This window comes from Amblyomma maculatum, chromosome 10 (genome assembly GCF_055883805.1).
Source record: "Amblyomma maculatum isolate TAMU_Amacu chromosome 10, ASM5588380v1, whole genome shotgun sequence".
Classification (NCBI taxonomy): domain Eukaryota; kingdom Metazoa; phylum Arthropoda; class Arachnida; order Ixodida; family Ixodidae; genus Amblyomma; species Amblyomma maculatum.
Genome location: NC_139353.1, coordinates 125,723,242 through 125,862,046, shown reverse-complemented (window position 1 = coordinate 125,862,046; position 138,805 = coordinate 125,723,242). Strand labels below are relative to the sequence as shown.

Below are 138,805 nucleotides of genomic sequence, written 5' to 3'. Positions count from 1 at the left end.
TAGCGAGAGCCTGTCCTCACTACGACACGAGTTGTGATCCGCTGGGAACCCTTATTGGTTTTATAATACAAGGGAGAAGCAACACATGCAGCCTGGTTACTTTTGGCAAATACGGTACATTCCATGCACGCCGCAGAGTGAGTTACAAATACAGAGCCTTTCCTTTCCTGTAAACCAATTATAAATAACTTTGCAATGATTTCGAACTAACCTGCATCGAACACTATCCAAGGAAACCACTGTACGGCACGAGTCCCGGCCTCATTGGGCCGGTAGAGGCGGATCTCGGTATGTGCACCGCCCGAGCCGAAAAGCATAGCCGCAGCCGTTTGCCACTGCGAACCGCGCTTCCTACGACTAGCGAATAACCGCCCATAGATCGACACCTATGATGGTATTTGGGGGATTTAATGTAGATATAAAGACTAACAGGAATTCCTTTTCGCCTATGCGGGGAAACACCCCATTCCTCTCTCTCGTAACTACTTCACGACTGTGGCAACCTCGCGAAATACTTTAGACCTCGACTGAGAACCAGGCATTGGTGCAGCAAGTCGAGAATATATCAGCCTATTTCTCCGACCACAAATCTTCCTTCGTAACCATCAAAAACTTAGTGGAGTGTTTCTTGAAAATTCTGTAATTGTACATACATCTCTTGCTCGAATTCTTTGTCTCAATCGATTGAAAAACTGAAGCACCGTGCGAGCTGTGCCAACTTCCGCTTTAGGAAGTAATCAATTCGTCGGCATTTTTTTTTCTTTTATTTAATGCGATTTTCTAATGCCAGCGTCCCTTCACAGTACCATTGAGTTTTATCGGTCAAGTGGCGCCCCTTAAACTGCTTAGGTACATCCGTATCGAAGGCAGTGCTTGCGAATAGCACAGATTGTAGCGGGAATGCACCGCTCATTCCAGCTGCAAACAAGGCTCATTTCACGTCTCAAGCAGAGTTGGAATGAGGTTTCGCACGGTGCCAGCAGAGACCGTAATTTTACTTCAAAAGTATTTATCAGTTTGAAAGAGCTCTGCGAGATAACACGCCGCGATTTGTCGAAGCCCATGCGCTTCCTTTTGACCACAAATGTATACAAGTCGCACTTTAAACAAGCAAGCATTTTGCTGAATATCAATGCTTGCGATACTGCTTTATTTCCGCCACTTTTTGGAGTACGTCATATTTGAAGAACGCAGTCATAAAACTGCGATTTGTGGCATAGTTAAGTCACACGACACGGATGTCGAAAAGCATCTTAAAAGGAATCCTTGAAGTAAATCATTCATTAGAAATAAAATGAAGAAAGCAGATATTAATTTATAGCTTCCTGATTACTGGAGGGAAGTTAAAGCTACACAGCCTCTTCCAGGTGTTTATTGCGGAAGCCAAGAGGTCCTTTGGTATCCAAACACGTCAGTAACCTCTACCCGAGAAAACACTTTATAATTAGGCAAACACTGATTAGAGGCTAAATGAGCTGCGTTATGTCTAGTTGAGGAAGAACGTAACGCGGAAGCAAGTTAATGGTACCATTTACGTGATGCGCAAAGGCGAAATGGAAGCAAATTATTGCGACATCAGGTCCGCCGTTAAGAAATAGTGTTAAGGGATAGGGTATAGGGGTTAGCGGACGCGATAGCACGCGCAAAGCCGATGTTTTCATTTTTATCTGTTTTATATGTTTTCTCTTATAGCTGGCCGGGTGATGACGTCAAGGTAAGCTCGGACGTCGCTTGTTGAAACTTATTGCATCCCAGAACTTGTTCAGCAGAATGCGCTTTCCTTTCCATGGAACGGTGAGGAACAACACCGTAAATGGTTCTACGTATAAGCATTTCACTCACACAGATTTTCTGTACTTTTCAGTTTTAAATAATATCTAAGCCGATACTCGGCATAAAAAAATGGGCTTTCTATTCTCAGCACTTTGGCACCTTTGTACACTGTATTTCCAACCTTTATATTTATTTAGTTCAATAATTGATCAATTACACAATTTAAATCTTTATTCGGCATTATCAAGCTTTGGGCTTTCATTCTGAGTATTTTGACACGTTCCATTCGTGCTTTTTGCAATTTTAGTTTTTCAGTTATTTCATTCACTAATTGTTCAATTAAACATTTCTATTAAATTAAGAATTGAATTCTCATTCTGAGCAATATGACACATCTGAAGCCCCACTTTCCAATTGTTTCATATCTTCAATTAATCCACTAATTACAATATTATCGTGAACTAGCTCTCGCCTATCACATATCTATCAAGCATCACTCACTTGAGCCACAACTTACTATGATACAATAGTTTCATACAGGCTACGATTTTTGCCAACAAGCGGTGCAGCCATCTACTACTACCAGTACGACGCCGACGGCGTTTCAAACGAACGAGCTCTGTAAGCTACCACTTGATATAAAAGGGGTGCTTTGTGAGGATTGCCGCAGAAAGATTTTCACCGGTGTTCGATGCGCGTAAGCACGAGCTTTACCTTACAACACCGCCACCAAATTTACCAAAGGCAGAAGCACACAGCAGCTAGGCGCGATTTGGAAAAACCATGCCTGCAAATAAGCATCGATACACAAGAGTCCCTCGGTTGTTGGCACCAGAAATCCTGAATCACGAACAAAAATCAAAGGCCAAGTAGGTGCGTGGCACTGCTTCACCATTGTACATCAGCACGTCAAGCACGGCGAACCTTCCCCGCACTGTAAGACGGACCGCCTTCAACCAATGCGATGCGAAGCTGTGCCGCGTCCTCATCTTTCCTGACATCATCTTCACAAATAAACGAAAAGAAGAACAATGTACCTCTACGAGGCACTGCTCTGCGGCCGAAATGTCTGGGGTGGGATTATAGGGGGGAGAAACAGAGGGAAACGCGCCTGAAGGCGAGCGCCAGTTAAGGTGCGGAGGTGACCACGAGCTGCTTCACGACGCGGTGAGCGGCTCGGAGAAGAGGTCCAGGGAGCACCGCGAGTGCACGTCTGCTGTCCGTGAAGGCTGACTTATGCGAGGAGAGAACTGTTGAAGTTAAGGACACGCGACCGACACACTATTGCTCACTCTGGAGTTAGACACGATTGTGCAACACTGCCCAGTGACGGCCGCCATGTCCGCAAGTGACACGCCCCTCTCTCACTGTCTTACTCTCACTGGGGGCATCTATGCCGCCGCTCCGGCCCCTCAGTACTCAGCCGCGTGAAACGGGTGTCGCCAGGCGCCCGGCTACTGTGCCGGAGTACCCGAGTTCGAACCCGACCTCGGCGGCTGCGTTTCGATGAAGGAGAAACGAAGAGGCGTCCGAGTGCTGTGCGATGTCAGCGCCCGGTAAAGATACCGAGGTGGTCGAATTACTCCGTAGCCCTCCACTACGGCTCCTCTTTCTCTCTTTCCACTTTCACTCCCACCTTCCTCTCTTTCCTTGCGGTGCGGTTGAGGTGTCCTCGCCGTGGGGGCGAAGCGAATTGGGAATACGACGACAGTCATCGTAGTGTTCAACGGTATCTAAGTTCCTAAGTATGTGCGATACGGATATACGATGTACCAGTGCAGTCTCTACAAGAAGCAAATAGAAGTTTGCGAAGTATGCGGCAAGATCGGCTACAGCTTCGACGTGTGTCTCACACCAAATGCACGTGTTTGCCTTGCATGCGGTGCTTCTAATCCAAGAGAGGGCCATACGTGTGCCTCCAAATGCAAGCTTTGCGGTGAGGAACGCACCGCTGGGGACTACGTCTGCAAAGCCAAATACAAAGTTCCATACGTCGTGCGAAGACAGCAATGGAAACACCGTAACGCCGAAGAACAGGAAAAAGAAGCAGTCGAATGCCGTAACGCCCAAGAATATCAAAAGCAAGCACTCGACTCAAGCTCGTTTCAAAGCCTTGGACGCTCTCGTTCGCTCGCTCAGTGCTTCCCATACCGGATCCCGAAGAGCGTTGCGCAGCGCATGGCGTGCCCGTGACTCATCTCACAGGAACAGATGCGACGCTCACCGTTCGGGCTCCCGTGACAGAATCAGTTGGAGGACGCAACAGAGAGAGAGAAGTTAATAGCAGCAACGCTAGCTCCAACAGCGCCAGTAGTGGCCGAAAAAAAAGAGCAGCTGGCAGGAATGGACTACCAGCCCCTACTACAAGGAACTCGAACAACTCCGTGCCACCAACGCGACACTGTAAGAAACCACGCGCCGGCTTACCCAAGAGCAAGCTGACGTCGAGAAAGAACTACAAGCAGATCGAGCCCAGACAACCACTGGCCCAGCTTAGTCACCCGAGACTCTTACACCTGCCGTTATCTCCGAGAACACAGACACGTCATCACATCAAGGCACACAATCAATGGGCACATCACAAGACGAGCCTGAGGAGGAGAATACCACTGACCCAACCTCCAAGAAGCGAGCACGCAAATCATCACGACATCATAAGGATCTAACTCAATAGGAAACTCAGCTCGAAACCAAAATTGAAGCGCTCACCGACAACTACGCCAGCACAGCTGCCGTCACCGACCAACGCCTGGCGCAGCTGGAGGAGCTAATCACCACATCTTACCGAACCATATAGGAGCGCTTCAACTTCATTGAGCAAACCCTCAAGCCCATAGTATGCAGCCCCATATTTGCTGCGCAATCCGCCAACCACCCATATCTCCAAAAACAGACGCAAGCCCCAACTCCATCACAACCATGCCCCATCCCCAAACCACAATAGGATCACAACCGGGCACTACAGTCTGGCAGTTAACTTCCACAATTAGAACAACAAATGAGCAGTGCTGCAACAACACATCACAACGGTAAACAAGAAACCCGACATCATTCTGCTGTAAGAAACGGTGGCGGCGAACCTCGCTGGGTATCGCACTCACGTTAGCCCAACGGAAGGTGGAGGCGTCTGCACATTCGTCCTCAAAAGGCTCAAGTTCATTGAACACCAGCTCAGACACGACCGCAGCGGGGTGGAATACACCTTCACCGAAATAATCCCAAACAAACAACGGAAAGGCAGCCTGTTTATCGCTAACATCTACAGTAACCCTAAGCACCAAACATAGAATGTCAAGACCCTACTGCACACAGCCAGCACCCAAGCCAAAGGCAACACTTTGCTGATTGGACGCGACTTCAACGCCCCATTGAGCGTGGGGGGTATGTGAAAGGGACGGGACCTGCTACAGGATACCCTGGACCACAACTGTACCCTGATCACGGATCCCAGTCATCCTACCCGAATCGGCAATTCCTTAGCACGAGACGCCACACCAGGCCTTACATTCATCAAAAACGACTACATCAGCAAAGCAACATTGCGCAACAACGGCCTCGACCTGGGCAGTGATCACTAAATCCTCGAAATTACGATACCCAATCAACTCCGAGGCAACACCATTACAAAAAGTGGACCGAATGGGACGGTTTCCGTAAGGGACGACCAGCCACAGAGCAAGACATCGCAGACATCGAAAACAGGTCGGCGGAGCTCCGCGATGCAGTGCACTCGGCCACCAAGACCATTGAAACGGTCGAAGACATCGTAGCCATTGACAGTCGTCTGGTCCATGTGATCGAGGCCAAACGGTCGTTACAGGTGCGCTGGAAGCGGCAACGGCTAAATCGCAAATTTAGAAAGAAGGTCGCTGATTAAACAGGGCATTTCAACATCATTGCAAGGGCCTGTGCTGTCAGCAGTGGAACGAAGCCTGCAACCAAGCTGACAGGCAACTACATCGTGGTTGCACATAGATTCTATTTCGGCACCTCATAAACAAAACCAGGAAAATGTCACACCTGCGCGACCACCTCGCCTGCCTCATAGACACCACCACACGACAATAAGGAAAAGACGTCGTTATCAAGAACCTGGAAGCCACATATATGTCACAGACGCGAACAGAAACCCACCCGCCATACGTGGGGCTTCCCAACGCGTGGCTCGACCGAGATATTACCATGCCGAAGTTACGGATAGCGCTGCACTAGCTCAACACCCCGTTAGCAGCCGGCCCCGACCTTATTACCAACATGATGCTACGCAACCTCGGCTATGCATCGATCGAGGCCCTAACCCGCTATTACAACGAATGCTGGCGTTCGGGCAAGCTCCCTCGACAGCGGAAAACGGCACGAACATTCCTTATCCAAAACCGGGAAAGCCATCGGACATCGGCAACTTGCATCCTATTTCGCATGCATCCTGCGTGGGCAAGGTGCTGAGCACGTGACTGCCAATCGGTGGCAGGAGTACCTGGAGAAGGACGGCTTATATCCGGATACGATGATCGGCTTGCGGCATAGTCTCTGCACACATGACGCCATGCTACAAGTCAATCGAGAAATATTCGACAAGACACAAGACAGCAATGTAATGCTGGGGCTTGATTTACAGAGCATTCGACAAACACTCAGCCATATTACCACACGTATCAAGACTCAACATGGGGGCAGTGAGCTACAATTACATGCAAGACTTCTTGACCAACCGCACGGTGGAACTACACGCCGCAGACCTTAAGCTCCCCGAACACAAGCTCGACTGCACGAGTACCCCGCAAGGCTCGGTCATCTCGCCGTTGCTCTTCAACCTCGTCATGATCAAGGCAGCGAGGGCAGTACAGGGGACCGGCATCCGGCATACTATCTACGCCGATGACATTACCCTGTGGGCTGCAGGCGGCACCGACGCGAGCATTGAGCAGCAGCTCCAAGAGGCTGTTACTGCCATCGAGCAACACCTTGACGGCACAGGCCTAGTGTGCTCGCCCGCCAAACCGAGTTGTTCGTCCTAACGTCATTACGACAAGGACGGAAACACTCTCCCCCTCGGGAGTACGATCACATGAACATCGTGACTGCCTCGGGGCAATCCATCCCCGAAGCTCCCAAGATCAGGGTCCTAGACCTGCTGCTAAACAAGAACGGCCGCGCACGACGAGCCCTTCAACAAGATTACCACCGTGGTTACCACCAAGGCAATAAAAGCTATCGGACTCATACACCGAGTCTCGACACGACGGGCAGCCATACTTGAAGAGATCATTCTGCGCCTCGTCCAGTTGTTCGTGACCAGACACATCGGCTACGTTGCGGCCTACCTCAACTGGCAGGTCACTGACAGGAAAAAGATAAACACGCTGAACAGACGGGTTTACACGACGGCGCTGGGATTAATGGTGACCACGAGTACCGATCGGCTTCTGCAGCTCGGCATCCATAACACCTTAGGAGGAATAGCCGAGGCGCAACTAACTTAGCAATAGGAGCGCCACCAAGACAGGCCGCAGTACACTGACGTCCCTAGGTTACAATCCTCGAGCTCCCAGTCGGCAATCGTTGGAGATCAGCAATGAGGCGCGGGCCCGCATCCACATGGACCCGATCCCGAAGAACGTGCTCCCCGAGTACAACCAAGCCCGGCGGCAGGCGCAGGCCAAAGTCCTCGTCGAACGACGCGCCCAGGACCTGCACGCCCGGTAAGTGGAAGCAGCAGAATACAAGCGAGAAGGATTCGTAGCAGTAGCCGTTTCGGCAGCTACCGCTATCAAGACAACGGCAGCGAGCGTGCGGTGCACAGACGGCGCAGACGCCGACCAGGTTGCCATCGCTCTGGCGATCTCGAAGGCCGAGTGTCGCACCATGCTCAGCGACTCGAAGAACACTGTGCGCAGCTTTGCCAAGGGGCGAGTGTGCGCGCCGGCGGCCGCCGTCATCACTAAGCTCCAGCTCCAAGAGCGCGGCAACACTATTCGCATCAAGTGGCTCCCGGCCCACGCAGGAGATTGTGCATCCTCACTTAATCAGGAGACGGCCCATTCGGCGGCGCGAGCGCTTACCTTCCTCGCCCCCAAGAGTGACCATGCCGAAGGGGGTTCGAAACAAAGAACGAATGACCAGCTACGAAGAAGTGACTAAGCGTCATCGCCTAGCTCGACGGACAATGCTGCCGCCTCACCCGGCACTTAGTCGGGAGGAGGCGGTCATCCTAAAGCGAATAAAAACCGGGTCACTCCTCGCCCCGGCAGCGCTATATATCTCCTCCACCCAGATATCTACACGTGTGTAATGTGCAGTGTACTTCAAGTCGGTCCGGCGGACAACTGGCACATCATGTGGGACTGTGCCAGGTTCCCGACCAAAGTTGCATCCAAGACATACCCGCCTTGACTTCAACGTGCGGTGCAAATTACAGACAAGGACATTCAACTATGGGCCGTTCAGCAGGCCCGGGGTGCGCTCTAAAAGCACGAACCTCACAACCCATCACAAACAAAATACATAAGTTAACGAAAGTGCAAAGTGCCAGATGTGGCTGCTCCCGGCCCACTCGGGCTGTGAGCATCCATGACGGATCCATTTGCCACCAGTGCCTTTATCAGTTGTGCAAGCTGTCATTGCACTTGACACCGCTTCAGTGGTGGAAGAGTGCTGTCGCAATGCGCTTGTTTCTCTCTTTCTTCTGATTTCTTCTATATACGAAAGAAGCAGTGGTGGTTGTTCAGATACAGTCTGTTGGCAGGGTCGATCATTTTCTTTTCCTCTTCGTATCTGCCAAATATATATCAAAATAGCGTGGCCTTGAGTGCTGCGAGCAGTTGAATAACGCTCTAACCACGCATGGCCGTTTGTGTGCACGAGAGTGAGAAAGAAATATATGCAGAAAAGACGGACAGATGAGCCAGAAGACCCTCGCCTAGCTTGCTATCCTCCTATACGGACGGAGAACAGAACACGAAAGGGAGTTTTAATTGTAGACAAGCTGGGTATACTATGTGTCAGCGCACCGGTGTTGCGGCACTCCTAGTCAAGAGTCGATGCCGTTGAAGACCGAGAAATGGGAAAGCGCTCGTTGCCTTGTAAGCTTTCCGCTGCCCTGGTTAAGCGTCAAGTACCGGATCATCACAACAAAAACCCAACGCTTTTTTTTTATTTTAATGACATTTGCCTTCCTCGGTATGTAAGGAATGAAATATCTAAATTTAGTTCAATAAAAAAGCACTGTGAGTTGTTGCTTTAACTATGCAGCGGTCTTCCTACGTGTATTAAGTTTGTGATTCGATTCCTAGTGTTGCTTTTAGTCTACCGGTTTATTATTCAGTGCGTTTCATCCTCTGTATTCTACCGATTTATTGTCCAGCATTTTTCAAGGACAGGTTTTCTCCTTTTCATCTAAATGCCTTCTACGTTGTATTTGCAGTAGCTGCCATTTACTGGTGCCATTTTGTAAAGAAATCACGGGTCCTTTCTCTCAGCTTTGAAACTTGTTTCTCACTCGCGACAATTCTGTAAGTACCAGACGAAGTCATTGCTTGTTCCTCTCCTGTTACATTACATAGGTGGTGCCCGGTAACGTTAGCGAAAGGTTAAGCATTTCAGGTTCGCCAGACAAACCATTTCAGTAGAGCTGTCAGTAGTCTTGTGCCATGCAAGCAATTTGTCGTTCTTCAATATGATAAGTTAGTATTGAGGAAATTTTAAAAGGTACTAAATTTTGACAGTAGACAATGTGATTTTCAATGATGGAGAACCTCTAAAGAAACCCCTTAAGTATATTTGCCATAAAGAAAGCTCCACGGATATATTTTTTCCGAACTCCAAATGTATTCCACGAAATACAGAAATATAGCGGGACTAGCGCGTTAGCACACCACGATTATGCTGCTTTCAGTGATGGTTAGAGTGAATGAAATCAGTTGCGGCTGTTCTCTGCGTCCCCGTTGAAGCAGCTGGCCGATGGGTCTGCGTTCGTGTCTGCGCCCACGCCAGCTAGTTGGCGCACATGAAGAGACAGCAGCAAGCGTGGAGCGCGAATGTACTATGAAGCTGTGATACTTTAGACATCAGAAAATAAAAACACGTAATTATCGCAACTAAATGCAATGGAGATTCCTTAATATGTTTTTCAGCTTTTCAGATGAGATATATTGTTTAAAAAATACTTAATAATCAATTAATCTATCTTATAACTAGCAAATATTTGCAAAACAAGAAATTGCCTGTGGTGCTCAGGACGGCTGGAAGTCATACGCAAGTGCTTCCTCTGGCCTACATAAATGCTTTTTTTTTAACTCGTCGACAACGTTAGCTGCTAGACGTTGTATATTAAGGTGAGATCCTTTATAGACTCATGAGTGTTAGCAGAATCTGTGAATTCCCGCAATGGTGCATGATATAGGCGGTGTTATGTTTCACTTTTAAGAACGGGAATCGAAATCCTACTCGAAAGATCGCAAGACGAGCGCCTTAACCAACAAGGCACGTGGGCAACATATCTTAGTTCTCTTTGTCTAGCGTTCCTACCTTCTCCTTGGCAAAGTAGGTGGGCAACGACGACACTTCAAACCGGTCTACTTGAGGGCGCTTAGCCTACGCCATCTACCGTAATATCTATAGACGAAGCTCCGCAACAACCGCGCGCCATCGCCGCCGAGTTAAGCTGCTCCCCTTGAATTCTCCATGGAAGAAGCACTGTCTGATCGGTGGGGTTCTGGCGAATAATTACTCAAGTAAATCAGTCCCAATAGTTTTCACCTTATCACTGCTAAGAAGTCCTAAGTGAATAAAGAATTTTCACCCTTCCCAAATTTATATTCATTATATCTCTAATTAGAATCATGTTAACTTTTTGTGAGACCCAGTATGGTAACTATTTTTGCTCATTCTCGTCACTCTACCAGAATATTGACACAGGGCATCTCGCAATTATAAGAAGTGCATGTTCTCTGATGTTGCGGGTACATACCCCTGATGACTAAGAAAACTCAGTGGCAAAACCAATACTCCTGGAGCACTGCATTATGCTCACTAAGGGTAACTGACATCACTTTCTTACTAAGGACACTGCTACTATGGCAAATATCTGCCTTTCTTTATTTACTAAGTTCAGTTATCCTCACAGTGGCTCATTGTGCTCGCAAGTGTTTCCAAAAAAGGACAGCAAGAAAGGAATATCGCTCGGTGTACGGTGCTCAGCCTTGGCTCAAATTTTTGCTGCTTTTAACGGACGAATTGGAAGACGAATGTTCCTTCCTCCACTCTTAATTGCACTAATCGCGATCGCTCACTACCTCTCGAACCCCTACTCCCTAAAACAATAAGTATGAGCTCACCGATCCAGACGGTTCTTTTGTGCCGACATCTAGCAGCAGCTCGTTGAGTGCCGCCTTCATAGAGTCCTGTCGGGTTTTCTGGTCGCTGGACTGAGGCGGCTCGACGCGAGACAACCGCGGGCGCACAGCTCTCGTTGGTCGGTTCTGAGTCGGCGCTAAGGGAGGGCGCTCGAGTAGCTTCGCTAAGAACTTGTTGCTTCTATCTGGCATTTCTAACGTTGGCGCAGTTATTGTGCAGTGCCGGCTATTTCCCTTGTGCGCAGCCATTATTAGTCTGACTTTTAGGATTTGATAGATGCAGCTGCCGAGTGTGCGCGACTCCTTAACATCGCTGGAGCAGTGCCAGAACTTGTGTATCTTTCAAAAGGGGCATTTCTTTCTGTTTGTACTACATACTGGACGCCTGAATTAATTTTCTTATGCAGGCCCATTTCGAAGACAACTGCTACGAGAATCACCGCGCGGATGGAAGGAAGCTGCTAAAGTCAAACGCTGTTCCAACCATTTTTTCGTTCAGACGTAAGTTGCACTATATTTTATTATTGATGGCAAATATGATGTGCATCACTGTTGTGACTCATGAGTTAGAATAATAGCGCTTAAAATCTGGCCTTCTAAATGCAGTACCAATTGCATTACCAATTGCAATTTTAAAACTTTGTCATTGAAATTGTGCCTGTTGCCAAATGTTTGGGAGTGCTCTTTGAACAGCACACGCCTTGGGATCTGCAAGTAGATACAATCATTAGGAAAATATCCAGAGTATCCGGAGTACTTTCTAAATTGAGACATTGCCTCCCTACATGTGTAAAACGCTTTATATATAACTCTCTTTTTATGTCAATAATAAACTACTGTTATTTAGTCTGGGGGACAACCACTTTGTCAAGCATTAATCAGTTACATATAATACAAAACAGGGCTGTTCGAGCGATCATGAATGTCCCATACCTTGCTCATTCCGAACCACTATTCACGGAGTTAAAATTAGTGCCGCTTCCTGAACTTTATCACCATACTCTCAGAAAGCGTTATCAAACAGGTATCAGAAAGAAAAACAAAACTCTTGAAATTATATCGAGTCTAACACTAAACAGAAATGTTCGGGACACTCGCTATCACGAGACTTGGGAGGTTCCGTGTAACCGCACAAAATATGGTGACCAGATGCTGCGATTTCAACTGCCGAAATTACTTAACTGATTACGCACACATATAAATATATATATTTTTTTTTCAAGTTACAACGCGTTCGCCTCTGTGTTTTTTGCACTTATTTATTGACTGTTTGTTCAGATGTGTGGTGATATTGTTACTTTCCTATCATTATTTTTTGTATGCAAAGTGTTACCTGCCTAGTTTTTTTGCACAAGTTCTTTTCATTGATTTCATGTCTTGCTCATATCTAATGTATATTTGCACTGCTGTGTCGCTGTCAAGAAGACGGTCAGTGGGCGCTGCCAAGCCCTATTTTTGTGGCTTTTTGCCCACTGTCCGTGACATCAGTGTCTGTGGGTATTGATGTTGAAATAAATTGGAACTGGAATTGAATTGGAATTGGAACTTTTCAAGCTTAAAATTTTCGCTTTTAGGTTATGGTTCGCGCAGCTATGAAATAACTGCCGACACTGAGCAATTCTGACGAACTTCACTCATTTCTGCTCTTGCATTTCCTTTTGTTTGTGCAGCTATGGTCCACCACCAAAGAAAGGCTCATAAGGAGAGAGGCACACCCGCTCTACCAACTACATCAAACTCAACAGTGCAGGAACAAGGACCTGGCGTTTTTGCGGATTGCGATGAGCCTGGGGGAACGAACTTAAGTGAAGAGGTTGTCTATCAGCCTAGCGATGGACAAACAGAGCAAAATGAAGGCTGCGATGCACATTCATCCAGTAGTTGTTGCGCTCAACTGAGAAAACAACTGGAAGATGTGAGAAAGAACCACAGACAACTTCAAGAAGTGCATAAAAAAGCCAACTTGACTATTAACTCTCTTAGAAAGAAGGTGCGAAAGCTAAAAAGCGCCGTAGAGCACTTTGAAAAAATAATAAAATTTTAAATAAAGATCAAGTTCGTGCACTTTCCCGAAAAAGCAACAAGGGAAGCATCTGGTCGCCGCAGACTATTAAACAGGGGCTTCAACTGAAGTTTTCTTGTGGGAAGTCTGGTTACAGAACTCTCAGACAGCTCGGCTATCCACTTCCGGCAGAAAGAACTCTATCTCGTCGCCTCCACTGGCTCAAGTTCTCACCAGGAATTCTTACAGACGTTGTAGAACTTCTCCAAGCGAAGGCACAAGGTATGGAAGATGTAGAAAAAGACTGCGTCCTCTTTATCGATGAGATGGAGATTGCCAGAGGGTTTCAGCTTGACCGCGCTGAAGACATTGTGTATGGGGGAGTGACATTGCCACAAAAGCCAGATGAGCCTGCTAATCACGCTCTGGTGTTTATGGTTGGAGGTCTCAACCAGCGATGGAAGCAGGTGATAGCTCATCATTTCACTGGAAGCCATGTGGATGGCCGCACGCTCAAGGACATTGTTCTGCAAGTTGTCCAACTCTGCGCAGATATTTCCCTCAGAGTTCGGGTTGTAACGTCCGACATGGGCGCCTCAAATGGAGCGATGTGGCGTGAGCTGGGATTTTCTAGCCACCGAAATTCGAAGACAACCTGCTCAATACCACACCCTTCGCTCAATGATATGGAGTTGTTCTTCAACGCAGACGCTGCTCATGTTTTGAAGAATATTAAAGGTCATTTGATAACATCTCATGCATTTACATTAAGTGAAGCAACAGCCAGCCAGTGCGATCTTCCCTCACGTGAAGTGAAACTGGATCATGTGCATGCTGTGCTGGAGTTTGACAAGGAAAGGGAGCTAAAGCTCGCACCGAAGCTCTCTGAAGCCCATGTCTCATCTGGACATTTTACGAAAATGAAAGTCGGACTTGCCGTGCAATTTTTCAGAGAAGCTCCCAGTGCAATCCGATACCTCATCAAGGAAAAAGTGCTGGACATAGAGGCAGAAACAACAGCTTGGTTTTTAGAGCTGGTATCAAGATGGTACGCATTAATGTCGTCGCGTCATCCATCTGTTGCCCTAAGTCTGCACGATGTGGCGAAGCATCATAGAGCTCTGGAAACTCTAAACCTGGCTCTAAACACCTTTCAAGGGATGAGCATGGGCAGCACGTCTCAGTGGAAGCCATCGCAGGCGGGCCTCCTGATCTCCACAACGGTCGTGCTTCGCCTGCAAGACATTCTTTTGAACTCGGAGGGCTACAGCTTCTTACTCACAAGCAGGCTGCTACAAGATTGCCTTGAGAATCTTTTCTCTGTGGTTCGTCTCAGGAAGCCTGTCCCAGACGCCTATGATATGAAATGCGCACTGAAACTTGTGTGCATAAGCCAATTTTTGCACACGCCGTCTACCACCAGCTACAGTGTTGACGATTCTGAGTACCTGGTTGACCTTCTGTCAAACGGGAAACGTGAACTCGCTGAAGCCGAGGTAAAGGAAATTGATGACTCGGAGGTTCTTTTCATTGAAGCGCTAACATCGACTGAATGCAGCATTCTGTTCCATATTGCCGGATTCCTCGTTAAAGGTATTCTGAAAGCCATAAATAATTGCGAGCAGTGCAAAGCTACTCTGCTCGGTTCTAGTGACGCTGAAAATGCATATCTCACAAGGCTGAAGGAGTACCTCGAAAATGGCGACAACCTGCATTACCCCAGTCCTGAAGTGATGAAAGTGCTGAAGTCGTGCGAGGAGCATTTTAAGGGCATCACAGAATGGGCGGAAAGCCTTCTAACTATGAAGTCTCCAGTGCAGGCTGTGATAACATACCTAAGACAAATGGTTCCGTTTAATGTTGAAACATGCCAGGTTCACAACGAAATCATTCAGAAGTTGTTATACTCGACCTACGCTCGAACGAGGCTGCGAATTCACCTGCGACAACTGGAAGAAAAAAAAGTCAATGGACATGCAAGCAAAACGTGTGCTGGCGTCACCTTGCCGTGAAGAGATTTGTAAATATTGTGTATAAATGTCAAATTCACCATAGTTCGCTTGTCTCCTATTTTTTTGACAGTAGCTTTAATAATTTGCAACATAAATAAACTGCATTATTACAACTCCTAAGTAAGTGAAATTTATGCACTTACGTTTCTCATTAACTCTTCACACTATATAAGAAAAACTTCCTCAGTCGATGAGACACGCGCATTTTCCCAATATAGGCTCTGTTGATAGATGTTATTTTTTTTACCTTTTCATGAGAGTATTTTTCACAGTCAAGTTTGCGTTCACTTAATGTTTTCGGTGAAGGTATGAAGGCGCCGAAATTATCCCATGCTTTGTTAAAGTGGTTACTTTACATGAAAAAAAGCTGCACGAATTATGCAGCTGCATTGTATATTACAGCTACAGTGCAAACTCTTGTACCACAGCATTGTTTCTTTTTTTTTACCTGCACAAATTAACAAACAAAAACAAGCGATGCCAAGGATCAAACGACTACGAATGTCCAAGGGCCTACAGATTGCGTCCATTTGATTCTGAGGGGGTAAAATGTTTCATTAATAAGCCTTATCATTCTCAGCATTTAATATTGACTAATACGTTGCGGCGAACGAGATAAACTCTGTTTTTGCGAGTCAGCGCACTGAGTCCCAGACAATTTACAAAACTCCGTAAGTCAGCTTTTCTGCATAAAAAAAAAACACCTTTACGATTGCGACGCGAACTATCCGAGGGAGAAGAGTTGGGTGCAGCGCAAACGACTTTTATTCCTTTATGTTATGGTGTGCACGGCCAGGCGAGCACTTTGGCACAGCTGCGTTTCAAATTTCCTTCAGGAATGCAGCCCGGGGAGGGTGCATTGTAACCGCAGCAATGGCTTGGGAGAGCGGCCCTTAATCTCTTTATTGTGAAAGCAACACAGGGCAGAAGCCTGTAGGAAAGGGTTCGGCAACAATAGATGTCCCCAGCGCTGCACCCTATTTCTGCCTCCAAAACCTGTTTCGCCGCGATGGTGAAGGGGCCTTCGCTGCGCAGAGAAGCTTACCTCCAGTGTTCTGAAACGAGTGGGCTCAAATATGGCGGACACTGCAGCAGACGACGCGGTTGTCCCCACCCTGCACGGAGCGGCGGGAGAGGCCGCACATCGAGGCACCCTAGGTCGATTTGTTAGCACTGATATCCTCCTCTGGGAGTATGCTTGTTGGCTTAGCGCTACAATTTGCCATCTTTTGCTCTCCGGGACACGAGACATCGCTTGCTCTCCCTAGCTTCGGCGAAAAATGACGCCCCCCAATAATGTTACACCGCTTTTATTACTGGGGCAGCGTAAGAAATAAGCATGAAAAGAAAAAGGTGACATCATTGCTTTAAAACTGATAGCTTGGTGTTTGTCAGCCGATGAACATAAAGAATGTGCAGTGGATCGTGCTTTCACAAGTCATCCGAGAATCATTCACTAGTACAGAGCAGTCGCTTAGCTTGGCACGAATTTGCAGCAGCTTATCAGCCGCGCAAAGCAAGCAAAGCAAAGCTTCCCAGCAAAGCAAGCACGGCGCGCTTCCGGGCTGTAGCAGACGACACGAAGCACCGCCTCCAGTCTGCTGTGCGCATGCGCCACATTGTTTCGATGCGCGACCGCGCCGGATGCGCTGACGCTCCGCGAAGCGCGGGCATAGGGTGCCTCGATACCAGCGCCGCCGTACAGGGTGGTGACACCCTTTGGCATGCCCCGCGCCGCAGCTTTCACCGCACTCGCCATCTTGGGGCAAGTCGCTTCGGGCCGATGCTGTGGAATGTCCGAAGCGGTTGTGCCGTGCGCTGGGTGCTGGGCGATTGAACTGTGTTCAGTCGCGAAAACTAGCATGCCAGGCTGTTGTGTTCCATTGTGTGCTGGCTCAGCAAAAAAAAAAAAAAGAGGAGCCAGATGTTTTCGTTCTTCATGGGATAAGACACGGAGAAAGGTGTGGGACTGGAAAGTGAAGCGTGAATACTGCGAAGTAAGCCACAATACCTGTGCTTCTTATATGCATTCATAAAATTTTTTTTGATCGAATAGGTGCATTTCAATCGTGTAAAAAGGTCTAGCGCAGACACAGACCACTAGATAGATGACAAAAACACACACAAGCGCTTGCCTATGTGCGCGTGTCGTCTTTCTTGCGGTCTGTATCTGTTTATACGAAAGCGTTTTAAAAGATATTTTTGTACTCGTCTAACGCAGTTACGCACTTCTGTTTGGAATGACATTGTCTCACGCTGCTTCACCCATCTGCTTGTAATCACAAAACTTTGTGCGGTTTTTGGCTTCCCCATCTAGCATTGCGCACAACAGATTTTGGTCTGCCTTTTTCAACGTTGAAGCAGGTCGAAGCATCGCATTTCCTGGCATCGGGAGTAGCGCACTGTGTTTTCTAAGTGTAAATTTTGAATTTTAAGCGTACGTGAGGGCTTATAAATTGTAGTCACTCGGGGAAATTTAGTGTAACTTTCAGTGAGTGACACTCGACTTTCATGCGCGTGGTGTCACACAATAATATCTGTTGTTCAGGATCTGCCTTTCTGTGTTCATAGCCGCACCAAGAACATGTGGAGAAGGTCGAGCCTGGTATTTGTCAAAGGAATGCACCATTGTGCCCTTTCGACCACTCCCCTTTATACTCGATCTTGAAAGCTGGTGGCAACCGCCGAGGCTTCAGATTCACACAGATTACATTCCCTCTGTCCTTGCCGGGAAATAATGCAATGGAGAGCGACGGATGGCATGTCATCTCGCGACAGAGTAGGAAGTAAAACGCAGTTTGTAACAATTATTTTGGTCGAAAAAAAAAACACCAAGTTGGCCGCGCTGGAATTTGGCAAGTGGGCTTATATCTAGTACAACATTTCGCGAGACAGAGATAACAGATCTTCTGAAGCTGTTCTTTTTTAATTATACACAGGAGCAGTTTTACGCGAGGTTTTTGAGACTCGCAATAGTATAAAAAGTTGGGTTCTCATGATAATTAGGTAGTTTTAAGCATATGATTGGCAGCTCGACAAGTCTCAAAGAAGCTGCTCTCGTGAGCTAGAAGGTGTAGCGGCATCATCTTGTGAAAGCGGTCGTGAGGAAGCAAGGTTCTTGTGTAGTACAAAAGTTCATCCCGAATACAGCTTTTCCTTCCCTGTATAATAATTACGCATCGCGAGGCGATGTTCACACCCTGTTGTCCCCGCAAGTACTCGTCTGAGGTTAAGCCAAATTTAGGTAAAGCTAAATTTGACCGCCTGACACCCGAATTACTGCTGTCGCTTGTTTGGCATCCATGGAAAAATTTTGCGATCATACATGTAAACATTGCACTGCTTCCATAATGTTTTTATTATTTCATTCATTTGCGCGCGCACTACAAAATACGCAAAATGACTGTTTCGTCACCAATCTCATTTCAGCGCCAGTGCAAACACAGTGTATAGACGGTGGCTCCTTAAGTCAACAGCTGTCCCGACATTGTTTGATTGCGTGTAAAAATTTATCGAACAAAACGACATCTTCCATTTGAAGAGTCGAGTAAAATCCTATAAATGCCTTATCGAACCGTAACGATTCCAGTGGTTGATTGCGCGGAACACCTAAAGCTTATGAACGGACTGTTAGAGCGGTTTGGGACGATGCGCTTGCGCATTTACTTCAGTTGGCTAAGTTAGCCAGAAAAATCGAATGATGGGTACGGCAGCAAAACTGTAGCTGGCGCCAACTTTTATTAAAAGATGTCTCCGAGGCGTGCATCTAAAATCAGCTTCAAAGTCTTAATGAGGATTGTTTTGGAATAAAACGCCGTGTGCATCAGCATGTGACACGGGTCAAAGGTTGATTTACGCATCGTTTTTTTGCTGTGGCTTTTTTACGATTCACGATGGGCCATTGCGATACAAATTATTTTCGATATACGGCTCCCTGAAACGTACACATGGTTGTTGATCTATAGCAATCGACGCAACTGAGTTCTATGCACCTCATAAACTCATTCATGTCCGGCAGTGCAAAATGCATTTCTGTATAAAACAGCCAGTCGTCAAATTAACCGCATTTGAACATCCGAGACGACGAAAGAGTAAATGCTTACCATCTGCACTTTGGTCATTTCCTCTTAAACCATGCATGCTAGCAAGCAGTAGTTGCTTTTACATTTTTTTTCGAGCAAAAAAGCGCTCAGGATTGCGAGTATGTGTGTAAAAACGGTACACAGCCGAGCCTGCTAGCGCAAGCGCGTGCTAAATAAGAAATCGGGCCGCAGCTCCATAGCCAGCCGTATCTTGGCTTGCCCCAACATGGCTCCGTCGAAGGCGGTGTCTCCACCCTGTGCGGCGGCGCGCTACATCGAGGCACCCTACGCTGGCACGCTTCGCCGTGTTCGCACATATTTTGAAGGACCCTGTACGTCTCGACGCTGAATACAAGACCCGGGACGCCATCTTGCCATACGTGATCATCGCGTATTACACGGCAGTCCAAGAGACGACCGGAGCGACCCCGTTCAAGCTTGTTTATGGCAGGGAGCCCATGACGACGCAATGCTGCCGCACGTAACCAACGTGACAACTTTGACGTCGCCGCCTACCTGCAGCGTGCAGAGGAAGCCCGACGACTCGCACGGTTGAATATTAAAGACCAAGAGCACACCGACAGCCGACGATACAGCTTACGGCGACGCCACGTAGAGTACAACCAGGAGACCAAGTGTGGGTTTGGACACCAGTTCGCCGTCGCGGACGAAGTGAATAGTTTCTGCGTTGATACTTCGGGCCATACAGAATCCTTCACCGCGTCGTACAACTCGAGTGTGAAATCATTCCCGACAGCACGACAGCATCACAACGGTGATGCGTGCGCCCAGAAATCGTACATATTGTTCGTCTGGAGACTTATTTTCGCACGATAAAGAATCTGTGGTGTTTAAACCTAGTAGTGTTTATGTTTAAGTTGGTTTATTTTGGAACATCGAGGCGATGTTTTTTTCAAAAGGGGAGTAATAACGCGCAACCTTCAAAATTGAATTTGTTTTTTAACATCCGCCGTCTTGCGGCCTTGTCACTGGGATTCTGGCACGCGTATCAGTTCTGTATTCTTTGATAATGATCGATGTTGCTAGACGCACCTTTATCAGTTTCGTTGTCGCGCTAGATGCGCCAAGGTCTGTGTATCGAAGATTCCGACCTGTCCCGTATGTTTCTACAATGTTCCAGCTTGTACTAGTGACAGTTTCAAACGTTATCCAGTTGGTTCTGAGCCGCCTTTAAATTGAGCGTGCGTTGATGTGTGCGACAGGCATTCGTAGTTCGACGATCGACGAGCACGTTAATTGCTATCGCCGCCGCCGAGTTGCTTAGTTATTTTACGGGCGCAAGTCAGCCAAATAAATAGTTCATTTCAGTACCATCGCGCCTGTGTTTTCGTTTAGTGTGTACGTCCTCGTCACCACTACGTGACAATAAGCATGTCTTTCTCTTATTGCATAAGTCAGTGGGATTGGTAGTAATGTAGCTTTCTGAAAGACCGTTTACTCGAGTGCAGAGCAAGTGCAAGCGCCTTGCGAGATTCCTTCAATGTAGGCCAATTTAAGACTGCGCGATAGTCCCTATTGGGACTATCGCACAGAAAGAGCGGCCTCGTCCTCAACACCAGCGGGAGGCGGTGTTTGGTAAGCTCGTTGCATCCGCTGCTGTAAGTGTTGCGAACTTGTCGTCTACTTTATTGGCAAAGCTGACGTAGCAATCTTTTCGACGTTTATTGCAAAGTTTGTTACAAAGAAGGTGCGGGGCTGTGCTGTTGCCCACCCGTCAAACGTACTAAAAGGCTGCATAAACCACCTTAGGACGGTGCTCTGGACACGTCTTCTTATATGTTTTGTTGTTGAAAATATTTTAGCATACAAAATTAGTAGCTGAAGGGAGCCGGCTCGATCGTACGCTTTTCGCTCTAAAGAGCTGGGGTGCCACGGACGTCGACATTTGCCAACATTCACCAAGCGGCGTGGTGAACACCGCATGCGCATAACTATTTTCAAACCCTTTACCGCGATATGAAGACAGCACAATATCTCAGAGGCACGGTCGAGAGAAAATACAACACATGAAATAGCTCGCACTTCATGGTGAATCCGTGCGGCGATGAATGAAAAGCATCTCTCGTAGTAAAGCCGCGTTCGGAAACTGCTCATAGGATTCATTCGCTGGGCGTTTGCGACTACAGTTATCATTAAATTGTGGCATAAAACTGAAAACAGAGACATCATCCTATGTAACTGGGACACTAAGCACTTATGAACGTTCGGCCCGCCCGAACGCGGCGCTGTCCTTCATCGTCGTCCAAATCGCTGTTGCGCCTGCTGCTTTCAACAACTTCCGCCATGCGAAACGGATTGTATGGTCTGCTGGCGTGCTAAAACAAACCACAAGATAACTCCACGGTGCGGGATACCTTCCACAAACAGCGCAGTAGCTTTTGAGCACTTTCAGCAGCACCAACTACGCACGCACTGACCAAGATGCTGTCGAGTTGAATCGGTGCGCACTTTCCGTGTTTGGCTCATACGTGGTGCCACCATAAAATCAGTATGGCGGCGTCCAGGCGTCGGAACTAAAATCGCGGGGTAGCGGCGACAATGCTGAGGTCCCGTTCAAGGCTGTTGTGCGCCCATTGGGTGCTCGTTGTAGAGGGGTCGTCGGGCTACTAAGCGGATCGGCGCGTTCTCGGCTTGTAAATGTTTGCGGCTAGGTAATCGTTGTCGTCGTCTCTGTGTTGTTCGGCTTTGACGAAGTGTCTTGCATCGTTGGAGGGTCTTGTAGTTTTAGTCGTCGAGCAGCCACACCTGCAGATGTTGCTGCATCTAGTTTCCCTTATGGGAACTATGAAACTGGTCTCGCGGCACGGAGCAATCATCGGCGCGCTGTAGGCTTGTCATAAATTTTTGGAGCTCGGTAATCGTCGTCGTCTCTGTTTCGGCTTCGGCGAAGTTGCTTGCATAGTTTCCCCCACGGGGACTTCAAGTCTGGTTCTCCGGCTCGAGCTCGAGAGAATTTTAGCTGCGGGGCGAAGGGGAGCAGGGGCGCTAGAGTGAGTCCAAGTCAGAAAGGTTCTCGGCAATCTTTTTTGGGCGCTCTGCTACAGGGAACAACGAAGGAGAGCCCGCGACGACCAATCTCTTAGTACGGGCAGAGATGACAGACAAGCACAGCTTCGCCACTATAGTAGTACAACGGCCGGCAGTCAGCGATTCGTCAGAAGTCCGTTCGGCGGCGCCTAGTTCTGGACTGAAGCCGACTTGAAGGTGGCATTCGGGGAGCGGCTACCGCAGGTTCTTCGTAACGTACTGTTGTGGCTGTGCCATCGTAGGTAAAAGTTCCGCCAGCTCTTCGCGCACAATGTCTCGAATAGTCTCATGCTGTGAGTCTCCAGAAGCATTGCTATTCCCTCAGTGCATATGGAAAGCATCGAAACAGTTGTGAGCGCGCACCGCCGGGCCCGCATGTCAAGTGCTCTCTTGATGGAAGCAGATTCAGTGTCGAAAGCTTCCACGGTTACTGCGCACCAGGCAGGCTAAGAGCTGTTACTTCACACCCTTGATCAATAACTGCACTTTCGTCTCTTGTGAAATGTTTGGATCTACGTGGCGGAACAGGAGCTTCATCGCATTCGTGTACATCATCTCACCTTGTTTAGAGTGCCGGATGCAATTATGCTGAACGAGATCGGCCTCTTTTGCAGAATGTGCTATTGAATGCCTGAAGAAATTGTTTTGACTGTGTCCCATGTTTGTAGGCGAGATGCATCATTTACACACCAGTTCCTCGCAGAGTACTTCAGGGCGCACCAGATATGGCGTATCTTCACGTTATCGTCCCAGGCATTGAAGGCCACCCGCCTGAACGTGTACAGCCAGTATTGGGCGTGTTAATAGGGAAGGCCATAAAAACGAGGCGGGTCTACCTGGTGAAGCAGAATATTCGCATCTGCAGCTTGTGTGCTCATAGTGGGGTTTTTTAACCAACAGTTTTGGTCATGTTTCTTTTTGTTCAAGCATCAAGCATTTCACCCCAGTATAGCCGAGCACTATGCCGGAAAAAAGCTTGCATTCGTTAGAAAGCAGTGGGTACCCGGCAGCACCGGGTTTCGAACCTGCAACCTCCGGAATGCGAGGCGGTACGTCGGGGGTGCCGTAGGGATCAGTTCTTGGGCCACTGCTATTTCTGGTTTTTAGCAGTGACGTAACTAATAGCATTATTTACAGCAATAAACTTTTTGCAGATCACTCTATTATTTACAAAACAGTCAGTACCCTCGATGATCACCCGTTGTAAATAAATATCTCAAACAAAAAAACCCAACGGTGTACCCCATGGCAAATGACAATACGCACTCGAACATCTGTCTACATGACCGTAAAAAGAAAAAATGCACCGTGGCTCTTTTCGTACAAAGAGGCGCGCGCCACTAACACAAGTAATGCACCATGAATATTTATGTGTCACGCTGTCATCTGACCTGAGGTTGGACTCTCGCAACACTATTATCGCACCAGCTGGTGTGCGAAAACTTCTTTTCTGGAGACGCGTAAGATTCACACCAGTAGAAACTAAACCCCTGGCGTACACTGCGTTCATAAGGAAGATTCTAGAATACGCGAAAACAATCTGGTTGCCACAATGAGTAACAAACATACAAAACAATAATCTGTTCAGCGCGAAGCATTACAAGTAATATATTAAAATAAAATGCACCGATTCTTCGTCTTTGCTTGGAGCTTCTTGCGGCATTCCACCATAGCATCGAGAGCAAACAAAGCGCGCCCGAAGTTTTGGTCTCAGTTATTAAATAGCCACTATAAAAAAGATTTATAAATATAGCTCACTTTGACACATTCAAGCATTCTATCTTTCCTCTCGCCATCACGTAATGGAGTTGCTTGATGACAGCATTACTGGCGCCCAATCTCTATCTTCATTGCTATCAGAGGTAGAACATTTATTAAATTCATGACAGTGGTGCAAGAGCCCAATCTGCTACCTATTGATAGGAAAACTGTCGCGTGCACAACTTTACCGTTTTGTATAGGTGTACTGCATTGTGAAGCTGTGTTTTTATTGCTGATTTTGTTTTTGCATTTATTTATGTTTAGCACACGTAAGTTTTCCCCCCTTTTCACACACCTGTACCTTTATATCCTGTTGTGCTGTCAATGGAAAATATACAGCTATGTTCTCTGCTAGAACTGTACTAATAGCCCGCTGCTGTAGTCTTCGAAGAAGCCTGGCAGTATTTCAAATAAATAGAGATAAATAAAATATTGACAGTGCGTGTGCTTGTCTATTGTAGGTCAGAGAGAGGGCTGAATTCTGGAGACAGGCCACGTAGTCGCCGGTAGTCCTGATTAACAGGCGTGTCTGCCCTGGGAGTTCGTCCTTGGCTGCAGCCGCGCCTCGAAAGGGACGTCCGGTACAATAAAAACATACCGAGCACCTTCACGAGATGTCACGTGGTTAGCGCAAAGATGGATAAAGGCCGCAAAGACGGTAACGCAGAAAGCCGGCGTCTGCGTTGTCCAGGAGAATTATGAGAAAGCAACTAGCCGAGCTTTCTACGCTTAGTGATATATTGTCCAGGGATGTCCGGTCCGAGCGCGACACGAAACAGATCTACGTTTTCTGCTTCTCTTCATTGACCTCATCACACTGGCGTCCATATGTGCTCACTTACCCCTTGCAACACCTACATGATGACCAAATGGGACAAACAGCAACAAGCCCAATTTAATCTTTCCCGCATGATCTCTAGAGGGGGCCCTCATGAGTAACAAAGTGGTTACCAGAGCCCAACTTGCCCTTTGGGCCTCAACAGGGCACCGTATGGAGTGCCACTTGAGTCGAGTTGCGCGCTGCCTTTTCGGTGTACCTTGGCGGGTCCTACTGCGAGATAGCGCTCTACAACGTGGCAGATCTGCTTTTGCAAACACCAGTGTCTGCTCTCGCGCCACCATCACACTCGTCTCTTGATATATGCTCGATGCTCAACACGCCACCGCCATCATCGATCGGATGGTTCCCTGAAATATCTGCGAAGCGTTCCTTGCTCCACTAAGCTTTCAACAATCGCACCAGGCACGGCCGCAACGCCTCCGCAGCACATCCTAATGATCTGGACGCGTATTAGCAAACCATATTCTGTAAGAGCACTCGAGCAGACGACACTTTGGCGCGTCGGGTCTAGTAGGTGTCTGAACATTTGCCACGTTATTTTACATCCTAGTTGTCCATTGGGTAGCTTTTTATCTGTCTTTCTAGCTTCGCTGTACGTTTCCTTAGCGGTCTGGGTGTTCGTGCTTCCTCAGTCTTTTTTGCAGGCTGAGTTGGGCTTCCCACATATGGAGTAGCCGCGAGTCGGAGATTTGGCCCTCCTCTTCTATCGGCACTTCCGAAGGTTGGCAACCAAAGCGCAGCTACTAGTTGTCGGAGACTTCAAAGCCCCGCATTCGGAATGGGGATAAGTTAAAGCCAGCAAGAAGGCAACATAGTATGGCAAGCGATACGTAACATAGGTATTTCCGTATTAAACAACCCACTGGAATGCACGAGGCTAGGCAATAGCATCAGCGTCGACACGTCCCCGGACCTCAGCCTTGCTAGGAATATAATGGGAGCGAAATGGCTAAACATAGGTCACACGCTAGGTAGCGACCACTATGCTATAGACATCGCCTTTGAAACGGCTAAACACAAAGCAATAAGTAGGAGGACACATATCCCGGATTGGATCAGATTCAGAGACCTAAGGGAGCAAACAGCCCAAACAGAAATCACGAATCTCGATGATTGGATCGAGTCACTTAAAAAGGGTATTAAGCAAAATATTTCGAAAACTCCACGGCACATTGAGGAAAGCAGTAAAGCCGTCAATGCTTCATAGGTCACCAGGTTTTTGTTGTGGCTAAACGTTCCCGGCCCCAAGTCATGTGATGAAAGAGACCAGTTCTAGAACTTGAGGTTCTTGATGGGGCGGGGGGGGGGAGGACTAAGGATTGTAAAGAATTGGGGCCACAGCCCTATAACCGTCTGCTAGCATAATTTAGGGACCGCCGCAACGGAGTTGCGCAGAGGAAGGTAAGAAGAGGTAAGTGATAAGTAGGGGGGATGCAGGGAGGGAAACTTTGAGAGGGTGCTTAGGACCACTATGGTTCAATGAGGCGAAAGCCATTATATCGGGATGGATCATAGCCCTCTTCTAGGGCACCTCTATCCCCCTCTCTTATTTCACTTCTACCGTCCTTCCTTCTTTTACGGTGCGGAGTAATTTCGACCTAGGGAGTAATTTCGACCACCTGGGGATCTTTAACGTGCGATGTCAGCGCACGTTAAAGATCCCCAGGCGGTCAAAATTACTCCGTAGCTCTCCACTACCGGCTCCTCTTTCTCGCTTTCTCGCTTTCTACTTTCACTCCTACTTTCCTTCATTCTCTTGCGGCGCGGTTGAGTCCACAGAAAACAAGTGAGAGCAACTTCCCTTCTTATAAATCAATCAACCAGTTTACGGAGTGGTTGAGGTGTCCGTGTAGAAGTGAGCCATATAATGCGACGTTTTCCTGTTTGCTGTAGTCTCCTGTACTGGGTCTGTTTGTTTGCTGTGTGGTGTGGCCACGAATGCCTGGATCGGATTGTCGGCGTTGTCATCTTCAATACGTCAATTGCTTGGTGAAATCATGACTAGTTGTGACGGTACATCGCCCACCCTTTGGTCAACACACCTATCGGTCCATTGAACGCATCAAAGTTTCCCAGCATTCTATAATTGGTACACAGGAAAGGAAAATCGCATATCTGTCACTCGTGCAATACCGCTGCTATCATCGTCACGGTATACAAGGATAGTATGTTCTTTTCATGATCAAGGCGCACTCACACCGTTTTGATACCTAAAAGCGAAGAGGAAGTTAAACTGCTCTGTTAATAGTTATAGGCCAATAACACTAATAACATCGACTACAAGGTTCTCTAGCAAATCTCGGCAAGGAGGCTTCAGGATTATCAAAGAGTTCATTGGTCCTTGTTGTTTTGTGGCTGTAGGAAGACGGAAAAGAAAATGCACGGGCCGGCTACTGACTCTGTAGCTGAGCCCCCCACCCCCCAGCTGCTTCGTGCGGACAGGAGAAAATAGAGATAAAAGAAAAAGTAGAGGGAGAGGGAGAGCAAGACGCGCGCCGCAACTACAGCCGTCGTTCACCACCGAAGCAGTGGCGGGTGCCATGACGTCCTGTAACAGATAAAATTTGTTGGCAGACTAGCCCTTACCGCAAGCGGCAGCGACCTACTTGTCCCAGCCCCACCAGGGCCAGGATCAGCCACCCTTCACCTCCCCTGCCCGCCGTGGTGGTGCAGTGGTAAGACGTCCGACTACTGTGTCATGATTCCGGCTGCCGACGGCTGCGTTTCTATGGAAGCGGACCAGAAAGGCTTCCGTGCGCTGTTCACGTTAAAGATTCTCAAGTCGTCAAATTACTCCGTAACTCTCCGCTACAGCTCCTCGTTCTCTTTCCGCTTTCACGCTTACCTTCCTTCTCTTACAGCTTGGTTCAGGTGTCCACAGAACAAATGTGTCAGCTAGAACCTGTGCCTTTCCTTTCCTGTTAACCAATTATTAATTGGGCCCCACCAAACATGTGGCGCTAAGAACGGGACGATCGACTCAAGCATCCATGTGGCAAGGAGCATACTAGAGCTGTGTGACAGCGAAGGACAACACGTGGCTAGGCTGCAGATTGATCTAGCTTCATGAATCATATTGGTTCAGTCATTAGTAGTGCGGTCAGAATAGTGTACAGCAATTGTACCACCAACCTCGTTATGTTTGAACAGCGAGCAACGCGGCGAATAGATGTACTGCACGTTAAGGTTGCCTTTCGTCATCATTTCTTTTCGCGCTATTCCATGAACACCATGACGGAAAATTATCCACAGCGATGAAATGCGGTGCTTTAGGTACCCCGTTTGTGAAGTCCTCTAAACGCCTACACGGACGACGTTGACATGAAAATAACCCGAGAGTTTTGAGCTCAAAGTGAAAGATTGTTAAATTGGACAAAACTGATAGATTGTGGCATGGCTCGCGGAACACTAGAGCAGCTGTTTTTGAAGAACATACACTTTTCCACAACGCCAAGCAGAAACACTCTGGGGCGCCACTCGACTAGTATTGTGAAAACGGGTCGGTTTAAGTCAGTAAGGCGGACAAAATGCGAGAACTAACTACCCGATGGGGTGGACGAGATTTGATTTTGAGCGTGCTATAATCCGCGATCAAAGACACCCTTTCCTTCAATGTTTTGTCTACTTTATGTTGTCCAGTGCATTGCCGTACTTTGTTGTGTCATCAGTCGAAGGTAGACATTAGGACAGATTGCGTTACCTCCGCGAGGTAGTTGCGTCTTATAGCTTCCTAGCCACCGGTTTTTCGAGAGTGTTTCATGAGTAAATAGGAAGACCAGAAGTAGACTTTAGTTGACAGTACCTCCCGTCTCCTTGTTTCGCTCGCCTTTCACTGCCGCATCCGGAGAAACGTGTTAAAGCGAGTGAAAAAGATATGAATTACGCTTCCAAAAAAAACCTCCTTTCATCTCCACACAAGTACCCTGCCAGTAAAAACCTGGCTGAAAGAAAAGGGCATGGACCTTGGGGTACACAGTTTCCTCTACAACAAAGGCGGAGAACGTAGAACACCTCTTTGTTCACTTTAATAATGCCGTAATGCCGTGTTCTTCTGGAATGTTCTGCAACGCACACTGGAGAAAAATCTCCCGCTTGCATCAGACGGGATTATATACTTACCTGTAACGAACGCAGAAGGAAGGAAGGAAAAACTTTATTTTGCCCTATATTGTTTTGGCACGTTTTGGGACGTCTTCAGAGGTGTGTCCTTGTTGTATTCCCAGGAGTCTTCTCCGTCGACTTCGTCCACTTTTACCCAATGGACGGTTGCCCTCAGTCCAGAGCTCTGCTGGCTATTGCCGCCGTTGAGCTCGCTATACCAGACCCTGCTGGTTTTCGCAGCGGTCGCTGGACAGAAGAATCTCCTATTGCTCCGCACTCGGGTTTCGAATTGTAGTGACCACGTCTATGTTTTGACAGGCCCATAGCAGTATTGCAAAACGGACGCATAAATATCATACGACACAGTTTTTGTGCTAGATTTACAAGCAATGTGGCGCAGTGTAATGACTTTCTGGCAAAGCGACCATGGGACCCGATCTGTACACAAATATTTTGTGGACAGCGTTGCAAAACGTATGAAGTACTGATCGACAGAGGCTGCAGCGAAGAAACTGCCGCCCTATCAAAAAACCTGAGGTAAATTTAGGAGTACTATAGGTTCATGAAAGCATGGCGTGCATTCATTCTAAAATATCATTCATGTATTATATTGTATTGTAGTTTATTGTTATATTGTATTTTATATTGCATTGTATAGTATTGTTTTGTAGTGTTATATTGTATCCTACAGACTTAATGGCACAAAGATAAAAATCTGGGGCTTGCACTGGTGGTTACGGTGCTCGGCTGGGGATCCAAGGAATTAAGGTTGAATACTCGGTGAAGAAAATATTTATTTTTAACTGCGATCCGAGGCATCATGGCCTATGACGCCACCATGTGATGACATCACAATATCGCGAGAAAGTGTAACACTTCTCATAGGTGGACCGTCATGGTCATAGCAGCAATGTCTTATAGAGCCTTAAAAGGCTGTTTAAGACATTTACAGTGGATGAAATGGGTTCCTTGAATACATCGCGCTTATGAAACCCGTTTTTATGATATTTAATCGATTTATGATATTTAGCCGATGACGCCAACTGGTGATGACGTCACAATATCGCGAGAAAGTGTAACACTTCTCATGGGTGGACCGACATGGACATGGCTGCGAGTATGAGCCATTCAAGGCTTTTGCCTTAAAAGGCTGTTTAAGACATTTACAGTGGCTGAAATGGGTTCCTTGAATATATCGCGCTCATGAAACTCGTTTTTATGATATTTAACATTAGGAACGCTTCACCAGCGATTGATGGTACTGCTAAATTTTGAAGTCGCTTCCGCATGGTAAAAAGAAGCCGCTGACTTCCGCTGCATATAATGGTCTTGTACGATACTGCAGTCTCTTCACGGCTAAGTACTGTTGTAGCACACACGCCTGCTACTTAGGCGGTACAACACATGAAGGACCAAAAAATTATTTCAAGTATGACGTCATAGCGATGGCTGCCAATCGACATATAAAGCCTCGCTTTAAAAAGCCATGTCAACGTGCCCGCGTAGCCCAAAGGTAATTGTATGACTGAGAATAGAAGGTCCTGGCAGGCTGAGACTTTATCCCACTCTCATATGAAAGGAGCGGCAAAATGGGGCAGCTCCTGCAAAGCGTTATGTCAGCAAAGCCAGCATCCAATCAATGCGCGGCCATGTCAGCGACCATCTGCCAGCGCCATACTCATGATTTTCGCTGACAGTGCGGAAGACGACGCTGACACCACCGACGCCGGATGTTCTGGCGAAGGAGACCTTTAACGCTATTGGTGTTAATAGAACGCCCCAACACACATTCACGTTCTACGTTCAGGACACAAAACAACGCCCTTATAAAAGGCGACATTCTCCAGACACACCACCGTCACGTCCACTTCTCTGGTCATTTTTTTCTTGGGGCAAAGTGAATCAACAGATTACTGCATGAAGCCAGCATGCGAGCCATCTATCGGCCCCGCCCGATATATTTTGCTGCAAAACTCTACGCTCATCTTACAACGTAATCTATGATGTAACAAAGATACCAACGATGTCAGGAATTTCAATATATCTCGGCCACAGAGATAAGACGCTTTCGTTGGCAGGAAAGTACGCCATATTACCGTCACAGTTTATTTCACGAAGCTGGATTTACACAATAGCGGAAAAACCCAAAACAGCGATGGAAAGCGGCTATACAAGGAAATGTGGCGTGCGGTCGAAAGGGCATTAACAACTCAAGTTAGACGCCTCATACGTCCATTTATTACAGCTAAGCGGCGAGTTCATATCAACAGTAAAATCACTTGCCGCTTTAGAGCACATAAAGGTTATGCACGTTGAAAACACTGCTTTAGTCTGTGCCAGTCTACCAGCGATGAGGTAACACAATTGTGACGATCTTGCTGTGCAATGTTTGGAATATTCCTTTCAGTCCAAGTAAAGAGATCAGTTCCACAATCTCTGCAGCAGCGCCAGATGGTCAGCGAAAAACGGCACACGTGCTAGTCTCACAGAAAATGGCATACGCTGGCGATATTCGAACAGTTTCAACATGAGGCGAATCGCACATTGCTTCTATCAAGATAGCTATTCAAATAACGTCCACTGAGTGTGCAGTTCTCCTGGCTGCAGTGTGACCCACATAGTGTTTTTATGATTTTATATAGAGATATTTGCTGAAGTAGTAACCGCAACTTGTATTCGGCGCTTTAGTTAAGGGCAAGGCACTAAAAGAGCAATTGTGCAGAAATTTTGAGACACACTGGAGCAAACCAGTCTTTCAACAAAACACGCTTATTTGAACGGGCAGTTTAGTATGAGTAAAGCTGCAAGTTAAAACTGAGCGAATAGTTGTATTACGTAACTTAAGTGTACGCTAAATTATTTTACAACGAAAAAGCCCGCGTATTTTAGGGCATCCAGCTGTTATGAAAGGTACACCCCACAATTAGTCTTCAGGTCTGCTGCACGAAATTCAGTTCTAAAGCTGATCATAATGAACCATAAGACAAATAATAAATAACAAAACTGAATGCACGAACCACAAATGACGTGATAGAAGGATGCGAGTGTGGAGAGGGGGAATCGCGGAGATCATAGAAGTCTTGATTTCAGCTGAAGAAAGTGCACTTTTTCTCGGTGTTCATGCCAGAGCCTTCGGGGCAATTGAAGGCTTTGGCGAATGGCGCAAAGTTGGCCATCGCCTTATTGCAGTTCCCACCGTAGAGATTATCGGCGTCTGTTTTTGCGCAGCTTAACAGGCAGGCGGTGATGAAGAACGTCTTTTCTTCGGTCAGTTCCTGCAAAGGCGGACCACACAACGAATAAAAAATACATTGTGTTTTAACGTGGCGACTCTGAAGATTACAAGAAAAATTTGTTTATTCATAACAACTGTATTACATAAATCATACAAGAGGAGGTCCCATAGCACAAAGCTCTGTCGAGACCTCCTGCTGTATCGGGATGTCCTATATTTATATTGGTGGCTTAATTTTTAACGATTCATTTTTTTCTTCCTTATTTTGAGTTCCAATCAGCTTGATTATATGACGTAGAATTTTGTTCGTTGAGCAGCGCCCTGTAATCGCGGCACGGTTTGACATTGTAAAGGGCTTAGGTGGTAGCAGACCTATATAGGTGGACTCTGTAAAAAGAAAAATAAACACCACAAACAGGCAGCCTTGCGCAGTCAAGCTGTCATCTAAAACGACTGACAAATATCACAGAAATCGGCATGTTAAATATTCTCAGGTTAATAATGTTATAGATTTATGTGTACAAATATGAAACCAAGTCTTACTCCCTGTACAAAAGAGTAAGTCTCAATGAGACAAATCGTTTGAGGCTATCCGGAACTCGACGCGGCAATTTGTTGGGGTATGGTTTCCGCTAAATAAATCCACATATTCACGGTTTCGAGGCCGAAAAATTGGCGATGCGAATCTAAGACATACTTCACACATTCATACATTAGCAATTTTTGTTCTTTAGAACGTAAGTGGGCGTGTTTCTCTTCGGAGCGATCACATTTCAACGCAGCATATTCTCAACAGTCGGCAACAGCCTACAGCGCTCCCTCTATGCACAATCAATCATCTGCTCTCATGTTCTTGTTCCACGTTTGCTTCATTTTAAGCTACCCTCCTGACTCTCTACCGGTAACGAGTCGTTCATTTTTCAATAACGCGCTTCTGTAGTGCCCCATGTCGAAATCCTTCAACTACCTGTCACTGCTTTCCTAGTTTCTTCGTTGTTATAAATGAGTAGCTGGCATCACACCAGTCGGCGCCGTATCTCGTCGACCTCACTTCGAATCGGTGATGTGGGCGGGTTCCTCTTTAATGCGATCATATTTAAACGTAGCATATTACTCAACAGCTGGCGCCAGCTTAGAGTGACCACTCCAGCGTTCTTTGTCTGCGCAATCCTCCACTCTCATATTCTTGTTACACGTTGACTTCATTTGACGCTTCTCTCCTTCCTCTCAAAAGGCGACGCGTCGTACCTCTTTCATTCACGCCCTCATGCCGTGCCCACTCCTCCTCCCTTCTTTTGATGCAACTACCCTAAACCTTCTACGTTCTTCAGCCTTCGTCATAACCTCCTTCTTGGAAGGTAGCCAGTACTCATCTGGCTTCTTTCCTTTCCGTGGCATCCACCTTCTTGATGTGCAATGTTCCCTTCTCGCCATATTCATTAGCCAACCGTTGCCTCTCATGCTCTTCCCTCTGCCTTAAATATGGGACGGGTTAAAATCTCTCTGCTCTGCCACCTGGTAGACATCAATCAATGCAGGTAGCGCTGCGTTCTGTGACTTTCTGCCACAGAAATACCAGTAACAAATGCTGCAACGCATAAGAATTACATGCGCTATCGCGAAGAAAGCATAGTCTAAGGATTATCCGCACTGGAAAAGCCTGTGCAACGCTACCCTAGGCAGCTCAGGCAGAGAATGACACTGGCATGCATGTATATGTGTACAAAATGACAGACATGGTTATGGCAGATGGACACCGATAGTTCTACGGAGAGTGTAACGTAACAAGACAGCATGACACGCCAAGAGCTGTAAACATGGGCAGATAAAATGGAATGGGAGGATAAGATGACAATTTACTTATCGGGCAAAATGGAACCTCAGTCACATTCCACTCCTATGCTGCACAAGCGTATTGGCACTGCTTAGTTAAAAGGCCATTATACCTACGTCGGGCAACCCCTTGACATAATGTCCGATTGGGATCTAGCGGTGTAACGTACGCCTAGTCCGCAGTGCGATGGATTCGGAGTAGAGTGCATTTCAGCGTGATAACTCATCGCTAAAAAGCTTCGCGTTAAATGTAGTCAATCACAGGTAGACGCCTCCACTAAAGCGATTTTGTATGTGCCATGAGCATTTGTCTCCCACCGGTAACGAAGTGAACGCTTAAAGGTAGTCGGTGAAAACTGCGCTGGGGTTGAGGGGAAAGTTCAACAGTTTACCCTTTAGTGCCTTTCAATTAATGAGACGCTGTTGTAAAGTCATATTTCCGCCTTTCACCTTTCACATTATCCTCTTCGTACCCAGCACTGCGGTTGCACTTTCCTTTGTAGGATTCGTGCTTCCCGCAGTTTCCTTCTGCGCGGCCGCCGCTTAATCCACGTGGTGTTCTATCTGGTTCATTTTTTCCTGCCTCATGTGACGTATAGAAAAACACCGATCTGTGACGTAAGCACGATGCAGTGGCGCTTCTGTCGCCAGGCTGGGCCGAATGGGGGTGAAAAGTAGTGTTAGCGCCCATAGCAATACATAAAACTGAAAGATTTCAAAGCAGTTTTCTCATTTCACAAGGCACATGTGATGTCGTTATTTAGCACAGAGCAACCATGAACATCTTAGAACAGATCGTAAAAGTATAAAAATCTCATTACCGAGGCGAATATCTTTAAAACACCGCGAAACGTATGTGGGTGCAAGTTGAGAGGGCGACCCATAGAAATACATGTAAACACAACTTACCGGAACCTTTTGCTCGGCTCAGCAGCGTTGAACCCTTCTCATTTGTTGGTGAACATCTTTTACGACGCCCCGATGTCGTGTTGCACGACACACTACAATCTCTTGCAAGTAATGCCAGTGTGACGACTTGCGGCATCGTTCACAGCACGATAAACTGACCACGCACAGTTGCAGATGACCATGCACTACCGGCGTTGTTGCTAGCAGACGCTCCGGAGCTGGAGGCGGCCGCGGCGGGTATCTCCAGCGGCGCTGTCGTCTGCTGCAATGCACGAATCTCGTTCGGTCCGTATTTTCGTATGGCGGTTTAGAACTGCTTTTTAAGTGTAATTCTGTCTAGGACGTATCACTGGAGCGACAGTATTATCAAGCTTATTTACCCTATGAGGCAGCATATCAGACTGAAATCAAAACTGCGCCATTCGCTACACTCAGCTTGCCTTTTGGCGGTGTCTGGATTCATATCACAGGTTATTCGGGGAGTTTTAAAAGTAGACTGCCTCAGTAATGACGCACCATACTTTTGTCACACAATTCCTCAATGCGCTGGTCAACGTTTAACGACTAGAATGTTCATAGTTGCTTTGTACCGAATAACGACATCACAAGTGCGCCATGAAATGCGAAAACTGCTTTGGATTATTTTGACTCCATGTATTCCTATAGACGTTAACCCTATTTTTCACCCCCAGTCGGCTGCGGCGGCGCGAGCGCCCCTTTGTTTGTAAACACGGTGTTAGTCTATAGGTTTCGGACGATTTGTTTCTGTCGTTCGGCCACATGTCACACCGCCAGCTCCCCGAAGAGCACAGGCGAGCTTTGCAATTTTGCCCCTGACATCCTGCTGTACATATTTGCATTTACTTCACGTTGTGAACTTTTTTATATATTGTGCCCATCTTTTCTTTTTTTATTGTTTTATGCGTCTAGCTAGTGTTCGTCTCTTTTTTGTGTGACTCTTTTCTAGATAATTTTGGCGGGAAATGAAGCGTAGTTTGTTGCGTGGGGGTCGCATTCCGTCTTACATGCTTGAGGACCTGTTGCGCGCTTTCGCTGGCGGATAGTAAGGCATTTCACAGCAGGAGGATGAGGGATCCGGGCATCCCGTCGTTGGCTTCTACGCGGTCGCTGCCTGGTTCCTGTGGAGCTCCTTTCTATCCCTTTCTCCTGCCTCAGTAGGCGGAGAGTTATCCTCAGTACTTGACTGTATTTCGGCCACAGCTCCGTCCAGGCGTCGCAATACCGTTTCTCATTGGTGTCTTCGGGCCGAGCGCGGACCCTCCGACACATCGCAACTGTATGCTACTGTTTCTGCAATGACTGATAAGAGTGTCTTGTGTTGGTCACCACCTCTCTAGCAAATAGGCCACCCTTTGGTCCCCGTGAGAAAGATCGCAGCATGTCATAGTGTGCTTACGGCGAACATTCCTGATTACTTCCTGCGCGCCGCAGAATCTTGCTCCTCGCAAGCTCCCGGGAAGAGGTGACTGTTTGTGTGTATCGCTAGAAGGCGGTGTTCAATAAAGGTCTTTTAGCGAACTTGGAGAATTGTTTTACAGCAACATATTGCTCTTCTCCCTGCAGAGCTTGAGCGCGATGCGGTGTTTCAGCGTGCTCGTGGTGACAGTTAATCGGGCCTCGGCTCGCGTGATGCTCGAACCCGCGGTGGCGGGTGGCCTGCGCCCTATTAGAGATCATGCTTTCAACGCGCGCGTTGAAGGCATGGTCTGGGAAGCCATGGTGTGTTGAAGGGGTGGAAGGCAGGCGTTGGTTGAAGGCAACGCTTCGTAGGGTATTTCTTATAATAGTTTCACTTCCGAAGTGGCAAGATTTATTTTCGGTGAGAGGTGTAATCAACAGCAGACGGCGCAAGATTTGTGTTCCGAAGAGCAAAGCGGACGCTGCAATGCTCTTTTGAGAGGTAAGCCCAAAGTCTGGAATTGCGCCGCTGAATGGAGCCAGGCCGGGTGCACCGTTTGATTACGACCTCTGTTGAAACACTTAGTGAGCAGCGCCATCGTGTTTTCTTCGAACGAGTTCGGCTTGAGAAAGTGGGGAAAGGCGCTTGCGCATGTGACAGATGGTGCGGCACCGAATGAAGCGGAGTTAAGCAGCGTAGGGGTAGGCCTAACGCTCTCAAATTGTGCCTCCATGGCAAGCTCGGCAAACCCTATGAATTCCCTACGGCCACTGTTGCAATGAATACATGTACGGCGGGGCCTTCGCGTCGCCCTCCAACAGTTTCCGCGTGCTACTGAGAATGAAAAGCCTGCGCGGCGTTTTTCACATGAGTGGAAGTCGTGAACTTAGTGCTAGCTTTTGCTTCGCTCTGACGCAAAGCCGTTAAGTCCGCACCGATACAGGTTCTTGTGTTGCTTCATCGCGCCCCTAAGCTAAGGAATAATTTTGCCTTGATTTGGTTGCCCTCAAGGGTATGCTTCAAACCATGCCTTGTGTCCGTCTGGACGGAAGTTGTCATCCTAAGTGTTTTTGCTTGCATCTGTTTAGGCGGAAAATGTCACCGTAAGTATTATTGCGTGTTCCTTCTTAATCGCGTCGAGCAGGCAGTCAAGTGCGCTTGAGAGTACTGCAGAAAAAGAAAATAAAGGAAAGCAGCAGGCATACTGTTTTAAGGACTCATTGCTTAGGTCATTCGAATGATCATATGCCTGCGTTCTGACGAACATCTTTAGTACATTTTTAGTGACGTATCTGTGCTAAATTTCGCTGAGCCCATCTTGCGCCCTCTGTGCTATTCTTTTTATGTATCTGTACTGACGTTTGCTCTTGTCAGTGGAGATAGCTTTTAGGCATTTTTATTCAATTAAGCAATCTGAAGTGTGATTCTCTATTGGGTTTCAGTGCATATATAGAACATCTTGGCAATTCGCAATCTTGCCGGACGACCTGACTGTGTCTGTGTGCATGCACATTCTAAAACTTACTGATTTTAAGTGATCGTTTTTTCGAGGCACCAGTTCCCGGCAAAAAATGTTTTCTTCCGTGCGAATCACTCAAAGAGCATTTTCTCTCGCCGGACATTTCTGAAGCGTATTCTTGTGGCTTTCGAGCAATAACTGTCACGCACAAGATGTTCAAATGTTCAATTATCTTTTGTTCACCCCAGCTTTAAGCTCATTCTTCCCTGTGGCAAATTATTTTTGTCGATTAGATATCCTTGTCGTGAATGTCAATCATATATGTCTTAGTTTTCATAGTCTAAAAACTGTACAGATATTTCGTTGTCGCAACACACTTTCTGTGGGGTTTTTGACAGTGAATATGTTGTGATCAGACTAAGTGCTGTACTAAAATCAGAAATATTTGTAATTACGATAGCAATGTACTCCATAACTAAAAACTGCAGACAAGAACGACTGAAAGAACTGCAGCCCTATAAGAAAGCAATACTGAACTGCAGACAATAAGGAGTTACGTGAGAACAACAGAGTATTTTGTCATATATTTACACATTCTGAAGTTTTTTCGACTGGGTTCTTTCAAACAAAATTGCATTTTTGCGACGCACCGTTTTCGCGCTCCTCCCTTTTCCGTGCTGACTCATTGTGTTTGGGCGTAAGGCATTGTTTATTTGCTCTGAAATACAAGTGCACAGTGCCAAGCATAACGTTGTTGAACGCGTTTTAGCTATCAACCTGGTAATTGTTAAACCCTACCTAAAGAGAATATGAGGCACTCCGTACATTTTTTTATCTCATTTCACTGGTACATTTTCTCATGAAACTAATCAACATTTCCATTTTCTGAGCGGAATGCGTAAGAAAGATTCGAATGTCGAAGAATGCGGCGTAAACTTTTCCAAATTCCCACGTTTGCGGGGGCATTCAGTATCTTGGTCTTCAGTTTCTGTATTCTCCATATTTTTGGCGTGTTATGAATGCTGTTTGGAATCGAAGACAAATCTGTCGTTCTGTGCCCATAAACTTCATGCTGAGCACGGACCTGTAACTATTGTGAGTGGTAGTTTTTCTTTTCCATCTCATTTTGCAGCCATGTTTAAATAAAAGCGATTTTTATGGTTACTTCCTCAGTTTCTGGTATGGTGTGTGTTTTCAAGCTAGCAGTGCGCACAGTAGAGCCTTGGCGAAAGTTTAGTTTGGAGGCTTTGACTGCAGCCATAGTCATTGCCAGGTTCGACTGAATTTTTTAATTACAAAGAGTAAATACTGCCGTCACGCCTCTCATTTTGTTTCCATTGGATACGTTGGTACGTTGCGCGTGGCTGCGACATGCGTGTATTGTGGCATCACTATGTATTATTGCCGGATTCAGAAGGATGTAAAGGCAGCAATCCGATGCGCCTTTTTTTACGTTTTCGCCTATTTTTTCAGCACTACTTTTTAAAGGTGTAGGTACAATATGCCAAGCTAATATATCACACCTTCTAGGGCCTTTTACGCTTACAGAGTTCCACCAAATAGCACAGTTCCGCCTACATTTGACCAACAGAGCGAGACCGTCAAACGTAATACTTATCGGACCGCTGCCTTTGCCTCACTCAGGACGTCACTGAGGCGAGATTCCTGCGCCATGTTCATGCACAAAGCCGCTACCATACACAGCGTATCCATTACTCGACAGAAACAAACCGTTGCACGTAGTGGCAGTGCGCGCTCCTAATTATGAAACTGAATCGAGCCTTATAGAATTGGTAAAGGTTGCCGTCCAAATGACTCATATTAACCGAAATGTGAACGTTTTTTTGCAGTAAGCATCCACTCTCTATTCGCCGCGATATCGATCTAGAGGTGGCGCCACCGTCACTCCGGTAGTGTGGATCGGCAGCCGGCGGCGCTAGCAGAAACGCACGCTGCGTAGGTCTGCTTCCGAATTTACGGCAGGTTTGTTGGCGATGAAAACGTGTCTTCTGCAGTATTTCTGCAATATTGCAGAACAAAATCTAAGGATTTCGCCAATACAGCAGAAGAAGTGCGGATTCCAGGAAAACAAAGCCCGCAACCACCAGTCTTCTAGATTTACTTTGCACGTTTCTTGCGCTGTAGCGCGCTCACGCGCCTAATGCTTGGGCCTGCCTAATGACAGCTTTACTTTCCTTATCAACTTTTAAACAGTTTGCGCGTGTCATGTGAGTGAGACCGGCGAATTTAGTGTCAAGCCCAAGCAGATACAAGGTTCATGCTCTGACCTGCAGTAATTTAGATTGAATCGAGAAAGCCTGATTCAATGTATCGTACTTGACTCGAGGATTAAGCAGGTTAAAAGTAGCATTGGCAGCGCACTGCATGGCGAGTTGCTTTAGACTGAGTGCACATCAACACTGGCCAGACAATCACGCACAAGTATTCCCCAAATATGAGATGCGCACAGGAAAGCTGATTGTTCACGTGTACAGCGCTGAGTGGATTGAATTTGCCGAGATGCTTTTTGCGGCCACTGTCATAGAATGTGATAGTGTATTATTGCATGCGCCACTGTCTGTAAATGATTTCCTGAAACCGAGGAAAGTATGAGGGAATTTTGATGTGGGTGATGTTAATATATAACGGTAAATTATACCGTTAATATATAACGGTAAATTAGTAGTGTAATTATTTTGTTTTGCAATGCGAATAAATTTCACCCTGTGAGAGAACTTTTACACACTTGACAGAATTTAAAATAATAAGCGTTTAATTTTTAATAACGTTAAAGTGCAAGTTACGAATTCTTCGCTGCAATGACATCGTTATAAACTGCTCATGGGCACTGTCATGTTCTGGGAAGCAATTTTACAGGCTGAAAATTTCTTTATCACTAATTATTTAGCAGTGACTAAATCTTATGCGAAGTAAAATATTAGGGTTGCTTCCAAAACAGATGCCGGATAGAAAACTATTCCGAAAGAAATGGAGGTCATCTTATCATGCAACTATTAAAATGTATTTATTTCCGAACTAAACACTGATATTTAAGCCCGCATGAAGCTGTTTTACTCCCCCTGTCAGAAATGACGAGTTTTGTCGGAAGACAGCACTTGGACGAAAAGGGATTATAATGATTATAATAGGCTACCAGTAAAGTACATTGATCTCGGTGTATTATGTAATATTTAGGGTAACAATTAGGTACAGGGAATATGTTTCCGAAACACACGAGCATTTACCTAAAGCAAAATGTGCTCACAAACTTTTACGGATGCACAGAAGCCTTCAACAACAAAAGAAAAGAAACGAAAAATGCATATTGGCCCGGGTTTAACGCATGAAAGCGGCATCGGCTATGACGGATGATTTCAGAGGCTGGTTTTAATGTCGTTTTTTGTTTTCATTATTAACACCACATTTACCACGTGGGATTGTTTATTGGGCAGTCAAATCCCACAGCAGAGGAGCGCCTTTCGAAACGGTTGTGATTGAATCCCCCGTTCTCGAAACCAGCAGTCGAGCGCTTTTAGCATTGAGACAACGCGACAGAGGTGTAAAAGGAAAAAACAAAAGTAGTCACACAACTCTATCGTGAATACAGAAGGCATAGTAGGCATAGAGTGGTCTGTTCAAACTGCATTCTGCTATATGAAGCAGTCTGTGGTGGCATATGTTTCAGTAGCTGCGGTATTCCAAACAGAAACGGGAATATGCGATTCGATATCTGAGCGTTTGCATTAACTTTTATTGACAGCAGCGACTTGTTTTGCTTTGACACGGCGGTAACGACAGTACCACTTCGTTTGAGACATTGCATGTCAAAGGATCTCAAGTGCCGAAGACCGCGATGGATGATGTCCTTATCCAAGCATGACATGCTCGATACGGACAAGCATTTTTTTTAATGAAGCGTGGGGTTATAGACTGTTCATATTTATTTAGGTAAGCAAAAGCTCACAGGAACCGCGAAACAAACAAAAACACTCCTGTATACGCCGCACGCGAGCGTACAATCACTGCGGGCTGGCACGCGACGCGAAAACGTATCCACACTGAGTAGGTTTCGCCGCTGAGCCGCAAGGTGGCGACTCTGCTCGATTTTGAAGCCAATACCAACCTTAATTGCTCCGCGTATCAGCTCCCGGTACATACCATAAATGTACATTTTTTCAGAAAGTGCAAATCTACCCCAACTGAACTTCCACAGCAACCAGCATATGTTCCGTTTTCCTTGGGAAGAAAGTTTAACTAAGATTTTGCATTCTAAATAAAACCTCGTTTATGGAGGACGCTTGAGGACAAGCCATTTATTCCGGTCTGGATACATTCGTGTTTAGCGTGAACGAATAATTCGAAATACATTCTTGACATTAATTATCGTATTTTCCTGTTATGTGGGAAGCATTGTATGGCACAGACAGAATCATGCGGCAACAATAGGACAAGAAAGCATAGATAAGCGATCTTTGGGAAGACAATAAGGAAACCTTCGCTACGTTACCGCGATCCCGAAGGGAGGCTGCTGCGTTTACAATTTCTCGACTGCGATATAATAGCTGCTCTGTATTCAATTCCCGTCAAAAATAATTTCGTAGTCATACAAAAATAAGGCAGCAGAGAAGGATTATGTAGCTAGAGGAACACGGTAGATTGCTCTGCTTTTCGATCACGCATTGCTTTATAAAATAACTCAGCTTCCTTTCATAATAATGCAACGGGTACTGCGCCAAACGTCCAGGCAGCGCCCTGAGCCTAGAAGACTGCCGAAGTCCGAGAGTGGCCCGAGCAGCGGTCTGAGCGTGGTTCCAGGCAACCAACTTCGTCGTCTGCGCCAACCAGCAACCACTTCATCGTCTACGCCAACTAGCCACTGACTTTCTCCGCTTCGTCGTCGACTATAGCTTGTATCACTGCCCTCTCCTCTGTAGCATCAACTCCATGCGACGCGGTGCTAATAGGAAGAAATTAGCGAAAGGGTGCACAATAGTGTCACAAGGACCCAGCGGCGTTGGCGACAAGTTCAGTCATGCACGATCATGATAGGGCTTCAGCCGAATGACGTGCACGACTTCAGAAGGCTGTGGCCTTCGGGATGGAGATGAAGCTGCGGGAACAACGGCGTAGGTGACGTCACTGATACGGCGAACAATCTCGTGAGGGCCGAAGTATCGGCGTAGTAACTTTTGAGATATGCCGCAATGACGGACAGGTGTACACACCCAGACGAAGTCGCCCGGCTCGTAAGTGGCGATTCTTCGGCTGAGGTTATACCCAGCAGCGTCATTCGCCTGTTGTCGGTGGATTCTGAGGCGTGCTAGTTGCCGTGCTTCCTCAGCACGCTGAACAAAGATGTCGGCGTCAAGGTCGGCGTCAGAGCCGCAAGAAGGACCAACTGGCATCGTAGCATCCAACGGCGTGCTCACTTGGCGACCGAAGACAAGTTGGAACGGGGTCAGTCGCGTCGTCTCTTGAGTGGCGGTATTGTACGCGAAAGTTATATAGGACAAAATCGCATCCCTGGTGCGATGTTCTGCGTTCACATACATAGAAATTATGTGAGTGAGGGTGCAATTGAGGCGCTCCACCAGCCCGTTGGTCTGAGGGTGATACGCTGTCGCACGTCGATGGCTAGTGTGAGTCAGAGTCATGACCAACCGGATTAGGCGTGCCGTAAACGCTGTTCCACGGTCGGTGATTACCACGGCGGGGGCGCCATGACGTAGGACAATGTTATGAACGAAAAACTTAGCAAATTCGGCTGCAGTACCTTTAACAAGTGACGCGGTCTCTGCGTACTGTGTTAGGTAGTCTGTCGCGACGACTGCCCAACGGTTGCCAGACGAGGACTTCGGAAAAGAACCGAGAAGATCCATGCCCACTTGATGGAAAGGGGTCTTCGGCGGAGCAATAGCCTGAAGACATCCAGCGGGTTTCAATGGCGGAGACTTCCGACGTTGGCAGTCACGACATGAGCGTACATAGGCCCGCACCGATGGGAGTAACCTGGGCCAATAATGCTTTTGACGAATTCGTGCAAGTGTACGGCTCACCCCCAGGTGGCCGGCGGTGGGTTCATCAAGACAGGCACTCAATATATCTCGGCGCAACTCGGAGGGCACAACAAGGAGAAACGTCTCTTCACTGTTAGTAAAATTTCGCTTGTAGAGCACGTTACCACTCAGAGTGAACGTTTGAAGCCCACGATGAAAAACATAGGGAATACGGGCGTCGACGCCCTGCAGATAGCCGACGAGTGACGCTAACTCTGGGTCCATTCTCTGCAGCTGCGCAATTCGGGTTGTACTAGTAGCCCCCAGAAAGGGAAAATCATCGGCCGTTTCTTGTGGACATATGGTTATGGCCGAGCGCGACAGACGTCAGCATCCTGATGCTTCCGTCCTGATTTCTATACGACTGTTACGTCATAGTCTAGTAATCTAAGGCTCCATCTAGCCAATCGTCCTGAGGGGTCTGTGATGTTCGCGAGCTGGCATAATGAATGGTGGTCGCTTATAACGCGGAAAGGTCGGCCGTAGAGGTATGGTCGGAACTTGGTGAGGGCTCATATTACCGCCAGACATTCTTTCTCAGTTGTTGAAAAGTTGGTTTCGGAGCGGGTAAATGTTCTGCTCGCGTAAGTGATGGCCCGTTCTGCACCGTCTTGCCACTGAATTAGTACTGCACCAACCCCAACGTTGCTGGCATCAGTGTGAACGTCAGTTGCGGCGTTTTCGTCAAAATGGCCTAGTATTGGGGAATTCTGTAGGCGGCTGCGAAGCTCAAGGCAAGCGGCCTCTTGTTCACTTCCCCTCAGGAACGGCGTGTCATCTCGAGTCAGTGTGGTTAGCGGTTCCGCGATGTGCGACAAGTCTAGTACAAAGCGCCTGTAATAGGAGCACAAACCTAAGAACGTCTAACAGCTTTCTTGTCAGTAAGGTGCGGAAAACCAGAAACGGCAGCTGTCTTTTCAGGATTCGCGCGAACACCTTTTGCGCTGACCATGTGACCAAGGAAGCGAAGTTCTTCAAAGCCGAAGTTACATTTCTCCGGTTTGATTGTCAGGTTGGCGTCTCGGAGAGCTTGCAACACAAGGCGTAACCTTTCTAGGTGTTGGTCGAAGGTGGTCAAAAATATGACGACATCGTCCAGGTAAACCAAACATGACTGCCACTTCAAACCGGACAGAACGGTGTCCATCATGCGTTGGAACGTGGCCGGCACCGAACATAGGCCGAACGATAGCACCTTAAACTTATACAAGCCATCGGGTGTCACGAAAGCCGCCTTCTCCCGGTCTCTCTCATCCACTTCTATTTGCCAGTACCCACGTTTTAGGTCTAGCGACGAGAAGTATCGGGCATCTCATAGTCGATCGAGTGCGTCGTCTATGCGGGGAAGTGGGCAAACGTCCTTTTTAGGGACGAGATTAAGTTTTCTGTAATCGACACAAAACCGGAGAGTGTTGTCCTTCTTTCTGACGAGAACACCCGGCGAAGCCCACGGGCTCTTAGACGGCTGAATGACATCGTTGGAAAGCATTTCGGTGACCTGTCTCTGAATCGCTGCTCGTTTCATTGGAGAAACGCGGTATGGGCGTTGGCATACGGGGCGCGTCGTCTCGTCCATTATTATACGGTGCTTGGCGACCGGAGTTCGGCCCACTTTGGAAGACGTTGCGAAGCAGTCTGCAAAATCTGCCAAGATAGCCGAGAGCAGATCCTTCTGAGCCGGCGATAACTCGGTGTTTATTTCGACAGGTGGCAGAACGTGCCGAGGTCCAGTGTCTTCTTGAAGGGCTTCTTCCACGGTGCTCAAATGTGGGCACTCCGCGACGTCTTGTAGGAAGATCACCGTGCCTTTGACGAGGTGCTGAAATTTGTTCGAAAAGTTGGTGAGCAGAACGGTAGTGCAGCCATCTCGTTGGTGGACGAGACCTCGGGCAACAATGAGCCCCCTCTTAAGCAGAAGCGGGATATGACCCTCCGCCATGCCCTCAAAGTCATGAAATAGGCCATTCTGCACGCGCATTACGACACTGCACCATGGTGGCACCATGACATCGTCCTCCACAATACGCAGAGCATGGCTACAGGAATCGCGGGTGTCTAAGCGTGCCACTGCCCGTTTGGTCGAGAATGTGACTCGTGCCTCGTGTAGGTCGATAACAGCACCGTTTGCCTGCAGAACGTCGAGCCCCAGAATCAAATCTCTCGAACATTCGCGCAAGACAACGAATTCCCAGACGTAGATGAAACCGCGGATGCCATTTCGGGCTGTGCACCTTCCGGCCGGGCTAATGAGGTGACCTCCAGCCGTGCGAATGCTAAGGCCCAACCATGGCGTCACAGCTTTGCTCAATTCCTGGGCGAGGGCGTGGCTCATCACTGAATAGTCTGCACCGGTGTCAAGTAAAGCGATCGTGTCAGTTCCGTCAAGTGTCACGCACAAATCAGAAGTAGCGCGTCGGATGCTGTCGCTACGCTGCCCCTGTGAGAAATCAGCGTATCGGTGTATCGGCGGCGGAGGATCTTTAATTTTTCCGACAGCAGCGACCCTGCCTCCGGAGACCACTGGAATTAGTTTTCACGGTGTGGACTGGGAGAGCGCCGCTCAGTATTGCTGGCGTCTATGCGAGGGCTTGGGGAACGGTACCACAGCAGAGATGACGATCCTGAGTCATAGCACCTATATCTCCCAGGCCTCTGACGGGCCGACAGATGCGCTTCAATTTCGAGCGGCCGTTCACCGTTCCGTGGACAGGGCGCATCGGGTTCGAAGCCGCGAAGTCTCGGCTTCGCGGAAGACTCGGCAATACACGGATGCACGGTAAAGGTGACCGGCCTCCCCGCAGTGGTAGCAGATCGGCCTGCGGTCCCGCGTACGCCACATGTCCGACATGCGAGGGCGTGGAACAGGCCCCACAGCTGAAGCCGAGGCGTCATACGGACTGATGTGGCTAACCACCGGTGTCGGGTCAATAGGACCACAGGCTGCTGCTTGACGTGCAACGAAAGCGTACGTTCGTTTGCCGTCGACCCGTGGAGGCATGGTAGCGACAGGATCGTAGGCAGCTGCCTGACGAATAACAGATGTGTGCGTGGGAATTTCATCGACGTTGGTGACCGGGAATTCACAAGCAACCTGGCGTATTTCATCTCTGACGACTTTGATCAGTGATGTCACTGGCGCACTCTGAGGCAGACGGAAACGTTGGAGTTCCCCTCGACCAACCGACCGAATGAGGTCACGTGAGGCGTCCGCACCGCCTCCATGGCACGACGAAAAAACATCTGGGGCCAGGCTGCTGACATCTCGGTTGTACTGCCGGGCCTGTTGTTGGAGCGTCGTTTCCATGGTCGTTGCATCCGCGAGGAATTCAGCACCGGTACGCGGTGGACTGCGAACGAGGCCCGCAAATAGCTCCTGCTTAACTCCATGCATGAGGTGGCGAAGCTTCTTCTCCTCTTTCATATTGGGGTCTGCGCGCTGGAAAAGACGGGTCATGTCTTCACAGAACATGCGCACACTTTCATTTGGCCGCTGGTTTCTGGACTGAAGTGCAGCTTCTGCTTTTTCGCGGCGGTCGGTGTTGGGGAAGGTGCTCAGAAGTTCACGGCAAAATGCTTGCCAGGTGGTAAGGGCGCCCTCGTGGTTTTCGAACCACGTGCGCGCAGACTCTTCTAGGGCGAAGTGAACGTTATTCAGCTTTCGCTCGTCCCTCCAGCCGTTGTACCGAGCCACTCGCTCGAAGGTCGCCAGCCAATCCTCAGCGTCTTAGAAGACGTTGCCGTGAAAATATGGTGGTGTTCGCGGCGGGTGGCAAAGGATCGGATCTGAGAGCCTGAGATCAGTGGCCATGTCGAGGTGGCTCGAGAGTTGCGGCTGCGAAGATCCTCGTAGGCGTGGAAAGGGGCCCAACCTCAGGCGACGGTCCGCGGAGGCGGCGACTGAGTCGGTGGTGGACCGGAGTCAGATCCGTCGTGAAGCGTGTAAACGTGGGAAAGAGTACCCAGCGCACTCCACCAGACTGTAACGGGTAATGCGCCAAACGTCCAGGCAACGCCCTGAGCCTAGAAGACTGCCGAAGTCCGAGAGTGGTCCGAGCAGCGGTCTGAGGGCGGTTCCAGGCAACCAACTTCGTAGTCTACGCCAACCAGCAACCACTTCATCGTCTACACCAACTAGCCACTTACTGTCTCCGCTTCGTCGTCGACTATAGCTTGTATTAATATACAGATACTGAAAAACTATAAATTTAAGCTGAATATGGAGACCTGTAAGGCTTGAGCCATCAAGATTTCTCGTGGGTAGTGTGCCAGCATACCGTCTGTTTCCTACCAAAGAAAAGACTTTCTCTGCATAGCAATGGGCCGATGACGTGAAAAATGATGTGCGCGAATTTAGGACAATAATCAATATTCACTATAGCTACATCCTGTTTTATGTCAACCTTCTGTGTAGTTTCTTTCTCTGCTATCATTTCAAATGATACTTGAAGAATGAACACCGTAGTTAAGAAATGCCTGAATTGAGTAGCCTTCGAAAACTCCGTTGTTTTTTTTTTACTGAGAAACAAGTAACATTCATCCGCACAATATAAGTATTCACCACTTGAACATTTAGCGCGTCCTTGCAGATTAGTGCCATCTGGAAACCTGATATATTATTCGAACATGCAAGCAGAATGTTCCTTTGGGTGGCATTTCGTTGAATCACTACTTGCATACCTCCGATAGCTGAGTGTCGTTCTCGTCGTGGTCCCGCTTGAAAGCTGCGTATGCCACCTCCATTGCAGGTACTTCAGGGAGGACGCTGGCACCGGCGGTGGGCAAACAGCCATGAACACGCGCCATGAACCGAGGCTTCACCGTATCGCTGAGCCAAGATGACACGATCTTTCCTTGAGGGTCAACCTGTCAACAAAAACCTATCGTTATGAATACATCAGCAGTATATAGCCGCAAACTGGAAGTTGCAAAACCGGCATGTTCTCACCGCAACCTCAAGTGACTGATCTCAAGAACAAACGAGAAGTTGATCTCTTAGATATTGCATGCTCTGATGCGAGGGTTTCAGTAACATGCAATGCTCAGCAGGTGTCATGGGGCAGTGAAATGGAACGAGGTTAACTTCAGACCACATGTCCGTCTTAGCGGCATTGAAAGTTCCTTTGGTCCTTAAACTCGTGCATTTTACGCCTTTTCCTTGTTCCTCTCAAGAGTCGCGAGTAGCAGCAGCCAAAGTCTAAATGTCTGCTCCAGCATCGCTTTCATTTACTTATGTCTGATGCACCGATTTCTCGAAACAGCGCCATTGAGGTGGAGCAGGAGTCAGGGGGCTCGACTGCTGTGTTCAATGGTGCGGGTTTAAATCCCGGCAACGGCGGCCGCTTTTCAGAAGAGGGGAAACGCCAGATGCCCAAGTGCTGTGTGATGCCAGTTCACGTGAAAGAACCCCAAGTGGTCAAAATTACCGGAGTTCTCTATTGCGGCGTATCTCGTCGCCTCAGTCGCTTTAAGTCGCGCAATCCGTCTAACCAAAGCAAATCAATTTCTCGTACATATATTAGCATTATCAGGAGCTGCAGCCCGGTATGCCCACTCTAGGGCAACCGTGGCTCCTATAGCCAAACTGCGATCCTGATTTCTCTGTACTGCTAGAGTCCCCTAGTGTACGTCGCGGCATTCGGTTAGTAGGATGACTGCGGCTACCGCCGCTACAAGTGCGGAAAGGCAGCTAAATTGCTTCCATCTTGAAGGGAACCTGTTTAGTATCTTATTTGTCGCTACGATAGAAAGGCTGATCTTTACTCGATGGCGTGCCAAAGTGACTTCGTATCAGTAATTACAAAGCCGAAACAGCAATATTCGTGCAGATTAACAAACATGGCAGATTCTCCTGCTTCTTGTTCGTGCGATTTATCATCACATTTCGCAGTGTTATTGTGCTTTTGTTATTTTGCTTCAATCATTTAGGCAATGACAGGTATTCAAGTGAAGTCATGGGCACCGTTATGTTGTGCAGAGCGCAGCTTTTCCAGTGCAGGCAAGGACAGATAACGGTAAGCCGATTAGGTGTACCAGCAGCTTTGGGCCGGTTTCGCGCACCACTAAATGGCCAACACTGTGGTACAGGTGAATACCTTCTATCTGAAGCGGGAACGTAGTCTGAATGTAGCGTATTTGATATGCGCGTGAACATCAGCTTCGCGCTCGAGCATCAGTCCTCTTAGCGTCGCTCGCACTCCTGCGTAGGGATTGAAAAATGCATATTTGCGGTGAAAACAAACAGTGAAGGTTAACGTACATGGCACTCTACCAGAACTGTTGCGACCAGCTAGTTGGCAAACCTACAATCAATTCGTATGCGATGCTCAGTAATTTGTATTTTCTGGGAAGTTCTAAGAGAAACGTAATACAAGAATGGACATGCGTTGCCAATCGTTCCTAAAATAAACTATCGCAACTCGCCCAGTGAGCGCCCCCAAATTTTTTGGTCGGCGCACAGTAAGTTATACCCCAGTCAAAGCATGCAAGTTAAACTGCCCTTTGGGGGAGTGCACATCGCAGCTCGTAAGACACTTTACGCTATGCAGTGTTAAACGGGAAAGCGGAGTGCACTCGCATTAGCACTCGTTGATACGAAACTGGCCACTCAAAAATCATATTTTAAAAAAAGAAATTGGAACCTCCAAGCGTCAAATTCAGAGTTCTTTTTAAAATAGTAAAACACACAAACATGCTTGCAATTTGACACCGGGCCATGATTCGGAGACTCCTCACCAACAAACACCATGAGCAACCCAACGTTACTAGAGTTTGGTTCTAGTAACTTTGTAACAATCACCGCCTCCTAACTGAAAATTACGTGGCATTGGAGCACCGCGATTAATTTGGAAGTTGCGTACACGGTTACATCATGTTTTTGTTATGAGATATAACAAACGTCGCAATTATAAAACAATCCCTAAAATAAAATATGTAACAACACGTAAAAGGAACTTGTATACATATCTTATTACGTAATACATTTGTGACGAAGAAATTCCTGACGGCAATGCTACGCAGACAACCATTAAAGTCAGTTTTGCGAACGTACTCCGACCGGAGTGCCCACTTTGGCAAGCGCTCTTATGTTACGCCGTTTAGCAGCGGTAGAGTACACTTTTCTTAAGTGGCACTCAGCGTAAGTGCACTTTAATTTACTCGCTTGACAGGGGTATTAGCCATGCTTACAAGGACGCCACGGGTGAAGTAATTATTTGCTGATTGCTTTGAATAAAATATATATTCGACTCAGAAGCACTGAAAGGGCTTTTTGTTTTCTTAACTTATGTAGGTGTTTCAGCTTCGATGCATGCGCAAAGCTGAAACAATTAGTGCAATCAATGTTCCCACCCACGCAGGTGTGAATCTCTGCCGATCAGATATATTTTCTCAGTTGCATCTAAAACAACTTGCCTGTTGCAAATATCGCTCTAATATGCGACAGCTGTATCGCGATAAACAATTATCTTAATTGGAGTACGCTGGTAATTGAGCGTTCGCAGTGTTTATCACCTTTTTCTTGGCCGCTAACTTCTTTGGGTGGATTCACGGCCGCAGCGGGGATGGGGCGACATAGGGAAATTGGGAGGGGGAGGAAGGATGCGTACATGTACATTAATCGTCACCCTCATCACACGTTTTGGAAATTATGCCTCAAACGTGGCACTGGTTCTTTTCGAATTCATCGGGGCTGACTGAAACAACAATCAGTGGAATTCATTCTTAGCTGTTACGGATTCAGAACGCGTGCTGGGATTAATTAGATAAATGGTGTCGTTACTTTACCCCATGCTCTTTTCGTAGATCGCCTAGGCCTTCTGCCTGTGATTGCTTTCAATATCGTCAAAGCGAGCTTTTTAGATCCATTATTCGCTGGGGATCTTGCTGCTATCCGTTTCAAAAAATATACACAAGACAATTATGCCTATGGAATGGAATCCTAGTCATGCGCGGTTGAAAACAGGCATTGCTCGAAACGCTGAGGCAGATTTTTGCTTCTGTATACATGTTCGTTCGTTGGCCCTCACACGTAGTGCATTACATACTTTGATACATGAAGTACAATCGCAAGTGAGAAATGTCTGCAGCTGAAGCTCCTTGAGCCACCATAGATATTAAAAAATGGCTCTGATCACTTCTGCACACGTTCTGAACTCATAGTACACAAAATGCGCGAAAATCCATTTGAATGCTGAAATAAATGCAAAAGGAAACTTTTTATTTAAGTTTGGCATTTCGCCTCCAGTAGCGACGCTTCGTGACAGCTAGACGTACTAGCTTGAAATTCTTAGTGTAATTACGTAATTTTGTGTATAGACACACCACTGGTCTCAAGGGTGCCATAGCAAATAAAACATTATGGGGGATACTTAAGCTCCGCCTTAAGGGGATGACGTTGTACTGTAGGCTAGCAACCTACATATCAAGCCGCGCTTTAACCAACTTGTACAAAAGCGCATGTGTGACCTAGCGTAACGTAAAAAAAGGGTCCGGCCAAGCTGATTCTAATAGCACCCTCCCATATGAAAGAAGAAGCCTGAGTTGGCACATCCTGCCGAACATAACGACAGGCAACCCTACGTCCAGTCAGAGCTCAGCCATGCCAGCTGCCAGCTACCGCCTGTCAGCGTCATGCACCGAATTTTAAGTGAACAGGGCCTTTAACGCTGTGGTGGTAAGTGAAACACTGACAACATCTTCACATTTACACCTGTGTGTAGTGACGTCATGCAGGCGTAAAGCAGCAAAAGAGCGGCTCTCAGCCAATTTGGCCGAGAGATTCGGCGATGAAGTTGCGCGAGATGCAAATTTACGAGAAGCGATCTGGCCAAGAAAAACTCTTTCAATGCAGGCACCTGAAATGTATGAACGTGTGAAAGAACCTGCATGTCCACTTCGAAAAAACGATCCTTAAGCAATTGCTTGTCAGCTACTCTTTAGTGAAATAAGTGCTACAGTATGTTTTCTTTGAAACCTTCATCGCGAAAGCTTTTACTGGCTATAATAAATGTGAATGTGCTCATGGCAACAACCGCCATTCAAGCAAATTTGCGACAATAAATTGGCTACAAAAAAAATCTTCATAAAAAAACTTTCTCAGAGAACATTATGGCTATTATGCTGCTATAGCGAACAGTCAAAGAAATTCCAGAAGAGCAGCTCCCGCCGTCGAAAACAGTCACATGAACTCGCGGCACGTTCCGGCAAACCGATGCCTGAGTCACGAAGACATTGCTGAAATCCTGCCGCCAAATATCTAATCTATTGACGATTCATGGCCACCGCTTGGTCCCTAACCCTGACCAAGGGTAGAGTAAAATACTCAAAATGGATATTCAGTATCGAACTCCTCGGCTACTTTGACTATCCTGTCCATATTCGTCACGACATTGTCCGCTTTGTCCCTTAGCGGATACATCTGGTTTTTGCCTATGCCCAAATTCTTCTTCACCGCTTTAAGGCTTCCCCCGTTTTTTACAGCATGCTCAATTTTCTCCATCCTATGCTTCCTTATATCGGCCACTTTGCGCTTATTGATTAAGTTTGATATCCCGGTCAATTCTATCTGGTCTGTTGGATTGGAAGCCTTCATACTCTGGCATTTCTTAATCAAATCTTTCGTCTCCTTAGACAGCTTACCGGTATACTCTCTATCCTACCGCCTACTTCCAGAGTGAACTCAGTAATGAAATCTCTGAAATTATTGTTCATTGCTTCTAGGGCAATGTCGCCATCCTCGGTTACAGCTGAATATCTATTCTGGAGCGAGATTCTGAACTCTTTTGCCCTCCCCCTGACCGCTAATTCGTTGACGGATTTCTTTCTTACTAATCTGTCGCGTTCCTTTTTCAGATTTAGGCTAATTCGGGACCTCACCATCCTGTGGTCACTGCATCGCACTTTCACGATTAGCTTACATCTTGCATAATGGCGGGGGTTGAACACAGTATAAAGTCAATTTCATTTTTAGTCTCCCCGTTAAGACTTTTCCATGTCCATTTCCGGTTCTTCCGTTTGCTGAAGAAGGTATCCATGATTCTTAAGTAATTATGCTCTGCAAACTCAACTAGTAACTCCTCCCTGCTAGTCCTAGAACCAGTGCCATAGTCACCTGCTGCCTTGTCACCCGCCTGCTTTTTCCCTACCTTGGCATTGAAGTCGCCCATCAGTACAGTATACTGCGTTTTTACTTTTCGAATTGCCGATTCTACATCTTCGAAGAAGCTTTCAACTGCCTGGAGAGGCCTTCGCCCTGCAGTGGGTATAGTCTGGCTGATGATAATGATGATGAAGATGATGATGTTGAACATGGATCATGGGTCTCATGAATATAACCCAAGGGAGGTGTCCGAACTACACGCAATGGCTGCTCAAACAGTAAACAGAGTATATGCATGCGAAGGGTCGAAAAAAAAAGCACGATTAGTGTTGCTACTAAAAAGGTCTTGACACGATTAAATCAACTTGCTTTCATTGCTGAAACTTACGGTGACCCGTCTAAAGACATATTTCGAAGACAAAAAGTAGATCGCAAGTTGCCCTGCACTGCTTGCTTCATCGCCCTTGCGACCAGTGGTACGCCGCCGCCTTTGTGTACCACATAATGGTTACACGAGTCATGATCAGGCTTGTCGTCCTCGGCCAAACCGATCAGGGTCATAATTTTAGTTCATTTTTACCGAATGGCTTCAGTACTGCTCAAAAACATATATTTTTTCTTTCTGTTAGGTACTTTAGGAACGCAAAAAAAATGAATTCGAAAGTTACGAAATGCCGCTGCGCGCTGCTGGCCTCCTGAGCCGCGGATGCGGCCGCACATAACAGCATCTCAGCATAGCCGCTAGATGGCGCCACCTACACAAAATGGCAGCTCCAATGATAAAGTGGTGTATCAGTAATATACCATCTCTGCACGCCTACAGGCGTGCAATCGTCGGGCGGCGTTCAACGCCATTGGTGGCCCCTTCTGCATCACGGATGGCGCCCCGTAGGACCCCCCTGTAGGAATAGATGTACAGGAAACCCTTAAACGAATTTTTTTTACATTGTAGTGCAAATACGAGGTTGTCGTTTTGTGAAGAAAAGGTAAGCATACTTTTAGAAAGCCGGCAAGTATATGTGATACCTCATTTCAGCTGCGATTTATTTTTTAACCAAGGCGACAAGCTCCCGCGGTAGTCACCAGGCGGGCCGAACCGGAGGGCAGCGCGACCCATAGAGATACGCATGAAAACCAAATTTAAGAAACATTTTCCTTCTTCCATCGTAGTCATGTATGCAGCGTTTCTTCACAGTTGGCATAGACTTTGAAGAACACTCTTACAAAGTATGCAGTAATATAAGAACGGAGAAGAGAAGCGGGCCTAATACAGAACCTTGAGTAACTCCATTGGCTGCAGGATAAACGAAGGAAGTCTGTGTATTGACACTGACAAAGCAGGAGCGATCAAGGAAATAGTTACGTAGGAGGGCTACGACTGAGACTTCGACGCCAGAGAGTAGAAGCTTTTCAAGAAGTAGTGAGTGAGCAATATCGGCGAAAGCTTTGCTCATATCACAGTACACTGTGTCAACCTGACCTCTCTGAAGGACTGCTGCGGAGGCATACGTCATAAACGTGACTTGGCTGGTTGAAGTACAGCAACCCGATATGAAGCCATGTTGATTCGGTATGACGACATGTTTGAGATGAAAGGAAAGTTCATTGGGTGCAAAGCTAATTCAAAAAGCTTACAGGTTGCTCATAGAAGAGAAATCGGATGATAATTAGAAACTTGAGATTTGTTTCCTGACTTGAAGACAGGAATCACGCGTGCTATTTTCCAAACGCAAGGAAAGGCTGCAATTCTCAAACAGTTATTAAGTATAGCAGTCTGTACTGTACAAAGATACAATCGAAGGCTTTTATTATGGCGGCTGGAATGCCATCAGGTCCAGGAGACAAAGAGGGTCTGAGACTTTCAAGACTCGCAGTTATTACCTTCTTGTCACAAAGAAAGGAATTGGATGGTGCACCAGATGGGAGGCCTACCGAATCTTAGTGTGAAGATTTGTATACGGAGGAAAAATGTTGGCAAAACTAAGAATCAACTAAGTTGATACTGGAATCCGATTTAATGGAGCGCGTGCTTACGTACTGCCAGGACTGACTAGGACGATTTGTGGAACTGCTCTCTAAAGACTCAAGATAAGAGTCGTGGTCCCGCTTGTATAAGCGTTGGCAAAGAGAACGCAAGCGGCGAGACTCATCTGCGCAATTGTCAAACCCGGGGCATTTCGCTTTAGGATGGGCCCCCTTACGTTTTAACGCCGTTCTCAGTTCTCTGGAAAGCCAGAAAGGAAACTTCCTACGAGTAGGAGTATGCAGAGGTATGTACTGACGCATGCCATCAAGAACAATTTGAGTGAAGCGACTGACCTGTCCGTTGGCATCACTAATGTCATTTAAAAAGGACCTGTCGACATAAGAAAAGAAATTGAAGAGACCGATATAGTCACCACGTGCATACGCGAAACGGGGCGAATTCCTCGCCCGATTTTAATTAGTAGAGGGTGAGGCAGAGGAAGAAGTAGTCACAAGAAGTGGAGGGTGAAATTTGTCGCAGCGAGTTAGCGGTATGTCCGAACTCGAGATTCGAACACTTTCTAAATTCGATAGACAGATATCGAGAATATTGCCACAGCAGTTTTCAATGAAATTGTGTTGCTGCAAAGAGTTAAAGGCTACAAAATCAAGTAGCATGCTACATTTATTTAATATATAATGATTATTGTGAGAAGAAGTAAATGAGTTCCAGGTGATCCCTGGAGTATTAAAATCGCCTAAAAGGAGAAGTTTGTGTTTGCTATGACGAGTTATAACATGTTCGATTGAGAGCAGGACATCATCTTAGGCTCGAGGAGGAAGACTCGCCGCAATGTAGAAAGCTGCAAGTAAAAGTTTTTTATGTCGATTTAAAGTGAGCTGAAGCCACACACATTATTCGACAGTTTTCAGATCGGAACGTCGAACACACTGCAGAGAACTGCCAATACCAATGAGCACTCTCCCTCCTCTTTGTTGGGGTCCTGTTTCAGGGCGGTCGCTTCTAAAAACAGTAATTATTAGAAAAGAAATCACTGGAAGGGATATTGCTTGAGAGCCAGGTTTCTGTAACTACAACAGTGGTGTAACAACTGGCCAAAACGCTGGAAAAGAATTCAGATCCCTTAATCCGGAGACCTCGGGCGTTTTGATAACAGATGTCAAAATCAGGGGCCACTGCAATTTAGCTTCAGTTCGGAGGAATGCAGCATGTGTTCCTGAAGCTTCCCACGAAAGTCCTTGTAAATGCAGCCCATCGGTCACATCGAAGGCTCGACAAGCTTACTATAGGATTCTTCATCAACTTCAATATGGAAGGACGAGTAGGAGTCGTACCTTGTTTTCAGTTGCCGGCAGGAAGTGGGAGTAACATTGACTTTAGATGGTTGGTAAGGTCTACCGATGTTGCTTCGGGACTGAGCTTTGAGACGAAAATAGTATTCGGACGCTTCTTTTCACAATTGGCAACGTAGTAGGAGGACGCAAGAGACTGGCTAGTTAGTTGAGCGCATCGCCGAAAGGCTGGACTGACATAGATGGATGAACTCGCTCCGCCAGTGATGGCTGGAATTCGGTGCTTCATCGCACTAGGTGGGTTAACCGCACGGGGAGGAGCAGAGCCACAAGATGGACAGGCAACATCGCCGGGAGTCATCGCTCGATGAAGAGCGGCGGAGTAGTCAAGACACGGCTGCTCGTCACGGGTAGGAAACGAAGAGAGGACACTCAGGACGCTCACACTGCAAAGCAGTGCGCCGCACAAGCTCCGCGTAGGCCGCGAACATCGGTACGTAAAGCCGGCACATCAGCTTGTTGTACAAAGGCCCGCGAGTTCTCCCCACGAAGGCGCTCATTCTCCTACCGCAGCTAGGCAACCTGATCGGTCAGAAAAGAGATTCCCTCAAGCGCGTCGAGGAGGAGAGCCCGTAGCGAGGCAAACTCACCGCCATGTTCGCCGGTCGCGGTTGAAGGGGGAAAACCGGTCGGGGGTCTAAACAGAAGTTGGGCCATGGGAGAAAGGAACGTAGCTGCCGGCGCACCACCGTAGCTAGGCCTAGCCCCGTCAGACGACGACGACGACGACGCACACAAATTGCACACGAATGGCCAAGAGCCGGACTTCAAGATTTGCAGCTCATCATGCGCCCAAGTGACGCACTTCGTGTGAATACGTTTCTCACAGTCGGCACAGCGTAAAAACTGCTTCTTTTCAAAGAACGGGCGAGAGCACAGCGCATATGCGTCCTTACTGGGCGCCATCTTAGGAAAACGTAGGTAAAAAGGTGTGTGAAAGACAACCTACAAACAGGAGGACGCAAGAGACTGGCTAGTTAGTTGAGCGCATCGCCGAAAGGCTGGACTGACATAGAACTCACTGTTACATTTGTTGGAGGCTACTCCCCTTTCGCGCCTCTCACGCTGGAGCTTGGTAGCCGCACCCTCGCTTCGCCATTCGTTATTCGCGTGTTTCACGACCCATAGAGGACACCGCCACTGTGAAATGGTGTGGCGTTTCCGGACCCTACGCGGCTGGAACGGTAGGAAACGCCGCTTGCGACGGAGGCTAGCCAGCCACCGAATTTTTATCTGTTGTAGGCCGTCATTGCACCCGCCACCACTTAGATGGTGGACGACGGCTGTTGTGGCGCGCGTCTTTCTCTCCTTCTTCTTTTTCTTTCTTTTCTGTTTTCTCTTCTGTCCGCACGAGGCAGCGGACGTGGCTCAGCTACAGAGCCAGTAGCAGGCCCGTGCATTTTCTTTTCCTTTTTCCTACAGCCACAACAACACCGTGCAATATGGCGGAAAACTGGATAATCGCGGTTGTCTTACAGCTTTCATGCATGTATTCTTCAAAGGCTTTCTGGCTTGGTATCAAATGCCTGTGCGTTTGGTTGCTTTTTCTAACTTGCGGTACATATCGAAGGCGATGATAATAATAATGCGCCCCGCTACATAGCGAAACCGAAATTACTTGTTGAACATAAATTTGAAGCAAAAGCCGGATACACAACATATCGCCGCGTAGGTAATAGCAGTCAAGCAGTAGAAGCAGCTCACTCTCCCTTTGATGTTTTATTTATTGAATATTGCATTTATATGTAGGGCTCATCTGCTATGGGCAGCGGCTTTGTTTTTCACCACGTCAACCTTATTTAAGAGGGGGCAATAGCTGCTAACACACAAGCGTAGCACGCAATGTTAGTGAGCGTCAACTGACGATCGAAATTCGCAGAACCCCTCCCCTCACTGTAGGATGCGAGGTTCACCGCATCTTTGGCACATAAGTTTCAATCGACAGATTGTCATCCAAATACACAACTAAACTCAGGTTGGAGTCCGCGGCACTGATTAGATTTCTGAGAATGTCAACCTCAGAAATCAATTTTCGTTCAAAAAGAATTTATCATTTTTGTGCGCACTTCCAGCAACCAGCTGTATGAAAGCAAGCTAATGTAAAAAAATTTTAAAACGCTTTATATAACTTCTAAACACACAAACATGTTGTTTTCGTGAAAGCTAAAACTAATTAGGAATTCGCTGGTTAACGCTGTTTTCGCCGCGCACCCCGCGGATGTCCGATCTCCATGAAATTCGCTTTTTTATAATTGCTAACCAATATTTGAGAAAGGTGAACGAGCGCTACCATCTCGTCGAGCTAGGACCTCCTAATAAACATACGAGACATAATATTGTGAAAAAAAAACAATAATGTTAATGCTGCGGTGCGTGAAAAGGAGATGTTCCTCAGATGATAGTATATCTACACGCTTTGCAATGGTTTCTATGATTTACGTATAAAAGGAACTATCAAGCGTTTGCCATTTTCGCTAGAACTTATATCAATCTCTAAGGAAAGTTTGCTTATACACACTCTCTGTTAAAACAATCACTTTTTAAATTATACAATTCACGTCTTCCATATTGGACGTTGAGTTTGCTTAAATAAGCCTTAAATTAAAAAAATACGCATAAAGCCTCGAGGTTAACAACTGCTCAATTCTCGCCATTCGTAAAACATCGCACTCAGTCACATTCGACGCTTGGCTAAGGATTTGCGCGATATAGGAGTATTCTCACCCTATGAATTCACTCTCTTTATCCGCATCAAGCTTCGCCTCGCTCAAGAAGTTACTCTAATGATAATCTGGCTGGTATATCAATAGGAAATGCTTCACAAGCACTGTACATAACTAGATAACAGAACGCCGAAAGTTGTCACTCGCCGCCGCTACAGTCGATCATCACGGAGACAGGGACACATTTCCCCTCGTGACAGCGCGTAAGTCAATGAAACACGCCCAAGGCCACAACTCAGACCGTTACCCCTGGCCCAACTGCTTCTACCACCTATTCGCATACCATCCTGTGTTCTGGTGGACTCCGCCAGTGTGACCCCAGCTTCAGTGGCGCAGATGACCAGGAAGTGAACGAGTCCCCATGGGAACGTGTAAACGTCTACAACAAGCGGGTTTATGCCAGCGCGCTAAGCAAGCTCTCATTTTACCTGCATGTTGGCTAATCTATGATTCCGAAACCACGAACCCGATCTGCAGACCTGGTCGGCCTTCAATACGATCTTTTTGGAATGTGGTTGGGGGCCCCACAGTGCGCAAATTGCGGCCCGAACAGCGCCTCCGAATCCGCGCTCATCGCCCCGACAAAACATTCACCGCTTACATAAGGACGTCTTGGACGTCTACAAGTGCGTCAACCCTTCCATGCTCGAAGCTGAAACTATTAGACACATCCTGATGGGCATATCCGACGGTGCCTGTCAAACGTTGCTGGCCCGAAACCCGCAAACTGTCGTCGACGTTATTCGGCTGCGCCAGAGTCACGATGCCCTCAAGAGGCCAGGAGCTGCTACTCAACGTTTTATCGTGCACGATGGGTTACTCCCGCCTCTGACAGTGTGCGATCTCGATTTTGAACCGGCTTTCCTTCTTCCCGGGATCGAGGCCTTTATACGCGAGGATGTGGCTCGTCAACTATCGCTCCCCCCTTCTGCCGAAATCGCAATATCGCTCGATCCCGCACTTCAACGCACAATCCAGGAGCAAGTCGCAGAAGTTTTGTCGCCAAGCTGTCGTCTTCCGCCTGGAACCTCTTCACTAAAGTACGCCGCAATTGGCGCCAGACTACCGCGCCCTGACACCTATGCTGCGCCGTTGCAACAACCTCCCCCCGCCCTTACCTGCCCCCTTGGTGCCTGGTTATCAATCCGTGGAGGGCCTATTACAACCGCCTAATCTACTACTGTCGCTTTCCTGGCCACTTCTTCCGGTTTTGCCGCCAGCGCGTGCAATCGTACCACGATCGTCCCAGCCTGTACAGCTCCAACTATGTACCTCATCCGCCACCTGTCTCCGCCGACACCTCCTTCATCCTGACCGCTCCTCTCGCCTATCGCCGTCTTCCCGCCTTTGTTCCCTGTCGCTGCCGAGCCATCGCTTTTCTGCTCGCCCGGACGAAACCTCAGGCAATAACTGCATTTTCCTCGAATTTTGCAAGTCCTCCGTCTTCTACGGCCAGTGTTAAAGACGTGTTAGTCGATAGCATCGCCGCACTCGTGCTTGTGAACACTTGAACTGCTGTATGTGTTATAATGCAGACCTTTGCCGCCGACATCGTAAATTTACCACACCTGTTTCGAAATGTTACTTTCCAACTGCAGCTCATATCGCATTCAACCATTTGCGGCGTGCATAAACGGAATAGTCATACAGGACGTTTTGTACGTCGCCGATTGCCTTGTGCTATCATGCAGTTCTCACGATCTGATTCTGGGTTGCGACTTTCTCACACTTCATCAAGCGATCATTGATTATGCCTGTGTGTACCTGTGTGTGCATGTGCCAGTATCGAATTGCCTCCGCTTACACCTGAAACCTCGTCCGAAGTCGAATCCACGACGCTAAGATAATAGTTGCAGAAGATGCTGATATCCCAGCCTGCTGTATGGCCCGCATGCCCGTTTCCTGCGCCTGCTTTTCTGAATCGACTCTTCTTTTCCCTCTTACTAATGCCGCTAATTGTCGCCGTTCCTTGCTACTTCATTTCGCCCTTCTAACATTCGGCGGCGGCTACAGCACACTGTACGTCTCCAACCGTTTTCCCTAACCGTCAACGCTTCTCCGTGGTAATGTATTGGCCATATGGTTCCTTGATCACGCTATGACATATTGACGTCTCAGATGACCCAGGCTCAATTCCATCGATTTGCCTGCTTCTGCACACAGCAAATACTCAACTTCAGCTATCTCTCGTTCTATTGAAGGAATCCTTTTAACAAACGCCACCAACACGTCAACTTGCTCCTGCGTTTCTGTTCTTCATTCCACTTTCCCTAGACATCTTGTGGAACGCTGACCCTGCGGCGAAATCCAGCCTTCACAAGCTCTTGGGCCTATCCAGTTCTTCTCGTGAGGAAGAAAGATTAGTCTATCCGGTTCAATGTTGATTACCGTCGACTAAACATGGTTAAGCGCAAAGATAAGCACAAATTTTACGCTTTGGTGTTACACTCAACTGCCTGCAAGGTGCCGAATTGTTTTCCTCTCTGGACCTGTGCTCGGGCTTCTGGCGGGTGCCCATGGGTGCTGACGATTGACAGAAAACCACTTTTTTTGACCCCTGACGGCCTCTATCAATTTAACGTCGTGCCATGTGGGTTGTGGGACGCGCCGGCCGTCTTCAAACGCATGATGGACAACATTCTATGCGGCCTCAAGTGGCACGACTGTATGTTACCTGTACAATGTTCTGTTTCCAGATATCGCAACGCACGTGGAGCACCTTCAGAGTGTGTCTTTGACAGACGCCGGCTCAAAATGAGTTTGAAAAAGTGCTGCTTCGCGGCTCTGCAGCTTCCTATATAGGGACACATTCTTAAAGATGGCGTTCGTACAGACCCTACGAAACTCCGTCTAGTAGCCGAGTTTCCGCGCCCAACTTCACTAAATGAGCTCTGTAGTTTTATCCGGCTGTGCTGTTGTTTTTGTCCCTTCGTCAGCAATTTGCTTCATTCTCACCGCTGACTGAGCGCCTTGCCGGTGACATCATTATTCTGTATTTGATGTCCAACTGTAATGAGGCTTAATCGGCGCTTCGGCACCTTCTAGTGTTGCATCCGATTCTCCACCCTTTTGATCGCGGGGCCTCCTACAGAGCTCCATACTGATTTCAGTGATGAGGGTCTCGGCGCAGTTCTTGCTCATCGAAAGACCACTTTCATGAATACGTTATGTTTATCCCAGCCATACTTTAACAAAGTCAGAACAAAATTATTCTGTCACACAAAGGAGTGCGTGGTGATCATTTGGGTCATCGAGAAGGTCTGCCCTTACCTATAGGTCGTCCCTTCTCTGTCCTCACAGATCTCCATGCACTCTGCTGCTTGTCCACCCTTAAAGTCTAATCCGGCCATCTTGCTCGTTGGGTGCTCCGTTTGCAAGAATACGACATTCACGTTACCTACCAGTCTGACCGTAAGCATTCGATGCTGATGCCCTGTTTAGGCCTTCTCTCCAAAGTGACTCTGACTCGACAGCCTTCCTATCGGTGACTCATCTTCCCTGGAGATCGCTGGAATGTCTAATGAACAAAGGCAGAACTCCTGGATTGCTTCCCTTCGCACTCATCTACCTATATCTTCTCTGCGCCCCGCCCTCGGACTATTCGCCGGCAAGCCCTTCATTTTCCCATCTGCGACATGTTATACCGCCGAAATTGCTTTCCCAATGAACGAAAGTGACTCCTTGTGATTCCTCCCCACCTACGTTCGGATACATGTGCCGCATTTCACGCCGACCCTGAGTGTACCCACTCCAGAGTGTTGAAGATTATACCCGTCTATGTCTCCGCTATTACTGGTGGGGTAGTACTATTTTGTCCGTCATTATATCCGTGCATGCCACGAGTGCTAACGTCGCAAAAACCCTCCATGCCGATCCATCGCTCCTATGCAGCCCTTGCCCTTTCACAGCCGGTCATTCAATCGTGCGGAACGACTCAATCTTTACGGGCCACTGCCAATAATCTATCCTGTAATGGTTGGGTCATCGTGGATATCGATCGCTTTACCCGCTATGCAGAAACATCTTCCTTACATTTCGCGTCGGCGTAAGGCTTTGCGTCTTTCATCTTGATCTAGTTCTCCGCCACGGTTCGCCAAAAGAGCTGCGGAGTGATCGTGGCCGCGTTTTTCTCTCCAAGACCGTCGAAGCGCTCTTTCAGCAATGCCGCATTGTTGACCGTTCTACTTCGGCCTACTACCCGCAAAACAAATCGCATGACGGAACATTTTAACCTCCCCTTGAGTGATATGGTGGCCATGTATGTCAGGTCTGACAAACTAAACGGAGACCCAATTCTCCCATTTGTCACGTGCGCTTGCAATACTGCAACACCAAATACGACCGATTTCTCCCCCTTTTCCTTCTTTACGGCCGCGAACCCACCTCTACTGCGGACGCGGTCCTCGCTTATCACCCCGATACCTTCGAATTGGTCACACAACCTCAAGCATTCACCTATGGATACGAATGATGGCAACTTGCCCGATCATTCACATCTCACAACCAGAGATCAGTCCATCCACGCATCGACATGTCCAGCTCCACCCTATACCCCAGAATGCCTCGCTTGCTTTGGGTTCCTGCTACTGCCTCTCTACCAATCTCGCTTTCAGATACCACGGTGCGCAGCATGTTATTTCCATACATCTCCAGTGAACTACATTATAGAACCACTAGCGTCTGCGAGGGATATGCGTCGCCGCGGGCCTGAACCAGTGCGAAACACAGCATGTTAACCGCATCGAGCCGTGTTAGGACCCGTATGTTGTGTCCACGCCATGAGTCGGCAGGATTTATCATTTGGCAGCAAGAGCTACAATGACTGCAAAGGTGCATTTTCGCTGTGGCGGTAGCAGCGTCGTGCTCGCACCGCTCCTTGCGCCGTTGCATAGCAACCGCTGCTTCGCCATCTAGCATGATGTCAGAGGATGGCAGCGAGCATCGCCATCTGCCATAACTTCATGGAAAGAAGCCACGCGCCAGGCCATCTGGTGCTCACAGGGAAGGAAGGGCGCAATATATGTCCCACTTTTCTCTGTGGACACGTGACTGCGCTGTAATGGAAGGGAGTAAGGGGTGAGATACAACAGAAAGAGAAACAGATGAGCCGTAGTGGTGGGTTACGGAGTAATTTAGACCACCTGGAAATCTTTACCGTGCACTCACATCGGCTCCCTGACTCCGCCTTGAGAGCGAGCTGACGCATTTCACCTTGGCTCCGTGTTTTTTCGAATTGTTGGTTTGGTTGTTTTGTGGAGTTTGAAGTCCCAAAGCAACTCAGGCTATGAGAGACGCCGTAGTATAGGGCTCCGGAAATTTCGGCCACCTGGGGTTCTTTAACGTGCACTGACATCGTACAGCACACGGGCGCCTTGCTTTTCGCCTCCATCGAAAAGCGGCCGCCGAGGCCGGGATTCGATCCCGCGTCCTTGGGAACAGTAGTCGAGCGCCGTAACCACTGCGCCACCCCGGCGGGGTTTTTTCGAATTGTGTATGCGGATTTTAGACCCTATATGGCCTGATTTCACTCGAAACGGCACCTGTTTCCAACAATTTTGTTTTCAATCGCTGTTCGATTCGAAGCTTTCAAGGACGAGGTGTTTATGACGGGCTAAGCCTAATCGGCGCTCTCAGGGCCCACCACGACCACGCCTGCTGCCGGGCCACAGCCGGGCGGCGCTGCCTCCACAGCGCATCCGGAAGATGTGACCTTCAACATTTTACGCCCGGCGAGCTTCACTCCGGGCCAACCACCGGCTACAACCCCACAGTCAAGCCAAGTTACAAGGCGTTTCGATTATCCGCACTTACCGGTGGGGCACGAGCAGATGGACGCTGCATCATACTTCGCATCCAGCCGGAACCCGACTCCGACACCACAAACGCCACAGGTTACACCGACTACAACCACACAGTCAAGCCAAATTACAAGAAGTTGTGATTACCCGCTCTTACCGGCGGGGCCTGAGCAGATGGACGCGGCGCCGTATCTTGCATCCAGTCGAACGCTGACTCTGACGCCAGAAACGCCACCGGCTACAGGGAGCTTTGATTACCCGCTATTGCCGACGGTGCACGAGGAAATGGATGCCGCAGCTCTGACTGTCTCTGCAAGCCATCCTGCTCAACTTTAACACAGCTACAGGATGCAGCATGACGTATCGCAAGCGTCAAGTGTCCCCGCAACGCCTCACAGAACGGGTGAGTCGTCCTCATTTCACTGCTCTGATCAGGCCACTTAACAAAATGCATGTCACGAACATCCCGAAACAGGCTATTACCAACGCATTAGAGCAAAGTGCTCCGTCTCAGTATTTTTCGGATATGGCCATTTTCCGCTTTGATTCTGCTGCTAACTGCATCCGCATAACTGTCAGGGAGGCTGAGCATTTCAAGAAGCTGCGTGCATTGACCCGTTTAGTCGAGCAAACGCGGTGTCTGTCCAAGCGTTCGATGTGGACACGTCCCCACTGAAGAAGCCTGCAGTTAGCAGCACGCGAGGTGTGAAATCACAGACAGCTGAAATCACAGGCATACGCATGCTCGGCAAGACAAATTTGCTACTTCTCACCTTAGCATCAGACACATTACTTTCTCGGCTACTATTCGATTACGAGATTACACGAGTCCGTGAATACCGCCCGCACCCAGTCGCATGTTATAACTGTCACCGCATCGGCCATGTAGCCAAATACCGATCTTTTCCCGCCGTTTGTCGGGATTGCGGTAAGAACCAGCACCATGAGGACCCCGGCTGCAAGCAGTTTCCTCATTGCATAGCCTACGGCACTTCCACGCATGTCGCCCTGAGTGCACAGTGCCCGGCTCGAACTTATGTAAAGCCTGTCGATAAGTCGGCACCTGAGGAGTCGGATGATCCGAATACGCATCAGGTGATATCCTCACATACTCTCTCCAAACATGTATCATATGCTGAAAAGATCTCTTCTCCAGGTTTAGCCAAGGTCATTGAGAGCCTCAGAGCAGAAATATCTGAACTACACCGCGAAAATCAGTGTCTCCGGGAGATGATAACCAAGGGCAAGATAACAGTGTAACAGTGGACACCCGAACTCGTTCCTTGCTTGCCATATGGGGAGCCATAAATACCATTACGACCGCTGCAGCCAGAAAAGATAACTTCAATGGATATCGAATTTTAACCAAATCATATGCAGCGAATGCAGAGTTGACGGCACCAGCTACAGACGACGCAGTGGCCAAGGACATCAGAAAGAGGCTGAAGGGAATGCGGGAAGTTGGAATAGAGATTCAAATTATATGGACACCGGGACATACTGGCACAGACGGGGGAAACGCAGCCGCGCAAGCGGCCGCCGTGCAAGCGGGTGGGCTTGCTGAAACGTACAATGCCCCGCACCCCAACTTCATGCCTAAACCGATAGACTTAAATCCTTACCAAACAATGCTCACTAAAGGCTCCCCTGGCAGATCGATGATGCACTATGTAAGCACCAAAAAAAAACACGACAGTAAGCTTAGATTACATGAAGCGACACCAACGCCGGTGTTTGAGGACACGAAAGGGCTCAATCGACCACAAGAGATATTTCTCAACAAAGTAATAACAAACGCTGCTTACACACCGCACATACTTGACAAGTGGTTTCTCCGAAGACACGAAACACACAAACACAACATATGCACGCACTGTCAGGAACAGTGTACAGCAGACCTAGAACACCTTATATGGCAATGTCCATCTTTTTCACTACGAAGAAACAAAATTACGCATATTCCACACGACGATATGCCCACATTAGCAGGTCAGGTTATATCAAGCACCGAAATACAACACTCCATTGCTACATACGGCAGTGAGAGCGGCCTGCTTCGAGTAGTGTGAGAGAGGTCGACTTACAGCGCGAAGATCGGCCGCATGGCAAGCAACAAGCAACAGCTTGAAGAACCGTTAAGACGAAGTTACACTCCCATCCCTCCTAACTCCCCAAGAACCCAAACAGCGGCCGAGAGCCATCCCTTCCATTCAATAAAGGCTTCATTCATTCATTCCAGACTCCGCAACGCAGCCGCTCACAGAAAGGCCGCAAAAGCTGTTCGCCTACCCGCCTACCGCAACTGGTCACAGCGTCTGATTCTGCCTATACCCATATCCTGGGGCTAATCTTAAAGCAACGCGCCCAAGAGACGCAGAAGCTGGAAGAAATATCTGCGAAAGGAAGTTAATGCAACTCTTAGTGTTGCCCTCACTTCTATGCAGAGCCACCTGCAGACTGCGTTTGGGGAGTTCCAACATACCACACTCACAGACGATAGTAAGCGCCGTAAATCTGTGCCCCTTTCATGAGTACTGTGGCTCATGGGATTCAATGAAACTGCAGAAGCTTCAATCAGAACGGTTCTACCCTTTCATTTGTGCCTCAGCGCCGTCCTCTTTTCTTACTCCTTCAAGAAACGCGCGGTCCTTGTGAAGTTCCTGGTTACTGCACTTACCAGACACCTACTATCCAACATAAAAACGGCCGTTCAGAGGGACAGGCGGCCGTCTTAATCTGAAACGATTGTCCTTCCACTCAGCTCTCGCTTCAGTCGCTTTGCTCTCCCACTCGTGAGATTGTTGCAGTAAAAAACTTCCCCCCTGGCCAAAAACGTTTCGTCGTGGCATCAGCCTATTTCCGGCCAGGTAACGTCATGGCACAACCCTGTACCTTTCTCCCTGACCTTGAAAACGCAACACACCCTAATCCTATTCTTATCGGCGGAGATTTCAACGCACATCACGCAGCGTGGAGCTCATCTCAGCCTAATCAACGTGGTAAACATCTATATGACACCCTTGATCAAACTCTTCTTACCCTGTGCAACGACCCTAACGCGCCGACCCGTATCGGTCTCCATCCCTCTCAAGCGGACACTACACTGGACCTTACATTCTCATCACCGCGTCTTCTTCGGCGCTGGGAGGTCCTTTCTAATTCCTGTGGTAGTGATCACTTGCCCATCTTACTCACTCTCAATCGTAAATGTCTTGGCGTTCGGGCAACACGTTCGTTTTTCAACTGGGACAAGTTTCGTGCTAATACTACGACCCCCTTCTTGGATATTGACTCCTTTCTGTCTGTACTCCGAGATGCCCGCACTCAACCTCTCGAATATATTCCCTGTGACGATTCCACAGTTGGCATAGATGCTCACCTGGCTTACCTTTGGCGTCACGCGGATCACCTCACGCAACGTTTTCGGACACGCGGAAAACGTCACAAAGATATCGTGCTTCTTTGACGACAATTCAAGCTTATCCGGACATATACCAGCTTCACCTGCAAAGTGAGGCTTGGCACTCTACATGCTACTGTCTTGGACAAGTACCGGGCCTGTCACAACTTTGACGCATCTTTTGTGGCCTAATGGCAAGGCACGGGGACCCCACCTCTCGCCGATCTCCTTCTCAATGGCAACCCGGCTGATGTTGAAGATGAAGTTATACGCACCTCTTTTCCACACGCCAGCCTAACGCCTCCACCAGCAGTTTCCATTTTCCCAGTTAGAAACCCTGATCCAGACCTGGATCCCCCATTCTCAAAGGGAGAACTACAAGCAGCCCCGGGTAGAGGCCGAGCTCGCGCCACACCCGGGCATGACTGAGTCAGTTGGCAGGAGCTTCGCAATCTCGACTCGGCAGCCCAGGATGCCCTTCTCGACATCCTTAATTCTTACTGGGAGACCGTAACGCTACCGGATAATCACAAGCTTTCTCTTATTCTTCCTGTCCCTAAACCTGGCAAAAACCTTCGACTTCCAAGTAATTAGCGTCCAATCGCCCTGACTTCACATCTCTCTAAACTCACCGAGCGCCTGCTGCATACCCGAATTAGTCACTACATTGAATAAGTCAGTCCTGGATTTCATCCAGCTCAAGCCGGCTTCCGCCCTAACCTCGGAAAGCATGACTACCTTTGACTTTTGCGAAGAGTTCTGAATAGAGCTCCTCGTAAAGCGCTACCTGACTATCTCCTGGCTGTCGATATACACAAAGCCTTTGACAATGTTTGCCATGAGGTTATCCTGGAGGAACTCGCCAAGTGCTTTCCTAGTACTCGTGCCTAAATCTGGATCCACAATTTTTTGTGACGTCTAGACTCATTCAGCTACATGGCAAAGCTCCGGGATGGATGCCGAAAACCTATTACGTGGATAGGGGTGTACGTCAGGGCTCCCTTCTCGGACCCATATTGTTCAACACGGCCATGCCACGCGTCGCCGAGAATCTGGAAATCCGCACAAGCGCAAGATTTGCTATATATGCCGATGATATTAACGTCTGGACTGAGGCAGCGCATTACGCAGAGAAATATTCTATGCAGACTGAACTTCAGGCGGCCTTTCTTTGTCTTGAAGATACACTAACCAAAATTGGCCTTGAACTCGCACCACATAAAACAGAATTGATTAGTATCGACGGAAAACATAAAGCCAATCCCAGTATGCAGATCCATCTTCACATCGGAGGCAACACCATCACCTCCTCAGATGGGCAAATCCGCATTTGTGGCCTGCCCATCTCAAGCTGCAACAGTCCCCAGAAATGGGTTCATCAGCTACAACGCCTTTGGCCAGCACTGCTACACCCTATTCGTCGCCTGTCCAACCGGCACGGCGGTGCACGGCAACATGCCTGCCGTGCGATGGCCCGAGCAGCGGCGGTCGGAAAAATCGTCTATGGCACAACCGTCCTCCAACTGTCGAAGACTGACGTCGTTAAGGTCGAACGCCTTCATCGCGCAACACTACGCACTGTTACCGGTCTACCTAAGCACACTCCTATAGCCGAACTTGAGCGTTTGGCAACTCTTCCACTATTCACTACCATCGTTTCCGAGTCACAGACGCGTCATCGAATACGTCTAGAGAACACTGTCCAAGGGCGCCGCCTGCTGGCCTCGGATGTACAGCGTAACGACACAACACCAGCCCTATATGCATCTCTTCCCCCTTGGGAGATGCCAGTAGTCACGCACCTCCATCGCCGACCTATAAACCGCGATTTTGTCATTCCCCGAGAGCTCCTCGCTGCCCATCACCGACAAGAGCGAATCCCTGACACGACAGACATATACACCGACGCATCGATTAGAAGCGAATTTGCATCTATGGGCTGGGTATGCGTTGACAACCCTTCCCTTTCAGGCGCTTATGCCTGCCGCCTACCTCAAGGTACCCCTCTTCATGATGAACTCCTCGAGATTTGGGGAGCCTTGTCAGGAGTGCCTTGCACCGGAACAGCTTTAATACGTATTCTTACTGATTCCTATCAAGCTTACAAAGAAATCGCTACTCCGGGTTCACAAAATGCAACAGCTACGGCCATACAGCGTCTCCTTAAACGCCACCAACTCGCGACCAGAACTGTCGCTATTCACTGGACCCCAGGTCACTCTGACGAATCAGGGGGCAATGCGGCGGCACACGCCGCGGCTGCCTTGGCAGGTGGGATGTCCACATTTACTTCCCCACCCCTCTTGAATAAACCTTACTCGACCTTGGGCGGGCAACTCATCCCTTCTCTTGCCCTTATGCACTATACTCGGACCAGTCTTCGAAGCCTCAGTAAGCATCGCATGCAGGTGGCCACACCAGACCCACTTTTTACGAGAGAAACCAACCTCACCTGAAGTCAAGAAGTATTTCTGAACAAGCTCATTGCCTATGCGGCTTACACGCCACGTATTATGGCCCGCTTGCGTCAGTATACAGAGAAAATGATTACCTGCCCCTACTGTACGACTATAACTCGCGGCAGCATATCTCATCTACTCTGGGATTGGCCTGCTTGTTCTACTGGATGCTCCGAGATCGAACCCTACCTCCTGAACTACCGGTCCCTTCTCGAAAGTGATGCTAACACAGAGATATTTGCCAAGTATGGCTCGCGTAGTGGCCTCGTTAGAGCAATGTGATTTGAGTGATGACCTAAACAATGAAGATTCTGTCTACTCTCATTTATACCCATCCATGGCCATGAGCCATCCCATTAAATAAAGGACATTCAATCAATCACTCACATCGCACAGCAAACGAATGTCTCTCCATTTCGCCTCCATCGAAACGCAGCCGCCGCTAGAGGCCGCATAGCATCAGCTAAGAATGAATGAGTATAAGAAGGAGAAGAGAGCAGCGGAGACGCCCGAACGGTGCGAGGAACGCCTTGCAAAATGATGCCAGACCGCCGAGCGTAATAGACGGAGTATAGCCGCCGAGATGGGCCTATGGAAGAGTTGAGTCAACGGGAAGCAACAGAGGGGGACTGGAAGGCACGTCAGTCCAGTCGAGTTTCCGAAAGCGACCTGCACATTTGAAGAAGACTTTGTGAACAATCCGTTTGGACACATGTGTAATGTGTGTGAGGGACGGTGGCACCAAATGGACTTGACACCAGTGATCCAATGTATGAGACAACCTTTGGAGACTGCCGAATCAAAATTCTGCATAGAGAAAACCCATTTTTTTCACTCTCATCATCATATACCCACTACAGGACGAAGGCCTCTCCCATATATCTCAAATTAGCCCGGTTCTGTGCTAGCTGCATCCCCTTGACCCCTGCGAACATCTTCACCTCATCCGCCCACCTAAAATTCTGCTGCCCCCTGCTACGCTTTCCTTCGCTTGGAATCCAGTTTGTTACCCTAAGCGACCATCGGCTATCCTCTCTTCGCACTACATGTCCTGCCCATGCCCGTTACTTCATGATTTCCCCTAGAATATCACTAACTTGAGTTATTTCTCTGACCCAACCTGCACGCTTCATATCTCTTAATGTTACTCCTAACATTTTTCGTTGCACACACCTCTGCGTTGTCCTCAAGGTAAGTAGAACCCTCTTGGTCCCTCTTGGTTAGCCTCCATGTTTCAGCCCCATAGGTGAGTACAGGTAACATGCAACTGTTGTATACTTTCCTCTTTAGTGATACCTCCTCGCCGGGGTAGCGTAGTGGTTCCGGTGCTCGACTACTGTTCCCAGGGACGCGGGATTGAATCCCGGCCTCGGCGGCAGCTTTTCGTTGGACGCTAAGAGCAAGGCGCCCTTGTGCTGTGGGATGTTAGTGCACGTTAACGAATCCCAGGTGGTCAAAATTTTCGGAGTCCTCCACTACGGCGTCTCTCATAGCCTGAGTTGCTTTGGGAGGTTAAACCCCACCAACCACAAACCAACCATCTTTAGCGACACCGGTACGCTGCTAGTCATAATCTCAGAGCGCTTGCCAAATGCGCTCCATCCCAATCTTACCTTTTCATGGTCCAGATCTGCGGTTACTACCTGTCCTAAGTAGACATATTCGCCTACTACTTCCAGTGCTTCGCTACCTAACGTAGACTGCTGTTTCTTCCCGAGGCTGTTGAACATTCCCTTAGTCTTCTGAATATTGATTTTCAAGCCTACCTTTCTACTTTTCCTGTCTAGGTCATCAATCATTACTTGCAGTTCTTCCCCCGAGTTACGTGGCAAGGCAATATGATCAGCAAATCGCAGATTACTGAGGTATTCTCCATCTACCGTTATCCCTAACTGATCCTATTCTCAGTCTCTGAATACTTCCTCTAAACACTTCCCACTCTCACTCCCACCTTTTTCTCTTTTGTTACGGCGCGGTTCAGGTGTCCATGATACAAGTTGGACACATATTGAGCCTTTACTTTCCTGTGAACCAATTTATTTATAGATAAAATTGAAACAGCTGCATGCGACTTCACAGATCACCTTGTAGCCTTTGTCTCTGTCAAGCAAAATTAATAAAGAGTATACCCAACGTCTCTCATTGCTAAACATAAATCACCATAAGCTCAGCAAGGGAAACGTATACCTCTCGCTACGTATATCTTGGCATAGCATAGCTAAGCCACTGCCAAACTGTTTCTCTGGTAATTGCAGTGAAGCACCAACGCACTGTGACTTATAGAAATTGTGAAAGAAGGCGAGCCTAGGGAAAACTAAAATTAGAGGCTATCTTAGATGTCTCTTAAGAATGGCGAAAGCCTACTCTTCCTCTCCTAACATTTGCCTTTCATCGTTTGCCTCTCGTCGACGTTATTGCAGTGCTATATATAGTTATAAGCGGTTTATAGGAAAGTAAAGGGGCGGTTTATATGTCAAACTTTCTCCGGCAAATTTTCGCGTGGCGTTCTTTGGCGCGCGTTGAAGTGTGGTTTTGCAGATGGAAGAATGCTAGATAAGAACACATTTCGCGGAACCTCGCGGAATATAACATATCTAGCGCACAACTCTCGCGCGCGGGATTTCGTCACATCAACCTAGAAAGACTTTCGCCTTAAAAGTTGTGCGGTGTGAGAAAGATGACGAACAAAGAAGAGGGCGCAAGAGACTTGCTAGTTAGTTTAGAGCTTCAACCGGGACGCTGGACTGACATAAAACTCGCTATTACATAAAGAGTAATAATACGTAATGTGTTCGACCTCAAGGAATAACAAGAAACTTTATTTATATGTTTGAACAGATGAGCATTTATATTAAATCACAAAATGCATTTCAACTCGCTCAATCGTTTTTTCCTGATGCAGCCTTTCAACCAGCTATACCGCGCATGTATGAAGTTTACCTGCAAGCCCTGTACGTCAAAAGCTTTCATCAACTCCTTGGCATAGTAGTATCCCAAGCCGCCGTGCAACATCGCCTTGGTGCCGTCATTGTAGTAAAGAGGCGGCGCCAGGGCTCCCAGAGAAAGCGCCAGCTGGTTCAACACGTGCTCGTACTGGACGTACGGCTCCGTGATGCTATTGCGGATACGCAACTCTTCCAAGCCAGCGTCTGAGCCAAGACGAGCTCGTGACAAGCGCCTGGTCTCGATCCAGTGATGCACGAAGGACGGCGCCTTGTCGGGGAAGTTCGCGTACGCCTTTTCGAGCATCTCCGCTTTTAGAAACTCCTGGGCTGGCCACAGCACCCTACGCATATTCCTTAGCTTCTCGGCAGCGACATGCTGAGTCTGATTGTCCAGCCACAATGCAGCGAGACTCTTCTCCGTGGCCATCTGCGAACAGTCGGAGTATATAGAGAGTATGGTTCCATCGTATGCACACAACAGGTGAAACAGTCGTTTACAAGAGCGCCTTAGGTAACCAGTGTGCTGTCGGCATCAAAGGCGTAGTTAGGCCTAAAATAAGTGCATTATCATTCATGCCTCCACAGAGCACACCGGGAAACTTTTGTAGCTACAGCTCTTAATCGCACTAAAAGGGCGTATGATATGTAAGGCAATATGTTGGTTTGGTTTCTTTTGTTGGGTTTAACGTCCCGAAGCTACTGAGGCTATGAGAGACGCCTTAGTGAAGGACTCCGGAAATTTAGACCACCTGAGGTTCTTTAACGTGCACTGACATCGCACAGAACACGGGCACCTTGCTTTTCGCCTCCATCGAAAAGTGGCAGTCGAGGCCGGGATTCGATCCCGCGTCCTTGGGCACAGTAGACGAGCACCGGCGCCACCAGGGCGGGGTGTAAGGCAATACGTGAGGAAGGTTGATGGAGAATATCTCAGAAATCTACGCTTCGCTGACGACACCGTCTGCTAAGTAACTCAGAGAAACAGTTGCGACTAATGATTAATGACCTGAGAAGAGCCGAAAAGACGGCCTAAAAATTATGCAGATGGCTAAGTTATGCTAAAGAGCCAGGGAATTCAGGAACAGCACTTTAAAAGAGGTAGCGAACGGCTACACGTGGTAGGCGAATATGGCTACATATAACAGGCAGTAACCGCAGATCCGGACCAGGAAAGAGAAGTTACCAAAGGAATAAGATTGGACCGGAGTAAATTTGGAAGGTACAGGCCCATTATGACTATCAGCTAACCCGTATCGCTCAAGAGTAAAGTATGTAACAGTTGAATCTTAACGGCGGTAGTCATCTATGAGGCTGAGATGCGGAGGCTAACAAAAAAGGTTTTATTTAAGTTAAGAACAACGCCGAGAATTATGGTACGAAAAATGAAACGTGTAACGCTAAGAGATGGGAAGGGTGCAGGCTGAGTAACAGAAATGACTCAATTTAATGATATTCTAGTCGTAATTAAGAGGAAAATATTGGGCAATGGTAGGACATGTAGTGCCAATAGAGGATAATCGATGGTCGACTAAAGTAACCATTTGGATTTCAATCGAAGGAGAGCGTCAGGGGGTGGCAGAAAATTCGTGAGTAGATGAGCAAAAAGTTCGAAGGTGTTAAGTGTATGCAGATTGCACTGGACCTGGTTAATTGTAGGAAAATGTGAGAGACCTTCGCTTTGCAGTGGCTATAGTCCGGTGATAATGATGTAAGAATTGGCTGGTAGGGACGCTCCCCCTTACAATTCACGTCAATCGAGTTTTTATTTGTGCATAGGAAACGTGTTATCTTCGCACTGCGTAAAGGCAATGTACAGTCTTTGTAAAAAGTGTAGAGCCCGAAGGGTCTGCTTCTGAGCCACTTTGTGCGGCTTGTAAAGCATTTCTGATGTTCCTAATCCCATGATGATAAGATTTTTTGTCCTTTCTTGTCCAGTGGGAACGACCTCCGCTAAATCAGCGCCACTATACGGCTCAAAAGCAGACCCCCTGGGCTCTATACTTATGACAAAGGCTGTACCTACGTAGTTCTGCTAAACTCTGTGAAAGTTCCGTCGAGTTATGGCTACGCCTTCTTGAAAACTTCGAGTAGTATCGACAATTTGTCTACTTGACCACTCTGTGCTTCTGGTTGGTATCAGTAGTCTAAACAAACTCAAGATCATGTAACAGGAGCGAATATGTTTACTTTTTCAGACTAGACAGTTAAGCTGGAGCTGTCTCATTTTTATTGTGGAGAGAAGGGCCACTGCATATACACATATACATCGACGAATCGGATGGCACCCTTGTTGAATCGTTATAAAAATGATAGTTCGCAGTCATCATCATCATCATCATCCGTTTAAAAATACCCAGTGCAAGGCGAATGTCTCTCCCATATTTCTCCAATTAACCCGGTTCTCTGCTAGCGGCATTCACTTGACCCCTGTGAACTTCTTAACCTCATCCGCCCACCTAATTTTCTGCCGCCCCCTGTTCACTTTTCCTTCCCTTGGAGTCCGATTTGTTGCCCTAAGCGACCATCGGTTATCCTCTCTTAGCACTACATGTCCTGCCCATGCCCATTTCTTCTTGAGTTCCACTAGAATGTCAGTAACTTTAGCAATTTCTCTCACCCACTCTGTACACTTCCTAACCTTTAATGTTACCCCTACCATTTTTCGCTCCACATCCCTCTGCGTTCTCCTCAACCTAAATAGAACCCTCTTGGTTAGCCTCCACGTTTCAGCCCCTTAGGTGAGTACAGGTAAGATGCCACTGTTGTATACTTTCCTCTTGAGCAATACTGGCAAGCTGCTAGTCATAATCTGCGAGTGCTTGTCAAATGCGCTCCATCCCAACTTATTATGCTTGTTATTTCTTTTTCATGGTGTGGATCTGCGGTTACTACCTGTCCTAAGAAGACATATTCGCCTACTACTTCGAGTGCTTCGCTACCTAACGTAAACTGCTGTGCCTTCCCAAGGCTGTTGAACATTACCTTAGTCTTCTGCATATTGATTTTCAAGCCTTTCTTTCTACTTTTCCTTTCTAGGTCAGCAATCATTATTTGTAGTTCATCTCCTGACTGACTTAGCAAGACAATGTCATCAGCAATTCGCAGATTACTGAGGTATTCTACATCTACCCTTATCTCTAACTGCTCCCATTCTAAGTGTCTGAATACTGCCTCTAAGCAAGCAGGCGTTAGCAGTACATTCTGAATATTTTTCCAGAGATTGATTATCAGGCTAATGGCTGTGGAGACTGCAGCCAAAAAATTAGGAGACGCCTTTTTCTGGGAAAGAGAGCCTGGCTAGCTTTGACCGCCTAGTAAAGAGCAGAGACATTACACTGCCGACCAAGTTCCGTATAACTCATGTTATGGGCTTTCCAGTTGTGATGTATGGATGGGAGGGCTGGATTGTGAAGAAGGCTGACCGCCGAAGAATTGACGCCTTTGAATTGTGGTGCTGGCGGAGACTCTTGAGAGTTCCTTGGACGGCCAGAAGATCAAATCAGTCGATATTAACCATAAACCCTAACTGCTCATTGGAGGGTCAAATTCTAAAGTTAAAACTCAGCTACTTCGGTCATCTGATGAGAAGAGAGGAGTCGCTGGAGAAAGATTTGATTTTGGGAAAGGTTGAAGGTCGCCGTAGAAGGGGTAGGCAGCGAACGCAATGGTTAGATGACATCCTCCACGCGCTGCAGATGAAGTTATGTGATGTTAGGAAGATAGTGAGAGACCGGAAAGCCTGGTGTGATATGGTCCATAGGGTCACGAAGAGTCGGACACGACTGAACGACTGAAATGAATTGAACTGTCCCCGAAAACCTAGAATTGTTCATTTTTCACTAAATGTTACTGTAAATATTGCCATTCGTGTGCAGTTATCCTTATAAATACCTTGTAATAATTAGCGATCAGCTTGAGTATGGAAAGCAACATATGTAACTCATTTGTTCAGCTACCCAAGCGCGTTCCTGATAAACATTATCTCGGGCACTAATACGGTTACATCATAAGAGCATCATGCAATTCCTGCTCGGCTGCCTCTAGCGCTACTCAATTAACCTTGGCGTTCACAGACCACGTCAGAACGTGGTTACTTCCCATTAGTCAATATCTGTACCACGTACCCCTGGTGCCCTTTAGAACAGTTCACATACCTCAAGAACACCAGTGAGCTGATTCTCGATGTGGCGACGTTCTTCTTCCGTGAATAGTGCTACTGCCGCGGCGGCGGCTACCAGGAGGGTGTAACTGGACTCGACCTGGCGGGAGCAGAAGGGCAGCCGCTCTTGTTTCGCTAGCTCGTTGCTTCCGTGCAAGATGAGCAGGCCAGCGCTTGGGCTGGCTACAGGTGCGTACGCGAACAGGAAGAGCCAAGCGAGGTGGTGGAGCACGGCGCGGTTGCCTGTAGTGCTGAAAATCACGCGCAGACTGTCCCACAGAGCCACATCGCTGAAAAGCACCAAGTCCTGCATGGTGAACGGCTGGTCGGTTCCTAGCGTGGTGTTAAATACGTACTCAACATACGTCGCACTAGAGGCCGACCAGAGGCCGACAAGTTCTCTTAGTGAATACACCGCGGGAACAGGGGGCTTCCGCGAGGACGCGCGGACCAAGTGGGCGAATGCGTATTGGAGGGTCTTGTAGGCTTCTTCTATTGCTTTAGGAGAGGGCAAACGAGTCGTGTCATTAGCAAAAAGTTTGAAAACGTTGGTGTAAACTTTTTGAAAGTGTATCTGTGGTATTTGTTTAAAGAGATCCTTCCAATACAGCATCCGGTCGCTGTGAGTAAAGAGAACACGGCGCTTCTGACCATTGTTCTTGGCTGCTGGGAGAAGCTTCAGCGAGAACCAGAGGTACACTTGCCAGTTGAACGCTAGGTCGAATGGCACATTGAGAGGCCGCCGTTTAGGTTCTTGGTTCTCGGGCCACAAAAGGCCATGCTCATGCATAAAGCCTTTGAGGACGTCGACTTGAGAGCCCGTTTGCGTCATGCAGCTATCCAACATGGCTGCCGCTTTTCTTGCCACAGGCAACTGGGCGCCGCTCTTGTCCAGCGTATCAGGCAGCTTGCTGAGCCACACCACGACCATCTCCTCGAGAGCCGAGCTTGATAGCTCAGAGAGGTCATTGCGGGGCGTCCAGCGGCCGCAGACGTACGCAGCGAAGTCGTGGCATGGGTCCACGCTCCTGTCCAGCTGGCTTTCAATGAGGTCCCTGCCATAACCGCCCTAGACATATTAGCTATTATATCAAGCAGCTTACAGAAATTTTCAGACAAACATTCATAATCACAGAGCGAGTCAACGTGAGAGACATTCAACGTCACTTGAAGCGCGACACTGTGCATTGAACGGTCTAAATATTACGATAAAAGCGGTGTATTTTGGTCACTCATCGTTTAAGACTTATTTCTACGTTTGAATTTATGGGACTTAACGTAACAAAAAGACTCCGACAATGAATAAAGCCACAGGGGCTTTTGGGTATTATTAGTGCACTGTCATGGCATTATATAGGAGCGCCATGCATAATATAGGAATTAAACCCCCCTCTTGAGGTCGGGTTAGTGGAAAACCTTGATAAAGCTCTCATTCGGTAACACGACGTTGCGAGGAAACGCTCAGACAAAAAGAAAGACGCGCAATCTTACCTCTATTTCAAGCAGAACAGAGCGAGCACGATTAAAACTCGGGGTGAAACCTATAAATGAGAATTATGGCTACATCTTTCAAATTAATAGAAGGCACAAAATTTAGACTGGTTACCGATGTGCATTGCCGACAGCCTACCAGCGACGAGCACTGCGGCACTTACAAGCTGCTAACCATTAAACACAACAAACAGTAATAATTAAGTGGCTCGTTCAGAGCGAACTGCGAGTATATATATACATGTTCGATGGACGACGACATTTAACTACTGACCCTATAATTTAGTCCAGCATATCTTAATGGCCAATGCATGCCGTAGCAGGTAAACGCAATAACACATTCGTTACTGTGCCGCTGTGATTGTGCCCAAGGAATAGACGCAAGTGTTTCACGCCGCGGGGCTGTCATATATTATTTTTGCGCCTCAAAACGCAACATTATGGTGGATTATTGCACCACGTTTATGTTTCACATTCGACCCATTTCACTCGACTCCGGAACTTTTAAAATAAACCAAGGTTTTAAAACTATCTTGCATGATGTGTTTTGGGGGAACTGTATGAGACTGCACAAAATGCAGATCGCACACTAAGAGAACTATCCTTGTGAAAGCGTGTCTTATCTTTGTGCCAAAGCGGTTTTTATTTGTGTCTTAGATTTGTGCCATCGCTCCTCGTATTGCACGTGGTGGCAGGAAACGGACAGACTTGCGACTGCGGGAGCTTCCGAAAGCGTCAAATCGATGAGTTCTTTCTTCTGTTAACTTTATTAGTTTTCAGCTAGTTAGGTTAGGGCAGCCTAAGGAATATGCACCTACATATAGTTATGACCAGGCAGTTGAAAGCTTCTACGAAGATGCAGAATCGGCAATGCGAAAAGTAAAGACGCAGTATACTGTACTAATGGTCGACTTTAATGCCAAGGTAGGGAAAAAGCAGGCAGGAGACAAGGCAATAGGTGACTATGGCATTGGTTCTAGGAATAGCAGGGGGGAGTTACTAGTTGAGTTTGCAGAGCGCAATAACTTACGAATCATGAATACCTTCTTCAGCAAACGGAAGAACCGGAAATGGACATGGAAAAGTCCGAACGGGGAGACTAAAAATGAAATCGACTTCATAATGTGTTCAACCCCCGCCATTATGCAAGATGTAGAGGTAATCGGGAAAGTGCGATGCAGTGACCACAGGATGATGAGGTCCAGAATTAGCCTAAATCTGAAGAAGCGACGCAACATATTAGTAAGAAAGAAACCCATCAACGAATTAGCGGTGAGGGGGAGGGCAGAAGAGTTCAGGATCTCGCTACAGAATAGGTATTCAGCTCTAACCGAGGATGGCGACATTACCCTAGAAGCAAGGAAAAATAATTTCAGAGATATCATTACTGAGTGCGCGGTAGAAGTAGGCGGTAGGACAGTTAGAGAGGATACCGGTAAGCTGTCTAAGGAGACGAAAGATTTGATTAAGAAACGCCAGAGAATGAAAGCTTCCAATCCAACAGACCGGATCGAATTGGCCGAGATATCAACGCTAATCAATAAGCGCAAGGTGACCGATATAAGGAAGTATAACATGGAGAAAATTGAGCATGCTGGAAAGAAAGGGGCAAGCCTGAAAGCGGTAAAGAAGAAATTGGGCATAGGCAAAGACCAGATGTATACGATAAGGGACAAGGCGGGCAACGTCATCAAGAATATGGATAAGATAGTCAAAGTAGCCGAGGAGTTCTATACAAATCTATACAGTAGCCAAAGTAGTCAGGACCGTAATGAGACTGGCGGTAGGGAAAAGCATTCAGACGTTCCACCAGTGACGAAAGACGAGGTCAAGAAAGCATTAGAAACTATGAAAAGGGGGAAATCAGCGGGAGAGGATCAGATAACTACGGATATCCTGATGGACGGGGGGGATATCATGTTAGAAAAACTGGCCACCTTGTATACGCAGTGCCTGGTGTCATCGACGGTACTGGAACCATGGAGGAATGCAAACATTATATTCATTCATAAGAAAGGGGACTCTAAGGACCTTAAAAATTACAGACAAATTAGCTTACTGCCTGTTACGTATAAGGTGTTTACTAAGGTAATCGCTAATAGAATCAGGACAACCTTAGACTGCAATCAAGCAAAGGATCAAGCAGGGTTTCGGAAACGATACTCTACTATCGATCATATCCATACCATCAATCAGGTGATAGAAATATGCTCGGAATATAACCGGCCCTTATGCATAGCATTCATTGACTACGAAAAAGCATTTGACTCAGTTGAAACCTGGGCGGTGATGCAGGCATTGCGAAATCGCGGGGTAGACGAGCCGCACGTGAAAGTTCTGTAAGATATATACAGTGCCTGCACAGCAACCATAGTTCTGCATAAAGAAAGTAACAAAATTTCCATTAAGAAACGTGTTAGGCAAGGAGACACTCTCCCCAATACTATTCACAGCTTGCTTAGAGGAAGTATTCAGAGACTTGGAATTAGAGCAGTTAGGGACAAGGGTAGACGGATAATACCTCAGTAAGCTGCGATTTGCTGATGACATTGCCTTGCTAAGCAACTCGTGAGATGAACTACAAATAATGATTGATGACCTAGACAGGAAAAGTAGAAAGGTAGGCTTGAAAATCAATATGCAGAAGACTAAGGCAATGTTCAACAGCCTCAGGAAGGAACAGCAGTTTACATTAGGTAGCGAAGTACTGGAAGTAGTAGGCCAATATGTCTTCTTAGGACAGGTAGTAACCGCAGATCCGGACCATGAAAAGGAAATAACAAGAAGAATAAGATTGGGATGAAGCGCATTTGGCAAGCACTCGCAGATTATGTCTAGCAGCTTACCGTTATCGCTGAAGAGGAAAGTATACAACAGTTGCATCTTACCTGTACTTACCTATGGCGCTGAAACGTGGAGGTTAACCAAGAGAGTTCTACTTAAGTTGAGGACAACCCAGAGGGCTATGGAACGACACATGGTAGGTGTAACATTAAGAGATAGGAAGCGTGCAGAGTGGGTCAGACAAATAACTTAAGTTACCGACATTCTAGTGGAAATTAAGAAGAAATGGACCTGGGCAGGACATCTAGTGCGAAGAGAGGATAACCAATGGTCGCTTAGGGTAACAAACTGGATTCCAAGGGAAGGAAAGCGTAGCAGGGGGCGGCAGAAACTTAGGTGGGCGGATGTGATAAAGAAGCTCGCAGGGGTCAAGTGGATGCAGCTAGCACAGAACCGGGTAAGTGAACTTTGTTTATCAAGAGCTGCCACCTGTCGCGAATGTCATTCGTGCTACCCTGGGACTGTGAAAAGGAACTGTGCATGTAGATCGTGTTCTTGTGAACACAAAGTAGCGGCCTTTTGTAATTGTTCGGTTTGGCTGGGCAAAAAAGCCCAGCAATCTTCTTATGGTGGGGCGTGTAAGGCCGCGGTGGCCCTTTCGTTATTGTTTTGGCGCGCGCGCCGGAGAAAACGGCGATGGAATGTTCTACAAGCTCCGAGAACGCGACGCCACCGATTACGTAATCTCGGCCACTGCTCTGCGCCTCCTCGCCCTCGTCGTCATGCGCAGAGTCACGCGTGCATTCCCCCGCGTGGTCCCGGCCCTCCTCCTCGCTTCAAGCGTGAGGGCCGCGCGTGCTGACCATGTTCGAGTAAATTCGAGACATCTCCAGAGGGCCGAGGGAGGGAGGCATAGCTTTGGCAACGCTAAGCTGTTTTCCGTTCCTCCTCCGTGCCTAGAAGCTTCTGCGCTGATTATTTAAGAGCGCGCCGCGCAGCCATCGACGGTTCTGGTTCTAGTTCTGAGTTTAGTTTGATTCCCGCTCGGAGAAGACAGCGTAGCAGGCAGGCCCCGACTGAGAAGTCGTAAAAATAGCGATGCGCTCAGTTTGCAGTTAGTCTTTCGTCCAGTCACTTTCGTAAAGTGCGATGTCTCACTGCCTCGTGTGAATAAGTTTTCTGTACCCTCTGCTTCGTGTTCTTGTTCATCATCATCATCAGCCTGATTATACCCACTGCAGGGCGAAGGCCTCTCCCATATTTCTCCACTTAACCTGGTTCTGTGCTACCTGCGTCCACTTGACCCCTGCGAACTTCTTAATCTCATCCGCCCACCTAACTTTCTGCCGCCACCTGCCGTGTTCTTGTTATATAAAGTTAATTTTCGTTTTGTTACTGCAAGTTCGTCTTCCTACGTCTCATTGTGTGTTTGTGTGTGAACTACAAGTCGCCTGACGAATCGAGGAGCACCTTGAAGAGGTGCGGAAGATTTGAAGAGATAAGAAGAACCTGACGTTCACTGGCCCCGTCTCAGCCGTTAGGCTCTATCTATTACGCTCGGCAGACTTGGCAAGCCATTCCTCTTTCTGTGGGTGTCCCCGCTGCTCTCATCGCCTTCTTCCTCTCATTTTCAATGTGCTGCTGCTGCTATGCGCCGCTTTTTACTCTCTACCGGCGTCTGCGTTTCGATGGAGGCAAAACGGAGCAATGTGAGTTGTTGCGGCTGTAGGAAGACGGAGAAAAAGTGCAGGGGCCTGCTACTGGCTCTGTAGCTGAGCCACCTCCGCTGCCTCGTGCAAACAGAAGAGAAAATAAAGAAAGAAAAGGAAGAGGCAGAGAAAGACGTGCGCCGCAACAACAGCCGTTGTCCACCACCGAAGCGGTGGTGGGTGCAATGACGGCCTACAACAGATAAAAATTTGGTAGCAGGCAAGCACCCACAGCAAGCGGCGGTGACCTACCTGTCCCAGCCCCATCAGGGGAGTGCCTGCCAGGTGATGTCAGTGCACGTAAAGGTCTCTGGGTGGTTTAAATTACTCCGTAGCCCCCACTACGGCTCCTCTTTCTCTTTTTCCACTTTCTCCCCCAACTTCGTTTCCTGCCATTACAGCGAGGGTCAGGTGTCTACAGAGCGTGACAGATGCTGTGATTTTCCTTTCCTATGAAACTGTTTATTATTATTATTATTATTATTATTATTATTATTATTATTATTATTATTATTATTATTATTATTATTATCATCATCTGCATCTTGGCATCGCCGCTTAGCAGGGCGTTCTGCTGTTTGTGTTCACGTTGTCCTAACTCTTATTATCTTTGCCTTGCTGCGATGCCAGGGCACGCCGCTCTGCGAGTCGGGAGAGAAGAAAAGGGGCTGGCTACTCCTGGGCCTACGGGGCTGGGACAGGTAGGTCACCGCCACTTGCGGCGGCAGGCAGGGGCTAGCCTGCCACCACGGTTGCATCAGTTGTAAGCCGTCATTGCATTTGCGACCGCTTCGGTGGTGGATGACGGCTCTTGGGACGCGCGTATATCTCTGCCTCTTCATCTTTCTACTCTGCTTCTCTCCTCTCCGCACGAGGCAGCGGAGGCCTCAGTAGCAAGCCCGTGCATTTATTTGCCTTCTTTTACAGTCGCAAAAACAACAACAGCGCCGCTCCGCTTCATGACGATGACTCTTGGCTAAGCGTTCCTCTTTGCTCCAGTGTCTCCGCCGCAAGATTAGCCTCATGTTCGTGTTTCCGGCATTCAACGGCTAACTGCAAGGCGACAACCTCGGGGTCTCACGAGTGTAAATTTTGCAATCTGTTACACCCCAGCGGTGTGACTCTAACACTGCTTTCCATGGAGAACTCCGGTCTAGGCTGCGTTTAGCCAGTTCACCGCCCCACATTAATACGCGCGAGCTGTCTCCTCACTCATGCGCTGTAGCGCGCGCCACTTCTGCTCCACAAGTGGCGGTGACAATGAATTGACGTCGCCCGACTCCTGACATCACCCGACTCCTCGCAGCTGCGGCGAGCGTCTGCAGCGATGACAAAGCTCGCCAGTTTGGGCAGTGACATCTCTCGCTTCTCGCGTATGCGCAGTACGGTCGCCACAGAGCCACGCGAAGCCAGCGATAGTGCGGCCAGTGTACCTCACGCTAGAAAAAATCCATAGGGCACTGCAGAATCTGCATTGAAGTAATGCGAAAGCACGGATGGCAAGTTTGTGCCAAAGAGACTGTACGTTCACGCCGAGCTGCATATTGAGCACGTTCTTTCGCACGTCTCGCTTCTCGCTCCTCGGTTGTCTCCGCATCACGCCGTTGTTTCAACCTCTCATTACGAGCTCGCCGCGCAGCCATCAACGGTTCTGGTTCTGAGTTTGGTTTGATTCTCGCTCGGAGAAGACAGCGTAGCAGGCATGCCCCGACCGAGAAGTCGTAAAAAGAGCGATGCGCTCAGTTTGCAGTTAGTCTTTCGTCCAGTCTCTTTCGTAAAGTGTGATGTCTCACTGCCTCGTGTGAATAGGTTTTCTGTACCCTGTGCTTGGTGTTCTTGTTACATAAAGTCAATTTTCGTTTTGTTACTGCAAGTTCGTCGTCCTACGTCTCACTGTGTGTTTGTGTGTGAACTACACGTGGCCTGTCGAATCGAGCAGCACCTTGGAGAGGTGCACCCCTCTTCTCACAGACGACACGAGTGGTCACCTACTTATACAACTATATGACGTCACAACACCTGTGGCGCTCCTCGTAGAGAGACCGGGAGTTAGGCCGCCGCTTCATGTGCGCCGCAGCGCCGCCGCCCCTCGCGAACGGCTCTAGTTGGCCGCCCAGCTCTTCGGCGTGACGTCACAACAACTGTGGCGCTCCTCGTGGAGTTAGGCCGCCGCTTCATGTGCACCGCCGCCCTTCGCGAACGGCTCAAGTTGGTCACCAGCTCTTCGGCATGACGTCACACCTGTGGCGCTCCTCGTGGAGAGACCGGGAGTTAGGCCGCCGCTTCATGTGCACCGCCGCCCCTCGCGGACGGCTCAAGTTGGTCGCCCAGCTCTTCCGCGTGACGTCACACGGGGTTGCGCAAAAGGTCATTGCATGTGCACCGCCGCGCTATGTGAAAGGCTGAAAAGAGATCTTGGTATTGCTTTCGCAATAAACATTGGCCGACACACCTGGGAGGCAACAATTACGGACATTCTAGTGAGGGCCACGTGGCTGGACAGGTACCGGCATGAACAGCGAAGGCAAAGTAGGTCACGCGGGGACGGAGCAACATACCTATTCAGAAGTGGCTTCTAAGAAGTCGGGAAATAAGAAAATAGTAAGGAACAATGAAATTGCCAGAGAGAAGGACACAGATAACCCGAAGCAGGAGCCAACAGTGTGGAGGCAGAGAGAGAATGCCCGGGTGCTTACCGCCGAGATTCCAACATGAGCATTTGGAGAAGAGTTATCATGGGACGTGAAAAGGGTGATACGCGAGTATCAGTCCGAACCTACCTACGGAGGACGATGAACGCAGTGCTGCAAGGGAACAACAATAGGCAGTCGATACATATCGCAGGGCCTAATATGGTGATAGTAGCAGCGGAGCTGAACGATGGCCTCAATAGTGACGCTGCTGGAGCGGTGGAAAGTTTAGCTCAGGAACTTGACGATAACAGGGCTATAGCACGGCAAGCGCAGATTGTTATGTACACAGTACAGGAGGTGCTAGGAACGAACAGAAAGCATAAAAAGGACGCGGTGACAGTTATCATCACATAAAAATGTTATGCCTTGAGAATTATTTCGAAGTGATTGAGGTAAACAGGTAAGTGGTGGTGGTGGTAGTGGTTATTTATTGTATATACAAATGGAACGAAAAGATGTTTGCCAGCTCCGGTATCTGCTATCTGATATCTGAAGCACCTGAACTGGGGCGGCGGAAACTCATCTCAGGGATATGGAAGATCCACTATTTACTGAAGGCTACGCCTGAGAAGGGTGCAACAGAAAGAGTATGGAGAAAAGGGGGGGGGGGTGACTAGGTATGTTGATGCACCAAGGAACAAATTGGCAAAGAGTAAAATTATCTTTCAAAGAACATGTCTGGGTATTAGGAGCAATTGCCGGCATAATTATACGGCTTGGGTTAGTTTATTCAGGTATATGAGACCAATGCAGGCGAGAAAATATGGAACTCGATAATTGTCTCAGTGATGTCATGAGCCAGTTTGAAGCTAGGGCAGATATCATTGTACAGGGGGCATGAACGCCCAAAAGGACGATGTGGATCGATACACGGATTGCAACGGGAAGCTAATGCTAGATTTCTGCGAGCGACACAACCTAGTTACTGCAAATATAGAAACAAAATGTGAGGGACAAATCATGTGGGAAACCTTGAGGAGGCAGACGACCACTGACAGCTGCATATGTCCCAGGTAATTTCTAACAAGCTCGCAAGGATGGAAATTGACAAAGAAAGAAAGTGTAGTCTTGGAAGAGATCATAAACGTATCAGTCTGAAGATAGGGTCCTTGGTGAAAAGAGAAAAGGTACTTAAACAAAAAGGAAACGCAAAATAAACGACGATCAAATATCGCGATTAGGAGCAGGCATAGAGGAAGCAATAGCGAAACACCCCATTGAAGATTGGGAATCTGATCATGTATGTACAACTACTTATAAAGAGGTTAGGGCAGCAAACCGCTGGAATGGAAAGAAGAAGTCACGGGGTTGATGGAATAAGGAAATCAGGGAAGCCATTGAACGACGGGCAGCTGTAAGGGAACACCGAGAGGCAAAGGAAGCACAGGTATCTCATGAGAAAATAGACCAAATGTGGGAATCCTATCGACCAAAGAAATTGGATTTACAAGCCCTGGACCAAAATAAAATAAAGCAGTCCAGCGATTGCTGGGTGGTTAAAATCTACGATGCGACTAAAGGCAAACTAAGAAAAATTTGGAACCATATAAGCTGGCTAGTTTAAAAGAATCAAAGAAAGCAGGGATGGGCTTAATACGACGAGGGAAATTGTTTAAAGGGAGACAACGCTGTGGACTACATTACATCAGTAATAGCCGAGTCATTTAGGAGCGACGATATGGTAATCTCCGCATATTAGGGAGCAACACCATATAGCCGGATACAAAGGAGCTTAGAACTGACCAAGATGAACTGAAAAAAGGTGCAAAAATATTTCAAAAAGCACACATACAGGAATAGATAAAATTAAAAGCAAGCTGATTAATGAACTTGGTCTAAAAAGTAACAAAACGTCAAAAGAGTTGGAAATAGTCATAACGAGTCATCAATCTCATTTATAAAATGAAAGGAGATAGGATGCATATAAAATCTCACAGGCCGATTTCCATAACATGTTATTTACAGGTTACCATGCAGGAGGTGAAATTAAAAATGCAATCATGGGTATATGTAGGAAGTTACTCGGAGAACTTCATAACGGGTTAACAAATGGTAGACGCTTAGATGCTAGCCTGTTCATGCTTACGCAATGCATAAAAATAGCTAGATCGCAAAACAGACCTGAGTATGTAGCCCTTCTGGACATAAACGGGGCGTACAACAAAGTAAACAGGGAACTCCTGTGGAACATCTAAGAGACGAAGGTATCGGTCATGAGATAATAGGAGTTTCTGCACAAAATATGCCGGAATAACAAAGTATTTAAAAGAGTGCATTGTTGGGCGAGTCGCTCAGACATATCTTCAAGGTATACTGAGCACACACAAAACAAGGACGAGAAAGGTAGACAACAAGCGCGAACTCGCGACTGTAATTCATATGGAAGGAAACACATCTTATATGCCTGCAAACGTCATGTCTGATCCCATGCGCAGTTCAGAAATCTGCCTTCTTTTTCATAAAGGTTGATTGAACGGTCGGTTACACAATCATACCCACGCTTACCAATGAAACACGCCTCGGCAAGTTCACGTGCAACCTGGTCTCTGCTTCCCTTTAAAATTTTTGTTTTCTTCAGCAAAGGTAGGCATGGCTTGTCACGTGTAGCTCCCGGACAAGCGCCGCAGTGCAAGGCTAAATTCGACCCTATTTTAGTCCTCATAGAAGCTGGTGTTTCCTTAAGCGGTCATTTAAACACTTTCTCCTCTGGCCGATGTACGCCCTTCCACACGTTAGGGAAACCTCGTAGAAAACGCCCGTCCGACAACATGACGCTTCACGCAGTCTTACGTACTTTTCTCTTTGCACACGATAAGCGGGCATAACGAGCCCAATTGCACGGCCCAGAAAGCACCATCGGCACGTCGTATCTTTTCGCCACATTCTGCAAGTTGTGGGAAACCCTGTGGAGGTAGGGCAGCGCCGCAGGCCTTCTTTTCTCTGACCTGCCACCTTCCTGGCACGGTCTGGTTTTCAGCTTCCGTAGGAGCTTCTCTGCCACAGTGGCAACGACAGAAATCGGCAACCCAGCTTTTACCAACCTATTGGCCTGATTACTGAGACCCGCATCTACCAGGTGCGTGCAAGACTTACCCAAGGCGCCTTGCATACAATAAGAAGCGATGGCTTGTTTCACAGTCTTCGAATGTGCTGATCAAAACAGTAACAGGTCTTTCTGGGCTCGTGGTGAGTACATCCAACATACATGATCTGACGTTAAAGTCGGGTTAATATCTAAAAACTAATTTGTCATTCGCCGGAAGTTTTTGGGTAAAGGTTAGACCCTTCCCGTATAGTCTAAAAAAGGATAAAATCTCTGCCACAGTCACAGTGCGGGGCACAATATGTTGACGTTAACGCCAACCCTAACGATAACCCTAAAGATGATTCATTTTGTTACTCTAAGCAACCGATGGTCGCTTAGGGTAACAAACTGGATTCCAAGAAAAGGAAAGCGTAGCAGGGGGCGGCAGAAAGTTAGGTGGGCTGATGAGGTTAAGAAGCTCGCGGGGGTCAAGTGGATGCAGCTAACACAGAACTGGGTTAAGTGGAGAAATATGGGAGAGGCCTTCGCCCTGTAGTGGGTATAGTCAGGCTGATGATGACGATGATGACGACGATGATGATGATGATGATGATGATGAAAGATGACGCCGCCTGCAGGTACGCAACCATATCCCCCGAGTTCCTCTTCGAGTAAGGGTCTTAAACAACCAAGGACTTTAAACTGCTTTGAATAAACCTGCTAACTTCACGTTGCCAAGTGTTTCTTTCACTAACTATGCACCTGAAGGGTTTGTCCACATTGTTTACGAGGTCCCCCTAACGTGTGGAAGGGCGTACATCGGCCAGAGGCGCAGGTGTTTAAATGACCGCTTAAGGGAACACCAGCTTTCTATGAGGACTAAGACCGGGTCGAATTTACCTTTGCACTGCGGTGCTTGCCCGGGAGCTACACGTGACAAGCCATGCCTGCCTTTGCTGAAGAAAACAAAAATTTTAATGGGAAGCAGAGACCAGGTTGCACGTGAACTTGCCGAGGCGTTTTCCACTGGTAAGCGTGGGTGTGATTGTGTAAGCGATCGTTCAATCAACCTTTATGAAAAAAAAGGCAGATTTCTGAACTGCGCATGGGATTAGACGTGACGTTTGAAGGCATATAAGATGTGTTTCCTTCCATATGAATTTGAGTCACGAGTCTGCGCTTGTAATGTACCCTTCCCGTCCTTGTTTTGTGTGTGCTCAGTGTACCTTGAAGAACAAAGTAGTAATCACATCGGAAAGAATAAGACGTACGGACGCTGTCAAGGTATGCAAAGGATTAAGAAAAGGTTGCCCTCCATCACCGCTGCTGTTTATGCTTTATATGACCAATATGGAACGGAGCGTACAAGAAAGTAACTTAGATTATAACCAGAAGTATAGGAGCGCCACCCCGGTTGAATGTATGCAGACGATATTGTTCTGTTAGCAGATAGCCAGGAAGACTTGCAAACTCTAGGTAAGTATTGCAGAGGCGAAGAGGAGGTTCTAGGCTTGTTTTAGCGCTGTTAACTCGATTGCGAAGATTGTAGCAGCTCAACTGATCAAGGTCTTAAACTACAAGGCCATGAAATGCCCACAGTGGCAGAATATAACTTTCCCGGGGTATGGATAAACCAAGGATTGACATACATTGAAAAACATGAGCAAAAAAAAATCCATAAAATCGAGACCAAGAATGACATTATGTGTTGATCGACCAAGTACTGTAAATTCGGTTCGGAATGTGCGGCCGGCGATTACGAGGTTCATGAAACAATATATATATATATTTGTATGCCTGCGCTTTTCTTTCTCCCTATCGCTCACCTCTTTGATTTCCTCTGCCGCTGTCTCGCTATCTCTATTTCCGCCGCCCCAGTTCAGGTGCTTCAGATAGCAGATACCGGGGCTAGCAAACATCTGTTCCTTTCTTTTGTATATAAATAAAAATAACCACTACCATAACTCAAGGAGCAGTGCCGTACTTTTTTAATCTAGATCAGCGTGCCCTAGAACACGCAGCTACAAAAAGTAATTCGACCAAGAAGATGACACATCTGCACTATGTGGTAAATCCATAGTAACATCTTATACTCGAATGGGAAGTCGATGCAGGCGCAGTCAATCTTCCTGAAGCTCTGGGGTTCAGAGATACCAGTAGTCAAGTGAATGAATCGGCGGCGGAAGCTAGAAAGAAGCGAATAAATGATTGGTGGCTTAAAAGCAGAAATATTTGACGTAATGTTAGTAATGTAAGAATAAAAATTCAATAAATAGTATGATGGTATAATTAACCCATCTAAAGCTATATTCAAGACATAGGGAGAAAACGAGCATGATAGCAACTGCTACCCCCCCGTTTCAAAGGGTACTCTGCTATGTTCCATCCATCCATGCTTCGACGAAATTTGATTTCAAGGGTAATGAGAACGTGACTCGTCTGTGTTAATCAGCATGGTTCCCCCAACATTAGCGTTAGGAAAGGTTTTTTATTTTTCCGTCTGGTGCAGCAGAGCATTTGTCGGATGGGTGATCATTTGAGAACCAGTTAGAAATGGTTTAATCGCCGCTACAACTGTGTGAGCCGGTTTCAATATTCTGCCACAAAGGGAATGGTGTCAAAACTTTAGCGCACAAATTAAGAAATCGATTGTCTACTAGCTTAGCTTCAGTGAAAACATTCAGTGAAGTAGTCTAACAAGGTATTGAAGTACGTGATGTCAATTTCGAATAATCATCCTGTACGCAGTGGTGACATCTAAGAATGCAGATATTTTGTGCATTGTTTTTGTGAGTAGGAAATAAAGCCCCTTGGGTGGATTAGAATCGGTAGAGAATGCTGGGAATGCGGATGTCATACAGTGGCAAAATTGCTTTTAGGTGTGAGGTCTGAACTCTACATCAGAATTTGAGGACTTAACCACTGGAACATTTGGTTGTTCTACTTCTTAAACCCGTGGCACTGTAGCGGTGCTTCACCTGTGGTAGGCGCAAGACTCGGTCAGGCAATGAGCCTGAGCTTGGCGGCCTCGTTTTGGGAGCAGAGAAAGGGTGATGACCAGGAAAGCCCCGCCCACCACCGCGATGCTGAGCACCTGTGCCTTGAGTGGCCATTTCCCTTTGGAGCGAGCGCTCAGCCCGGGTGTAGTCGACAGCTGCAAAAGTCAGAACGCATCAGACGCCAGGGGTGTGAACTGCGCGCCACGTTTAGGCCGCAGGGCTTCGAGCGATCAATTCAATCAGTCAATCAATCTTTAATATTGCATAAGCATTACGTGGATCTGTTTTGAAGGTTGTGACAGTTGTAGTTTGTCAGCAGCATTACGTTCCAACAAAACGAGTTATAAGACAACGAATGGATGCACTAGATATCGATGTAATTAGTTAATTGATAAGAGCCAATTAGGTCAATCAGGCGTCAAAATAGCCCAGGGGGTATAATCGACATCCAGGGGGAGTGACATTGTACCCAATTTCAGTGGGGTTTTACGTCAGAGTCTGAAGGCACAAACCGGAAGCCTCTTCTTCCGTGTCTCTTTCTTCTAAAAAGAATTGTTAAGCATTCCCTCAGTGCTGGTGCTGCAGTAATCTGAAACGTTTTTATTGTGTGTAGGACAACTATGTTGTCTTTTTGTCGACAGAACTGATAAGAATAAAAAGGCACACGCACTTTTGAACGCACAGACAAAGAGCAGAAACAAATAACACTAGAAATGAAATTTAGATCACATGAGCCCTGGAATGAATAAAATCAATGAGTAATATGTCTTGCTGAGCACATCACAGATCATGATAAACAGAGAAAAGGGCAAAGAACAGTCGTAGCCTATATTAATACAGCAGTCTCCAAATATCGAAAGCTGTTCAATGCGCCACAAATGTACCTCACTTCCACGCGGAAAAAATCACATATTAGATATTTAAATATCTCGTTTTAAAATTTAAACATCAATGAGAAACTCAGACAAACCTGTTAAGAATACTGACAATAATAAAAATAATAAGAATGATATTACTAATTGGTTCACAAGAAACGAAAGGTGCAGTATCTGTCACACGTTCTGTGGACTCCAAAACCGCTGCTTAAGACAAGATAGGAATGCGGGAGTAAAAGCGGAAAGAGTGAAAACGTTGCAGTAGTGGAGTAATAATAATTGATTCTTAGGAATTGAAAAGTACGGTATCTATTGCACTTATTTTTGTAGACCACTGAACTGCATCGTAAAGGAAGGCAGGAAGGTGGGAGTGTAGGTTAAAAGAGAAAGAGGAGCCGTAGTGGAGCGCTTCAGATTAATTGCGACCATACGGGGATATTTAATGTGCACGGACATCACACAGCACACGGGTGTCTCTGCCTTTCACCTCCACCGAAGCGCAGCTTCAGGCGGCCGGGATTAAACCCGGATATACCAAAACAGGGGACGACCATCTTAACCACTGCGCCACCCACTACCATCCCTCCTTTCACACTCCTGCTTGTACCCTTTGCCCAGAACCCTTTGCTTCTTCAATCTACATCCTCTCCCTCTGCCCGGCGGACCCTCCCCCGCGGGGCCTAGAGCAACTGAAGACCTGGGAGTACAGGGAGACCCTGCTGCATTCGGAGGACCCGACCGTGTAGGCCATCGCCACCGGCCGGACTGCCTGTGTTAATTGTGACCCTGATGTACATAAACATTTGAAATTCAGTGGAATCGTGCGAGGACCCAGGGGCCTGTGCGCCCCGAATTCCTACGTGTAATAACGATTTTCTCTCTCACATTTTTTGTTCAGATATAATAAAGGTAATCATAATTATTATTCCTAAAATTTATTTTTCCTTTTATGCTTTTTTAGTTCATTACATTTTCTTATGCCAGTTTCCCTAGATAGTACCTTACAGATTTACTAATAGATAATTGTCCTTTACCCTGTTTAAGTACTGCCTTGCTGGAGAAAGCAAGTGAGTGAGTTTTAGATTTCCTGAGAGCGTTTGCGAATACGGAATATTGTAGCCAGACATGCCCTTCCCTTAACAAGGCGCATTTAGAAACGTGACAGTTTTGCTAATAGGCTTCGCACGCTGCCAGGAGAGACCTTGACTTTACTGAACAAGTATTTAACAGTGTGAAACCGCTCTGCAGGATAAGCGCTCCGCAATGCCGTTCCTATTGTTATCACAACTTTATATACGCCACACTTCAAACAAACAAGAATTTTGTTATGTACACTCACGACAGCAACTCGGCTTCTCATCCTTGAGGAGTCAACAACTGGCAACAACTGGCATGGACTTCTTCCATCTGCAGGGAAAGACATACCTGCTTATTGTCGATTATTTTTCCAAGTGTGCAGAGATCCGGCAGATGAGGACACCTACAACAAGTTCGCTGATACAGGTACTGAAGAAAACATTTGCCAGGATTGGCATTCAAACGACATTTTTATCTGATCAGGGACCACCCTTCGAGATCGAGGAGCTCAGAAATTTCTTCCGTGATTGGGATGTGACACACCAGCCGTCTTCTTCCTTGTACCACCGTAGCGATCGTCAAGCGGAAAGAACAATACAGGCTATAAAGGCAATGATGACTGAAGCAACCGAGGAAGGCAAGGACGTAGCAGTAGTGCTCCTCAACTACCGCTTCACACTAATGCCAAAAGCAAAATCAATGGCTGAGCTTCTGATTGGTGAAAGTTTCGCACATTCCTACCCACACTACCGAGTGCCTTGAAGCCAAGTTTTTCAACTGAGGCTCACCAGAATATTCTGCAAGAAAGGAAGAAACAATAACACAAGCATGCTGACCTGCACACAAGAAACTTTCCCCCGCTTGTTCCTGGAAAACTTGTACGGCTCCGAAATGGCCGCATCTGGACAAAAGCCACCACGGTAAACGTGGGCCCAGAGCATAGAAGGTACACCAGGAAACCAGACACCGGAGGCATCTTCGTTAAAAGTGCAATCCACCTGCAACCTCTAACGGTGGTACGTCCTACTGCCCAAACTACGCCGGAAGACCGACCCAGGTAGCACAGAATGTGGGCCCCAGTAGGTCCGATGTAGGCAAGTGGGGCTGGGGCAACCATCATAAAACCTGCATCGGTCCCCGATGGGGCAAATGTGGGCAAGCCCCATTTGGGCTACCCGCTGCTCCTCCTGCATGGGTCCCATAACGGCGTTTTTTGGGCTAATACAGAGCACATTCCTGCATCCAGACCACAAGGGTCCCTTGCCGGATATTTGAGGGCAATCCAACCTAAATGTGGGCTTTTTATGGGAAAACGCTCATAGACCCGAAATGAGGCCGCCCTCATTAAATCTTTGTGGGACCAACATCGGCCGTAGTGGGGCAAGAAAACGGACATACCCACATGCTGCCCCAATGGGCCCCTTGTAGGTTACTTGAGGGCAGGTGAAATATGAATAAGGGCTCAATTTGGGCAAGCCCTCGTGAAGCTCGAATGAGGAAGCCTTAGCTAAACCGCTTTAGGTCCCACATAGGCTGTAATGGGGCTGGAAGGCGGGCGTGCCCGCATGGTACCAAAATCGGTCCTGTGTGGGGACTTTGAAGGCCCGTGCAACAGCAGGTGGGCTCTAGGTCAAAAACAACGTCCAGCTCAATTGGGGCTGCCCACATAAAACTGCTTTATATCCCACATGGGCCGTAATGGGGCTGGAAGGCGGGAGGGCCCGCATGATACCAAAATTGGTCCCTTATGAAAATTTGAAGGCACGTGCAACAGCAAGTGGGCTTTAGGTTCAAAACCAACACCCAGCCCAATTGGGCCTGCCCACACAAAACCGCTGTAGGTACCACATCGGCCGTAATGGGGCTAGAAGGCGTGCGTGCAATTGCGTAATCATTGTTTCCAACCTTTATTTGCATTATATGTTGCCCTAAATTACTATTATAGATGATTTGTATAACAGTTGTTGCCATGTTTAGTCGATTAGAAATTTACATGGCTTTAGTTCTCGCGCTCATGCAAATTGCGCTACAAATACTAAAACAAACTGATTGCTAACTGTTGCCTCTTATGTGGTTGCTTTGGACAGCCTGCAACTCTCAGCACAATATTGCTGTGCTCTGCCCTGATGGGGCTGGTACAGGTGGGTCACCGCTGCTTGCGGCGGGGGCTGGCCTGGCACAGAATTTTTATCTGCTGTAGGCCGTCATTGCACACGCCACCGCTGGTGGTGGACGACGGCTGTTGTTGCGGCGCGCGTCTTTCTTTCCCTCTTGCTTTTCTTTCTTCTCTATATTCTCTTCTATCTACACGAGGCAGAGGAGGTGGCTCAGCTGCAGAGCCAGTAGCAGGCCCGTGCATTTTCTTTTCCTTCTTCCTACAGCCACAACAACAACATTATTAATGTTCAGAATACACATCTCCATAGCCTGAACAAGAGGTACATGAAATCATTTCGGCTAGATGAATGATACGAATTATTGTAAAATTTAATATTGTGGCTGTTTAGAAAGTTCAGGCATGTATGAAATAATTACTTATGTGCATAAATATTGATTGGGAAAACTTGGACTAGGGCTTTCTATCAATTTCCTGCGTCGGTCCCCTATGAGAATAATGTGGGCAAGCCCAAGTGCGGCTAGCGCTTTAGAACCCGCATCGGTCCTATGTCATTATCTGAGGAGCTAACTGAAATAAAAAAAATGTTCCTCCAAAGTGGCTGCCCAAATCGGTCCAAAGTAGGACCATCGCGGGGAGTTGGTGGGATGTGCCCTTTTAACAATGCCGGAAAAATGTGGGCAGCCACGCAAGGGCTGCCTGCATCGGCCCCTAGTGGGGCCTATTGGGGCTTTGTCGACAGCCGCCTTCGGGCCTATGTCGGCCCCTCTTGCAGCACCCACATGGAGCACACCGGGGCTGTCCTGCATTGCCCACATCGGGCCCACCGGGGCCCACCCTTCATAGCCCACTTGTGCTACCTGGGGAGGTAATCGATTCAAGCAGTCCTCAACAGAACCCACAATATCCGGTCCTTCCTCCCAGACCACTTCAAGCACCTCCACGCCCACCTCATACTACTCGATCAGGAAGAAGGATCAAGCCTCCTGCACGTTATGCAAACACAATCAGTCACTTCAGATAACCAGGATATTCTATGTGCAACCTTCTCAATTTTCATTAAAGAGCGTGTTATGTATACTCACTACACCAACTCGGCTTCTCATCATGTCGCGCCACCTCTACGTGACCGCCTCACTCCTAACAAGGCTCCACAGCCAGCGCCACCTACGTAACAGCACACCAAGCTCAATCCTGAATAAACCTCAGTTCTTTTTATGTTCAGAACTGAGCTGGTCCGACAATAACCAAACATAAGAAATTCCTTATGAGCTTTTCTTGAGTATCAATGCCTGCGATACCGCATTATTTGCGCAAAGTTTTGTATTATGTCAAACATGAAATAATTAATAAAACTGCGATTCTTGGTACAGCTAACTATCACGAGATAAAGATGACAAACACTAAAATTAATCAGTCAGGCTAATCTTTCATTAGAAGTAAAGTTAAGAAAACGAACATTAATTTCAGCTTCCACGCAAATGGGGGGACAGGAACTCTACACAGCATCTTCCAGATGTTTAAGGCAGAAGTGAACATCCGATCTGGTGTCCAACCACATCCATAAACACTGCCCGGGGAAGACACCTTTCTAAGAGATAATTTTAATCAGAAGTCTTATAAACCGCATTGTGCCTAATTCAGTAAGGACGCAACGTGGAAGCAAAGTAGTGGAATAATTAATGTGATGCGCTAAGGCGAAATGGACGTAAATAAATGGGGACAAGCTCCGCCGCTAAGTGTTTGGTTCGATAGCAAGGTCTCACAGCGGACGTGTTTCTCTTGTAGAGAAAGTAATACCAAGAAGCTCTGACCCGCTAATCCAACTGCAGGCCATCGAGCGTGCAACCAAGAAATGCTCCTTGCAACCTAGCGTGGAAGCTCCTACCTGCCTGACATTTTCCAGTGAATAAACGTTTATCCTGATCCTCCTTCTCAAGCAGTAGGATATGCACGGTTTTCCTTTTAATGCCAACTTCAACAAACTTGGTCCAAAACAGATACGACACCTTTTCTTTCTTATAACTCATTGTAGAATACTAAAGAACAAGAGTGTCCAATTCAGTGACCTCCACTCAAAAGTATAAAGGTCTATTCACACTTGCGACTAGATGAGGTCGCGCGACTGGTAGTCGCGCGACCAAAGGAGAGGCGCTATGTTCACACTTGCGACTGTCGCCTTCTCGAAAAACGAGTTGGGAGTAGGAAAGCTGCAGGGCGATGGCAGCGAACGTCGGTAGCAGCCGCTTTTCAGACACTTCAGCTTTTTCAGGCGAGAACGCCGACGACGAATAGACGGTGTCAATATAAAATGTTGCGCCTGCGTGAAAAACCCATTTCTCAAAAGTTCATAGTACTTACTGGATAGTCCGAATATCTTTCCGATCTCCTCCCAGGCCATATCCTTCTCCCTGCTTTTAAATTCCGGATGCCGTTTGTTGAAAAGGTGGGGGTATTCTTTAATTGCATTGAGAAGGTGCTCGATCGAGTACTCCGGGAACTCGCTGATTGGTGAAATGGTTTGCGACTAGTAGTCGCGCGACTGAAAATTCGAGCAGTGCCCGATCGGCCCGCGGCAGTCGCTTTTCGACCGATGCGACCATTTGCGACTGTCGCTTTTCGACTAAAACGGTCGCGCGACCGCTGCTAGTCGCAAGTGTGAACGGGCCTTAAGGCTCCTTCTGATTCCTCAAAACAGAATTGAAATACAAATTATGAAAAAAAAGAAAGATGGCTCAGCTCTGTTACCTTACTGTTGCGGCAAATTCTGTAACTATATGGGAACTCTAAAACATATCCCCTGAGAGTACAGCCACTCCCCGGGCTACATGTTTTAGAGTTCCCATACAGTTACAGAATTTGCAGAATTAGTCCTCCGGATTTCCAGTTTATCTTCGCCTGGGAGACACGTGGTTCTTGGCGTGCAGGCGGCGCTAGGTGACTGCCTCTGTGGACGTGAGGGACCTATCTGGGGGTGGATATTTCCGCCGTCCTAACTTGTAGTGCTCGATGACTTCGTTGTAGGTCTCGAGCGTCTCCACCTTAAAGTTAGTTTGAGGCTGGCGTCCCCCCCCCCTCCGTATAATGAGCGCTCGGCCTAGGGCGTTGATAATATAAATAACAATAATAAGTTTACAGGAAAGGAAAGGCGCAGTATCTGTCACACTTGTAGCTGCCGCTTCGTTTCCTGGTATTTTGGTGTGAGCGGGGGCCCAGGTTAGGGTGATCCCTCTGTCTATGTTAATTTCGATAATATGTTACACGCGTAGTATGGTATTTTGTCTTTGCCAAAATTCCTTATTGCCCATTTGCTGTCACTTATGATCACCTTCGCGTCCGTACTAACGCACGCTAGGGCGATCGCAGCTTCCTCCGCTGCCGTGGCGTCTACCTCGCTTATATATATATATATATATCTTGCCTTGCTCTATTCAAGACCCGTCGACTACCACCGAGACAGAGTTCCCGTCATCATCAAAAGCGGCGTCTATGTAGGCAACCATCTCAGGTGGCATTCTGCTTACTTTTGTTACCAAGTGTTTGGCTCCGTGCTGGCGGTTTTCCTGATCGTGTTGCGGGTTCATGATGTTGGGTATCGGTGAGATAGTGAGGGCATTCCTAATTTTGGACCCAATGTGGAACATCTGGTGTTTAGTGCCTCTATTGCCTTGAAGTCCTACCCAGCTTAGAATCTGCTGTCCTGTCTCAGGTAGACTTAGGCGTTCGAGTTGCGCCGTTCTCGTTGCTTACGCTAACTCCTTTCATGTGCTATGCACCCCCATTCCCTTTGGTGCCTCGGTTGAGGTAGAGATTGGAAGTCCCAGTGCTCGTTTCGTGCATTTCCTGGCATCAAACTTGTTTTTGTCTGCTTTTTTTATGTTAAGCAATGGGGTTGAGTAGCAGATCCGACTCGAGATGAAGGCCTGGACCAGCCTCAACTTGTTCTTCTCCTTTAGCCCTCTAACTCTGGCCGAGATTCTTCTAATGATGCCTACCACTTGGTTTGCGTGCGCGTCTAGCTATGGGGTTGTTTCCTGTTTTGCTTATGAGCATTCCAGAATTCGGATCTCATCTACTTGCGCAATTTCTTTCCCGTTAAATTCTATCAAGATTCTGGGACACCGTGTTCTGGGAGGAGATATTTGTGTGTGTGTGAAAAAAACTTTATTTGGAAGAAGCTTGAGGTAGCCGGGGCAACCTCACGGAAACACTAGGTTAGCTCCTCATTACAGGAGCCCACTGGCGACCGCCGCAGCTCGGGCTCTGTGGCGGCTCGGGCCTCCTGGCTTGCCAGGTCGGAGCAGCCGAGCAGGGCTGCCTCCCAGTCCTCCCGGGTCGGGTTGGGCTTGGGGACGAGGTACGAGGTTGGCTGGCATTCCCACACCATGTGGAAGAGGTCCGAAGATTTCTCCGCACAGTGCGGGCATTTTCCTGTACAGGCAGGATCAAAGTGTTTTAAAACTGCCGGGCACAGCAGCGTTTTGGTGTAAAGGCGGGGGAGTGTGGGAGGAGATGGGAGGAGATAGTCTTCCACATGAAGGGAAAGGTGCAGATGTGTAAAACTAGTTTCTGTGGACCCCCGTATCGCGCTGTAGATTCTTTGCTTGGAGCTTGACACGGACGCTTGGTATTGGCATCAGCTCCTCCAATTTTCGACCATGAGGGCGAAATTCTTGACAGTTCATGTTTCGAATAGCCGCAATCGACGCATGAAGGTGCTAAGCACCTGTTCACTCTCTCTTCGGGTCCGTTTTCACGATCTTCTGGAGAAACTGAAATTTCTCTTCGAGGCGGCCACCGCCCCATTAGTCCTAGGACTAACCCCTCACCTCCCCTGACTTCACAGCCCACTAACAGTGGCATGGAACGCACTGAAGATGGGACTACTGATACTCCACCGAGATGGGACCGGGCCATGGAGGCTCGACGTATGGCTCACCCGGACGTCCTCTCTGCCCAGTAAGCCACCACGAGTTCGACCCCTCAGACCCCGGCCGACAAAGCCACACCGATGCAGCCTACGCAAGGCAAGTGATCTTCAACCGTTTTAAACCATCTGCAACCGTTACCCAAGTTCCCGACACGAGACTTAAAATCGTGTTCCGCCCCAGTGAAGGCCTCGAGCTAGTAAACACAACGGGGGCTATTAGCGTCTCTAGTCACCAGCGCGCTGCAGCTACTGATAGACGCAATGCGAACTCAGGACGCCATTCGAATCAACCCCAGGCACGATTCAGATTCAGATTCAAACTGCTCTAGAAAAGCTACTCTCAACCAAAGTATGTCAAATGATCCCACCCGCATCCTAGCCGCCAGATATCAGGACGTCTACAGGACATTGAGGTGTAGCAGTGGAACTGCAGAGGCTTTCGTTCCAAGCGTAGTAATCGGCAGTTGTACATTCAATCCCTTCCGGCCGATGAAACACAGACGTAATCGCATTGCAGGAAACAAAATCTCCTGTACAACTGCTCAATTACGCTCCTCATACACCAACAAACTCTCCTCAGTACAGAGTGGCGGCATTGATTCACCGCAGCTAAACAGTAACTGATCATACCATGGACGTTGCAGATATCGACTTCCATTTGATAAAGCTGCTTCCCAAAGAGCGGAAAGGAACGAGTATTTTCTGAATATCTCAGTTCAGTTCAGTCTTTCAGTCGTGAACAACTCTTCATGACCGTATGGACCATATCCCACCAAGCCTTCCGGTTTCTCACTATCTTCCTAACATCACATAACTTCATCTGCAGCGCCTCGAGGATGCCATCTAACAACCGCGTTCGCTGCCTACCCCTTCTCCGGTGACCCTCAACCTTTCCCAACATCAAATCTCTCCAGCGACTCCTCTCTTCTCATCAGATGACCAAAGTAGCTTAGCTTTAACTTTAAAATTTGACCCTTCAATGAGCATTCAGGGTTTATCATCGACAATATCAACTGATTTGATCTTCTGACAATCCAAGGAACTCTCAAGAGTCTCCGCCAGCACCACAATTCAAACGCGTCAATTCTTCGGCGGTCAGAATTCTTCACAGTTCAACTCTCACATCCATTTATCATAACTGGAAAGACCATAACACGAGTTATACCGGTCTTGGTTGGCAGTCTCTGCTCTTTACTAGGCGGCGATCAAGACTAGCCATGGCTCCTTTCGCAAAAGCAGGCATCTCCTAATTTTATGGCTGCAGTATCCTTCTGGGGTAATCTTGGAACCCAAGAAGAGAAAATCTGTCACAGCTTCCACTTCTTGTCCCTTGATGCGCCAGGACTTAATAGGGCAAGACGCCATAATGTTTGTCTTTTTAATTTTCAGTTTAAACACAAACTTCTCAATCTCTTCTTGTACGCGCATCAAAAGTCTTTGAGTTCCATCTCTCTTTCTGCCATTAAAGTGCTATCATCCGCATATCCGCATATCCGCATATCTTGATACGTTTTCCAGCAATCTTCACTCTAGCTGAAGACTCGTCCAGACCGGCCTTCCTCGTGGTGCACTCTGAATACCTACAGCCCCCCGAAAGGTAAAACTGCTCCTCTAATGGCAGCCATAAAAAAAGCCCTTCACATCAGCGTTAACCAAGCGTTGATAGTTGCAGGAGATAGTTGTATATCACATGGGGATACAAAACGACCTGGACTGAAGGCGTCCGACTCTGGACACTTCTCCAAAATGAGAGCATAACCCTTGCCAATGATACACAACAGTACACGCGCATCGGAAACAGTGTATAGAGCAACACCACTCCCATCTCACACTCACGAAAGACATCACACAATGCTATTGGACAAACACGCAACCTCTCTTTGTAGCGAACGCCATATAGCCTCTTTTTCACTAGCCTCCTTAATCCCCGTGTAAAGCGGAAACTCAAGATCACCAACTGGGATCGCTTTCTTCGTACCTCGGCCCCGAGAACGTGAACATGGCCACATCAAAAATGGCATGTACAAAAAACTCGGAGGTGATTGGCAGCCGCTTACTCCACGTGTGGGAAACCCACTCGAGCTTACACAAGCGATGGTTTAAAAAGAAACACACAATCCAACCCTGAAGCTATGCATCTCCGCTCTCTTAAGATAAACGGAGACGCAGGCGACACAGCCTAGTAACTACCAATGGGGTCAAGTGTGCAACCGCCTTGCTGGAAACCTATGACTTAAGGACATTGGGTGGTTGCTACGATGTCTTGAACCCGATCACACCAAGAATGTACAGCAGAATAATGTGACACGTCTTATCTATGGCATAGACATGGACAACGACAAAATTATTCAATCCTTAAAAGATGCATACCTCACAACCACACCAAAGACATCCTTGCCACAGTACCTTGGAACCCAAAATATTGAGCTAGACGAAGACATCACACAGTAGGAAGTCAGAGCAGCCATGCTCCAACTACGCACTACTTCTGCTCCAGGAGAGCCGATTAGGTCACGAACAGAACTTAGAACCTTACAAACCTTGATGAAACCTCAATCCAAGCAACAACATAACTTTTTAGAAAACACTGGCAAGAGGGAACGCTTCCCTCAAAGTGGACACAAGCTTAGGTTACCTTTATTCCTAAATCTGGCAGACCGCTCACTCTATGAGACCTTAGACCTATTTCGCTAAATTAATGTCTTGGTAAACTTTTTGAACACGTCTTGAATCGGCTACATACACACATGAAAACCCGCGACCTTCTTCCTCCCACAATGCTGGGTTTCCGCAGTCACCTATGCACCCAAGATGTCATGCTACAGATATCCGAAGATATTCTCCATCCCCAACACTGCAAACGCACAAGAGAATTGCTGGTTCTAGACTTGCAAAGGGCCTATGACAATGCATATCACTCCTCCATTTAGATGCATTATCCAGTCTGAATGTCGTAAAATGAACACGTGCTCACATTTACGCATTTTTGCGGGATCGCACTGCAGAAATTTGCTTCGATACCCTAAAATCCCCTAATTTTTTGGCCTCGGTAATAGAGGATCAAGCAGGGTTTCGGAAACGGTACTCTACTATCATCATATCCCTACCATCAATCAGGTGATAGAAAAATGCTCGGAATATAACCAGCCCTTATACATAGCATTCATTGATTACGAAAAAGCATTTGACTCAGTTGAAACCTCGGCGGTGATGCAGGCGATGCGAAATCAGGGGGTAGACGAGCCGTACGTGAAAGTGCTGGAAGATATATATAGTGGCTGCACAGCAACCATAGTTCTGCATAAAGAAAGTAACAAAATTCCCATAAAGAAAGGTGTTAGGCAAGGAGACACAATCTCCCCAATACTATTCACAGCTTGTTTAGAGGAAGTATTCATAGACTTGGAATGGGAGCAGTTAGGGATAAGGGTAGATGGAGAATACCTCAGTAATCTGCGATTTGCTGATATTGCCTTGCTAAGCAACTCGGGGGATGAACTGCAAATAATGATTGATGACCTAGACAGAAAAAGTAGAAAGGTAGGCTTGAAAATCAATATGCAGAAGACTAAGGTAATGTTCAACAGCCTCGGGAAGGAACAGCAGTTTACATTAGGTAGCGAAATACTGGAAGTAGTAGGCGAATACGTCTACTTAGGACAGGTAGTAACCGCAGATCCGGAACATGAAAAGGAAATAACAAGATTAATAAGATTGGGATGGAGCGCATTTGGCAAGCACTCGCAGATTATCACTAGCAGCTTACCGGTATCGCTCAAGAGGAAAGTATACAATAGTTGTATCTTGCCTGTATTCACCTATGGGGCTGAAACGTGGAGGCTAACCAAGAGAGTTCTACTTAAGTTGAGGACAACCCAGAGGGATATGGAACGAAAAATGGTAAGGGTAACATTAAGAGATAGAAAGCGTGCAGAGTGGGTCAGAGAAATCACTCAAGTTACCGACATTCTAGTGGAAATTAAGAAGAAATGGACATGGGCAGTACATGTAGTGCGAAGAGAGGATAACCGATGGTCGCTGAGGGTAACAAACTGGATTGCAAGGGAAGGGAAGCGTAGCAGGGGGCGGCAGAAAGTTAGATGGGCGGAAGAGATTAAGAAGTTCGCAGGGGTCAAGTGGATGCAGCTAGCACAGAACCGGGTTAAGTGGAGAAATATGGGAGAGGCCTTCGCCCTGCAGTGGGTATAATCAGGCTGATGATGATGATGAATAGAGGCTCCCGGAGGGATCAGTCCATTTCCTTTTTTATTTAACATACACTCAACCCCGTGGCTAAAAAGCTGTCACAGATCTCCAACCTCTCCCCTTCTCTATGTGTAGATGATATCACCCTGTAGACCACCACTAGGAATATACGTAGCATGGAAGAAGCTCTTGAGGATGGGACGGACATGGTGTCGAAATGCGGAGCTGCAATAGGCCTTGCATATTTCTCCACTACCTCCGAGCTCCTGATACTCCACCCAAGTCCGCGGAAACGCCACCACCACCCTATGCTCATCCCCATCCATAGTTAGCCAGTATCAAAAATTCACAAACTTTGAATACTAGGTATGTTGATGCAAGACAAAGTCCTTAACACGAATACACTCTCCAGACTCACTAACAGAACACATCAGATCACCCGCCTAAGCCGCATTTCGATGGAGGAGAAAAGCAAGGCGCCCGTGTGCTGTGCGGTGTCAGTGCACGTTAAGGAACCGCAGGTGGTCGAAATTTCCTGAGTCCTCCACTACGGCGTCTCTCATAGCCTGCGTTGCTTTGGGACGTTGAACCCCATAAACCAAACCATCAAATGTATAGCCAACAAGCACCGTGGAATGCACGAGCAAGACCTTAGATGATTAGTGCAGGCATTTATTATATGGGGCATTCTTTACTCGCTTCCGTACTTATACCTAACAAAAACCCAGATAGACAAAGTGGTTGCTCTCATCAGACAGGCTTATAAGGCAGCCTTCGGCTTACCTAAATGCACCCCAACCTATCGACTCTTAGGCATGACAGTTCACAACACCCTCAGCGAACTGGTGGAAGCCCTACGCATCGCCCGAGTAGGACGGCTCTCCACTACTCCAACTGGTTGCCACATTCTTTCCTATCTCCACCTTAGGCCGTTAAGTGTCTCTCCAGTAGAAATTAATGCTTTTCCAAAGACAGTCCGCGATCATCTCACTGTCCACCCACTTCCTAAAAACATGCATCCCCTTTATAACCAGGCCAGACTGAAACCGACAGCACGAGCCCTACGCTAAGCACATGCGAACAAACCCAAGACGGTTTACGCGGAAGCAGCAGAATATCCACACCGCTCAGCTTATGCGATATGCGCGGTATCCAACCGCTTCGAATACATCACATCAGCCTCTATCATTGCCCGTGCGTCCGTAGAAGCGGAAGAATCCGCTATAGCCATCGCGATAATCTCTTCCACTACCACCTTTATCATCAGTGATTCTAAAACTGCTATGTAAAATTTCGCCAGAGGACAGCTACATGCTGCCTCTCACAAAATCTTAACGCCTAACGTTCAAACATCCCGACTCACACAACTTGTCTGGGTATCATCCCATTCAGGCAAACCCCGGTAATAAAAAGGCCCATTCTGCTACTCGAGCATACGTCGACCGAGCAACAGATACCGAGGACCTGGGTAGTGCCAGAGATCGGCTGATTACGTACAACAACCTGACACCACACTACCTGTCTGAAAGACTTCACTACCCTCCCCCTACCCCTCCCTAACTAAACCACAACAAATAACATGGCGACACCTTCAAGTCCGCACCTTTCCCTCCCTAGCACTGCTTCACTCTTGTCCCCCTCTACTCATTAGTCCGAATGCTCCCTCTGCGAGGCCCCGAGAGCTGGATTCCAACATATGTTCAGATGCCCGCAATTTCAACCACCGGCCAAATGGGACCTTACGGACAATGAGGCTTGGGAGATCGTGGTCACCAGCGCACAACCGGCTTCACAAAGAATACTGGTCGACTAGGCTGAAGCGGTCGCCTTCCGGCCACCACACGTGACGCCGGAATGGTGGCGGTTCCTGGCCCTACGCGGCTCGGACGATAGTCAACAAGTCAAAAATTGGTGGCTAGCCAGCCACCAATTTTTATTTGTTGTAGGCAGCCATGACTCCCGCTACCGCTTAGGTGGTGGACGACGGCTGTTTCGGCGCCCGTCTTTCTCTCGTCTTTTTTTCTTTCTTGTCTACTTTTTCTCTTCTGTCTGCACGAGGCAGCGGAGTTGGCTCAGCTACAGAGCCAGTAGCAGGCCCGTGCATTTTATTTTCCTTCTTCCTACAGCAGCAACAACAACAACAACAGCCCTTGTAACAAGTATTTCGCGGCTCCACCAAATAGTTTTCACCACCACCTTGTGGTGGTGGTGGTGAAAACATTTATTATATTAGAGAGGTATATACACTAGGTCGGACGCCTAGACAAGCACTCCATTGGCATTTGCCGCAGCCCGGGTGCGCTACGTTAAGAGCTTTTGGGCCTCTAGAGTGCAGCAACCGGACAGGGTCGCCTCCCAGTTCTCTCGGGTAGGTTGATGATAGGGGGCAAAGATTGGTTTTTCTGGCAGACTCGCACCATGTGTGTCGAACACCTCCCCACAGTGCGAGCACAGCCCTTCAAATTGTGGATAAAAATGTTTTGAGTAGCCGGACACAACACTGTATTTGTGAGTAGGTGCAGGAGCACCCGCAAGTTAGCCTTCCCCAGCCCTTTGCATGCGGTGGGAAGAGTTTGGTGCGTGGATCTGTAATATTCATATATTTCTTTAAATTTATAAACTGGGCTGAAATCAAAATCCTGGTTCGCGTCGGATCCCGTGGGAAATGCCCGGAGAGAAAGCGCGCGGGCGGCGGCATCGGCAGCCTCATTCCCTTGGAGATCTTGGTGACCTGGAGCCCAAATGAGAGATCGGTACGCGACATCCGACTCTCGACCACAATTTTGGTAGACGCGGTAAGCTAGGGACCAGTACACCCTGGCTGGATGTTCCGACAAGCCCCTCCCGAGTCGGTTATGTATTTGAAGGAGGAGTCAGAGGCTGCGAGGGCGATGGCAACCTCTTATGCGTGGTGGTGACTGGGCCTTGAACGTAAGGCCATTTACTGTTTTCGCCTTGTGGATGACCGCGACTGTGTATCAGCCCCTAGAGGTCAAGCCAAAGACGCCCACATAGAAAACGCCTGGTTTTATTACATAATGGCGGTCCAAGGCTTCCGCCCGCGCCAGGCGCAGGCCATTATGGTCCTCCTTGGACATGTTGGCGGAGAGAGGCCGCACATAGAGGGCCCATCTCCATTTTTGGGGAATGCGACATCTCTCCTCTGTGAATTGGGTGTGTTGTATGTGAAGTCGGGCAAGACGGCGACTCGACTTTGTCTTTGTCAGACGCGTGTACTGATTGGTGAGCTGAGACTCCCCAAGCTCCTTGAAAGTATTCACCACACCCAGTGCCATGAGACGGCTGATAGAGGTGGAGACCGGGAGGTCCAATGCTCGTTTCATGATTTTACGGAAGATAACTTCTAGAGTATCCTCCTCCTGTTTTCGCAGGTAGAGGTAGGGAGTCAAATACTAGATTCGACTGATCACGATTGCGTTCACCAGCCGCAAGACGTCCTTGCATCGTAACCTACCGCGCCTGTTGAAAACCCGGCGGACCATGCGGCCCACCTGTTCCGCCACCTGCCGGAGCTTCGCGAGTATTGTGTCGCATCGTGGCTGGTTGTGTATAAAGAGTCCAAGAACTCTGCATTCCTTAGATTCTTGAATGGGACAACTTTGCAGGGAGAGATGAATTTGAGTCGAGCATAAGCGTGAGGGGCGCAGATACACGAACTCAGATTTCTGCGGTGAGCATTGTAGACCACAGCCACGGGCATAGCGGTCCACTATGCTAGCAGCCGTTTGCAGGCTCGTCTCCATGTCCCCCAGACGCCCTTGCGTGGCCCAGAGGGTGATGTCGTGGGCGTACGGAGCGTGCTGCACCCCTTCGACCGCACCCAACAGAGCAGGTAAATGCAACATTGCAAGTGTAAGGTGTTTATTGGAGCACCAAAACCGCAAGCAACGTCCGCAAACCAAAGCGACGGGGGTAGCATTCGAATCAACAGTGCAGTGCCAACAAGGCTCCGGCTCCACTTCGTCTACCTCTTCGGGTTGGCGCGCGAGCTGATGGCGATCGGGATTACTACAATACTGCCCGGCGGAAAAGGAGCCATCCTGGCGACTCATGGTGAGGAAGGGGTAGGGGGATCATAATACGGCTTGAGGCGGTCGACATGTACAGTTTGTCGGCCGCGGCGGTGATGATCTGGAGATGGGTTCAAGGGCTCTACTACGTAATTGACGGGAGAAGATTGTTCGAGAATGCGGTAAGGTCCATGATAGCGCGATAGAAGTTTGGATGAGAGGCCGGGTGCAGAGGAAGGCACCCAGAGCTAAACGAGGGCACCTGAGGGATATGAAGGTGCTGGATTTGTTGGGTCCCGGTTATGCTTTTGTTGAGCCTGGTTCTCCGTTGTGAAGGAGCGCGCCAATTGTCGGCATTCTTCGGCAAATGTGTGCGCTTGAGACAGTAGAGTTGTGTCTGAAGCGTAGGGGTGGTAGGGCAGGATAGTATCCATGGTGGACGTGGGTTCACGACCATATAAAAGAAAGGGGGAGAACCCAGTCGTAGTCTGCGTAGCCGTATTGTAGGCGTACGTTACGAAAGGCAGCACTTGGTCCCAATTAGAGTGAGCGCTATCAACGTACATGGCTAGCGTGTCACTAAGAGTGCGATTAAATCGCTCAGTCATGCCGTTCGTTTGGGGGTGATACGCTGTGGTGCTCCGGTGAATGATCTGGCACTGTTTGAGGAGGGCTTCGACAGTGTCGGAAAGAAACGCACGTCCGCGGTCACTGATCAATTCTTTCGGTGCGCCGTGACGAAGAACGAGGCGATGCAGAATGAACGAAGCAACATCCCGTGCGGTGGCAGACTGCAAGGCCGATGTTTCCACGTAACGGATTAGGTGATCAACGGCTACGATGACCCAGCGGTTGTTAGCCTACGTGGTCGGAAGCGGGCCATACAGGTCGATACCGACACGGTCAAAAGGGGGCTGGGGCAAGGCAATGGCTGCAACGCAGCGGCTGGCTGAGGGGATGGATTCTTGCGACGTTGGCAGGCGGTACAGGATCGGATGTACTGACGAATGAAGCGGTACATGCAGTGCCAGTAATATCTCATACGCAGTCGAGAATAGGTTTTCATGACACCTGCATGGCCGCATTGGGGATCGGCGTGGAAAGAGGCACAGATTTCAGCACGGAGATGTCGCGGAATCACGAGAAGCCACTTTCGCCCTGTAGGATGGTAATTGCGGCGGTATAAAAGTCCATCACGAGTGGCGAAGTGGTGGGCCTGACGACGAAGTGCACGTGACGGAGACAGCTCTGCGGGCGTAGACAGGAATGTTAAGAGGGAGGATATCCATGGATCCTTCTGCTGCTCAGATTTCATGTTGGTAATGTTGAGCGGCGACATATCGTAGGCACAAACGAAGCCAGCCGTCGAGTCGTTAGGAAGCGGGGAACGGTAAAGTGCATCAGCGTCGGTGTGCTTGCGTCCAGATCGATAGATGACGTGGATATCGTACTCCTGAAGACGTAACGCCCAGCGGGCGTGGCGGCCGGAGGGGTCTTTGAGGGAGGATAGCCAACAGAGCGCGTGGTGGTCGGTAACAACGTAGAATGGGCGACCGTAAATATAAGGACGAAACTTGGTAATGACCCATATGATGGCCAGACACTCCTTTTCGGTCACAGAATAGTTCGATTCCGCTTTCGTGAGGGTACGACTAGCGTACGCGACGACATACTCGGAATATCCAGGTTTTACGTTGAGCAAGAACGGCGCCCAGACCTACGCCGCTTGCATCAGTGTGTATTTCGGTCGAGCAGGCAGGGTCAAAATGGCTGAGTATAGGGGGAGAAACCAGTACACGGCGTAGTGTACTGAACGCAGCATCACAGGCTGGTGACCAAGAGGAGAGGTTCGGGCCTCCGGCGAGAAGCTGCGTTAAAGGGGTGATGATACTGGCGAAGTTGCGGATAAAACGGCGGAAACATAGACCGACAAAACTTCGAAGTTATCTTAAGGTTGTGGGCTTGGGGAAGTCTGCGACGGCACGAAGTTTGGTAGGATCTGGTAGAACGCCATCCTTGGATATGACATGACCAAGTATTGTGAGCTTGGTAGCGGCAAAGTGACATTTCTTCAAGTTGAGCTGTAGACCGGCTTCAGTAAGGCACGTAAGGACACGCTGAAGGCGCAGAAGGTGGGAAGGTAAATCTTTCTAGAAAACGACAATGTCATCTAGATAACAAAGACACGTTTCCCATTTGAGCCCACTGAGAATGTTATCCATCATTCTCTCGAAAGTGGCGGGGGCGTTGCACAGTCCGAACGGCATCACATTGAATTCATACAAGCCATCGGGAGTGATGAAGGCTGTTTTCGGGCGGTCAGCGGAAGCCATCGGTATTTGCAAATAGCCAGAGCGCAAATCTAGCGACGAAAAGAACTCCGCTCCTTGCAAACAATCTACCGCGTCTTCAATTCGTGGTAGTGGGTAAACGTCTTTGCGGGTTATCTTATTCAGACGCCGGTAGTCCCCACAGAAGCGGATCGTGCCATCTTTCTTCGTCACCAACACTACGGGGGAGGCCCAAGGGCTATGAGATGGTCGTATGATGCCCCGTTGAAGCATATCGGCGACATTGTCACGAATGACGCGGCGCTCAGTGGGCGACACGCGATATGGTCGCTGCCGCAGGAGAGCATGAGGACCAGTGTCGATTGCATGAGAAACGGTCAAGGCGCGGCCCAAGAAAGGCTGGGACACGTCAAAAGATGCACTGAAGCGCTGAAGGAGGGCGACTATTTGGTCCCGTTGGGCGGACGGAAGGTCGGTCGCGATAGCTCGATGAAGGGCGTCAACAGGAAGCTCATCACTCGTAGCAGCACAAGACGTCAGGGCAGCGACGTGAGGAAAAACTTCAGGTTCGGAGAACATGTAAGTGCGATCAGGGTCTAGCTCTTCAATGTAGCCGAGGCACTCCCCGGGAAGAACAGCCGTTGGGCAGGGAAAAGGGTTGGAAGCATAGATGACACAGCTGCCATCAGAAATTGTTAGAACGGCGAAAGGAAGAAGGAGGCGGTTATGGTGGGCGGAGGCGAGTTTGGGCGTAAAGAGAACAGGACTGGTGAGGGCAGATGTCGAAATAAGGGGAACAAGAACAGAAGAAAAGGGAGGAATGTCGGTGTCTGCAGCTACAAGGAGTTTAGCAGGGCGCACAGGCGGGTCACACAGGGAAACATTACACACAGGGGAAAGCTCAACTTCAGCACGGGCATAATCAATCACAGCACTGTGAGTTGACAGAAAGTCGTAACCGAGGATGATGTCGTGGGAGCAGTCGTAAAGCACCACCATCTCGACGAGATAGTAATGTCTTTGATGCAAACTCGTACCGTGCACGCTGCCACAGGGGTGATGCGCTCTGAACTGGCCGTACAAAGCGAAAAGGCAGAAAGCGGCGTCGCGACCTTGCGAATTTTGTGGCGAAGGGCACCACTAATTACGGAAACGGCAGCACCTGTATCCACCAGCACAAGAACGGGAAAACCTTCTACGAACACTTCAAAGACGTTGGCGGGAGAAGGCGGATGACTTAACGACTTCGTCAAACGCGCAGTGCTTGCCTCCGGAACTGCAGCATTTAGTTTTCCCCTTGCGTAGGGCCCTGTCGCCGGAGCATTGGCGAAATGGAACGTCGGCGAGGCGAAGGCGAACGGCGTGTCGAGTACTGAGCCCGAGGTGGAGACGATCCAGAAAAGACGTTGCTCAAGGGCGGCTCGGGATCGTAGTGGTACTGACGGACTGTGTTCTCAGGTTGAAGCGGGCGCTGACCGCAAAGGTGAGCGACGTGACCCGGGAGCCCGCAAGCATAGCAAATTGGGCGATTGTCGGCGGTTCGCCATGGGTTCGTAATGCGGCGTCGCGGTCGAGCGATTGGAGACTGAGGGGCCATGAAACGAGGTGGAGCATAAAATGTAGGGCCGTTCTGGTAAGACGATGTTGGAAGCGGACCGCGCGTTCCGGCGGTTACTTGAGCGTAAGTGAGTGGGGCTTGCACAGGAGCGATGGGAACACTAGAAGGCAGCGCTTCGGCGACTTTCTCCTCGATAACTTGGCGGATAGCCGGCGAGATGGATGGCGCGTTGGCCGGCGCTAATTGCGAAGTGCAGACGTTTGGCTGAACTGGATGGAGGAGGGACAGCTGGCGTGCAACTTCTTCGCGGATGAAGTCTTGGATATTCTGCATAAATTGAGACTGTTCCGCAGACGGCGTAGCCAGTGCCAAGCCTGCAATGCCGGCATGTGTGGCAGCCCGCCGCGTAGAAGCGCGTTGCTTTCGTAGCTCGTCAAACCTCTGGCACAGTGTTATAATGTCGGATACGGAAGTAGGGTCCCTGGCCGACATCATATAGTATGCATCATCAGCGAGACCTTTTAGAACATGTGTGACTCTTTCGGGCTCGGGCAGGGACGGATTCACCCGCTTGCAGAGGTCAACCACGTCCTCAATGTAGCTAGTAAACGTTTCTTCGGGACGTTGAAGCCGTGCATGGAGGCGTTGTTCGGCGTGGAGTTTACGTACCGCAGGACGGCCGAAGATATCCGCGAAGTTCTTCTTGAAGACAGACCACGTCGGAAGATCGGCTTCGTGGTTTCGAAACCACAGATTCGCCACGTCCGTGAGGTAGAAGAGGACGTGAGGTAGAAAAGGACCCAGCACATCCACCAAGTGTAAGGTGTTTATTGGAGCACCAAGACCGCAAGCAACGTCCGCAAACCAAAGCGACGGGGGTAGCGTTCGAATCAACAGTGCAGTGCCAACAAGGCTCCGGCTCCACTTCGTCTACCTCTTCGGGTTGGCGCGCGAGCTGATGGCGATCGGGATTACTACACAACGTTGAATTGCAGAGGGGCAGCATTGCGCCTTGCGCAGTGCCCCTCGGTGCCGAGCAAAAAAAGGATCGTGTTCTTGATCCTGTAGTGGGATATAAGACTGTCTGTGAGAAATTGTTTGATTTATTTATTTCAGAAATACTGCCAGCCTGCAGGAGTGGGATTACCATGCATTGTTAAAGAATAATACACACAGCAGAAAAGAAAAAACCAGCTTAACAAGAGGAAAACCTCAGAATGAAAAAATCCCGACGTCGACTTGCCATAAAAATGGTATAAAAGACTCACACATCAACACGCTGTTCGTACAGTGATTGACCACCAGAAAAAAAAAAAAAAGGTGCATTAAAAGGAGACGTATGAAACCGCACGCGCAAGGAAATGGTAAGAGCAATAGAGGAGCAAAATACCTGAACAGATAAACAACGGCACACCACAAGTACGAGAAACGCCGACAGTAATAAAGAAGCACTACACGTGAATATATCAAGAACAATTTTTCAATTTTGACAGCAGAGACTCGACGGTCGGGTGTTCTGCAATATCAGCAGGAAGTGTGTTCCACTCGCTGACTATTCTAGGGAAGAAAAAATTTTTAAACACGTTGGTTTTGCAGGTGTATTCTTTAATTTTTTCAAAATGATTTGCACACGTATCGCGCTTCTCGCTCATTCCTAGCTTAGAATAGTAGAGAAGATGCATGTACTTCAGTCGTTCATGAAAGCGACGTAACTGCAGAAGATCTAAATTAGCTTTTTGCACTAGAGCGGTTGCTGAAGTGTGCCAACTGTAGGAACTATAAACAAACCTTGCTGATTTTTTGTTATGTTTACGAGTTTCTTGATATTTATCTTAGTATAAGAATCCCATACTGCTGAAGCGTATTCAAGAAGTGGCCTGATAAATGTTTTGTAAGCTAGAAGTTTTATTTCTTAAGTGGACTGGCGTAGGGTTCTTCGCAAGTAACCAAGTTTTTGCATCGCCTTTTTTTCAATGTAACACACATGTGCATTCCATCTGAGATCAGAGGTTAGAATTACACTTAAATATTTACAACTTTTAACGGATGCTAGGAGGAGACTAATAATGGAGTTGGGAAAGGTTAGGGGCTTCCTTTTACGAGTGATTGTCATTGCTACTGTTTTCTTTTTATTTATTTCCACTTGCCGTGTTGTGAGCCAGTTTTCTATGTTAGCTAGCGATAAATTTAACTCGGACTGGTCATTTGAATGTTTAATTTCATTGTAAATATTGCAGTCATCTTCGAAAAGTTTTATTTTCACGAACACATTGCTGATGATATCGTTAATAAATGCTAAAAAGAAAAGAGGCCCCAGAACAGACCCCTTCGGAACGCTCGACCGGACCGGCCCATAACTGGAACACGCATCTCCAATAGACACGCTGCGATGAAAGATACGCCGCTATCCAGGAAAGCAATGTGTCATTTCTAATTATTGGTTGCAGTTTTAATAACAGCTTTTTGTGGGAAACACAGTCAACCGCTTTCTCAACATCTAAAAAGATAATATCTATTTGGCTCTGTCTATATATAGCTGCCGCAAAATCATGTACTGCTTCAAGTAGTTGTGTGACCGTTGATACCCCCCTGCGGAAACCGGGCTACTGAGAATTTATGTAATTGTTTTTCAAGATATGTTCCATAATTTTTCATACGAAAGAAGTGTCAGTACTGGGAGGCCTAAAAAATAAACCTATAATTATATTAAGCTATTTTAATAACGACGGACTCAATATCAGCTTTGTCAGGCAGCCTAATTGCGTGCAATATATCTCTCAATATTATGGCAACTCCGCTGCCTCTAGACCTTCTATCCTTTCGATAGATTCGGTAGCCGGGTGGTGTCACTTCGAAGTCGCGTATTTTTAGCGTGTAACCACATTTCGGTTATGATCAATGCATCAGGTTTGTGCGGTAATAAAATACTCTCAATATCCTCCTATTTATTAAGTATGCTCCGTGCATTGAGGTGCAGACATTGAAAAGGTTCCTGAGCACTTGTATCGATTCATTACTGCCCTTCCGTCGCATGTTTGCTTGGCTAAGAGCGTTTCCCTGCGGGTACCCTCTTATTCGTCGCGTCGTCCCATGCAAAGAACTCGTTATCAACCTTAATTTTGTCATAGACTAACTTGACCTTCCTTCCCGATTTTCTAATTTCGGACTTGCTCTCCCACAGTTTCTTCCTTTTTGCCTGGTTGCCACTGAAAAGTCTTCAAAAACTGAAGTAGCCGTATCTTTCCGTTTATAGCAGTTCTGCAGTACGCTTATTTTTTCGCGATGGTCGATAAGCTTTAGAATAATAGGACACGGTCATTCTTGCTGTTTGCGGCCAATACGGTGTATTCTTTCTGTGGACGACACGGCTATGTCTAATTTGTCTTTGAACACACCTTCAACTACTTTTGAGGCAAGTTCCTGGGGCGTTTCATCGGGTTCTTCAGTAATGCCATAAGCGAGAGTATTATTCTATCTTGAGCAATCTTTCAAATCTGTGAGCTTGTTTTGAAAGTTGCGAACGCTTCTTTCAATATCAGAAACCCTAGCACTGACTTCTGTTATCGCTTTTGAGGTTGAAAGTGTTGTACCACAGTGCGTTTGACTCAAGTGCGTGAGTATGACCGCGTGTGGTGGATTGTCGAACGCTCCTTTGAGGTCCAGGGCGAGAACGATTTTTTCGTTTCTTGCGCATGTGATGGGGCTCAGTATTTCGCGGTTGAGTTGTTGCAGGACATCCTGTGCGGATCGGTGTGGGCGAAATCAAAACATGGTGTCCGCGAAAGTGTTGTGTTGTTCAAGGTACTCAGACAGCCGATCCCGCACCATCGCCTCCATCAATTTGCCCACACACGAGCTGAGAGAGATGGGTGGGAGGTTGTCCGTGTCGACTGGTTTCCCGGCTTTGGGAATAAAGGTGACGAGAGCCTTACGTCTTCCATTCAATGGGAAGGGGGATTTCCCCCGTCCAGATCGCATTGATATGGTTAAAGGAGGCGTGTCAGGAAGGTTCGCCAGAAGTTTGGCGGTGAGCTTGACCCTGCCTGGGGCAGTGCCCATCTTCATTTTGGCCAGACTGGCCCGCAGATTGTGTAGCCGGAATTGGTTATCCAACTCTGAATTTTTCCTGCCTGCATAGGAATAGGCCGATCCGCCGGGGTCCTGAATTGTGCACCGGTAACGATCGCGTAGCGCAACTGATAGCTGTATGGTGTTTCCTTAGGACCAGTGTATGGCTTTGTGTAGGCATTTTTGCGTTTCCGTGCGTGTCTGTGTTGAATTAATGAAGGCTCGCAAGAGCCGCCACGCGTTGCGGCTCGACATTTGCCTCGCCGCAATGTTGCAACGCTCCACCCAGTTGGAGTCAGCGAGATGGATAGGCCGGCACAGTTCGCTTATATTCTCGGACGGGGGTAAGTTCCCCTTGTAGTGGACGTATCACGGGATCACTTTTGCCACAAATGTCATAAGCGCGATGGTTGATTTTCCGAGCCGGCGGATGCTGGCGATGTGGCCGCCTGGCCAGAGAATTTGGGCAGTGAGCGTCGCGCTTGTTTCATCGTTGGCAATGCTACCGATGATACTTGGCGCTGTAAGAGAAGGAAGGAAGGTGGAATTGAAAGTGGACGGATAGAAAGGGGAGCCGTACGGGAGGGCTGTGGAATAATTTCGACCACATGGGGATTTTTACTTGCGCTGACATCGCAGCTGACGGGGCTTAGACAGGTAGGCCACCGTCGCTTGCGGCGGGGGCTAGCCTGTCACAGAATTTTTCTCTGATGTACGCCGTCATTATACCCGCCACCGTTTCGGTGGTGGACGACGGCCGTTGTTGCGGCGCGCGTCTTTCTCTCCCTCTTCCTTGTCTTCCTTCTCAATTTTCTCTTGGAGGGTGCAAATGACGGCCTACAACAAATAAAAATTCGGGGGCTGGCTGGCCCCCGGGGCAAGCGGCGGTGACCAACCTGTCACAGCCCCATCGTTGTTCCCGAGGTGGTCGAAATAACTCCATAGCCCTCCACTACGGCTCCTGTTTCTCCCTTTCCACTTTAGCTCCCTCCTTCCTCCGTTCTCTAACGGCGCGGTTCAGGTGTCTACAGAATCAAGTGTGACAGGTACTGCGCCTTTCCCTTCCTGTGAACCAACTATTATTATTATATTCCATCAACATGGCGGTTCCTATATTCATCTGCAAATTGTAGCAGGTTTGCATAAGTTGCTCACAGGGAAAATATTTTTTCACTTCTATGTGCTTTAAATGTTTATACACAGATACTCAGTCTAAGCGAAAATGGGCTTCCCGTTCTGAAAATTTCGACAGTTTGTATCCAATTTGTCCCGATGTTTATTTTAAATTATTTGAACCTATTGATCAATTACACATTCTAACTTTTAATCAGCTATACTCATCATAAGGTTTTCATTATGTGTATTTTGACACTTTTGATTTTCATATTTCAAGTTTTTCCCTTTCAGTTGCACCTCAACCGTGTTTAGAGGCCACTTAAGCAGTTGCGGACGAGCTAACCACTGGAAGGGGCATGGAGAAAAACCTTGCCTTCGGTAGATATCAAACTCTGGCTGCTGCAATACGAGCCATACGGTGAGACTCAATCAAAATCGCCGCGTTGCATACAAAAGTGCGCGAAAGCATGCTCAAGAAAAGGATCAACTTATGGCTAGGAGTCCCAATTAGGGCGGCTGTGCTTCGGTACATTCAGATGATTATGTCAGAAAGAGGGTTCATTGGCTACTCTAAAGATTTCATTTCCAAGATCAAGTGTGTTGCAGACAGCATTGTAAAGATAACCCCGTGTATAGACGGGGTTCGCAAAAACGTGAGCATAGGAATCAAGTCCCACAAACTGTGTGCTGCAAACGTAAAGAGTAACTTGAAACTTCAGCCGCCACGCGACACGCCAATTAGTATATTCACAAAACAAATGCACGGGTGGATGCGAAGTACATGGATATAGCATCACTAGGCCTTGGTTCAGATCCCATCAGTGCCATTTTGTTGTTTTGTACAAAGCTGTATTCAATTACCTTTCGATTACTAGTTGATCACATTATCATATTGTTACGCGATTGACTTATAAGGAGGGTGTTAGATGCGCTGGTCGTTAGCACACCCAGCGTGAAACAAGCCAGCTTCCCCCTTTTCTTCAGCTTCTTCTGCAACACCTCATCTTCCTCCAATACAGAACCGCGGAACGTGCGTGACGCTGCCCCCTTCGCAGACGAAGCCCGCCGGGTGAGTGAAGGTTCGTCATGCTGGTAGCAGTGCTTCATGCGGGCCACGTGGACTACTTGAGTCTTCCGAGAACGACGACCATAGGTGGTCAGGCGAGAGACTACAAGTTGAGTACGCTGATGCGTTCCAGCACAACGAAAGGATCAGTATACTGGTTGCTGCTGTTGTTGTGGCTGTAGGAAGAAGGAAAAGAAAATGGACGGACCTGCTACTGGCTCTGTAGCTGAGCCATCTCCGCAGCCTCGTTAAGTGAGAAGAAAAAACAGATAAGAAAGAAAAGAAAGAGGGAAAGAAAGACGCGCGCCGCAACAACAGCCGTAGCCCCCCACCGAAGCGGTGGCGGGTGTAATGACGGCCTACAACAGATAAGCATTCGGTGGCAGGCTGGCGCCCGCCGCAAGCGGCGGTAGCCTACCTGTCCAAACCCCATCAGGGAAGATAGTATACTGGTGCAACAGTTTCTCGGACAGGCCGCGCTTACGCAACGGCGTCCAAAGCCACACCAAATCACTATGGTCATAATTAACATTTTGGTGACTTGTCGTAGCTTTGCTTGTAGTGTTCTTGGGAGGCTAAGTGCGAAGTCTAGAGAGTCGGCGAGCATCTTCAGCCAAAGAGAGTATGCGGTAATGAAGTATTAGCTGGGAGCGAGAAAGGTAAAAATGTGTCCTGAGTAGTTCGTGGATGTCGAGCGTAAAAAAAAAGGACTGTAGCCTGTCGCGGTGGTAAATTGGTATTTTATAAACTGAAGGACTTCATCTCATTTTTTTTGTGCCGGGAGTCGAGATGCATTGCGAGTATATTACTAAGCGTACAATTCGTGCGTCCGGTAAGGTCATTTGTTTGTGTGTGATAACGAGTTGAATGGCGAAAATGGCATGAGCAGAGACGAAGATATTCTACAACTTATGCCATAAACTGTCGCCCCCGGTCACTCATTACCACACGTGGAGGCCCATGTAGAAGAACAATAGACCGTAGGAGGAAGGCTGAGACATCAGAAGCAGTGACTGACGGTATGGCCGCAGTTTCACAGTACCGCGTAAGGTAGTCTACGCACACGATGATCCAGCGGTTCCCGTTAGTGGAACGGGGAAACAGTCCTAGAAGGTCAACAGTCCTGTTCAAATGGAGTTCGTGGCGGCGTTATAGGCTGTAGATGACCTGGCGGAGAGCAGGTTGGGTGTTTGAATCGCTGGCACTGGAGGCAGCTGGCCGCATAATGTTGAGTAATTTGACTCATCTTCGGCCAATAAAAACGTTCTTTAGTCCAGCCATGGGATCGTCGTGCATTACCCGAAGAACCTGACACCGAAGACGTGTAGTAACTACCAGATGAAGCCGCGCACCCACTGACGAGTAGTTCTTCCTGTTTAGTAGAGCGTCACGAATGCAGAATGAGGTCGCAGGGTTCGGGGAACTGGCGGCATCAAAAAACGGCGCCAGTTTGCTGTCTTTCCGCTGTGCAATCTTGAAGTCACCAACATCGGGGAAGCTTGTAGAGGTAGCCGCTATATATTTATTCAAGATCTTACTCTCGCAATCAGTACTTTCAAGAGGCAACCGGGACAGGCGGTCAGCATCACCGTGCTGACGACCACTCTTAAAAAGACAGTAAAATTGATTTCTTGAAGGCGCAAAGCCCACCGCGCAAGACGTGCACAGGGGTCACGGAGGTTTACAAGCCAACATAAGGAATGATGGTTCATCACAATTTTAAATGCACATCCATAAAGATATGACCGAAACCGTTGCACACCGAAAACAACAGCTAAGCATACCTTTTCTGTTACTGTGTAATTGCGCTCAGCCTTGCTTAAAGAACGGCTTGCATATGCAACGACATGTTCGTTGCCATTGTGGCGCTGCATGAGGACTGCACCAACTTCGACTGTGGTGGCGTTAGTGTGATGTTCTGTTGCAGCTGATGGGCAGAAGTGGAGTAGTACAGGTCTTGATGTCAACGTAAATTTTAACTGATGAAAGGCGTAGTTACAATCAGTAGTCCACTTGAAATGCACATCTTTTTGCAAAAGGTAAGTACGTGGATATGCTAGGTGAGCAAACTTCGAAGGAAAACGCCGGAAATTCGCAGCGAGACTAACCTAGAGGTGGCGCCAGCGTCACTCCAGTAGTGTGGATAGAAGCCGACGGCCCTCGCAGAAACGCACGCTGCGTTGGTCTGCTTGCGAGTTTACGGCGGGTTTGCTGGCGATGAAAACGTGTCTTCTGCAGTATTTCTGCAATATTGCAGAAAAAAATCCAAGGATTTCGCCAATGCAGCAGAAGAAGAGCGGATTTTAGGAAACCAAAGCACGCAACCCCCAGTCTTCTAGATTTACTTTGCACGTTTCTTGCGCTATACCGTGCTCAAGCGCCTAACGCTTGGGCCTGCCTAATGACAGCTTTGGTTTTCTTATCGACTTTTAAACAGTTTGCGCGTGTCTCATGCGAGTGAGACCGGCGAATTTAGTATCAAGCCACGCAGATACAAGGTTCGTGCTCTGACCTGCAGTAATTTAGATTGTATCGAGAAAGCCTGGTTCAATATATAGTACTTGACTAGAGGATTAAGCAGGTTAAATGTAGAATTGGCAGCGCACTGCATTGCGAGTTGCTTTAGACTGAGTGCACATCAACTCTGGCCCAGACAACCACGCACAAGTATTCCCAAAAAATGAGATAACGCCGACACTATATAGGAAACCTCGCCGCACGTGTACAACACTGAGTGGATTGAATTTGCCGAGATGCTTTTTGCGGCCACTGCAAATGAATGTGATAGTGTCCCAGACAACCACGCACAAGTATTCCCAAAAAATGAGATAACGCCGACACTATATAGGAAACCTCGCCGCACGTGTACAACACTGAGTGGATTGAATTTGCCGAGATGCTTTTTGCGGCCACTGCAAATGAATGTGATAGTGTAATAATGCATGCGCCACTAACTGCAAATAATTTCCTGAAACCGAGGAAAGTATAAATGATTTCTGATGTGAGTGATGTTACTATATAGCGGTATATTAGTCGTGTAATTATTTTGTTTTACAATGCGAATAAATTTCACAGTGTGAGAGAACGTTTACACACCTGACAGAATTTACAATGATCAGCGATTAATTTTCAGTAACGTTCAAGTGCCAGCTGCGAATTACTTGCTGCGAAGACATCGTTATAAACTGCGCATGGGTTCTGTCATGTTCTGGGAAGCAATTTTACAGGCTGAAAATTTCTTTAGCACTAATTATTTAGCAGTGACTAAATCTTATGCGAAAAAAAATAAAACGGTTGCTTCCAAAACAGATGCCGGATATAAAACTATTCCGAAAGGAATGGAGGTCATCCTATCATGCGACTATAAAAAATGTATTTCTTCGCGAACTAACACTGATATTTAAGCCCGCATGGAGCTGTTTTACGCCCCTTGTCAGAAATGACGGGTTTTGTCGGAAGACAGCACTTACACGAAGAGGGATTATAATGATTATAATAGGCTATCAGTAAAGTATATTGATCTATGTGTATTATGTACAATTTAGGGTGACAATTAGGTGCAGGGGATATGTTTCCCAAACATTCGAGCATTTCTCTAAAGAAAAATGTGCTCCCTAAAACTTTTACGGATGCACAGAAGACTTCAACAACAAAAAAAAAAAAAGAAAAGAAATGCATATTGACCCGGGTTTAACGCATGAAAGCGGCATCAGCTATGACGAACGATTGCAGAGGCTGGTTTTGGTGTCGTTTCTTTTTTATTATTAACACCACATTTACCACGTGGGATTATTTATTGTGCAGTCAAATCCCACAGCAGAGGACGCCTTTCGAAACGGTTGTGATTGAATCCCCCGTTCTGAAAATCAGCAGTCGAGCGCCCTTACCATTGAGACACCGCGACAGAGGTTTAAAAGCAAAAAAACAAAAACAAAAAGTACTCACACAACTCTATCGTGCATACAGACGGCACAGCAGGCATAGAGTGGTTTGTTCAAACTGCATTCTGCTATATGAAGCAGTCTGCGGTGGCATATGTTTTAGTAGCTGCGGTATTCCAAACAGAAACGGGAATATGCAATTTCTGAGCGTTTGCATTAACTTTTATTGACGGCAACGACCTGTTTTGCTTTGACACGGCGGTAACGACAGTACTACTTCGTTTGAGACATTGCATGTCAAAGGATCTCAAGCGCCGAAGACCGCAATGGATGATGTCCTTATCCAAGCATGACATGCTCGATATGGACAAGTATATATTTTTTAATGAAGCGTAGGGTTATAGACTGTTCATATGTATTTTGCAAGTGGCATATAGGTAAGCGAAAGCTAACAGGAACTGCGAAACAAACAAAAACACTCCTGTACACGCCGCATGCGCGCGCGTAAATCACTGCGGGCTGGCACGCGACGCGAAAACGCATCCACACTGAGTAGGTTTCGCCGCTGAGCCGCACGGTGGCGACACTGCTCGATCTCGAGGCCAATAGCAGCAAAGCCCCAAAAAACGTCTGAGCTGTTTTAACAATTTTGGTGGTTTAAAACAAGTGGCAGCTTCAATTGTTTCGGATCAGGCCTGACCCCTTCCTTGTCTACGAGATGTCCAAGTACTGCTGTCTGGCGTTCTCCAAAACCGCATTTCTTGGAATTGATTACCAGACCAGCTTTGTCAATAAACTCCAAGACAACCTCTAATCGACTGTTGAGTTCACGAAAGGCAGTTCTGAATATTACTACATCGTCGAAATAGCACATATAAATGTTCCACTTCAGTCAGCGCAAAATAGTATCCATGAATCTTTCAAAGATGGCTGGAGCGTTGCAAAATCCAAACGGCATCTCATTAAATTCATATAGTCCTTCTGGGGTGATGAACGCTGTCTTTTCTTTGCCTTTCGGGTGCATGGGAATTTGCCAATAGCATGATCGCAGATCAATTGAGGAAAAATAGTAGGCAAAATGCAAACAATCAATAGCGTCATCAATACGTGGCAGAGGATACACGTCCTTCTTAGTAACAGTATTCAGTCTTCGATAATGAACACAAAATCCCCATGTGCCATCTTTCTTTTTGACTAATATTACTGGGGCAGCCCACGCACTAGAGGATTCTTGAATGACGCCCTAATGCAGCATATCACGAACTTGTTCTTCGATTGTCTGACGCTCTGATGGGAATACACGATAAGGCTTCAGACGGATTGGATCATTAATCCCAGTATTGCTCTTGTGCTAAGTACGGGAAATGGGATTCCGTGGTTGCCAGTCTCGGGAGAAATTGAAAGCCGCAGCATGTTTCGACAGAACTTCCACTAAACTGTAACGGTCACTTGTAGGCAGGGGTTTGTTAGCCATCGCAAGAAATTGTCTTATCTACTTCTGAACATGCGGTAGGCTGGGAATTGTCTGTGCTGAGCACTGCCACTGATTCCACAGCGTCGTCGTCAAAGTTGGCAAGTTCTAGATATCATTACTGAGTGCGCGGTAGAAGTAGGCGGTGGGATAGTTAGAGAGGATACCGGTAAGTTGTCTAAGGAGACGAAAGATTTGATTAAGAAACGCCAGAGTATGAAAGCTTCCAATCCAACAGACCAGATCGAATTGGCCGAGATATCAAAGCTAATCAATAAGCGCAAGGTGGCCGATATAAGGAAGTATAACATGGAGAAAATTGAGCATGCTGTAAAGAACGGGGGAAGCCTTAAAGCGGTAAAGAAGAAATTTGGCATAGGCAAAAACGAGATGTATGCGATAAGGGACAAGGCGGACAACGTCATCACTAATATGGAAAAGATAGTCAAAGTAGCCGAGGAGTTCTACACAGATCTCTACAGTAGCCAAAGTAGTCAGGACCGCAATGAGATTGGCGATAGGGAAAAACAGTCAGACGTTCCACCAGTGACGAAGGACGAGGTCAAGAAAGCACTAGAAACTATGAAAAGGGGGAAATCAGCTGGAGAGGATCAGATAACTACATATTTGCTGAAGGACGGGGGAGATATCGTGCTAGAAAAACTGGCCACCCTGTATACGCAGTGCCTGGTGTCATCGACGGTACCGGAACCATGGAAGAATACAAACATTATCCTCATTCACAAGAAAGGGGACTCTAAGGACCTTAAAAATTACAGACCAATCAGCTTACTGTGTGTTACGTATAAGGTATTTACTAAGGTAATCGCTAATAGAATCGGGACAACCTTAGACTGCAATCAAGCAAAGGATCAAGCAGGGTTTCGGAAACGGTACTCTACTATCGATCATATCCATACCATCAATCAGGTGATAGAAAAATGCTCGGAATATAACCAGACCTTATACATAGCATTCATTGATTACGAAAAAGCATTTGACTCAGTTGAAACCTCGGCGGTGATGCAGGCATTGCGAAATCAGGGGTAGACGAGCCGTACGTGAAAGTGCTGGAAGATATATATAGTGGCTGCTCAGCAACCATAGTTCTGCATAAAGAAAGTAACAAAATTCCCTTAAAGAAGGGTGTTAGGCAAGGAGACACAATCTCCCCAGTACTATTCACAGCTTGATTAGAGGAAGTATTCAGAGACTTGGAATGGGAGCAGTTAGGGATTAGGATAGATGGAGAATACCTCAGTAGTCTGCGATTTGCTGATGACATTGCCTTGCTAAGCAACTCGGGGGATGAACTGCAAATAATGATTGATGACCTAGACAGGAAAAGTAGAAAGGTAGGCTTGAAAATCAATATGCAGAAGACTTAGGTAATGTTCAACAGCCTCGGGAAGGAACAGCAGTTTACATTAGGAAGCGAAATACTAGAAGTAGTAGGCGAATATGTCTACTTAGGACAGGTAGTAACGGCAGATCCGGACCATGAAAAGGAAATAACAAGAAGAATAAGATTGGGATGGAGCGCATTTGGAAAGCACTCGCAGATTATGACTAGCAGCTTACCGGTATCGCTCAAGAGGAAAGTATACAACAGTTGCATCTTGTCTGTACTCACCTATGGGGCTGAAACGTGGAGGCTAACCAAGAGAGTTCTACTTAAGTTGAGGACAACCCAGAGGGCTATGGAACGAAAAATGGTAGGGGTAACATTAAGAGATAGAAAGCGTGCAGAGTGGGTCAGAGAAATAACTCAAGTTACCGACATTCTAGTAGAAATTAAGAAGAAATGGACATGGGCAGGACATGTAGTGCGAAGAGAGGATAACCGATGGTCGCTGAGGGTAACAAACTGGATTCCAAGGGAAGGAAAGCGTAGCAGGGGGCGGCAGAACGTTAGGTGGGCGGATGAGGTTAAGAAGTTCACGGGGGTCGTGGATGCAGCTAGCACAGAATCGGGTTAAGTGGAGAGATATGGGAGAGGCCTTCGCCCTGAAGTGGGTATAATCAGGCTGATGATGATGATAATAGATATGGTTACACCTGCGTCCACCAATGCCATAGAACGTACGCACACCTTTCACAAAAACTTCCATTCTGTTCTTGAACATTGAAATGGGCAGAGGCATAGGTAAGCTAGAATCATTTGCGAACTCACCTTCACCAGCCGCACTGACTAGTTTCCCGGATGTGGCGACCATCGTCGGGAGAAGGTGAGCGTCGTAAGCGCCGAGATGGTGGTGTCAGGCTGCGTTCAGAGGCCGGTGATTCATTTCGTTTCAGCGCCGTTCTGTTCTCTTGTCGGCTAGGTGTTCCGTGGCACTCATTCGACCAGGTGTTCCTTTATATGGATCAGCATTTCGGCGTGAAACCTTGTACGGGAGTTCACCCACTGTCGGCGATACTGCTGGTATGAACGGCAGTTGCGGCAAAAACGCGAAATGGGGCCCATCATTCCACAGGTATTGGGCCACATTTTGGTGGCTGACATTCAGGCGATGAGTGAGGCTCATCGTGGCTTCGGTCGAACGCTTCATGGTCTGGATGTCGACGAGGAGGACTGGCGTGCTGGCTTGTAGGCGTTGATGGTTGGAGGTTGGATGTTTGGCCCATGAGCAGCTGAGCATCGGATGTCCCAAGGAGATGTATCAGAGGCAGAATAACAGGCAGAAGGTGAACAATCGTCTGCCGAAGAGATTCCACTGTAGACGGGTCTGCTGTGATCCCCAATATCGTGATGCCTCCGAAGCTCTTTGCGGACAATCTGCCGAATCGTATCTGCCATGTTCCTCGTTTCAGGCACATTCGCACTGGCGACAGTTGACATTCGGCAACCGACCAAACTTTGGGATGATGCGGCGTCGCTTCAAACCTTCAAATGTGCGGCAGTGTCGGGTAACATCAGCGGTGGTATTGAAATTATCTTTGCAGATGAGAAAACTGCATACGTCTACCGCTATTCCTTTGAGGAGGCGACCAACTTTGCCTTCCTCAGTCATCCGAGCATCAACTATTCTGCACAGCTTGTACTTTTATGTAAGTTGTGCAGGTGTCCCCCGATACTTGCACTCCCTGAGCCAGAGTCTGTTCGGCGCTCTTTTTTCGAGCATCGGCATTACCAAATCCCGCTGTCATTTCTTCTATGAAGTGATCCGAGGTGATAAGGGATGCTTCAGGATAACAAACTATGTTATCGCCGTTTCTTCAAGAAAGAATACTACGTTCGCCAGCTTGGTCTTCGCATCCCAGTAGTTGTATTTGCTCACCCGATTGTAGTGGGCGAGCCAGTCATCTACGTCTTCCCTGTGCTTGCCATAGAAGTGGCGGGGTTCCCGATAGAGCTGTGTGGTGGTCGGTTGAGCGGCTGGCATTGGCTGCGTTGGAACATCTGCTTGCGCCATCTCTGTCAGTAGAGGGGATAGCCCAGCTATACTTCTGCGTCGACGGGGTAGGAGAGGTTCCGTGGTGATCGTGATCGATATCCGCAAACACCACCACAGTTGTTACGTGGTTTATTTACATGGCAGGTGTTAGATGCGCTGGTCGTTAGCACACCCAAAGCGAACGAAACCAGCTTCCTCCTCCTCTTCAGCTTCTCCTTCAACATCTCATCTTCCTCTCTATCACTTTGATCAAAGTGATACAAAATATTCTACGATACAAAGCGATCAATGCGTTTCATCCCTTGTTATCGGTCGTTGTATCGTCAGGCATTTTTCAAAGCGCATGGGGTGAGGGGGTGAAGGGTGGCTGTTCCTGGCCCTACGGGGCTGGAACGGTAGCTCAACGCCGCTTGCGGCGGGGGCTAGCCAGCCACCGAATTTTTATCTGTTGTAGACCGTTATTTCACCTGCCGCCGCTTAGGTGGTGGACGACGCGTAATTCCGTCTCCTCAACGGTAGGGTCCCGCAACTTCTTTCTCCTCACTGGTTACCTCTGAACGGGTTAAACGGCGATTGTTATCGAGAGATGTCTCTGAACGCAACCTAAAGGTGGCATACACTCACTGAAGGCAGGAAATGATTACAGTGAAGGTAACTGAATAGTGTTACCGTTGTTATGCAGTCACCTCGCAGTTGTATTCACGGCTGGTATTTTGCTGCTATTAAGAATTAAAAACATTATGTAATGCAACCTAAAGGGGAACAGCCCTCCGAAAATGTAACGGCTGTTGCGGCGCGCGTCTTTCTCTTCATTTTCTTTTTCTTTCTTCTTTACTTCATTTTTAGGTCCGCACGAGGCAGTGGAGGTTTCTCAGCTACAGAGCCAGTAGAAGGCCCGCGCATTTTCTTTTACTTCTTCCTACAGCCACAACTTTCCCACTTTTCATCTAAATAGCTGTTTGCTTGATATTGGGTAGCTGGTGTTTTTCGTCTCCCATTTTTTCTAGAAACCTACGCTCCTTTCTCGCAGCTTTCAAGCTAGTGTTCTTACACCGACGAACGCCAGACGAGCGCCTTCCCCAACTAGCCATGTCGGACACGTGATAAACGTATTCAGTTGTTGTCTCCATGTCAAAGCAGGGGCGCAACGACGACACCTTCCAACCGTTCTCCTGAAGGCTGGTCTCCTGACGGGCGCTTGCCCCAAGGCATCTGCCGCCAGTTATGAAGGCAAAGCGCACCAATTAGCGCGCGCGATCGCCTCCGACTGGAGCTGCTCTCGTCGAATTCGGAAAAGAAGGGGCACTGTGTGATATCGGCGGGGTTCTGACAAAGAAGAACCCCTACAGTAGTATCAGCCCTAAATATTCTCGTCTTATCGCAGTTATGAAGTTCAAAGTGCCTCAAAAATGTTTGTCCTTCCCACCTACGTGTTGATTATATCTATAATGACGCTTAGGTGACCGTCGTATGGAAGCCAGTAGGCAACTATTCTTGCATGCTGTCTTTCTGCCAAAATATTGACTACTAGGCATCTCATCCTTTAAAAATGTAATAGGTTTCTAGCGTGTGATGTGTGATGCAAGCGAACACATACCTGTGATGTCTAAGAAAACTCACTGACAAAGGCAATATTGCTGCCCACTGCATGTACCTAACTGTAGGCTATGGAAATCAACTAAGGATTAAGGACATTACTACTATCGCGAATATGTGTATTGCTTTCTTTACAAAGCTCACTTAAAAGCGTCCGATTGTGTTCGAAGGTGTTCGTCAGGAAAGATCAGCAAGACAGGAATTGTTTCGGTGCACAATATTCAGCCTTGGCCAAACGTTTTGATGCCATTTACGGACGATTTGGAAAGAAAACGCTCCTTCTTCCACACTTAAATGAACTGAACGCAATCGGTCATTGCATTTTTAGCCTGACTCCCCAACACAATAAGTACCAGCTCGCCGACGCAGGCATCTCTCTTGAGGCAGCATCTACCAGCAGTTCGTTGAGGGCCTTCATAGGGTCCTGTCCGGTTCTTGGATCACTGGCCTGAGGCGACTGCGCGCGAGAAGACGGCGAAAGCGCAGCGCTGGTTGTACGGTTCTTCTGACTTGGTGCTAAGGGAGGGCGATCAGTCACACCACTGCTCCCTTCTTTCTGGGCCGCGTTCTTGGTGTCCGCCACCTGCGGGGAAGCAAACACGTGGCGGACAATTCTGTCACATGTGGCGTTCATTTTGAGGACGTCAAGGTTTTCATAAACGTTCGCATCTTAAATTACTGAAGTACCATTATACTGCGCGTGGCTTACGGCATTTAAATAACTTGAGGGCAGCATTTTTATGATGATATGCGTGTAATCTGAAATATATTGAACTACTTATAAATTTAAAGTGTTTACGAAATAAAACAACCCAAACACCAAGAGAAAAATGCTTCAAGGAAGCATGGTAATTTTTCATGTTTTCCTAGACCTCCGGCGACTAAGCAAGGAAATTAATTCAACAGTGAAACCTCCTTTAGGTGAAAGTCTCATAATTCGTTCTGCTAATGCAGTCATATGCCTTTCAGGAAACGACATTACGCTCTCGTAATCGTTTCATAGCTACGCATCTGTCTGTATATTGCCGATGCCGCTGTGTAGATGAAAATTTTGCTGCACTTCAAGAAAGTAATTACCAATGTGCTTATTGAGCACAGCTAAAATCAGAGTGAGCTCCAATGTTAATATTAAAAATTGTAGCGTATCTAGAAAATTGTGGCGAGTAGCAAAAACCTTCAAGGTCGTGCAGAACTTGATTTGTCCTTAACCATAACAATTACTGTAAAGTATTTAAGGAGTCTTCTGAATATGAGCATCTGTCAAGATGATGAAATAAATAAAAATAGTTGAAATGCAGTCTTACCGGGGACTCTACAGTGATAGGCGATTCCAGCGCATCGCTTGAAGGCGAGTGTTCAGGCAACTTCTCTGACTTGACCTGATGAGGCGTCGGCAAAGCTGTTCCCGCCATGGGTGATGCCGCGAAAGAAGCCGCTTGCTTAGACGCTGGGGAGAGTCTCTGCTTTCCAGTAGGTGTCCTTTGAGTCTTCCTGGCGGCATGCTGAATGCCTCGCTGCGGCCGGTGTCGTGGCGCATTCGACTTTCGCCCTTGCCCAGGCTGAGGCGTCGACGGTGAAATCGGAGTAGCCGTGCTGGTTGGAACCCCAGAAGAGACGCCCACGTCCCGTCTTGGGTCCGCAGCGATGCGGGAAGAGCTCCGCTCAGGCGAGGGTGGCAAAAGCGGAGTGTCCTGGCAGAACGCCGGAGCCGCGTTAGAGCCACCCTGGTCGCGTCCCTTGTTCACCGCTAAGCAAGAAAAGCTGTGCTGGAGGGCAGGCCGTGTTGTGGACGGAGCTACAGAGGAGGCGCTCGAGACCGCGGTGCGAGAAGAGGTGCGCTTGTCGGGAGGCCGAGGAGCAGAGAAAGAAAGAGGAGACCCTTGGCGAGCCAAAACCGTGGCAGAGGCGCCCGCATCATGTTCTGCGTCCACAGCGACGCAGGGAGACGTCCGCTGGACACTTTTCGGAGTATTGGCTTCCGACATGGAAAAAAACTTCAATCGAGAACGAGGACCCTGCAGATGTCTAACAGTACGAGGCGGAGCTGGCTTCTTCTTCTGCGCGGGTTCCTCGCGGATGCGTGGCGATGCTGAAGGAGTGAAGAAGAACATAGCTAGAACGTTACTAGAAGAAGGCGATGAAAAAGCAGACAACTATTCAGGTTTGCGCGCCTTTTGCGGTCATGGGCTGCTGGAGGAGCAGTTCTTCACCTTCTCCACCATGCATGCCACTCCTGCCAGTATATGAGAGAAGAGGGCGGGAATAAAACCAATTTCAATGCAACCGGGAAATGCATTCGGGCAGGGGGAAATATTGGTACAATTACAGAGAAGTTGTGATGTGCAAAAGGTGCCAAAATCAAATTAACAAATGAAGAAAAGGCGTGCGCGTGAAAATCTGAAAATTCCTGAATGACAATGACAAATGAAAACATAAATACTAAGACCTCTAAACAAAAACTGTCGCAGTGTTTACAATAAAACTGAGTAGCTAGAGTATTTATTATTGTCACAGGATGCGGATACTTCTACCTCACCCAAAAAAGGGTAAATATAAATATTTATGACCACTAGTTAGCGCCAGTAGAATAAAATAAGTTTTGGAAGGTTCAGAACAGAAAGGAAGACGGGTTCTCTGCGGTCTTCACATAATATGTAACATGGCCAGGATTCTGGCTCATTGCTGCTAGTTCACAAAACGTACGCAACGCGCCGCATGAAGTTGAACTCATCCTCCTCCTCTTACAATCTGCCTGCCCGGTTGGGAGAGAGCCGCCAATGATTCTGGCCCCATTGTCTTCTTTGCACCTCCTTCCCACACGTCCAGCGCCTTGGGGGCCCGTTTTCTCTTTTCTGTTTCTTTTGTCACCCATACTGGTTAAGGTCCGCTTATTTCGCTGCTCCCCTACTCGCCCCCTTCTTTGCTATTGCGCAAAAAAAGGAAAGAAGCCGGACCTCGGCATACCCACATCGTCTTCGTCCAAATTTTTTGGATGGTCTGTTCAAAAAATTACCGGGCACTGCAGAATCTGCATTGGAGTAATACGAAAGCACGGATGCTACTGTTGGTTGCTTCTGGTTGCTTCTAGTTGCTTAATTCACTTCTTGTTTACCCATTTTAGTCTTTGATACTTTAAAAATACTTTTTCGGCTGTACTTCCAGTTGCGTGGCGTCACATCTTCTATGTCACATTAATTCACTTCTTGTTTAATTATTTTAGTCTTCGGTACTTTCAAATTGCTCACCAATCCCTTCCTATGCCCTTTGTCGGCTCTACTTCCGGTTGCGTGACATCACATCATTGAAGTCACCCTAATTGACTGCCTGAATTAAATACTTTAGCCTTTGGTACTTTCAAATTGTGCGCCGATCCCTTCCTATGCTCTTTTCGACTTGACTTTAGGTTGCGTGATGTCACCCTAATTGACTGATTTATTAATTATTTTAGTATTTGATACATTCAAATGTGGCGCCAAGCCATTCGCTAATGACCCTATTTTAACCTTTGCTTTTTTATTTTTTCCTCTAAATTATTAGCTAAATAACTTAATTGTCTAATTATATTTTTGCACATAATTTTACATCGCCCTCTATCGATAGACACCACTCATTGACTTCTACGACTTCTCAATTACATTTGCTGCGGACACGATTTTGCAAATTGCGCGCCAATTTCTTCCTATGCCCTTTTGCGGCTTTACTTCCGATTGCGTGACGTCACAACCTTGACGTCATCCGAATCGACTGCTTTAATTAACAACTTCAGTCTTTGGTACTTTGAAATTGCGCGCCATTCCCTTCCTATGCCCCTTTTTGGCTCGACTTCAAGGTCCGTGACGTCACACCTTTGTCGTCACCTTAACTGTTGAATTATTTTTTTTAGTATTTGATATAGTCAAATGTGGTACCAAGCCATTGGGTAATGAGACTATTTTCGCTTTTACGTTTTCATTTTTTGCCTCTAATTATATTCCTAATTACCTTATTGGCCTAAATATTTTTCGTGCATATCACGTCACCCTCTATCGACTGACACTACTGCTTACCCTCTACAACTTCTCAATTACTCATAACTGGTGCCGACACAATTTTGCGTGTTTTGCTTTTAATAAATTACCTAATTGCGTTATTGGCCTAATTATTATTTTGTACACAACAATACACCCCCCTTTATCGATTGACACCACTCATTAACCTCTACCGCTTCTCAGTGGGCACGTTGGCTGGCCGCCTGACAGCATGTCCAACCCGTTGCTTTTTTACATGCAGTTCTTCCTGTTTGGCACAACATCGGTCAGCGCATTGCAAGATTCAGCGTGCTTGGTCATCACAATACCAGCCACCTACGGAGTCTGCGCGTACGAGCCGCCGCACCATGACGATCGCTGGACGTCATTGCGTCCAGGCCCATCGACATCATCAAGAGCATATATAAGAAGCCAGCCACCATAAACGTCTTCCAGTGGGCACGTTGGCTGGCCGCCTGACAGCATATCCAACCCGTTGCTTTTTTACATGCAGGTCAGTAACAAGTCTTCTACTGTTAAATCTAGCGATAGATGCTTCATCCAGCTGACGTGCCCACCAATCCTATGTACACTGTGCTTGGTTGTTCGTGATTTTGTGCTTTCGTTACTAATGCTTTCTGGAGATGTAGAGCCGAATCCTGGGCCCACTACTGAGGAAATGCTAGCCGAAATACTTAATGGGCAAAAGAAAATTGAAAAGAGGTTAGAAGAAATTGAAATGAAGCTAAAGGTGGTTGAGGAGTCAGCATCGGCTGTTAAGGAAATTAGCAAAAAAGTCTCTGGTCTCGAAAAAACTGTCCGCAGCTTGCAAGACAAATTTATTGACCTAGAGGACCGTTCCCGGAGGAGCAACCTTCTAGTTTTCGGGGTCAAAGAAAAAGATGAAGAAACTCAAGACGATTTGAAGGAAGCTGTGATTGAGGGCGTGTTTGAGAACACCCTTGGAGTGCAAGTGTCTTCGGTAGAGCGTATACATAGGATTGGGCGCAAACAAGCGACTATACCACGCCCGGTAATAATTAAGCTCTTCGACCACCGCGAAAAAATGACCATTTTAAAGAATTGTTCCAAATTGAAGGATACAGCATTTTCAGTTTCGGAAGATTTTTCAGCACATACAAGGCTCAAAAGAAAGAAACTCTGGGATAGTACTTCGGAAATTAGAGCAGCTGGAGGGAAAGTGCAACTAGTGTACGACAAAATTAGAATTAACGGCGAACTGTTCCTTTGGGATAGTGCAAGTAACGGAAGGATTCCCACAAGCAGACCAACAGTAGACGCACATAACCCACCATCACCGCCCCAGTGAACCGAAACCCATGTCAAAAAGCCACTCCGTTGCCTCAACGTTAACGCACGCAGCATCAATAATAAATCAGATGACATTGAAAGTATTATTATGACGCACCAACCGCATATTCTTATAGTTACAGAAACTTAGCTTCACTGTGATATCTCAGACGACGAAATACCATCAGGTTACGGAATTCACCGGAAAGATAGAAATTCGCGAGGCGGAGGGGTTGCAATTATTTACCAACAATCATTACTTGTCTCAAAGTTACCTGATATACCTGCAATCGAGTGCGTCATCATTAAAGTACAATTCGATGAGCACAATTTAATTGTGGGTGGCTTTTATCGTCCACCTACACAAGAAAACTTTTTTTCCGAGCTAAACGAATTTCTTTGTTCCATTCAAAGCTATTCTTGCAATGTCCTCTTGGGTGGCGACTTCAATATGCCGTCAATAAACTGGAGTAGCGATTTTCCCGAACCCCTTACAAGCAAAGCTGAACCTTTTGTTGACCTCGTAATATTTCATGACTTGGCTCAGTTGGTAATAGTGCCCACCAGAATTCAAAACGAGACAGCTACAATTTTAGACCTATTTCTTGTAAGCAATGCAGTGCTCAACCGTAATCCCGAAGTACATATTTTTGATGGAATATCTGACCACAAAATGATATTTTTAACAGTTCAACTTCGGCGTACCACTGACATTGAAAGAAAAAAAAGTTTCGTTCCAAACTTTTCGCGCGCTGAAGACGTCAATATTTTAGACGCCATGGATAGGTCGCTGTCGGATTTTATCTCGCTTTCTGAATCAAGCACATGCTGCGTGAACGAGCTATGGTCTTTCTTTAAGAACCTAGTCCTGAAATGCGTTAAGAACTTTGTTCCCACGAAACTAAGTATACAGCAGCGCAAACGTCCATGGATGACGAAGAAAATAGTACGGATAGGGCGGAAAGCTAAACGAATAAGAAAACAACACCGTCAGCGTCCAACAGAGATCAGCACCATTAAACTTTCTAACATACGCCTCCAACTAAAAATGGCCATTAAAAATGGAAAGGAATACTACCAAAGTGTATCTTTGAAGAATTATCTGCTTTCCTCCCCTGCAAAGTTTTGGCGATACTTTTCTTCGAAAAAACAGCCCCTATCCAGTTTCTGCATAGACGGAGAAACCGTAACAGATAAATGTTTGATTGCAAAGACTTTCAATCAGTTCTTTTGTTCGGTGTTTACGAATGATGACGATCGAAAGCCAACCTTTAATCCTTCAATTGAGTGCCCACCCATTGATAATATCTCAGTGACTGAAGAAGGCATTTTATCCCTCTTGTTAAATCTAAATATCAAGAAATCGCCTGGAATGGACGGCATACCTACTGCATTTCTTATGAGATACGCCGAGTGGTGCTCGAAGTATTTGTGTACTCTGTTTAATAAGTCTTTATCGTGCGCAGCACTTCATAATGACTGGAAGTACGCAAAGGTTACCCCAATACCCAAAACAGAAAACCGGTTGCTTATCACTTCGTACAGACCAATTTCATTGCTGCCCACATGCGCCAAAACACTTGAACATATTATGTTCAAACATATTTCGGTCTTTCTGATTGACAACAACATAATTGATTCCAGGCAGCATGGGTTTCGAAAGGGATTATCTACAACAACGCAGCTTCTCGAAACCGTTCACTAATTCGCAGCAATTTTAGACAAGCAGGGTCAAATTGATATGATATTCATAGATTTCAAAAAGGCATTTGACGGCGTGTCTCATTCTAAACTACTTTTAAAACTACATCCAATACTTAAAAATTATCTGCTGCTTGCATGGATTTCTGCATATTTGTCATCACGGCGACAGAGTGTGTTTATTGATGGTGTGCGCTCTGACTCAGCACCGGTACAGTCGGGCATTCCACAGGGATCCGTCCTTGGGCCCCTTTTCTTTCTTATCTTCGTCAATGACATGATACAAGTAGTGAACGTGAAAATAAGGTTATTTGCAGATGACTGCATACTATATCAAGAAATCAATAACTGCAGTGACCAGGTCTGTTTGAATTGGCCAGTGTAGAAGCATGGTGCGCCACATGGCAAATGACTATGAATGCAAAGAAAACGGTCGCTATGTCAATCACGCGAAAACAAAACCCTTTAAAATTTTCTTACAGCACTGGCGGTAATATTCTCTCCACGGTCAGCAGCTACAAATACTTGGGTCTCGTAATTACATCTGACCTCAGATGGAACGAGCATATGTCATATATTTCAAAAAAAGCAATGCGCAAGC

At 47.5% G+C, this 138,805-nt stretch overlaps 2 protein-coding genes and 1 pseudogene across 2 annotated transcripts; 2 read left to right on the top strand and 1 right to left on the bottom strand.

Moving 5' to 3' along the window:
* Positions 1-6,440: 6,440 nt before the first annotated feature.
* On the top strand, positions 6,441-15,140 carry LOC146177412 (uncharacterized; annotated as a pseudogene).
* A 16,773-nt stretch (positions 15,141-31,913) lies between these two features.
* LOC146177411 (endothelin-converting enzyme 1-like) lies at positions 31,914-132,597 on the bottom strand. The gene is made up of 8 exons (XM_084581553.1): positions 132,490-132,597; positions 131,580-131,768; positions 93,485-93,660; positions 79,456-79,859; positions 78,800-79,302; positions 74,641-75,072; positions 48,563-48,748; positions 31,914-32,248 (listed from the first exon to the last, which is right to left on the bottom strand). The coding sequence occupies exons 1-8, from the start codon at positions 132,595-132,597 to the stop codon at positions 32,060-32,062; spliced, it is 2,187 nt and encodes a 728-aa protein (XP_084437679.1). The 3' UTR covers positions 31,914-32,059.
* Positions 132,598-135,424: 2,827 nt separating this feature from the next.
* Positions 135,425-136,522, top strand: LOC146177410 (uncharacterized). Its single transcript, XM_084581552.1, has 2 exons — positions 135,425-135,543; positions 135,649-136,522. The coding sequence occupies exons 1-2, from the start codon at positions 135,425-135,427 to the stop codon at positions 136,520-136,522; spliced, it is 993 nt and encodes a 330-aa protein (XP_084437678.1).
* The last annotated feature ends 2,283 nt before the right edge of the window (positions 136,523-138,805 follow it).

Bases quoted from the DNA above. Each gene is read 5' to 3' on its own strand.
- LOC146177411 (XM_084581553.1), bottom strand. From the start codon at position 132,597: ATGGCGGGAACAGCTTTGCCGACGCCTCATCAGGTCAAGTCAGAGAAG. The intron at 79,303-79,455 runs GTCAGAAGCGCC...CCTCTCCTAAAG, and splicing joins CCCAGCAGCCAAGAACAATG to CAATAGAAGAAGCCTACAAG. The intron at 48,749-74,640 runs GTAAACTTCATA...TTTTGTTGACAG, and splicing joins TTGACGTACAGGGCTTGCAG to GTTGACCCTCAAGGAAAGAT.
- LOC146177410 (XM_084581552.1), top strand. From the start codon at position 135,425: ATGTCCAACCCGTTGCTTTTTTACATGCAGTTCTTCCTGTTTGGCACA. The intron at 135,544-135,648 runs GTACGAGCCGCC...AACGTCTTCCAG, and splicing joins GCCACCTACGGAGTCTGCGC to TGGGCACGTTGGCTGGCCGC.